Source organism: Rattus rattus, chromosome 9 (genome assembly GCF_011064425.1).
Source record: "Rattus rattus isolate New Zealand chromosome 9, Rrattus_CSIRO_v1, whole genome shotgun sequence".
NCBI classification, from domain to species: domain Eukaryota; kingdom Metazoa; phylum Chordata; class Mammalia; order Rodentia; family Muridae; genus Rattus; species Rattus rattus.
Genome location: NC_046162.1, coordinates 72385284 through 72497783, shown reverse-complemented (window position 1 = coordinate 72497783; position 112500 = coordinate 72385284). Strand labels below are relative to the sequence as shown.

The 112500-nt window shown below is 47.7% G+C and overlaps 1 protein-coding gene across 1 annotated transcript; it reads right to left on the bottom strand.

The window, feature by feature from the left end:
• Positions 1 to 21065: 21065 nt before the first annotated feature.
• Pecam1 (platelet and endothelial cell adhesion molecule 1) lies at positions 21066 to 80776 on the bottom strand. The gene is made up of 16 exons (XM_032913587.1): positions 80390 to 80776; positions 80271 to 80297; positions 63145 to 63438; positions 60547 to 60849; positions 58865 to 59140; positions 55190 to 55438; positions 53416 to 53691; positions 50515 to 50799; positions 49832 to 49939; positions 49322 to 49349; positions 48595 to 48668; positions 45887 to 45940; positions 44387 to 44449; positions 37768 to 37824; positions 28039 to 28061; positions 21066 to 22045 (listed from the first exon to the last, which is right to left on the bottom strand). Exons 1-16 carry the CDS (start codon positions 80421 to 80423, stop codon positions 22016 to 22018), a joined length of 2181 nt encoding a protein of 726 aa, XP_032769478.1. The 5' UTR covers positions 80424 to 80776; the 3' UTR covers positions 21066 to 22015.
• Between the last annotated feature and the right edge of the window lie 31724 nt (positions 80777 to 112500).

Sequence of the window (112500 nt, the reverse complement as noted above, 5' to 3'; positions counted from 1 at the left end):
TCTGAGCCATTTCTCCAGGCCCTGGAGTGATATCTTTTCCAAATTATGTAGATGTGGCTGAAGCCACAGCTCAATGGTAGAACACTTACCTAGGATCTATAAGGCGTGCTTTGAACTCCCCACCCCCTCCCCAGTTATGATTTACACGTACGTATCATTTCCAAGGCCCCTTGCTCAGGGATTTGAGGTCCTCACCGTTGAGTCTGCCTGCTTTCCTAGGCTCTAACTCAAGAAGCCCGAAGCACCCTTGCTTGAACATGCTGGCCTTCTTGAACACTAACTCAAAAAGCATGGCTTCCTCTCTTCCTTTTTCCAATCTCTCTCTTCCCAGTATCTGCTGATGTTTACTTTGCTGCCCCTATGTTTTATCAAGATGTCCTCAAGGTAAGGGGGAGGAAGGGAGGAAAAAACTATTCTGAGGAAGCGTATCTCTTTTGTCCCTTCAATTATGACTTCTTGATGGATGCCACAATATGGTGTCCTCTGCCCCGTCCCCCTTTTTGCTATGCTGAGGGTTAAACCCAGGGTCTTACAGGTTAGACAGATACTCTGCTGCTGCCCTGCACTGTCCCTAACACAAGGTGCCATGTTGCAAGAAGAAAGTGAGCCCTCATCAGACCCCAAGTCAAGAGCACTTGATTTCGAAAATGCTAGACTTCCCAGAACAGAGTGACATCATCTGTCAGCCCCCCCCCCGCCCACCCCCACCCTCCCTCGGTCTAAACCATTTATTGTGACAGACAAGCAGTCCAAAAAGCATCCTGAGGAAACACCAGCGGGTGTAACTGAAATGCAGGGTGCAAACCACCTCCTCACAGGGCTCCAGGGCATCCAGGCACAAGCCCTTTGCCATGGACAACCTGTGCCTTCTTCAGAGGCGATACTCCCTAGGGAAGCATGGGGACTCAGGAGCCAGCAGGAAGTGACGTAGCGATACTTCCTGCAGCAGGGAAGGTTAAAATAGTCAGGTGATTCCGCTAACCTGAGGACCAAACTGGTCACTAAACTAACATCTTGGGGGGTAAGGATTCTCCTCTCTCTCTCCCCCCCCCACCCCAGGAGTGCTGGGATTGCAGGGCCTCATTCATGCTGGGTAGGATCCTATCAACTGAACCATATCCCTAACCCCTGGATGTAGGGATAATCTCTTGTGCACTGTGTGGGAGATTCACTTGTCAATAAAAAAAAAAAAAATGATCGACCAATGAACTGAGGCAGAATTAGAAGGTGGGGCATCTAGGAGAAGAGAGAGGGAGAGGAGGAGGGGGGGACGGAGAGGGAGATGGGAAAGGGGAGGGAGACCGGGACAGGGAGAATGAGGGAGAGAAAGAGGCACGGGAGGAAGAGATTTACCACTCAGAGAGAGGAAGATGGTTGCATGTAACTGAAGACCAGGTAACCAACCAGCCATGTGGCAGAACTTAGATTAGACTAATGGGATAATTAGGTTATGAGCTAGTCAGGGGACCATCCAAAGCCTTTGGCCAAGGCATTTATTCATAAGTAAGAAGTCTCTGAGTCGTTATTTTAGGGTAAAGTGTCTGGGTGGAAAGCCCAAGATTACACCTTGATACTGTGTTTGTTTGTTTTGAGACAGGGTCTTACTAGCCTTGGCTGGCCTGCAGCTCACTACATACGTAGACCAGGCTAGCCTCAAACATACCTTCTTGCCTCTACTTCCTGAGTGGTAGGATTAAAAGCATGTACCACCATACCCAGAAGTTTTTTTGTTTCTTTTTTTTTAAAAAAAACATTTATTTATAAGTACACTGTGGCTGTCCTCAGACACACCAGAAGAGGACATCAGATCTCATTACAGATGGTTGTGAGCCACCATGTGGTTGCTGGGATTTGAACTTGGGACCTCTAGAAGAGCAGTCAGTGTTCTTAACTGCTGAGCCATCTCTCCAGCTGTTTCTTGATTAAAGCCAACTAAATAGTGAATTCACTAGACACTTGTGAGGGAGTGACCTTTGACTTTTCCCAAACTGTATGCCCTGACCCCTAGCTCTGTGCTAAGTAGGATAAAGAATGTCACATGTAAGGGGAGTATCCCTGCTTTTAAAATGTGCTTTTAGAGTTTTTAAACTGCTGGGTGTGGTAGCCCCTATAAAGCCAGAACCCCAGAGGCAGAGTGTTGTGGTTTACCCTGTAGTTATCTGTATTTTGATGCTAATTCCATCATAGTGGCAGCTGTGCAGGCAATTGGCGCAGACGGATCTCTAAGTTCAAGGCCAGCCTGCTCTACAAAATGAGTTCCAGAACAACCAGGGCTACGTAGGGAAACACTATCTCAAAAACGATAACGTGCTGGCAGTTCCCCACGCTCAAGTGCATGCAGCTGCCCCAGCTTCCTAGTCTCATACTCAGGAATCAGGTGACTTCATTGAATTTGTAAAGTACAGGTGAGGGGCTTGTACAGGATAGAAGGAGGCCTGTCATTGGAGGAGAAGGAAGGATGGGCAGGAGAGAAGTTTGAAGGAGGAGGAGAGGAGACTAGGAGAGAAAGGAGAGAGAGGGTGAGAAGCCGTGGCAGGTGATGTTAAGATTCTGCTCCGTGTATTTACAGGTTGTTATTAATGTTCTCAAGGGATGGATGTATACTGGGCTTTGTATGTTTAAGTGGGCAATTATATCTTATCAATTGGGTCAAAGATTATTGTGTTGTGTGTTCTTTAATAATTTTTTTTTTCCGGAGCTGGGAACCGAACCCAGGGCCTTGTGCTTCCTAGGCAAGCGCTCTACCACTGAGCTAAATCCCCAACCCCGTTGTGTGTTCTTTTATGTGAAGGTTTGAGTGTAGGAAAATGCGAGGCTGGGATGTGTTTCCGCCAAGATAGCTAGCAGATATCTTGGGGCACTGATGTGCCGGACCTAGCGGGGTAAAAGACAACCCTTGCCATTTTATTTCTATATTTTTACAACAACAGCAGAGGATTGCAAGTGGGAAGACAGCCTGAGACTCTTCGCACCTCCTCCCCTAGCATAACAGTCTCCAGCTCAGGACTTTCTCTCCCCCAGCTTCTCCTTATAACCCGGCTACCTCGGCCATGCTCTCTCTCCTTCGTCCCCCCTCCTCCCCACAGCCCCCTCCTCTCCTGGCCAGGCCCAGTCTGCTTCAGGGCACTGCTTTCTCTCTGTGCTCTGGACTCTCCCGGATGCCTCAGGCTGTACTCTCTCCCATTTCTACAATAGATGCTTTCCCCTTTGGCTCACAAACATCTGTAATGGGATCCGACGCCCTCTTCTGGGGTGTGAAGACAGCTACGGTGAACTCATATAAATAAAAAATTAAGGGGTTGGGGATTTAGCTCAGTGGTAGAGCGCTTGCCTAGGAAGCGCAAGGCCCTGGGTTCGGGTCCCCAGCTCCGAAAAAAAAGAACTTAAAAAAAAAAATTAAAAACAAACAAAAAAACACAGAGAGAGAGGGAGAGGGAGAGGGAGAGGGAGTAAGTGAGGGCATGGCAGACCACTCCAGTAATCCTGGTGTTTGTAAGACAGAAACGGAGGGGTTGGGGATTTAGCTCAGCGGTAGAGTGCTTGCCTAGCAAGCGCAAGGCCCTGGGTTCGGTCCCCAGCTCCGGAAAAAAAAAAAAAAAAGACAGAAACAGGAAGGAAGATGCCCAGAGATCGTGGGCCAGTCTATCTAGCTGAATCTGCAAGCTTCATAGTGGCAGCTGTGCAGGCAATTGGTGCGCACAGATCTCTAAGTTCAAGGCCAGCCTGCTCTACAAAATGAGTTCCAGAACAACCAGGGCTACGTAGAGAAACACTATCTCAAAAACGATAACATGCTGGTAGTTCCCCACGCTCAAGTGCACGCACTGCTTTCTCTCTGCGCTCTGGACTCTCCCAGATGCCTCTGGGTGTGTTCTCCCTCATTTCTACAATAGAAACAAAATGTAATAACTGTTAGAGTAGACTAATACATATGAGCTGAGGAGATCAGGAGATACATAATGGGGCCTAAAAGGCCTTGGTTTCTAGCTGACAGGCACAGGGGCTGCTTTAATTAGTGACCTTGCAAGGGATAGAGGTGTGATCTCAATCTGTTCGCTGGAGAGCCAAGTACGGAATCGATGGTGGGGGACACCGAAAAGGTGGAATTAAAGACATAAATTACACTTGTTTGTCTTTAGAGATGCTGTGCATGGCCTTCGCTGGGCATTCTAGAGCGCGGACAAGGCTTCTGTGAATTATCTTTGAAGAGAAAAGAAGGAGCGGGTTCAGAATGGGGGAGGGGCGGGGGTGGGGCTGGGGGGGAGGCAGCGCACAGGTTAGATTGGTAATGGCAGGACGAATGTTCTGTGGGTTTTGCTTGTTTTAGGAACAGGAACTCAAGTAGTTCAAGCTGGCCTTGAACTCCTGACCCTCCTGCTCGGCCTCCCTTGTTCTAGTGTGTGTTTCTGTCAGCCAGAGTAGAAGACCCTGGAGCTCACAGAGCACACTTTTCAGCGGTGGCAAGAATGGGTTCCAAACACCGCTGTGTCCAAACTAACCAGGATTAACAGCAAGTCTCAGAAGGATCGAACTAGGCTTCCTGAGATGGCCTCGCTCCTGGAGTCAAACCGTGATCAGGTTTTTGTTTGTCTTTTCGGTTAGTTGTGGTTTTGTTTTGTTTGAAACAGAGTATCTCTTCTCTCGATAGTCCCGGCTCTCCTGGAACTCACTTTATAGTCCAGGCTGGTTTCAAACTCAGAGATCGGCCTGCTCTGCCTGCCACGTGCTGGGATTAAAGGCGTGGCCACCATTACCCAGGGGTGAGTGTTCTCCTAAGAGAGAAGCTTTGAGAGAAATGCTCACAGAGAAGGCAGCATAGAGACAGCCACAAGGTGCTAGACTCTGTACTCAGGGACTGGAGAGACGGCTCAGCTGTGGACTGCTTAATGCTCTTCCAGAAGATCCAAGTTTAGTTCCCATCACCTACACGGGGCAGCTCACAGCCGCTTGGAACTCTCACTTCCACACCCCATGGGCACCTGCATTCACACAAGCACACAAGCTCATACCCACACGCAGGCACGCACATAAACAAATAGTGTTTAAATTTCCTTTTAATCTTACCAAAAAGTAAAATAAAATAAAAGCTACTGGCCTTGAGCAAAGCAAGTTGGTACACTCCTGTGATCCTCTCCCTCAGGAGGCAGGCAGATCGCCATGCGTCCGAGGCCAGCCTGGTCTACAGAGTGAGTTCCAGGACCGCCAGGGCTACACAGAGAAACCCTGTCTTGAAAAAAAAAAAACCTAAAATATGAAATAAGGAAATCTTAACTAGAAGAAGCCGGTCCTGTCTTTACTTGTCTTTCCTGGGTCGCTGGAGGATGGAAATGACCTCACACAAAGTGTCAGGAAATGTTCTCAATGATCATAAAGACGTGCTGACGCTGCTCGGTTGGAAAACACTGACGTGCCGTCACGTCCATTCAAAGATGACATGGTCACTCCCAGCCTGGATCCACAGACGAGGTTTGTCAGCCCTCCGCTCACTGGGACATACACCGGGAGCTTCCGGGAGTGAGGCAAGGGACCAATTCTCTCAATTACAATTTATTCTTCCTCCTTTTGTTCTCACAAGCTGTAGGAGAGACATAATAAAAACTCTTTGAGTCTGCCAGGGGGAAAAAAAACAACATAAAATCCTATCTGGAACTGGAAGTAATCATTCTGTCTACAGTTCTAAGAAAAATAAACAAATCAAGGAGTGGCATTAGAGCCGCCCCGACCGAGTCAGTGCCAGCCAGAGAACCAGAGTTTGAAAGAGGGGCCCCTAGGGGCTAGAAAGAAGGCTCAGAGGTCAAGAGCACTGACTGCTCTTCCAGAGGTCCTGAGTTCGATTCCCAGCAGCCACATGGTGGCTCCCAACCATCTGTAATGGGATCCGATGCCTTCCTCTGGTGTGGCTGAAGAGGGCCTAGATGCATTGTTTGGCTCCCTTGGGTGCTGCTCTGCCTAGACTTTGCTCTGGCTAATCCTCTCCCCACCGCACCCCTGGCACTTCAGCCAGTCCTACCGGTTTCAGCGCTTGCTCACAGCATGGGGCCTTCACCTCACCTCACCCTGTCTGACCTTATCAAGTGCTGTATACTCCTGACCTCCAACCCTGAACTTCACCGGTCCCTTCAAGCTGCAGCTTTTTTGTTTGTTCTGACACAGGGTCTCACTCACTATGTAGCTCTGGCTGTCCTGGAACTCACTCTGTAGACCAGGCTGGCCTCAAACTCACAGAGATCTGCTGCCTCTGCCCTCCAGGGGCTGGCATTAAAGGTGTGCACCATCACATCCTCAAGCAAAGAGAAGGTTATAATGGACTTAGAATGTTTGCGTGTCTACTTGATTGCTTGTATTTTGTAGAAGTCCAGGAGTCTACTGATGACACACACACACACACACACACACACAGAGAGAGAGAGAGAGAGAGAAAGAGAGAGAGAGAGAGAGAGAGAGAGAGAGACAGGCACAGACAGACAGAGACCTAATGGCTCATATATCTTTAAGGGACACAGTCTGGGTGATTACCAATACTTTTGTACAATAGCCAAGGTCTTCATGTGTAAATCTTCACTTTTGGCATGTTTTATAAAAGGCAATATGATGCGTTGGAAAGGGGGAAGGGTGCCTTAGCTGGGCCCACGCTGAGGCGTTCCCCGGAGGTATCACCCATAGGACAGGTCTAATATAAAAGGAAGTTTATTTGGGATCCCTGAAGGAGGTCGAAGCAGAGAAAAAAAACAACTAGGGGACAGAGAAGGACAGAGAAAGAAGAGAGGAGGCCAGCCATGGGCTGTTGCTAGGTAACCGTTGGGAGGAGCCAAGAGAAAATGGTAACAACATTGCCTTGAGAAAGAGTTTTTGTTGTTGTTTTATTTTTGGTATTTATTTACTTATTCATTTATTTTATATGAGCACACTGTAGCTATCTTCAGACACACCAGAAGAGGGCATCAGATCTCATGACAGATGGTTGTGACCCACCATGTGGTTACTGGGAATTGAACTCAGGACCTCTGGAAGAGCAGTCAGTGCCCTTAACCACCGAGCCATCTCTCCAGCCTTATTTCTGGTATTTTTGAGACAGGGTTTCTCCGTGTAACAGCTCTGCTTGATCAGACTACCTCTGCCTCCCAAATGCTGGCATTAAAGGCATTCACCACTGCCCAGGGAGACAGTGTTTTATTTAGCCCAGGCTGTTCTCTAACTTGTACCCAGGGATGACTTTGAACCTCTTGTTTTTACCTCCCTGTACTGGGATTGAACCCTGGGCTTTCTGTGCACCAGGCAAGCTCTCTACTGACCGAGCTACACCCCAGCCTTGGCTTTCACCTTGGGAGAATTACCAAGAGATGGGGTCACTGAGCGAGAGAAAGGTTTCCTAGTCCTTGGGACCAATTGCCCCTGAATCTTCCCAAGAACAACTGTGGCACATCCCTCTCTGCCAGCAGCTTCTAGGGGCGCTTGTCTCCTCGGGCCCCCCACAATTATGACCACTTTGGGCAGAAAAGAATACAAGAATAGTCGCTATTAAATGTGAGAGAAAAATTGCCTGGCTGAGAGCTTTTGAAAGAGCGGCATTTAGCGAGCTTTTGACGCCTAATTACCGTTTGATCAATCTGGGAACCGTAGACTGGTTATTTGCCTGTTGCAGAGGCTGGGAATTGCAGTGTGTGGCTGGTAATTTTGCCAGTGTTGGGAGCGCCCTTCACAGGCTTTTCCAGGCTTCCTCCCTACTCTGGCTGGAGCCTGTAAAGCGTCTCCTCCCCATACACTTATCTGCAATTTAGCTGAGAGGCTCACAAGGCAAGCAGGGACTGGTTGCCATAGTGTTGCCCAAGGCTGCAGGTTCTTCGCTGCCACATTTCTTACTCTCTCCTCTTCCTCCAGCTGTGGCAAGCAAGGCTTCGCTGGCAGAATTACCAAAAGCTTGGATCCACCGTGGGGCTGGTGGAAGAGTCTGTGCTTAGCATATCCAGGTCTGGGGTTTGGATGCGCCCGCCCTGGAGGGAGGAGTCTCCACTAGGCATCTCATTCTCATCTTTTTGTTTTGTTTTTGAGACAGGGTTTCTCTGTGTAGCCCTGGCTGTCCTGGAAGTCACGCTGTAGACCAGGCTGGCCTCGAACCCACAAAGATGTATCTGCCTCCACCTCCTGAGTGCTGGGATTCAAGGCGTGCACCACCACAACCTGGACGGCAGTTCACTTTCTTTCTTTCCAGAATGGAAAAGGCCACAACTCTTTGCTCTGCTCCAGGAGTAGAGGGTCTCCAGAGCACAGACAAAGAGAAGTTTCTAGAAGGAGAGAACAGCACCATAACTAAATCCAAAGAAGGATAATATCCACCCAGGTGTTCAGTGTGCTCATAATGACCCACCCTAGACTAAGGGCCTGAATAAAGTGAAGATGTGACCAGTCCACGACATGGGTCAGGGGAAGGTTCTTGTTGCAGGTATGAGGGAGAAAACAGCCAGAGGCGTCTGGGAGAGTCCAGAGCAGGGAGAGAAAGTAGCAGACTGAACAGGGCCAGCAGCCTCGACCTGGCCAGGAGAGAAGCAGGAGCACGGCAGAGAAAGAGAGGATCAGAGAGGGAGAGGAGAGGGGTGGGGAGGAGGGGGGCGGGGAGTGAGCACAGCCAAAATGGCAGGGTTATAAGGAGAACAGCTTAGCAGAAGCCAGAGAGCAGGAGGGAGTTTAGGGTAGGGGAAGAGGTGAGAAGGGCTAGCACTCTAGCAGAGACTTTAAAAAACGTGTGACTAGAGCCTGGAGGTCAGTGTTGCTTTGGTATTGCTAATAGCCACACAGCCTTTTGTCCCGGCTGCCTTTTGGAATTTGGGGAACTTTAGACCTGACTGGGAACTTTTTTTTTTTTTTTTTTTTTTTTTTTATTATTTATTTATGTATATGAGTACACTGCAACTGTCTTCAGACGCTCCAGAAGAGGGTATCGAATCCCATTACAGATGGTTGTGAGCCACCATGTGGTTGCTGGGAATTGAACTCAGGACCTCTGGAATAGCAGTCAGTGCTCTTAACCACTGAGCCATCTCTCCAGCGACTGGGAACTTCTTAATAAGGCCAAGGGTCATGCCTAGGCCATAGGAAAGCAAAGGGCCATTTTGGGTTTATATGAGTGTGTCTGTGTGGTGACCCCTTTCCAAGGTGTCTGGGCCACCAACGGTGTGTGATAAAACACCATGGCCAAAGCAGCAAAGGGCGTACTGGTTTCAGTTTAGGATGCTCAGGTCACACTTCATCTCTGAGGGACATCAAGCAGGAACTCAAGGCAGGAGCCGATGCAGAGGCCAGAGAGGAACGGTACTTCCTGGCTTGCCCTTGTGGCTTGTCCAGCCTGTTTCCTTATACCATCCAGGACCACCTGCCCAGGGATGGCACTGCCTACAGTAATCGCCAGTCAAGAAAATGCCCTACAGACCTGCCTAGAGGCCGATCCTACGGAGGCATTCGTCTCAGTAAAGATTCCCTCTTCCTACATGGCCCTAGCTTGTGTCAAGTTGATGTAAAAACAGCCTCACCCTTCTGAGACACTCAAAACCAAGTTCGAGCCAGATGTGGTGGCACAGGCTTTAGTCCTAGCACTTGGGACTAAATCCTGACAAATCTCTGAATTTGTGTGTGTGTGTGTGTCAAGGCTAGTCTGGTCTACCTAGAGAGTAGCCGGCCAGCTAGTGAGATCCTGTCTCAATTAACCAAAGTAGCACACCTACCCGACAGAATGTTCTCACTTTGGAGCAGTTCCTCCATCCCCAATACTCAGGGTCAGCATCTATTACTAAATGCCTTAAAAACAAAACAAAACAAAAAACAAAAAAAGTCATGTAGCCCAGGCTAGCCTCTAAGTGACTATGTGACTCAGGCTGGCATTAAATTCCCGTTCCTCCTGCCTCCAATTCCCAGGTGATTGCAGGTGAGAACCACCACACTCTATGTGACGCTGGAGATTCAACCCGGGGCTCTGTGCATGTTGGGTAACTGATCTACCCACTGAGCTACCTCACCAGCCAACCTGCCTTTCAAAGCCCCAGGGACGAAGCCAACTCTTGTACCACCTTAGGTAGCTCAGTCAGCTGATGTGATTCTTAAGAAGTCACCTGGCTACCCCACCCTCATCCTAAATGTCACATGCTCAGAGCAGTCTGGTTTGCACTACTCTTGGCCCCATTTCTGTGTCCAGGCATTTAGGTGTATCTCAGCCGCTTTGCCCTTGCTCGCCAGGGACACTTTCTGAGGGCAGAAATCGTTCTTTCTGTCCATCTGTCCTCCCTCCAGATATGACTTTCTATATGCCTCGTACACACACAGCAGGGACTCAGGAGCCGAATGATCTCCCCAGACACGGGAGCCAGGGCAGAAACTACGAGGGCAGCTTGGTCTGGGACACTGGTTGTCCAGAATAAACTGACTCACCTGGGTCCTGTTCCTGGAACTCTCTCGTGAGAAGCCAACCTGGGAGACCCCTGATGGAGACCCCTGGAATGAACTTCATGGCTCTCTTCTAGGAGGAGAGGTGTCTCAAAACAGGAAAGCCGCCATTTTCCTTTTTAAGCATGAGGGGCTGTGCTTAGAAGTGGGTGGGGGAAGAGAAGTGAGTGGGTTGTGGCTCCTCCCCTGTTCAGCTGTGTAACTGTGGATGTGTGGAGGGACCTCTCTGAAATTTATCTGCAAAATAGACCTTCTACACACGTCAGTGTAAGGTATATTGTCTATGAGCTGATTCTTGGAAAGAGACAATTATATACCATGAGAAGGTATAAGTCGTGCTTATCAGCACGAGGGTAAATACTTGGTTATCAGCAGAAATAGGTGGGCTTGGGGGCTGGGCAGAACAAGGCTGGGTTATTGGAGGAGAAAGAAAGGAAACTGGATGACTAGAATAAGAAATGTATAGAGAGCCAAAGGGCCTGTTCAATCCTGTGGGTGAAGCTTGGCTGAAGCCAAAGGAAACCACAAAATGACCCCTAAATCTCAGGTTGACCTTCATTTTATTGTTAAAACTATTGTTTCCTCTCCCAGACTCTGAAGGCCTGGGCAGCTCCTGAGGCCAACCCACCCACCTGGATGAGTGACAGCTGCTCAAGACAGCCCATCCACCTGGATGAGTGACAGCTGCTCAAGACAGCCCACCCACCTGGATGGGTGACAGCAGCTCAAGACAGCCCATCTACCTGGATGAGTGACAGCTGCTCAAGACAGCCCATCCACCTGGATGAGTGACAGCAGCTCAAGACAGCCCATCTACCTGGATGAGTGACAGCTGCTCAAGACAGCCCACCCACCTGGATGAGTGACAGCTGCTCAAGACAGCCCACCCACCTGGATGAGTGACAGCTGCTCAAGACAGCCCACCCACCTGGATGAGTGACAGCTGCTCAAGATAGCCCACCCACCTGGATGAATGACAGCTGCTCAAGACAGCCCATACACCTGGATGAATGACAGCACCTCAAGACAGCCCACCTACCTGGATGAGTGACAGCTGTTCAAAACAGCCTCGGGCACTCCTGGATAAGTTGCCAGATAGGATCCTGCCTCAGGGCTTCTTCCTCAGGGTCATGGTGAAGAACTGTATAGGGGCTTAGTCACGAAAGTGCTTCAAGCCTGTAGCTACCTGGATACACTGTGTGCACAAGGGGGCTGGGATTGTATCAAGTGCTCATAAGGAAGCCCTCCATCCCCATAAGGAGCCGAAGGGAGATGTGAGCCTACCAATCCTCTACCTTGACAAAGAGAAACCTCCCTGTGAGGGTTTCACTGCAGAAGGAAAGGTACCTTGGAGGACTGGAGCTAAGAACACCACAAAGTCACACCATGCAACAGGCCTCATAAGACAGTTTTATTGAGGAGGGCGGTTATACAGAGGCAGCTCTGAGTGACGGTGGAAGGGAAGAAGAGGGCAGGTGGTAAAGTTATTGGGGCTTTTTTAAATCTCTTTTTTAAAGATTTATTTATTTATTCTATATAAGTACACTATAGCTGAATTCAGACACACCAGAAGAGAGCATCAGATCCCATTACAAATGGTTGGGAGCCACCATGTGGTTGTTGGGAATTGAACTCAGGACCTCTGGAAGAGCAGTCAGTGTTCTTAACCACTGAGCCATCTCTTCAATCCAAGGCATTGGCTTTTTATAAAGGGCTATAGCACACAGACATAGGGAGAATAGGAGACTGTGGCAACAGTGGACATGTATTCTATTTTGGTGGCTGGTAACATGGCTGCCGTTGGGTTACTGAAGATGGGCTTGAGGAGTGTGGTTTCCCAATACTCACTCCCAACCCAATCCCAGGTCAAGATAGTCAACCCAACCATAGTGGTACAGCTGCCACAGAAGCAATGACTCACTCTGCTTCCAACGGAGCAGTCTCCTGACCCTTACACTCAACCTCCCTTCAGCCCACAAGATGCCTTCTCCTGTACTGTTTACCCAGTACGGCCCTGCCCAGCACTTGATACTTCTGCTTAGTTGGTGACCAGGTCTGAAAATTGTTGGGGTTCAGGAATTGACTCTCTAACCACACAAACACCGATCTCAGATAGGGGTAGTTTATTGAACACACACACAAAGACTGATCAATCAGGGTCACTGAGGACTTGGGAGCCAAACTGTGACACTGGTTTGTTCTCAGGGGAGGCTTTTTATAGGGAAACTCAAGTTCAGAAGTTCAGAAGCGGGATAGGGGGAACACAGCATTACATTTTGGCCAACTAGACAAAGTATTACCAACTGAACTGATTGGTCGGGCTGGAGAGATAGATGGTTCAGCTGTTAAGAGCACTGACTGCTCTTCCAGAGGTCCTGAGTTCAATTCCCAGCGGTACAGTGTACTTATATATAATAAATAAATCTTTTTTGGTTTGTAAAAAAGTGGGGTGGTGATCAGGGGTTTTCCAGAATATTGAGATAACAGACCATGAGTGATATACACCCATAACCTTCTGACCTTTCAGGAGAAATTTTCAGCATCATCTTCCTTGATTACTTTGGGGAAGTGGAGTTTGAGAACCTGAACTTTGCCAGGGGCTAGCCCCGCATTCAGTTCCCGGAGGAAGGCAGCAAAAGTGGGCATGGGGTCAGCGACTGTGTGGCCAAAAAGTGCTTACTTTTGGCAATTTAACTCTTTAACTCTGCTATTCTGTGGCCCAAAGCCACCTGCTTCTGCTACTTTAACTCTGTGCTATTTTGTTGCCAAAAGCTCCTGCTGATACAGCAAGGGATTATGGGATGGGGAGGGGAGGTTTAGTTACTAGGGCTCCTTTCTCTCAGGTTCTAGGGCGTCTTGCTGGCCAGGTGTTAACTCTTCAGGATCCAGAGAGAAAAGAAAAAGAAGAAAGAAGTCTCTGTCTCTGTCTCTCTTTTGTCTCTCTGTCTCTGTCTCTCTGTCTCTCTCTGTCTCTCTCTCTCTCTCTCTCTCTCTCACACACACACACACACACACACACACACACACACACACACACACACACACACACACACACACAGACAGAGGTTTTCAAGGTAGGGTTTCTCTGTGAAGCCCTCACTCTGTAGACTAGGCTGACCTGGAACTCCTGCTGGAATTAAAGGTGCACCAGTCTGACTTAGCCCTCTCTTCACTCTGAGGAAGGAACTCACTAAATGGTCCAGGTTGTCCTTGAACTCAAGGCCCTCAGGCCTAAGCCTCCTGAGTAACTGGGATACTGGGGTTAAAGGCCTGTGCCACCAAACCTGGCTTCCTTCCTTCCTCCCTTCCTCTTCTTCCTCCCCCTCCTCTTCTTCTTTTGACTTTGTCTCCCTTAATATCAAATATTGATCTTGGAGTCAGTTCCTCTGCCTCCCAAGTGCTGGGACTGCAGATGTGCACAGCCATGGCTGGCTCCCCCTCTCTTTCTTTAAGGGCGTCCAAAGATGCCAGGTCTCCTCTATTCCTGCGTCTGTCAGTGTCTGAGGACAGCTTTACCCCGGGGGTCCTATACTGAACTCAGGCTGGGTTCCTCAGGCTTGTCAGCTAGCACGTTTACCAGATTTGCCTCCTTACCCACGGTTTGGTTTTTAAGTCTGGGGCCCAACATAGTCTGGGTTTTGTGCTGCAGATATACATGTAGTCTCAACAGTCTTAGTTGTTTACCTATTTATTCATCTGTCTGTCTGTCTGTCTATTTATATAATGGTAACCCAGGCCAACCTTAAACTTATCATCCTCCTGTCTCAGATCCCTCAGTGCTGACACTCTTGGCTTTCTTTAGTCTCCTTTGACATAGAACACTTCCTCGGTCCCCCTGGTCTTTTCCGACAGGGGCATCAATCATGTCACATCGCTGTGATAAGATCCCTGACAAAATGCCCCTCACGGATGGGGTTGCTTTGGTTCACAGCTTGAGGGCATCGACTCTCACACCAGGGAAGGCACAGAGGCTGGAACGTCCTTGAAGCAACTGGTCCTGCCCTGCCTGAAGTCAAGAAGCAGAAGGAGCTAAATGCTGTGGGTGCTCAGCTCGACTTTTTCCCTTTCCTTTCTATTAATTACATTTTTATTTATCTCATGAATGGAGAGGGGGCAAACATGGGGAAGTCAGAGGGTAGTTGGGAGGGAGTGGCTTCTCCTTCCAGACTGTGAGTGCAGGGACCAAACTGAGGTCATCGGCCTTGGTAGTAAGTGCTTCTACCTGCTGAACCATCTAGAACCCCTAGGCTTCTTCTTTCACTCAGTCCAGAACCACAATCCATGGAGCACAGGCACGGTTTCCTCTGTTAAACCTTTAAGAGATCATCATAGACTCCCTTAGAGGCATTGCCGTGACAATTCTAAATCCAGCCAGTTGAGAAAGGAGAGTAGGGGCTGGAGAGATGGCTCAATGGTTAAGAGCACTGGCTGCTCTTCCAGAGGTCATGAGTTCAATTCCCAGCAACCACATGGTGGCTCACAACCATCTGTGATGGGATCTGCTGCCCTCCTCTGGTGCGTCTGAAGACAACTATGGTGTACTCATATAAATAAAACGGAGAGACAGAGAGAGAGACAGGGAGACAGAGAGACAGAGACAGAGAGGAGAGTAAGCACCACAGGGCTGGGGATGTCTGGCAGTTGGTAGGGTGCTTGCCTGGAGTGCAGGTTAGACCCCCCCCTCAGCACTTCATAAACTGTAATTCCCGGGCTTAAAAGGTGGAGGGAGGCACATCAGGACTTTGGGGTCATCCTCAGCTACACATAGAATTCAAGGTAAGGCTAGGCTGCATGAGATCCTTTTTTAAAGAATCATGTTTTTTTTTTTTAATATTCCTAGACAGTTGTGCTAAAACTGAATTACTTTAAATATCCTCCAATTCTTGACCTTGGAAGGTAATAAATGTTATTAACACACTCGGCCACCAGGTGGCGATCTCTGCCGCCCATGAGCCTCAAAGCCCCTTGGGAAAGCTGTTTAAAGTCTGTGAGTGATCGATCAGACAAAGCTTGCAAGGTGCTAGAAGCCTCTGTGGGTTTGTAAAGACACGCGGCGGCGTCTTTTCCAGCAGGGCTTCTAGCGAGTCACCTAGGTTTGGGTTCGGTAGACTCAGGGCGTGCCCCGAGATTTGCCATTTCTAACCCACCCTTTTGAGTGACAGGAGTATGGAGTAGGCCTTTGAAGAAATGGATCTGTGTACAATTAGACGACCTCGCTGTGTGGTTCACGAATGAAGCTGACCTCACCTGTTGCTCTCCTGCTCGCTCCGCTCCGTCGCTTTAGCTTCTTTGTTCCTGTAGCAGGGGACCTTTGTCATTAGCTGGGTCCCCTGCAAGAGCAGTAGTTTTGAGCCCTCAGCCGCTGACCAATCCCTCCAGTCCCAGACTTCCCTCCCGCCTTTTCGACTCACATTGTCGCCTGACTGCTCTGTATCTTGCAACAATCCTGCTTCAGCCTTCCCAGTGCTGGAACTCTAGGCATGTTCCACCTCTTCTAACTTCAAATCTCAGTTTAAGGAGGCTCCCTGAACTCCCTACCAAATGAAAGACGCTCCGTAGTTCCCCCCTCACACACGTCTTCTCCACTTCCCAGATCAAGCCTTTCCTCCACAGCTCTCACCGTCTTCTCTCATATCATACAATCTACATATTGTATCCCAAACAGAATGGCTGCCCACTCAGCAAATTCACCTTTCCTTTCTTGGCACCACAAACGTGTTCTTCATAGAAGAGCAGAGAGAAGATAAGAGTTGTCCTTCTGCCACTGTTTTTTTGTTTTTTAATTGCTTCAATATCTCTACCACTTTGAAAATTGTAACAGTTACTTTGAACGTTGCTAAAAGGACATCTTGTGTAGGGTCAAGTTATTTTTGTATGAGTTAATGTTGTAAATGGGAATCTATAGCGATGACATCTGTATAAATCTGTGTCTATCTAGAACCTGTGCTGTCAGGGCACACTCTTCCTCATGCTGTTGTTACTCATGCACCATTCAGACTTGTTAGAGTAGGTGTACGTATAGGACCGCCGAGTTTGCCCAGAGCAGTAGTTTTTATCACAAAAAAGTTGGACTTGGAGTTTTATAGTAGTTTTAGCATTAGATAGTTTTTCCTCCATACATCTGCACATTCATCTTTAGGTGGCTGAATGTTTCAGAAATCTGTGTGCATAGTTACTAAGTTTTTAATGAACTGCTGTGTTCTGTTAATGCATATTGCCCCGTAACTCCAGTATATCTCACCTGTGCTGACCAAAGCTAAATAAAAATTTTTATTACAAAAAAGTGTTTATTCTTTAGTTATTATTGTTACTACTACTTCTACTAGTACTACTATTACTATAGTTTAGAAGTCTCACTGTGTAGCCCTTGGCTGGCCTGAAATCCAATATAGAGATCCAACTGCTTCTGTCTTCTTAGTTCTTGGATTAAAGGCAAATATACCACAGTGTATAGCATCAATAAACGTCAAACCTATCTTACATATTCTTCCTGGTCTATTTTCCCCCCTATTTGAAAACTTTCTCCTGTATTTATTTATTTAGTTAGTTTTCTTTGCTCTTTTATATGCTTATTTTGAGAAGACTTATTTTTGTGTATAACTGTTTCACCCCTATGTATACATGTGTATCATGTATGATACCTGGTGCCCTTGGAGGCCGGAAGCAGGCATGAAATCCCCTCAAACTGGTGTTACCGATGGCTGTGAGCCATCCTGTGGGGGCTGGGAACCAAACCTGCGTCCTCTGCAAGAGCAACCAGTGCCCTTAGCCACTGACCCATCTCTCCAGCTCTATTCTATTCTATTCTATTCTATTCTATTCTATTCTATTCTATTCTATTCTATTCTATTCTATTCTATTCTATTCTATTCTGTTCTGTTCTGTTCTGTTCGTGTATGGGTGTGAGTCTGCGGGAGTGTACGCACACAAGTTTGTGCAGGTACCTGCAGGGGCCTGGAGAGGGCTCCAGATCCTTCGGAATTGGAATCAGACACTGTTAAGAGCGGTGTGATGTGGATGCTGGGATCCGAACCCAGATCTTCATGGTTGAGCAGCAAGCACTCTTAATAAATTAATATTTATTTATTTGAAACAGAGTCTTGCTAAGGATCCTTGGTTGGCCCTCGTACTCTTCATGTAACCCAGGCTGGCCTTGAGCTACCTTCCTTAGCCTCGTAGGTACTGGGATGGCTGGTATATGTCACCAAGGCCAGCTTCTGGTGGTTTTTTGATAAGTAGAAGTCACCATGGTTATGTCTTAGAGTGGCCTGCACCACTCTGTTTTCCCTTGTCTCAGCTGCAGCCTCCCCTCCCCAGCCCCTGCCTCCCATATGCTTTTTTTTCATCTGGCATTGACTCTAGCAGTTTGGCAATCTCGGGCTGTAAGAAGCCTAGGGCTTGCACTCACCCGATGTTCAGTGGTCTCAGCCTTTGCTGAGGTAGATATGGTTTGAGTGATTCATGTACTTGTGTGTTGGAAGTCTGGTGATGACAGGTAGGGCCTAGTGGGAGCTGTTTAGACAATGTTGGGTACTGAGTTAATAATTCTCGTGGGACCCTACGTTAGTTCTGAAGAGAATAAGTTGTGGGCTGGTGAGATGTCTCAGCTGTTATGAACACTTACTGCTCTTTCTGAGGAACTGAATTCAGTTCCCAGCACCCACGCCAAGCAATACACAATTGGCTTTAACGCCGTTTGATCTGATGCCTTCCGTTGGCCTCTACAGGCATTCGTACACACATGGCGTAAACTGAGACGCATGAAAGCACTTAAATAAAAATAGTAAAAGTCTTAGAAGAGACGGTTGAGGGCTAGCAAGACGGCTCAGTGGGTAAAGATGCTTGCCTGGCAACCTGAGTTAATCCCTGGGACCCATGCCAAAGCCGAAGGGGAAAACCAATGCCACAAGGTTGTTCTCTGGCCTCCAGGTGTGCACAGTGACATGTGTACACCCTCATTCTCAACATCACACACACACACATACACTCAGAGAGACAGACACAACACATACACCTCACATACATGCACAAACACGTCACACACATGCACACACACACACACACACTCAGAGACAGACACAGCACATACACCTCACATACATGCACAAACACATCACACACATGCATACACACACACACACAGAGACAGATGTAGCACATACACCTCACATACATGCACAAACACATCACACACACGCACACACACAGAGACAGATGTAGCACACACACCGCATACACATGAGACACACACACACACTCAGAGAGACAGACATAGCACATACACCTCACATACATGCACAAACACATCACACACATGCACACGCACACACTCAGAGAGACAGACATAGCACACATACACTTCACATACATGCACAAACACATCACACACATGCACACACACACACACACACACAATGTAATTTAAAAATAATAAAGTAAAAAGAACCTGCCCTTTTGTCAACTTCTAACGCTAACCTGGCCGAGAACCCACCTGTGAAATAAGCTTGTCTTGGTACAAGACACACTTTTTGCTGTTGTTTTGGTTTGGAATTGAGCCTCTCATTTAGCCTAGGCTGGCCATGTAGCCAAGGTGACCTTGAACTTCTGACCTCTGGCCTCTACTTCCCCTAGTACTACAATTACAGGTGTCTGTCACCACACTGGGTATCTTAGTTTCATTCCTCTTGCTCTGAGAAAGCACTCCGATAGGGGCTCAGCGGTGAAGATCAGCTGCTCTTGCAGAGGACCTGGGTTCAATTCCCAGCACATACATGGCAGCTCACAGCTCCAGTTTGAGGGAATCTGACGCTGTCTTCTGATCTGCTTGGGGACCAGGCACACAGGTAGCCTAAACACTTACTACATATTTTTTATTTTTTTTATATTTTCTTTTTTTCGGAGCTGGGGACCGAACCCAGGGCCTTGCGCTTGCTAGGTAAGCGCTCTACCACTGAGCTAAATCCCCAACCCCCATATTTTTTAAAAATTAAAACTACCTGACAAGAAAGCAGCACAGGGGATAAAGTGATTTATCCAAATTCACAGCTGCAGGCTACTGCCCTGATGTCACAGCAGGGAAGTCATTGCAGTCAAGAGCAGAGAAAATGAATGCAAGCTTGGCACTCACCTGGCTTTCTCTTGGCTTCTATACTCCAGGGACGCAAACCAGAGATGGTGCTGCCCGCTGTTAGGCTAAGCCTTTCCACATGACAAAGACAATCAAGATACCACCCCCCCCACACACACCCTTTTTTCTGGGGGGGGAGGGTATTTTTTATTTTGGTCATGAAACCCAGTGCATCCAGAAATCTGTAAAGTTGTTTTCTGAGAATGTTTGATCCTTAGTCGATTATTTTTCTGAGTATTTATTGGGTTCCTTGGAAAAAGACCCTCGCTGCCGCCTTCATTCCTCCCGAGCCTGTGCATGTGAGGCAAGCCCTCTACCAACTGAACCACATCCCCAGCCAGGGGCACATGCTTCCAGCCAGCACACGGTGGCATGGCATCCGATTCCAGATCTGCCCTCGCTCTGGAAGGCATTCCACAGGGTCCTGTTTCCTTTTCCTGGGGACCCTGTAGAAGTCCTGAGACTGGGAAGAGTCTTCTTCATGTCAAGTCTGGTCCCGACAACCCACGGCTAAAGGAGAGTATAGATATACCAAACAGTAATGGAGCGGTCGCTGGCACCACACCAGACCCGCCTGTGCCAAGACAGTTCAGGAAGAGAGGCACGCAGACCAGGAAGAAGTTAGGCTGCAATGAGGGATGTTTTCTTAAAAACAAATAAAGAATCGGGAAAAAAAAATAATTCACGAGGCAGAAAAGAACTTTACAGAGAAGATTCCATGTATTGGGCTTTTGAAAAAAAAAAAAAAATGGCCGGGACCATGAAGCTCATCAGTACCTGTGAGCTGTGTGTGTTCTTCACCCCCGTCCTGACCATTTAAGGAGGAGAAGAGACAGTGAGAACTGAATGCAAGAAGGAAGGGAAAGGAAGACCCAGAGGAGGAATGAAAGACGGTCCAGCCCTCGAGAGGGAAAGGCAGGAGGACCAAGAGTTTGGGGCTAGCTTGAGCTATATAGTATGAATCCAGCCCAGGCTGGACTAATTTTTTTTTTTTAAGATTTTATTTATTCATCTTATATATGATGAGTACACTGTCACTGTCTTACACACCAGAAGAGGGCATCGGATCTCGTTACAGATGGTTGTGAGCCACCATGTGGTTGCTGGGATTTGAACTCATGACCTCTGGAAGAGCAGTCAGTGCTCTTAACCACTGAGCCAACTCTCCAGCCCCAGGCTGGACTAATTAATGGAGTACACGCAATGAGACCCTGTCTCCAAATAAAATAAAAAAAAAAAAACAAACTAAAAATGGACGATGGGGTGGCGGCTGGGAGGGTAGGGAAGTTGGTGAAGCCCTTGCCTCACAAGCGCGAGGACCTGAGTTGGACCCCAGTGCAGCACAAAGGAACCAGCTACCCCGGATGTTGGTGTATGTGAGGCTCCACCTAGGGACAAGAGAGAACAGCCCGGTTCTCTGTGACACTGGATGCAGTGGGAGACCCTAGGGCTGCATTTATTTTATTGGTATGTGGCCTGTCCCGGTAGATGACACGTCACGGACAACTGAAGAGTAAAAATCCGTTTTATTTAATACAACTCCCCTCAGGGGCCCTCTAGCCGGGTGGCTGAGGCAAACAGGGAAGGCAATGGGGGTTAGGTATGAGATTCCATGGCAAAATGGAGGCAGCTCCCATCCGCCCACTCAAGCCACCCTCGGAAACAGCTCAGACCTCTGGAGACTGTTTCTTTAGCAGGGAATAAATAAAAGAAAAGTTAGTGAGAAAAGTACACGTTTCCTTTTACTATTTAAAAAAAAAAGACGACCGTTGTAGCCAACAATTTCTCTTCCTTGGGCCTTCAGCATGGAGCAGAAAAGAAAGCAGTTTAAGGATGTCTGCCCTCGCTCCAGTCTCGAGTTTTGCCATTGCCGGCTTGAGGCCTGTCTTCAAATGACCATTGCACGGGCACTGCTCCCAGTCAGCTGCTGCCCCTGTGTGGGGGGAGGCCATGCAGGGGACCAGGCAAACCTGAGAAGCACTGTATACCTCCAAAGATCAAGGTCAGACCAGAAAGAAAAAGAACAAAGAAACATAACAAAACAAAAAACTAACCCAGTATTCGACGGCAGCAGAGCAGAAAGTGACTTCTGCGCGGGAGGACCCACCGAGAAGCACTCTGTCGATCCGATCCGAGACACAACATCTGAGCCTCAAAACACTCCAGGGCGTTATTTTCCTGGAACCTCCTCTCACCTCCCAAAACGCAAGGATGTTCCAGCTTAGAAGACAGGTTGGGTGGGCTGGCCATTAAACAGCGCCTCCCATTCTCTGTTCACCCAACATTAACAAGGCAGGAGGGATTTACAATTGGATGGCTTGGCCTGAAGGAGTGCTACTTTGGGTGGGGACAGGGCTGGTTCATAAATAAGTGTACAGGACTCTTGCAATACAGGAGTCGGCTGCTCTTCTCGGGACACGGGCGACCTTCCGGGTATGTGCATCTGCCTTGGCTGTCTTAAGTCCCATCAAGGGAGCCTTCCGTTCTCTGTAGGACAGAAGACAAGAGTCAGGCCACCCCCTCAGGACTAGAGATCACCCTGGAGGAGAGAGGTATAAGTTGAACCAGTAGAGCGGCGTGAGAACTCCAAATGGGATGAGGGTCCTTGGGTGTGATGCTTGCCTAGCATACAAGAGGCCTAGGCTGCGTCACCAACGCCACACCCGGTCCATGTCTGGAATCCCGGGACGCAGGAGGATCACACGTTCAAAGTCAAGTTCTAGGTTAGCCTGAACACACGGGAGTCAGGCCACTGTATCAAGTACCCACGTGCACCCAGCGTGGTGACCCATAGGTTCTGCACAGGCATAGAATGGAACCATCAGGTTGGAGAGATCTTACACCTAACAGACACCCTCTCCAGTTTGCCTTTGTTGTGTGTTCTCTCTCTCTCTCTCTCTCTCTCTCTCTCTCTCTCTCTCTCTCTCTCTCTCTCTCTCTCTCTCTCTCTCTCTTACCAGAAACTCACTCTGTAGCCCAGGGCCAGCCTGGGACTCTCAGGTCTTAGCCTTCTCAGAGCTGGGATTGTAGATGTGAGTCACCAGGTCATCTTAGGTCCTTAGATCAGCTTAAAATCTTAGATAGCATAAAAACTCGGCTGGGTGCAGTGCTGCACACCTCTAGTCCCAGCATTCAGTTGACAGAGGCAGATCTTTGTGAGCGTGAGGCCGGCCTGGTTCCAGAGGGCTGGTGAAATGACTCAGTGGGAAGGCACTGCTACCAAGCCTGATAAACTGAGTCCAGTCCCAAGGTCCAGAGGGCTGAAGGTAAGAATCTGCTCCCAGAAGTTGTCCCCTGACTGCTGAATGCCTGTGCGCACACACAAACAAACACGGGACGAGAATTTAGGGGAAACAAATTCTGGAGTGCAACGTGGTGACAGTTGCAATAGGAATGTGCCTCGTGCAACTGAAGTTTCCTTTTCAAGTGCTAGGGACAGGCGTCACTCAGCAGGACACTGCTCCATTACTGAGCCACACCCCAGCTCTTGAACAATATACTTTACAATAACACAGTGGCTAATTTTAGGCTCCGTATGTTTTACTGTAATAAAAAAAAAAATTAAGCGGGGTGAGGGGGGAGAAGCCAGGCATGGAGATAAATGTTTACAACCTAGCACTCGGGACCATCAAGAGTTCAAGGTAATCCTCAGCTGTACAGACAGCCCCAGGCTAACCTGGGCTATCTTCATAGGTGACCTGTCTCAAAATAGCAACACAGTTTCAAAGGGTAGTTTGAGTCACCCACCACTTCCTGGTTTCTGGACCCTTATCTGACCCAGCTCTGATCTCTGTCCTCAACAGGACAGACGCTGCCCCAAGAATTTCATAGCCCGCCAATGAGTTTGCTTTTGTGTGTGAGTGTGTGCGCGCGCGCGTGTGTGTGTGTGTGTGTATGATGTGTGTATATTCAGTTGTGTGCATATGGACATGTGTATGCTAAGGCGTTCATGTAGAAGTTGGAGAACAGCCTTAAGTATTTTCACCTTCCACTTTGTTTGAGACAAGTTCTCTTTTTCACTGTTGCTAGCTGGCCCAAGAGCTTCTAGGGGTTCCCCATGCCTGGCTTTTATATGGATTGTGGGGTTGAATTCACGCATGTGATTTACCCAATGAGCCTCCTCCCGGCCCCTTATCAATTACGATCAACATCTGAGGAAGTAGTTTGGAGGCAGTGAGGATGCCATGTTCTGAGCAGGGTACTCAGAAGTGGCCTGAACAAACTTTGAGGATTTTTGTAAAGTAGAGAGAAATCTGCAAGTCGAAAGGGCTGGGCAGGCTGGGAGATGCCGGAGCAGAGAGCCTGGCGAACGGAGAGCCCCAAAGAACGGGAAACACCAGGGCCGGCTGTTCCAACCCCTCTGCGGACATAGGACACTTGCTGTAAGTAGAACTCGCAGAGGTGGGAGCAAAAGAAGTTGTAAAGGTTGCCTGGCATCGAAGGCCAGGCTGGCTGGCTTCCAGGAGGGGACCTGGGACAATCTCCATTTTGTTTTGCCGGGTCTGGGGCTTTTAGCACAGGACGCGGACCTGAGAGGCCCAACTAGAAGACCAAGGGTCTGGCTCCTCCCTTGCCAGGATGGAACAGCACAGACGGCCAAGAAAGCGGTGTGACCCCAGAGCGCTGGAGACTTGGCAGCACTGGCAGCTTGTTGCCTGTCATTTCCTCCATTGCCCCAGAGAAAGGAGACGTGATCCTCGGTCTCGCCTTCCTCGGGCCCCAGACCAAGTCTCTCCCCAGACGCCTGTTCCCCCTCTCTTAAGCCAAACAGCACTCTGGATAACGTTGCAGGGCCAACTTCACAGACAGGAAGGGCTGGTCCGTCAGCAGAGCCCGCGGACTTGAGACTGAAGGTTAGCACACTCTCGGCGAAGACCGGCTTTGCTACGCTTAAGCCAGAAGCCAGCTGTCAGCTCTGGAACTGCCCTGCCTCTGCTCAGCTTGTGGGGGCCCGAGTAACCCCAAAGGCCCTTCTGACCCCACCCCTTTGCCCGGGTCCCTGACTCCTACTTCTTGAGAGTACTCGGTGTGAGCACTTGCAGTCTAGCAGGGCCGAGCTGAGTGCTCTCTTGATCCCAGTTTGCAGATGTGGGAATGGGGCCAGGGAAGATGACTCAGCAGGCGAATGTGCTGGGTGCACGAGCCTAAATACATACGTGAGTTCTAACCCTGAAACCCACAGGAGGAGGAGATGGACTCTCAAACGTTATCCTGACTGCATCATCTGTGCGCGTGGGTGCGTGCGCGCGCGCGCACACACACACACACACCACACACATATACAACACACACACACACACACACAACACACACACACACACACACACACCTTTTTAAAAAACGATTTACTGATGAGAAGACAGAACCTTACCTACAGACCAAGCAACTAGTTAGGATAATTTTGAATATGGTTCTCCTAGGCCTGTGTCAAGCTTTGATTTTTGGTTGAATCCTAGGCTTTGATGGTTTGTGTTTGAAGAGTCTCATTTAACCCTTAAGAAAATCCCAGTAGGCAGATGTTACTTCATTTTCATCATCATCACTATCACCACCACCATCATCATCTTCTTCTTCTTCCTCATCATCGACATTTCCACCATCATCACCATCACCACCACCACCATTATCATCTTCTTCCTCACCATCACCACCATCACCTCCACCATCATTATCATCATCTTCTTCCTCATCACCACTACCATTATCATTAAAATCACCACCACCATCACCACCATCACCATCTCTACTTTACAGGTCTGCCTAAGTTTGAGGAAGTCACCTGCAATGAGACTATAGAACCGGGACCCCATTCTTCAGCAGCCTCAGCCCTGCCCCTGAGCAGGTTCTGTCACCACTCATCTCTCTCCTGGTCTCGGGGAGGAGGGAAGGGATCCCGTAACTGACTTCGTCTTGTTCCCAACCCCTAAGAGTCAGGAGTTCTTTCCCCACTCTGGAGGCCTTCACGGGTCCAGATTCGAGCTCTTTCTTTTAAGTACAAGGTGTTCTCTTCTACGTTATCTGTCTGCGTGGGCCACAAACACAATTTATAAACAAGGCAAAAATGGCAAGAGGAAAAATGAAGTCAGCGTGTGCCGTGGAAGCCAGTCAAACAATGCCGAGTTAGTAGCTGGCTAAGTGGCCGTCTCATTGTTCAGATATTTCCTCCGATATGTTTTCAGAAGCAACGGCTATTAAACAAGAGAGGAACGATTGCCAGTTTTGATTTCAGGAAGGAAGCCCCTCCCATTTCCCTGCTGGGCAATTCAGTCCATTTTCTTCTGACCCATATGGCTGGTTATTAGGGAAGCTCTGCCTGCTTCTTTCATAAACAAAAGATATTTGCTTCAAGATTCGAAATCCATTTCTCAACGGCTGGGAACCCCTGAGTTCCCGCCAAATGGCTTTATTATTTCGGATGGTGGCGGGATAGGATTAGCCCAGATATTCAGAGCACCCTGGGAGCAGAGTGGACTCTGGGGGCTCAGGGAAAGCTACTCTACCACGGGCCTGGAGTTCAGAGCCTTTGTCTGGTGAGCCCCTTTGGGTGGAAGACAGTAACTTGGTTGGTTCGGTAAAGTTCCGACTGCTGGCCTGCAGCCCTGCCTTGGGTGGCCACAGGTACACACAGTCATGGGGAACGGCCGGAGAACTGGTTTTTATCAGGGTCCCACTGTGGATTGAGGTTATCATTATTCTCCAGTCTTGCACAACAGTCCCTTTTTTTCCCCCCTTTTGAGACAAGGTTTCTCTGTGTAACAGAGCCCTGACTGTCCTGGAACCCGGCGTTAAAGGATTGTAGACCAGACTAGCCTTGAACTCATAGAGATCCCACTGCCTCTGCCTCCTTCTCTCTGTGCACCACCACACCTGGCTCTTGTCACTTCTGAACAGTGATGACAAGGCACAGGCCAGGGTTTTTGGAGACGTGGCCTCTGTTTTCTGCTTCTGGGGGGATTCGGGACGAGCTGTTCTGCATTTCTTCAGCTATGAAATACGCTCCCTTACCCCTTCCGATACAGTAGTGCTTTCAGAAGCTTGGGTGGGTACAGCCGTTCATTTCATTTCTCCTTAAACGGACAGCCTTCCTCCTTACAGAGAATGTCAGCGCCTTCCTGTCTGTCCACGGCATAATGAGCTCTGTTTAACAAGAATTCAGACCCAGCAAAACAAAGGAAGCCAGGGGCCCACTGAAGGCTACAGAAGTCTTGCTGGAAGTTTCTCCCAGACCCAAAAGACCAGTTCAGAGGCCAGTTCCTCATTTTTTGAGGAAAATAGCTGTCCTGTTAACCCCTGTGCTGCCCACAGACAGGCTGGGAACCAGAAGGCTGTGGGTTATGCATGAGTTGAACTTAAACCTCTTTCCTTCCCTCCTTTCCCCCTTTTATTATGTGTTTCTCTGTGTGTGTCCATGCGTGTGTGCATGTGTGTGTGTGTACACACACATGCCTGTGTATGAATGTTCCTTTGTGAGTATGTCCATGTGCATATAGAGGCCAGATGTCAATCTCAGATGTCTTTCCTTAAGAACTGTTCATTTTCCCCTTCCCTTCCTTCTCTTCCCTTCCCTCTCCTTTTTTTTTTTTTTTTTTTTTTTTTTTTTTTTTTTTTTCTGGAGCTGGGGACTGAACCCAGGGCCTTGTGCTTGCTAGGCAAGCCCTCTACCACTGAGCTAAATCCCCAACCCCTTCCCTCTCCTTTCTTTCGCTTCCCTTTTCTCCTTCCCTTCTTTCAACAGGGTCTCCCGTTGGCCACAAGCTCACCAAGTAGGCCAGCAAGTTCCAGGGGTCCACCTGTCCTCACCTCCCCAGGACTGGGATTACACGTGTACAACTGAATATTTCACTTTGAGTTCTAAGATTAACCTCAGATCCTTGTGTAAACACATTACCAACTGCCCTATCTCCCTAGCTGTCCTCTCTTCACCTCTCTTCTCTTCCTCCCTCTTTTTCTCCTCCTCGTCCTTCTCTCACCAGGGACTTAGTATGTAGCCCAAACAGGCCTTGAACTCAAGCTCCTCTTTCAAGCGTGTATCACTCACCATGCCCGAGTCTCTTTCTTACTAAAAGAGAAGAAAGGCTCCCAACTACTTGGGAGGATTTCCAGGGTTTCCCTCCCTCTATGGGCTGAGCTGTAATGGTATAAACAGGAAGAGAATCAGTACTGGCACTGGCTTAGACGGCCAGAGGAGGCCAGGGTTCCCGGTCTCGAACGGGCCGGGTTAGAGCGAGGCGCTGGGGGAGAATTCGAGGAAAGCGGACCGTGGACAAGTTGGGAAACAGCTCATTGTTCTAGAAGAACACATTTGTAAGGCAACAGCAACAAAACCCAGGCACCCACCACAGTCCTGAAAAATAGTTCTGTAGCCAAGGAAGGCCTCAAACTTTCACAGCCTTTCACCCTCAGTGTGGTGACTCGCGGATGAGCTACTACTCAACTCCGAGGGACATTTCTAACACAGTGTGTACGAAGTGTGTACTTACAGAGAATCTGTTTTCCACGAAATCTGCAAAACAAAGACGGCAAAGCAGTGAGCATGCGGGGTCTAGGGCAGCTTCAGGCTGGATCTGCTGTTGTAAGGGGGCCCTTGGGGGCGGGTGGGGGCGGGTAGGCAGGAGAACAGGACACTAGTGCATAAGGGGTCTAAGGCCATCTGCTGACGGCTAGCATTCTACCAACGACACCCCCACTTTCTTTTCGTTTTTTTTTAAAGACAGGAACTCACTATGTGGCCCTGGGTGTCTCTGAACTATCTGTTCAAGACTATCCAGGGTATCCTCAAACTCACAGAAATCCACCTGCTTCTGCCTCCGGAGTGCTGGGATTAAAGAAGCGTAGCACCACGCCCGGCTTCTCCTTCGGCGTTTTAAAGATTTTTAGTTAGTAGAGAAAAATAGAAAATAACAGGAAATTAGAAAGCTGCAAATCAAAGTGATCTCTGCTCCCACCCACTTTCGGCTCCTCCCACTCTTCCCCTAGCAGTGTTGTGGGTGGACTGTTGGGGAGGGTCAGGGAAGTTAGGGTGACAGGGACCGTGACAGGTTCTATTGTATCCTTTGATGCGTTGTGGTTTTATAAGACCATTCAAGACCTTTCTCAAACGCAACTGTCCAAGTAGCTACACAGTCAAGTGGAGTGGCTACACAGCTGATTGCTTAACCAGTTCCTAACTCTAAAACGTCAGGTTCTGGGGCTGGAGAGATGGCTCAGTGGTTAAGGACACTGGCTACCCTTCCAGAGGACCTGGGTTCAATTTCCAGTACCTACATGGTGGTTCATGACTGTCTATAATTTAAAATTTTTTTATTTGGTCTTTTTTGTTTGTTTGTTTTTGTTTTTGTTTTTGTTTTTCGGAGCTGGGGACCAAACCCAGGGCCTTGTGCTTCCTAGGCAAGCGCTCTACCACGGAGCTAAATCCCCAACCTTCTGTCTATAATTTTAGTCTTGGGGCCTCTGACACCTTCTCCTGGCCTCCTCGGGCACCAGGCACACACATGGTACACAGAAATGCATACAGCCAGAACACCCATACACATAAACTAAACCTACAAACAAAAGAGGTCCTTTCCAGGTGTTTGTTGTCTTTGGCATCAAACCTATTCCCAGAGTTGATTTTACACTGTCCGTCCAGTGTCCTGGGAGTGAGGCTGGAGGAGGAGGAAGAAGAGGAGGAAGAGGATGAAGAGGAAGGAGAAAGATGAGGAGGAAGATGAGGAGGCATGAGGATAGCTCAGGCTCTTGGCATCCATGGCCAAACTGCCTAAGGGCAGGGCCAGCAATTTCCCTTTCCCGGGTGAGGTTCATCTTGACTCATCTTTTGTCAGAATGCACACTGTGCCTGGTTGCCCTGCCGAGCCACCGTTGTGCCCACGGCCTCAGCCAGAAGCCCGGAAGTGGAGAAAGTGAGAGAGCAGAGGGCAGGAAGCTCTGCATGGAAGGATCTCATCACCGCCTGCATCAGTGGAAGACATGCTTCACCACCAGATGGAAGGCCAGGGTATGATTTGCCTCTCTGTACAGGACCAGGCTCCCGTCCACCCCAGACTCTCTGTGTCAGAGCTGAGTCTCCAGACAGCACACAGAGTATGTGGTCTTGTGGAACAGCAGTAATGGGTACCTCATCTGCTCTCTGGAAAAAGGTTCCCATGTGGTGCTGGGGACGGGGCAGGGGTGGGGGTAGGAGGTGGGTTAGGGCTTGATGGCTGCTCTTACAGATGGTAAAGGTCATGGTGAGAAAGCCGGGGACAAGGGTGCAGTCCAGCCAGTAAAGTGCTTGCCAGGAATGCATGGAGCCCTGGGTTTGACTCCCAGGATCATATAAATTGGTGTGGTGTGTCACAGCCTTGTAAAGTCTGGTGTTAGGGAGGTGGAGGCAGGAAGATTAGAAGTTCAAGGGTTGGAGAGATGGCTCAGTGGTGGAGAGCACTGACTGCTCTTCCAGAGGTCCTGAGTTCAAATCCCAGCAACCACATGGTGGCTCACAACCATCTGTAATGAGATCTGATGCCCTCTTCCGGTATGACGGTGTACCCACTTACATGAAATAAATAAATAACTTTAAAAAAAAGGAAGTTTGAGGTCATCCTCAGAGACAGAGAGAGACAGAGACAGAGTCAGAGAGACACAGAGACAGAGACAAAGAAGAGGTGGGAAAGGAGAAGGAGAAAGATAGAAGGCGTGATGGTTTGTATGTGCTTGGCCCAGGGAGTGGCACTATTAGGAGGTGTGGCCTTGTTAGGGTGGGTGTGGCCTTGTTGGAATAGGTGTGGCCTTGTTGGAGTAGGTGTGGCCTTGTTGGAATAGGTAAGTCACTATGGGCATAGGAAGACCCTCACCCTAGCTGCCTAGGAAATCAGTCTTCCACTAGGAGCCTTCAGATGGAGATGTGGAACGCTCAGCTCCTCCTGCACCATGCCTGCTTGGATGCTGCCATGCTCCCACCTTGACAATGGACTGAACCTCTGAACCTGTGAGCCAGCCCCAATTAAATGTTGTCCTTATAAGAGTTGCCTTGGTCATGGTGTCTGTTCACAGCAGTAAAACCCTAACTAAGACAGAAGGCAAAACCAAAAAAAAAAAAAAAAAAAAAAAAAAAGGTTGGGGATTTAGCTCAGTGGTAGAGCGCTTGCCTAGGAAGCGCAAGGCCCTGGGTTCGGTCCCCAGCTTCGGAAAAAAAAAAAAAATTCTAAGAAACAAAAAATGTTGGGCCTTGTATGGTGGCTCACTCTGTAAATCCCGCGCTCAAGCTGCGAGGCAGGAGGATTACCAAGAGTTCCAGGCTCTGGCCACAAAACAACAAACAAATAAAAACCTGCTTTCCCCAAGTCTACCTCCCTTTCAAGCCCTGTCACATAATAAATATTCCATTGTTCCTAGTTAGAGGGAACAGGAATCACTCACGGTCCCTAAGGGGCTCCCTCTTCTCTTCTAGCTGGGACAAAGGCATTTGGCCTCCCGAAAATCTGTACATCAACCCAGGCGTAGAGCAGGCACTCTGTCAGCTTCCACACACTGAGGGAGGCCATGACAGCACCTCCAGAGGGAGAAGAGCCCCATGCTCAGGCTGCTCTCATTCCATGCTCTCTGGAACCAAAAACGAAACATGAAATGTTAAAACTCTGTATGCTGAGGCAGTACTGATGGGAAGCAAGTCTGTGCCCACCGGAGATTGTTTCTTGGGTAGGTAACGTTACGCGGTGGGGCTCGGCACAAGGCACTTCTTTTTCCCTCCCTGTCTTGCATGTTCAGGCAGGAAATGCCACCCTGGCAGTACCTGCTAGCCCAGCTGGCTTGGGGCCATACAGGATGGGTGGGGACCGACTTTCAAGAGTCCCTCTCTCCCTTCAGAGGGGGACTTAGCCAGGCACACCCCTCCTCCTATTTTTTTTCCCTTTTAAATGTAGAAACAACAGAAATTTATTGCTCAGAGTTCTTGGAGCAGAGAAAGGCCAAGAGGAAGCCCAGAGCTCAGTGACCAGAGAGCGTTGTTCCAACTTTAGACATGGTGGCTTCCTGCGGAGAGGCCTCCTCTCCTTAATTTAAATTGATACAGGGTCTAACCCTGGCCCAGTCGGGCCTCAAACTTGCAGCCATCTTCCTGCTCGGCCTCTCAAGTGCCATGATGCCCATATTCGGTTCTTTTCTTGATGATGCTTCCCGTCATGGCTAGCCTCGGTCCAGTCACTCTTGGTGTGGAGCGGTCAGGAATGTGAGGAAGGCTAGGGAGTTTTGCTCCCCTGATGCAAACGGGGTCTGGCAGCACACAACTGTAATCCCACCGTTGGGGAGGTTGCCACAGGAGGATTGTGAGTTGGAGGTTAATTCGAACTGTCTTAGAGAAAAGGAAAGAAAAGGAGATGGGGTGGAGGTGGGGAGGGACAGGAAAAGAAGATGGAAGGGGGAAGATCCTGGAAGCCTGAATTCCACACAAAGAGAAGGCAGGGGTGAAGGGAGGCAGAGTGGCTGACACTTGTGTGGGGAGTGGGGGTGCCCATCTGACTCAGAGCTAGGGTTGAGAGCAAGACTTGGTTTCTTTTCCAGGACAAAGGTGTAGGTGGGACCAGACGCCCTGGTCAGCTCCTGAGGTAGACAGAGGAAGCTCTGAGGGAGCTCTCCTGGTGCACAGGCACAGAAGATGGTGTCCTCTAAAGCCAGGGCTTCTCTGTGTTAGCCCTGCTGACATTCTGGGCTTGGAACTCTCGGGAGAGACTGACTGTACTGTGAGGTGTTTGGTAGCATCCCTGACTTCTACCTGACAGACTCATCAGGACGGCCCTCCGTATGTGTGCTGAGCTGGGGGTGTGACTCAGTGGGCGGGCATCTGACTGGCATGCCTGAAGTCCTGGAGGCCACCCCTCCAGCACTGCAGGCCACCACCATACAACGAACCCCCTTACAGTTCAGGTGTATCCTGCATGAAGTCTGAGGTCAGTGGAGTAAACTTGTCCTAGTTAAGTGACAGACAGAAATGTATCCAGCCTCGGCCTGGTCTACTTTCTCTTACAGTTCACCACTGTGCACTAAGAAACACACTAACACTTAACTTTTCCCCTTTTCTGGTAAGATAATTTATTCATAAGCCAGAACTAGAGCCACTGACTGAGGCTTTGAATCCTAACCTCGGGCAAGTAATAGAAAAGGAAACAATGCTCAGCAGTTAAGAGCACTGACAGCTCTTGCAGAGGACCCAGGTTCCGGTCTCGGCATCCTCCTGGCTACTCACAACCACCTGTATCCTGTCCCAGGGGATCTGACTCAATCTTCCAGTCTTCCTGGTACCAGGCACCGGCATGGCTCATACGTGAAGGTATTTTTTTGTTTTTGTTTTTCAAGACAGAGTTTCTTTGTGTAGCCCTGGCTGTCCTGGAACCCACTGTCTTCAAACTCACAGAGATCCGACTGCCTCTACCTCCGGAGTGGAGTGCTGGGATTAAAGGCATGCGCACCACAGCCCAGCTAATATTTTTTTAATTAAAAGGGAAAATAACTTTTAGAACCCTGAAAGGTTAAGTTTGCATCTCAGCTATGAGGAAAGACGGGGAAATGTGGCTCAGGGGCAGAGTGGGAGCTCTGCAGACAAGAGGACTGGCTTCCATCAGCCCCAACACCAATCAATCAATTAATCAATAAATCACAGGGGTGTGTGTGTGTGTGTGTGTGTGTGTGTGTGTGTGTGTGTGTGTGTGTGTGTGTGTGTGTGAGAGAGAGAGAGAGAGAGAGAGAGAGAGAGAGAGAGAGAGAGAGAGAGATCAAAAGCATCAGCCTCACTCGTCCATGAGAACTGGAGTAAACCATAAACATCAAAAAACCCCTCAGATTGCAAAAGGATTTTCTTAGCTTGTTCTGGTTGTAACCAATGAATATTCTCTCCTTTCCTTTGGTCTCTAGATTTGGTCTCTCTCTCTCTCTCTCTCTCTCTCTCTCTCTCTCTCTCTCTCTCTCTCCCCCCCCCTCCTCCCTCCCTCTCTCCTCTCTCATTTGAACAGGGTCTCAAGAGGCCTGGGCTGGACTTGACCTTTCTATCTGAGGATGACCTTGAACTCCTCTTGGGACAGTTCCCTTATCTCTACTTTGTTAGTTCTGGGAAAGCCTGCTCTCCCCTCACAAACAGCCAGGGGACAAGCTGGCTTCAGTAACTCATGTAGCAACTGGAAAGGACAAAGTTCAAAAAGATCTAGAGGAGTTCTTTTTGTTTTGTTATTTGTTGCTGTTTGTATTTTATCCAGACGGGCTGCCCTGGAACTCCCTCTGTAAACCAGCCTGGCCTTGAACTCAGAGATCCACCTGCCTCTGCATAAGAGGTTCTTACCTAAGAGTTCATTGCTGGGGCAAGAAGATGTCAGTGGGCTGCACAGAGACTTAGCAGACCCCGAGGGGGTTTCTGAATGTTTGAGTTAGAAGATATTTTCACAGACACCACCAACCTATCACAGCTCTTACCTTCCCAAGATTCACTCTCTGCCTACTTTATAAATAGTAGTTCCTATGCCAGGGTCACTCTGTCCGTCTATCTGCCGAGACCAGAGCCAGGGAGCTCTGCAATGGTGCTTTCCATTACAACGGAACAAAAAACGGTCCAGGCTGGAGTCTGGCCCGTGTGAACTCCAGCGAAACCAAGAGAGGCAGACCCTAAGATCCAGGAAGTCCCGAAAATATCTGTAGAGTCTGAGTGTTAGCAGAGAGATGAAGGAGAATTAAGGATTAGACTCAGGTTAACCCTTAAAGTGACTATAGCCCACACGAGCAGGTGGCCGGAGCTGGGGCGGGGCAAGACTGAGGAGATGGTCTCCATTTTCAAATGCCAGGAACCTGAAATGATTTATTTTATTAATTAATTAACTGGCTTGGCTTAGTAGCTCTGACTGGTCTGAATGTTTTTATAGACCCATTTGGACTTGAACCCACAGAGATCTCCCTCCTGAGTACTGGAATTAAAGGTGAACTCCATCATGCCTGGCTTATTTAATTACTCTTTTTAAAATTTTTATCTCTTTGTTTTGCTTTTCAAGATTGGATTTCTCTGTGTGGCTATGGCTGTCTGTATTCCAGGCTGGCCTCTGCCTCTGGAACACTGGCATTAAAGGCGTGGGCCACCACCGCCATTTTTTTTTTTTTTTTTTTTTTATTACTTAATTTGGGTGTTGAGGTGCACTGTACCACCATGCTTATCTGGAGGTCGGAGGACTACTTTCGGGGTTCAGTTTCTCCTTCTACCACGTGAATCGCGGGGTTCAAACTCAGGCTGTCGGGCTTGGTAATGGCAGGTGCCTTGACCCACTGACCACCTTGCCAGTGCAACCCTGGGACTCTTGAAGTGTCGTGCTTATAAGAGAGCTTAAACCGGCTGGTTCAGTCTCTTTGACAGATGAAAAGGCTCAGCGTGGCCAAACTCACAGACAGGGTATGGTGTGGTGGGGCCAAACTCACAGAATTGGCGGTGACCAAGGGCTGGGGCAGGCAGCACATGGGGATGGAGTTATTGGTTAAGGAACTGGGAAGACTGAGAGTTGGGAGATGGATGGTGGGAATTCTGCCTGCCCAACAGTCTAAAAGGACAGAAAGGACACTACATTAGCCACCTGACTACTCGGAAACGGTTACCACATTAAGTTTTAGGTCCACTTTATAACCGTACGAGAAAAGAAGGTAAGCATAGAGTCTAACAAGACTGCAAACAGCTGCACCTCCCATGGCCTACAAGCTCCCTCCAGCTCCTTTAGGACCCTCCCCAAATCTCTCCGCTGGGGCCCCTTCCCAAGGCTGCTCCTGGAAGCTGGCCGGCCCAAGCCCTTCTGCTTATCTAGGGGAGTGGCCTTCCTTTGAACCTCTCAGGGGAAAGGGGGTTTCAGAGCCAAATCTCCTCCCCATGAGCCATTTCCCCAAACAGGCTGCTCTGGGGAGCCACTGAAGATAGCAAGGACCGTGAGAGGGGAGCGTCCCTTCCCTACACCCAGTCAGATACCAGCCGCTCACATCCACCTTCCTTCTGCCGCCCTCTGCGCACACAGTGCATTTCTGGATTTTCTCTCTCAGCTGTCCCTGTTAGTCCAGGATGCCTGGGGGTGGGGGTGAGAGACCCTAGGTGCAGAATCCATGCCAGCCAATCATAGGACCCACAGATTGACTCTCAAACCGGAGTCCCCAGGAGTCCCCAAGCAGCCTCCACCAACATTGTATGGGTGGTTAGACATGTAAATCCTTCCACTGAAGGACTCAGGCATTCAGGGAATCTGAGTTTTAACAGATCTTGAGAACCTGGAATCTAGGCCACCCCCTCATTTCACAGAGACGACTATGGAAGCAATGTGGTACAAGCTAGAGTCCTTTGGGAAGAGGGACGCTCGGCTGAAACAATGATCCCATCGGATGGCCAATAGGTAAGCATTTTCTTGATTAATGATTGAGCAAGTGCTCAGCCCACTGTGGGTGGTGTCAACCCTAGGCATGCAGTATGGGTCCTATACGAAAAGAGGCAGAACAAGACATGAGGAGTATGCCAGGAAGCAGTACTCTTCCATGGCTTCTGCATCAGCTCCTGCCTCTGGGTTCCTGCCCTGTCCTGACTTCCCTCGGTGATGGAACTGTGGTGTGGAAATATAAGCCAAACAAACCCTCCCCAACCCAGTTGCTTTTAGTCATAATGTTTCATCCCAGTATTAGAAACCCCAACTAGGACAGTTATGGAAGTCTTGGAATGTTTCATGGCTTGACCAAGACCACCAGGGCCACCACGGTCAAACAAATGCTGATTTTTTTTTTTTTTTGGCTCTACCCCAAGAATGCTGATTTTAACGTCTGTAGTAGGTCAAATTGGATTCTCCAATGGGTCTGGTGATGACGTGACCCCATATCAAGACAGATGAGCAGTGAGAACGTGAGAATTACGAGAACAATCTGCCCTATCAGATAGCCATCCTCCCTGCTTTCTTAGTCAGTCAAAGATCTGTTTCATTTTTCTTGTCTGTGTGCGTCTTTTTCTTTCCTCCACTTTGCAAATTTAAATTTAGTTTTTTTTTTTCCATTCTATGTGCATGGCTGCTTTGTCTGTGTGTGTGTACATGCATGTGTGTGCGTGCGTGCGCGTGCGTGCATGTGCGTGTGCGTGCATGTGTGTGTGTGTGTGTGTGTGTGTGTGTGTGTGTGTGTGTGTGTGTGTGTACTACATGCATTTCTAGTGCCTCTGGAGACCAGAAGAGTGTCAGATTCCGTGGAACTGAAGTAAAAAATGGCTGCGAGCCACCATGTAGGAGCTGGCAATTGAACCCCATCCTCTGCAAGAGGATCCCGTGTTCTTAGCCCCTGAGCATTCTCTCCAGCCTCTCTTTTCTTTCTCTCTCTCCCTCCCTCCATCTTTTAAAGACGACCTCTCTCTCTCACGTAGCCAACCTATCCTTGATAAATAGGCAATGGCCGCCAAAGCTTGCTTTTCCAGCTCTACCCCCTGTGCTGGGATTCCAGGCCTGTACCACCAAGCTCAGTATCCTGTCCTTTCTGTACACATGTATTGTTAAGCAGTTACATAACCCTCCCTCCCCCATCTTCTGTCTGAGTCACTCCTCGATGAGATTTCTTCCTTCCGCCTGTAAATCAACCCAGTCTGCTTCTCCCTTGCTGGTCTGTCTCATTTGCAAGGCCTCAAGCAGGAACCCAGAAGTACAAGAGGAAAACCTGTCCTGTCAGCTTCTTCCCTCTAACCAAAGACAGTGCAGTTGGGAATGTGGAGTCCAGCTCTGTGATCCTGGGCAAGTAGCTTACGCTGTCTGTGCCTCTGTATTCTTTTTTTCTTTTTCTTTTTCTTTTTTTTTGGAACTGGGGACCTAACCCAGGGCCTTGTGCTTGCTAGGCAAGCGCTCTACCACTGAGATAAATCCCCAACCCCTGCCTCTGTACTCTTAAGGGTGGTAGGATGGACAGAGTCAGACCCTAATATAAGAGTTGATGCTCTGCCAGGAAGTGGTGTCTCACACCTTTAATCCCAGCACTTAGAAGGCAGAACCAGGTGGATCTCTAAGTTTGAGGCCAGCCTGGTCTACAGAGTGAGTTCCAGGACAGCCAGGGCTGGCTACACAGGGAAACCCTGTCTCAAAAAACAAAAAGGAAACAGAGTGAATACCCTTCTTGGCTTTTCCCCCACCCTCTGCCCACTCTCAGGGCCCCACTAGTGGTTCTAGCACGGGCCCTCCCACTCTGAGAATCAGAGGCCCCTCACTCACTAGGGTCGACCTTCCGGATTTCACTGTACACCGTCTCTGTGGCTCTCGTTCCCAGAGCTGGAAAGGGAACCAGGCACAGGTCAGTAGCTGCCTTGGAGCCCCAGGCTAGCCTACTGCTTTATCTACCCGCCACCCAGCACTGCCCTGTCCAGAAGCATCACAGAGCATATCATCCCCCTGCTTCAGAAGTTCAGACCTAACCAAAGGCTGCTTGAGATAGCCTGCAGATAGAGTTTTCTTAGCTGGCTGCCTTCGGTGTCATTGGTGTCAACATTTAGGCTCACTACAGATCCTCAGCAAAGCATGCTGGGATCTGTCCTAGCATTAGTTTGTTTGATTGCACTGTTTTTTGTTTGTTTGTTTTGTTACTGTTGCTTGGGACAGTTTTATGTAGGCAAGGCTGGCCTTAAAATTTGCCGTATAGCCCAGGCTGGCCTTGAACTCCTGATCCTTCAGCTTTTACCTCCCAAGTCCTGGGATTACAGACCTGCCTGTACCATTACAACTCAGTACACTGGTGTTTTTAGAGCTCTGCACAGTCTTGAACCTGTAGCCAGTGTCATAATTCTCTGGGCTAGACTTTCAGAAGAGAAGACAAGGCTCTCTGTTTACTTCATATTGAAATTATGTTCAAGGATGTGCCTATTCCTGTGTTGTGTGCACTCACACAGAGTATCCACACACACTATACATCATGTATCTCACATATGCACACTTGTGCACAGTATCCAGACTCACTCACACAGGGAATGCATTCATGTATACGCACACATACACCCAGAGACCCCGAGGAAGCAGGACGAAGCCAGAACACATCCTAAATCTCTTTGCACAGCTAGATGGGTTTGGGCTAGCTTCCTCCTCTGCCTGTCTCCCCCAGATAGCCTGAGATGTCCTGCCACATGTTGTCCTCATTGCAGATTCGTGGGGCCCCACATGGGTGTCAACTATACTAAAGATACTTTCTCACTCTGCCGGGACGCCACTCCCACAGTGACCCTGTGCCCTTCCATTGCTGACACCTTCTTTCCTCTTATACCCCACTTCCCCAAGACTCTAAGCAAGCATCACTCCCACAGTCACATGCATTTACATCCCCAATATTTGCATTCTCTGTGCCCTAAGCACTTACATGGACTCTTGTGACCCCACAGCAGTTTGGTTACATTTACCCAAAGCATCTGTACTTTCTTTGTTCCCACGGTTGTCTGCTATGGTGGAGTCCCAAGGTCTCGTAGAGCAAAGGCCCAGCTTATGCCCCACCCCACCTCACCCCACCCCACTGCTCAGACTTCAAAGTTTTCCAGGGATCCTAGCAGGGATGATGAAAGAAAGCACCAGTCTATGCCCTGAAGCACCATGAGACCCATTCAACGACTGTACACATCTCCTATGAGTCCTCAACCAAGGAAGAAAATGTGGATCTGGTTCTAGCTTCCAGCCGCTCTAGGGAAGACAGATGTGCAAAGGGGTTTAATGAGCTGAAGATGTGGTTCAGTGGCACCGCTCTAGCTCAGCATGTGTAAGGCTCTGGGTTCAAGCCCCAGTACAAGCAAACAAACAAACAACAAATACCACAGGACCGGGACATGGCTCTGTGGCAGAGAGCATTTGATGCACAAACACAAAAACCTGACCTGGAATCCTGAACTCAAACCCCAGACAATCTGGGGCATAGCTGTAGGCACCTTGAACCCCGGCAATGTGAGGAGCAGAGATAGGAGGACTGACTGCTGGGGCTTGCCAGCCTAGATCCAAGATCAGCGGGAGACTGCCTCAAAAGAGTAAGGTAGTGAGTGACAGAGCAGGCCACCTGACATAGATCAGAGTCTGTGACTTCTGCATGTGCTCAGAGACATGGGTACCCTAAACCCCCCCCCCACACACACACACAGCTAAAAATAATTGTGTGATGACTGCTACAGGATGCGGTCCATAGGAAGCATGGCTAGCTTTTCTTCCCCCCACCCTAACATGGAGAGCTAGGACAGAAAGGGGATGAATTGGGATGTCGGTGAGGCTGCCATACTTGGACGGAGGTGATCTGGACATCTTGTGAGCTCCACTGTCCCAGGTATCTCTCTGGTCTCCTCTGCAACACTGTAATATTCTCTGGACCTCAGTAGCTCCACTCTGTGCCTACCTCAAGTCAGGCAGGGCTGGCTTCCACTTCTAGATTGAGCTGTGCCCATGGTCTACGGTTGCCCCGGTTTTGCTCAGCTCAGTCAAGGGGGTGGGGAGCAGGGTGCAGCTGCTCACTGCCCTTCCCCCTCTTGTGTCCCCTTGGCAGCAGCTGCCCCTTAATGACTAGCCCAGGCCAGGAGGCTGTTTGTCTCTGCTGTCAGAGGTGTTTCCTGATGGGTCTCTATTTTGGTTTCTGTTTTTCTCCGGGTAACAGAGAAAGAGATGGCTTCAACGTCATGGGGTTTTCCCAGCAATTAGCCTCAGAGCAAACAGACATCGAATTGGGATTTAATGAGTTCCTTCCCGCCCTGCTCCATCCCCAGTGACCACTTGGTTAGCTGCCAGCCAGAGTTAGATCTGGACACGGTCCCCGTAACCTCCTCCAACTGCGATGGATGAGAGACCTTGAGAACAGGGGACCCGGCTGGCAGGCACCACTTCATGTTTAGTCATCACTGGCCTTGAACCCATGAAGCCCTTCTCTCTTCACCTAGCAATGCCCTTGTCCCCTGCTTAGGGGAGGACAGGGGCCAGCACCAGGGGTCCAGACCTGGTTCCTCAGTGTCCTTCTGCAACGAGGAGGACGCAGGGATAAGTAAACACGGCTTGTATCCCCTGAAGTTCCTCTTGCCACCCAAATAACCTTTATTCTAGAATTTTTCCCAGAACCCTGGCTGAGCACCCCACAACTTGTGCAAGCTGGGAAATGTGACCGATAGTGCGGCTGCAAGGGACAGCTGCAGAGTCTAGGGAGGGAAGCCAGAGGCAATTGCCACGGCCCCACCCTATTCCAGGAACTGCCACACTTCCTCTATTCAATCCCTCCAAACCCTCAAGAAAGCAAGAGAACAGCAGATACAAGGACACGCTCCCAACGAAAGGGAAATGCAGCCTTTCCCAGGGGCAGCGATGCTTCCTTCCCTCTTTGGTGTTCTTAAGTCCCAGGGCAAACACGTGCGCTCCCATGCACACCCCTCAGACGTTCGCCTGCCCAGACCCAGGACAGCACCACTGTGGGAGGATCAATCCAGCCCGGTGTCAGAGCCCAGGGTGACAGGGGATTTGAGGACTTGGTCCCCTGGGCCTTCCTGTTTGTTTTCACCAGTCACAGTAAGGTGCAGCGGTCCAGAACAGAAAGGAAGATGTGGGCCGCTCTGATCTCGTCATCCTACCCTCATGCTAACACCTTCCCTTCCCTCTAACCTCACTAACATTTAGGAAGAGGGAAACTGTTGCCTGGGTTGCCAAGCCCAGGATGAAGTGATCCGAGGATATCCCAAGCCCAGGCTGGACCAGTGATAGCTGGTACTCAGCACTCTGCAGTATCCTGTCACAGCCTACACAGGCTTGCCTCTGAGCTCCAAACCCCCGTGCTTTCTCCTCTTGGGTGTCTCACCCGCATCTCAGACTTAACCCAGCCAGACCAGATCACATCCTCAAACACCACAGCCATCCATGAAGTTACTCCAGCAAGACATGTGGGGACTCTGGCTCCCCAATCCCGGCCACAGGCTGTGATGAGTCTCAGAAGTACACCTAGACACCATCCATCGCCTGCACATACACTGTCTCTTGTACGGTGAGAGCACACCTGTCTGTAGGGCCAGCCTTATTCTTCCTCACTGCTGGTCCTGAGTTTGTTTTTATATACTTATACATGTTGGTGCATGTGTGTGTATGTATGTATGTGAGTGTATGTATGTATGTATGTTATCTGTGCATATGGTTGCATGTGTTGGGAGGATTGTGTATGCACATATATGGAGGTCTAAGAAGACTGGAAGTGTGTGTGTGTGTGTGTGTGTGTGTGTGTGTGTGCGCGCGCGCGCACGTTCCTAGGCTTTTCTTTTTTTGTTTGTTTTGCTCTGTTCTGTTTGTTCGTTTTATTGTATTGTATTTCACCTATTTTTTTTTTTTTTTTTTTTTTTTTTTTTTACAGATGCCTGTTTGTTTTCTAATGAGAGAAAGAAGGGGTGTGGATTTGGCTGGTCTAGCCACCCGGCTTGCTCTGGGAGGCCCTATCTACTTTCTGAGGAATACTAGAATTACAGGAAGGCCATCACACACACTCAGTATTTACGTGGGTTCTTGAGACCCAAACTCTAGTCCTTACACTGGCAAGATAAGGGCTTTCTATCCACTGGGCTCCCTGCCTAGTCCCTAAGGATTTTTTTTTTTTAAAAAAGGAACTCAGAACCAGCCCTTTCCCAGTCTGAGGCCTCCGGGAAAGTTTCCTTATTCATTTCAAATAGGACTGAGATCCTTGGGGCCCCATGTGCTCCAGCGTCACCCTGTCTGCCTAACTTCATGCCTTTTCTGTCTCTGCAGACACATAAGCCTCCTTTCAGATACTTGTGACATAGGGTCTCATGTAGCTCAGGATGGCCTTGAACTCTTGGTCCTTCTGTCACACAGCCAAGCTTAGGGATCGAGTGTGGGTATGCACCACACACCCTGCTCTTCTTTTTAAAGATTTATTTATTAATTCTGTATAAGTACACTGTAGCTGTCTTCAGACACGCCAAGAGAGGGCCTCAGATCCCATTACAGATGGTTGTGAGCCACCATGTGGTTGCTGGGATTTGAACTTAGGACCTCTGGGAGAGCAGTCAGTGCTCTTAACTGATCTCCAGCCCCACCTAGCTCCTTTTTTCCCCCAGACCATTCTACTTTCAATCCTGATGCCCATCCCCTCTTTAGTTTTCCCAGCTCCCGCTTAGACTAAACATCCATGCCCTTGTGTCTCGAACAGTGGCTGGCACCATAATGCCTTTGTCATTGTTAGTCTTCAAACACTTCACTATAAAATAAAAAGACAAGAGCCTCAGGCCTTCCATCCCATCAGGTCCAGTCAGCGCACCACCGAGATGGTTGTTCTGACAGAGAGCATGGGGACGGGCCAGTGGGGAACAGCACAGGACATGTCCCCTGACTGGAACGTTTCACATATGTAACTGCTGACGTGGTACTTGGAACCATGCTCAGTAAGGAGACAGAGGAGAAAACCCAGAACTCTGGGTGTGGTTCCAGCTAATGATTGGCAGGCTCAGCCTGCTGCCAGGGTTAACAGCACACAGCCTCAAGGAAGAGGGAGACAGAGGGCCCTAAGGAGCTCCCCCAAGGGCCAGAAGGCTTGGGATGGCTCCTTTTTGGAGAAGGGTTGGGAGATGTGCATGGTTTCTGGTGCCCCTCAGTTTGGGTACCATTCTCCGCACTGAATCAGATGGGGACTTAATCCTTGCCCGTCGTGCCCACACCCAAAAAAGCTTTACAGATTTAGTCTTTCCCCTAACTCCCTCTAATGAGGAAAGTCCTCTGTGATGGGTAATCTCCAATTGACTGATTTAGAACTGCCGAGGAAATTTACCTCATGGCATGTCCATGAGGGGCAAAACTGGGTTAACTGAGGTGAAAAGTGCCACCCTAGAGGTGGTTGGCCACCGTGTCATGGCTGCAGTCCCGGGCTGCAAACCAAATTATGAGTCCCAGAATCCATTGTTTTCACACGGTTCTAAAAAGCCTTCTTAGTTATCATACTTCCCAAAATGCATTGTCCAATGGTAAAGCAAATGAACATCTCCTCCTTAAATAAAATCTGGTCAAAAAAAAGACAAGACCATCCCTCACCACCACCACCACCATCATCATCACCACCCTAACCACTACTACTATCACTACCACCATCACCACCACCTCCACCACCACCACCACCCTCACCCCCACCACCACCACCACCACCACCACCACCACCACCACCACCACCACCACCACCACCACCACCACCACCACCATCATCATCACCACCACCACCACCATCATCATCACATCACCACCACCGCCACCATCATCATCACCACCACCACCACCACCACCATAATCATCACCACCACCACTATCATCATTGTTTGTGTGTGGTAGTGGTAGGGGCTCTGTGCAAATGTGAGTGCAATCCCTGCAGATACCAGAAGAGTATGCTGGACTAGAGTTACAGGTGGTTGTGAACAGAACTCAGGTTCTCTGGTAAAACTGGGCTCTTAGCCACTGAGCCAGCTCTCCAGCCCCATGTTCCCTACTTTAAACATGCATTGGATTGACACACGTTTGGGCCCACACTGGCAACTGTTCTAGGAACACAGTGCATCTGGGCAGGGGCTGGCCTTTGAAAGAAGGCCTGGACACTGGGCGGGGGATAGGGAGAGGCCGCTCCCAAAGACTCTTCCAGAAAAGACACCTCCGCTCTTGGTCCCTGCCTGGCCCTCAGAGAGCGCTCAGGATACAGTCACAATTTTATAGCTCCAGACTTAGGCGTATCTAGTAGGTCTGCAGACCACCTCTCCTCCGTGAGACCATTCTTACTGTACACGCGTCTCCTGCAGTGTCTACACCCAAGCCCAGAGCCTAACGTGGGCTCTGCTCACTGGCGAGGGCTCCTTACCTTGGTGAGGCTCAAGGGAGGACACTTCCACTTCCGTGTACTCCACATCCATGTTCTGGGGGTCTGTTAAAGGAATCACAGCGCCCGCCGTGAGTTTAGATAGCACCTCCTCTGAAGGCATCGAACTGCATTGAAGACCTTTATTCCAGTCAGCGGACACCGAGCATAGCCTCTCTGACTTGTACAGTGTGGGAGGACTTTTTTTTTTTTTTTTTTTTTTTTTTTCTTTTTTTTTTTTTTTTGAGCTGGGGACCCAACCCAAGGCCTTGCACTTCCTAGGCAAGCGCTCTAACCACTGAGCTAAATCCCCAACCCCGTGGGAGGACTTTCTTTCTTTAAAGATTTATTTATTTTATGTATGGGTACAGTGTTGCTGTCTTCAGACACACCAGAAGAAGGCATTGGATCCCATTACAGATGGTTGTGAGCCACCATGTGGTTGCTGGGATTTGAACTCAGGACCTCTGGAAGGGCGGTCAGTGCTCTTAACCACTGAGCTATCTTTCCAGCCCCAGCCTTAGGATCGATCATATTCTTTGTATGTTCCTAGAATAATATAAAATCAGACTGAAAAAAAACCCTGCTTCAGCCTCAGCACTGAGGCCATGTTATAATGTTGTCTAATTGTCTTTTTCTTTTCAATCCTCATTCCCTCTCTTGAGATCCTGTTGACTGACTGAACTGGCTTGGTTACAGGGTCACACGTATGCCAGGGCAGCCTGGAACTTGCTACGCAGCCAAGGGTAGCCTTGAATATGGTCTTCCTGCCTCAGCCTCCTGAGTGCTGAGATTACAGATGTGTCTGTGTCTGCACTGTTTTAAGACCTCACAGAATCAGGGGTTCTTGCTTGCAGCTAAAACAGATGGTGTAGCCCAAAGAGACTTCATAGGAGCAGGCTGGGAGTTTCAGTTCTCAAGAGGGCAGCACAGAATAGAAAAGACCTTTAAGAAAGGACTTAAGCCAATTCCTCTGAGCTTTAGGCAGAAGTAAACTGTCTATTGTTAGTTGTCTTAAAAAAAAACATTCTTAAAAATCTCCATGTCAGCTACCCAAGAGAAACCTCTCCTACAGCATTCTGAATGCCAAGAAGGCTTTTGTTGTTTGCTTGTTTTTTTAGGTATGACAGCTCATTCCTACTTAGTTAGGAGGCGTGGCCATTCGGATCATGGCTAACATCTTTGGAGAAAAAAACCCAGCCACCTACACTTTACCATTAGGCACATGTAGACAGGGCCTCTAAGAGGGGCTGGAAATTATCCAGCCACCTCAGAGTTTACGTTTTCTTTTTTTTCTGTGGCTATTTATGTATGTATGTATTTATTTATTTTGAAAGACAGGATCTTACTACTTATGATGGAGTTCTAGCTAGCCTAGACTCTATGTAAGCCACCTGCCTCTGGCTTCTGAGTGTTGGGATTAAAGGTGTGTGTCACCACGCACAGCTGCCTGCGATTTTTCTTTTAATGTCAAAGTTTCTGGTACAATATTTAAATAGTTACCTTTATTTTGATTTATGGGTTTTACTGCATCAATTCCAGAAACATCATCATAACCTGGTTGAAAAATAACAGGATGAGTGACAATAAGAATTAGTTTCTTGTAACTGTGTGTGTGTGTGTGTGTTCTCACCCATGCATGTGAGTGTGAGTGCATGTGTGTAAATGTGTTCTCACCCATGCATGTGTATATGTGTTCTCACCCATGCATGTGTGTGTTCTCACCTATGTGTGAGTGTGTGAATGCATGAGAGCATGTGTGTGTGCTCTAACCCATGCATGTGTGTATGCACATGCATGTGTTCTCACCCATGCATGTGTGTGCTCTCACTTATGTGTGAGTGCATGAGAGCATGTGTGTGTGTGTTCTCACCTATGTGTGAGTGTGTGAGTGCATGAGAGCATGTGTGTGTACTCTCACCCATGCATGTATGTGTGTTCTTATCTATGTGTGAGTGCATGAGAGCATGACAGCATTGTGTGTGTTCTCACCCATGCTTGTGAGTGCATGAGAGCTTGTGTGTGCATTCTCACCCATGCACGTGTGTGCTCTTACCCATGCATGTGTGTGTGAGTGCATGAGTGAGTGCTTGTGTATGTGCTCTCACTCATGCATATGTGCATGTGCAGGAGTGTTCGTGTGCTCGAGTGCCAGAGGCTGATGTCATAGCTGATGTCACATGTCTTCTTCTCTCACTCTCCACTTTAGTTTTTGAGGCAGAGTCTCTGTGAACCTGGAACTTGCTGGTTCAGCTGGACTAGCTCATGATGGAGCCCACAGGGTGTGATCATTCCTTCCACCTCCCCCAGCACTGGGGTTATACGTGCTTGCTGCCACACATGACTTTTACATAGGTGCCGGGGAATCAGACCCAAGTCCTCATGCTCACTCACAGCAAACACGTTACCATCTCCCAGCCCTCCTATAACTTCTAAAACCTCTAGCACTGCTAAGAAAGCAAAGTCTGATTTCTTCAGTCCAGGTGACAAACACCTTTGCCTCTGGCCCTGGGTCTCCTCCTTCGTCTCACTGTGCTGTGAGCTTTTCCTGCCTAGAAAGCACGGCTACAGAGGGGCACTTTCATTTCAGAGTTATTCGGAATTCAGAATGGTTTGATGTAAGTGAACTGATTAAAAATTAAGCTTCTTTCTAGAAGGGACCAGTCACTAAAAACAAATACGAAAGCTGGTGGTTAGCTGACACTCTCTGGTTAGGGAAGTGGGTTGATGAGATACGGTTTAAAGAATAACAGTGTCGGGGTTGGGGATTTGGCTCAGTGGTAGAGCGCTTACCTAGGAAGCGCAAGGTCCTGGGTTCGGTCCCCAGCCCCAGAAAAAAAAAAAAAGAAAAAGAATAACAGTGTCTCTGAACTATGGCGTGAGTGTCCATATGTAGAATGAAGTGTGGGGCTCGCTCGCCCTTGCCCTGAATGTGTGAGGCCTTGGATCAACCCCAAGACTATAAAACAAACAAACATTTTAGCATATTCTTTGCCTTAAGAAACTGTTATATATATATGTAAGATATTATAACTATTCTTCAGGAACACATGATTCTCTAATGTGTGTCTGAGCTAATTAGCATTATTATTCAAATTGTTTGTTTTTAATTGCTTGCTTTGAGACAAGGTACTTGAGATGTAGCCTTAACTGGCCTTGGAACTCACTATATAGACCAAGATGGACTCCAATTTGTGGTGATCCTTCTGTATCCGCCCTGAGTGCTGAGATGTTAGGCATGAACCACCATACCTGCCTCTGAGTGACTTTCTTACAGACCCAAGGGTCCTGAGACTCACTGGGCAGCCTCACTCCACTGAGGCCTGCACTAGAGTGACATCTCATGCCTTTAATCCCAGCATTCGGGAGGCAGAGGCAGGTAGATCTCTGTGAGTTCTAGACCAGCCTGGTTTACAGAGTGAGTTCCAGGACAGCCAGGGGTAAACAGAGAAATCCCATCTCTGGGATTAAAAAAAAAAAGAATGCCAAGCAACCAGAGCTTCCAGGGACTAAGCCACTACCTAAAGACTATACATGGACTGACCCTGGACTCTGACCTCATAGGTAGCAATGAATATCCTAGTAAGAACACCAGTGGAAGGGGAAGCCCTGGGTCCTGCTAAGACTGAACCCCCAGTGAACTAGACTGTTGGGGGAGGGCGGCAAGGGGGAGGGTGGGAGGAACACCCATAAGGAAGAGGGGAGGAAGGGATGTTTGCCCGAAACCGGAAAGGAATAACACTAAATGTATATAAGAAATACTCAAGTTAATAAAAAAAAAAAAAAAAGAGAGAGAAAGAAAGGATATCTTAGCACTTCTCAAAATTCTCTCTGCCAAGAGCAGAATGTTCCCCCCCCTCTCTCTGGCAAGGTTAAGTGAAGTGGTGGAAATCCCATCCGAGATGTGTTACTGAAGATTTAATTTGATTGAATTTAATACCTGGTTTCCATCTCCCAAGCCACCTAGTTATTTTGGCAACAAGCAGTAGGGTCAGTCTCTATTTATCATCCCAAAGAGATGAAGCAGGGAAGGGAGAAGCGGAAAAGGTCCCACCTTTCCTTTCTGTTTGGTTGTGTATCAACTTACCTCCCCATGATTGGTTAGCTACGTACCACTGCCGAAGCCAGGGCTTCCCTTCTACCTCAACCCTACCTTATACTTTGAGCTGGTAAAACCTTTTGTAATTAAAGAAAGCCTTGGCTTTACTTACCGTAATGGCTGTTGGCTTCCACACTGGGCTCAGAAACCTTCTCACTGTTGGAGTTCAGAAGCGGGACTGCTGGCCTTCACGTGTAAATTAAAAAGGAAAGAGAAAAATTATGTAATAATATTCTTCCCCCAAGCCAACAAAACCGTCAAAGGAAGATCCCCGAGAAAACAAGAAATGCGCCCATTACACACTTGGAATCACAGCCCTGGGGAGGCTGGGGCAGGAGAATGGCTGTGAATCTGAGGCCAGCCAGGGCTACACAATAAGACCCAAAAAGCTAGTCATGGTACCACGTGCCTGTCATCCCAGCTGGGAGGTAGAGGCAAGAGGATCAGGAATTTAAGGCTACCCTGAGCAAAAACGAGGTTTTTAAATTTCAGGGGTGTGTGGGTGTGCATAGTGTATGGTACCTAAGGAGGTTGGGCCATCTCTCTAGCTTGGTAAAAGCATTTCTTTAAAAAAAAAAAAAAAAAACTCTATTATTCTAAGTATGTAATGTAGTTGACAATCTTCCACTGAGACAGACAGACAGAAACAACACACACACACACACACACACACACACACACACACACACACACACACACACACAACCATTATACCCAAGGCCCTTATTCTTTAGGAGTTTGCTAAGAATCTCCAACAACTTCCTAACAGCCGCTCTGGGCTTACAGACAAACCCATCCCTGCCCACAGAGAATCTACCCTCTCTTACGGGGACACTGACCTGGACATCTCCACGGGCTTCTGCTTGGCTTTAAAAAAGAAAGGAAAATCCAGGTCAGTATAAGTATACAGGACAGTGACGATCTTTCCCTTGACTCTCCTAAAACCTAAATACCCAATAAAGGAGAGAAGAGGAACTGGGGTGTAGCTCAGGCTAGACCCTCTTCCCACAAATGTATATGGCATATGGTACAAGATCATGGCACAACTGCACACAGTATGTGCATGTGTGTGTGTGTGTGTGTGTGTGAGTGTGTGTGTGTGTGTGTGCACACGTCCCATATGGGATGCACACCAAGAAATAGCTTCTTCTGACTAGACCGGGTATAAGGTCACCCAGATCCCCCTGGTTGGCTTGCCCAGCTAGTCAAGTACCCGTGTTCATGAGCAGCAAAAGCTTCGCCAACTGACATCCCATAAGGAGAACTCATGGTGCTCCCTCAGTCTCCTCAGGGATGCCTCACAGACACAGCCAGTTTCTGGGAAGAGCAATCTGCAGATAGGCACTCACCCTTGGCTCTCCTCAGGAAGTAGCATCTGGCTGCAACTATCAAGGCGGCAATGACCACTCCAATGACAACGACTGCAATGAGCCCTTTCTTCCACGGAGCAAGAAAGACTGGAAGTCGGGGAGAAAACAAAAGGAAGCACACATTTTCCCCCTCCTAGCAAGAAGTAACAGCAGACTGAAGCAGCAATTCCGACCTCCTTGTAAATGGTATCTTGCTTTGGTGTCTGCCTGTGAGAGCTTCTGTAGCCAGCCTGTGAGGTGCTGCTGGCTTCTGCTATGGTCTTCAAGGAGGTACCAAACCAATTTTGTTGAGGCCTTGTTCCATTTAGGGTGGCCTCTCCATCCTCCTCCATCTCTACAGGACTCTCCCATTCAAGGGCACAGTTAAGACTCCCATCAACGTGTCTGTGTTTGGGTATAGGTCCCTCATGGATAGATATTTAAACCACGGTATGAGTCAGTTGATAGCTCTCTATCCGATATTTAGAATTGGAACTGGATAAAATATTTTCAGTCCTTTTCCACTCAAGATAGTAGGTTTCTGCCAATTGTAACTAATCAGACACCAGTCCCTTAGCTCTCTCAAATGAGCTAGTCTCCACTCCTCTCCCTTTTACCAGGAATGCATGCTTTTTGCCCCTTGGAAGCCCCCATACCCGGCTTCTGGTGGGGCCTGGACTCACCTCTGACTGTTAGAGGGCCGCTTCGGAGACTGGTCACAATGCTGGCTCTGTTGAACGCTGTACAATAGTACTGGCCTTCCTGCTCCTTGCTAGCTTGTTCATGGTGCCAAAACACTTGGGTGTCATTCACGGTTTCTTCGTGGAAGGGTCTGCCCTCCTTTTCTTTGTAAAACTGAAACGTGACAGGGCCAGTCCCCTCTTTCACAGAGCACCGAAGCACCATTTCATCTCCAGACTGTACATCGTTACCCGACAGGATGGAGATCGTAACTTCATCCACCGGGGCTGGAAAGCAAGCCATGGATTAGCCCGGAGAAGAGAAGGACGAAGCAAGTAAGAGGTGCACACCCGTAATCCCGGCACTCGGGAGATACATGCAGAAGGATCTCGTGTTCCAAGCCAGAATGCAACATAGAGACTCGGTCACAAAGAACCCAAGAGGAAGAGGGAGGGAGAGAAGGAACATAGAGTGGCCACTTTTTCTCGTCAGCTTCTCTTCCAGCCTAAGATTTCAACCCTCTTCTCCCCACTTCCACTGATTAGACCAGAAGGACAGTAACAGACACCGCCTGTCCCCATTCACTGATGAAAGGCAAGATGTTAGGGGCATGCACCTCCCACCTTGAGCATGACTGGCCTCTCCCCAGAACGGCAAGACTGACTTGTATTCTCTCTTGGGAGTTTTGAGTACATGGGCATATATGTATGTATGTATGCGTGCGTGTGTGTGTGTGTGTGTGTGTGTGTGTGTGTGTGTGTGTGTATTTGAATGATTTCTCTCTGCCTTTCTGCTTACAACGCTGTGTGGCTCATGGGCTGGAGAGAAGGCTCAGTGGTTAGGAGCGCTGGCTGCTCTTCCAGAGAACCCCGCCGAGGTTCAATTCCCAGCAACCACATGGCGGCTCACAACCATCTGTAACTCCAGTTCCAGAGGACAGGACACCCTCAGGCAGATATATATGCAGGGAAAACACCAATGCACATGAAATAAAGAAGAATTTTTAAAAAGGTGTGTGGCACTTACCCCTGGTTTTCCTTTTCCTGTGTGCTTTTAAAGCCTCATCTCCCACTTCTTTGCTCTCCCTCAAGTCTGCCTTCCGACCCCCTGGGTTTGTTACCGTTTACGGTTACCATTGTTCATCATGTCTTTTGAGACAAGATCTCACTATGTATCTCTGGCTGGCCTCGAACTCACAGAGATCTGCCTGCCTCGCCCTCTTAAGGGCTGGGAATTAAAGGTGTGCACAACCATGTTTGGTTTTTGAGACAGGGTCTCATCGAGCTGGCCATGAACGCCAGATGTTAGCCTCCAAAATCCTGGGATGACAGGATGTGCCACCATCCACAGATACCCATCTGCTTCTGAAACTCCATTGCTACTTCTAGTTTCAAAGAAGCTGGAAAAGTCCCTTGATCCTCAGACCATGATCCTAAAGGGGAAATTCAGTGGAAAAGGTCATTCCTTCTTAACACGGTTTTCCAGTCTCGGCCCCGTCTAGCCTGAGCATTGCCCGGCTTCACCACTGCTGACACGGCTTCACTACCTGTGCTGTCTCTGAGGCTGATTCTCCTCCCTTGCTAGCTGCTGCCTTCTCTTTCTCTACTTATTTTGGCAGTGAAATATGGGTCTGGGCTTTCTGGAAAGTTGGTCCTCAGTCTTCCAACTCCACTCTTTTTTTTTTTTTTTTGGTTCTTTTTTTCGGAGCTGGGGACCGAACCCAGGGCCTTGCACTTCCTAGGCAAGCGCTCTACCACTGAGCTAAATCCCCAACCCCTTTTTTTTATTTTTTAAATAACATTTTGACTTATTTATTCTGTGTGTACCTGGAACTCTGAGAACAATTTATGGAAGTCTGTCTTTCCACCAAGTAGGATCCAGGGGATTGAACTCAGGTCATTAGTCTGAGCCAGCACCTCTCTACCTGCTAAGCCATCTCACTAGCCCCTCCATTGACTTAAAGACTTTACCTCTATGCTCAGTTTTTATTTCTGAGCATTGAACCCTAAACAGAAGTTTCCTGTCCAGACAGCTTCCAGGAAGCTCATAGCTCCCTTCCCACCTGGAAGTTCAGAGAGACAAATTCTGACTCCCACTGTGCCACCATTCATTCAGCAACATTCTTCTTTTAAGATGTATTTATTTATTAATTATGTATGAGTACACTATCGCTGTCTTCAGGCACATGAGAAGAGGGCATCAGATCCCATTACAGATGGTTGTGAGACACCATGTGGTTGCTGGAATCGAACTCAGGACCTCTGGAAGAGCAGTCAGTGCTCTTAACCCCAGAGCCATCTCTCCAGCCCCTATAAACTACGTGTTGACGACACAGAGTTGTTAAGCAAAAGTTGCCAAAGGACAGAGGAGAAGGCGGATTGAGATTTATAGTGGGATTCAGAGCAACAGAAGCCACCCAAAGGCACAAGTCAGATGCTTGAGAAAAGATTTCCAACCCCAAGACTGTGGTGAGAAACCCAGGCTAACGTCAGCGGTTTCCACGAGCCCGTGGTCTGCAGCAAGGCCTGTGGCAGGTTTCATGTTGACTCGGATGTTCCACCAAGGCCAACAGGAAGAAAGACTTGTGGCCTGCATGTCTTGGAAGTGCTTTTCTCTTCATCTGAAAAGGCCCCCAAACCAAAGAAGCCCAACTACACAATACCAGTAGTTCCTTAAGTCCAGCCACCTTCCCTTTTCAGGGGGTTCGACTGTCACTTGAAAGGTAAAAGGGGTTACAATGGCCACAGCAAGAACCCCCAGATATTCCTCAGACCCACTGTCTGGGGCTCGGTCTTGCTTTGATACGTATCTGCTCTGGGACGCACAGGTAGCACGTGTCCCTGTTATCCCCACAGTCCTTAACCTTGAGCTCCGCCTTTACCTCTCACAATATAGCCACTTACCTATTACCTTGACCCTCAGGATCTCGCTGCGCACCTCGGGGTGAGAGTGGCAATTATCCACTATACATTGGTATTCCACGTCTCTGGTGGGCTTGTCTGTGAATGTCACTGGGTCATTGGAGTCCTTCTGGACGGTCTGGAAGTTGCTCTTTGCTCTTATGAGGCGGTAAGTGATGGGCGCTGTCCCATTTGCTGACTGGCAGCTGATACCTATGAATTGTCCTTTTACGATCTCAAATTTGGCATTATGAAAAATCCGGGGTTTGGAGAGCATTTCTAGAACAACAGAGAAAAATCCAAATGAAATGGAAGCAACCACCCAACCCAGGACCTTCCTTCTGAAAACTCTGAGCTTGGCTTTCCCCATTGAGATTAGGATTTCAAATGCCTGCCTGTCTGCCCGTCTTATCCGTCTTACGGGGCTCCTATAGGGCAGCCCAGGTCAAATGTGTATGTGCATGTGATAACAAGGGAGAAAAAGAACTGCTGTAGATAGATGGGGATGTAGCCCAGTGGTAGAGCACTTGCCCTAGCATGTGTAAAGTCTTGAGTTCAATTCCCAGCAGGAGAAAAGTGGAGGCAGGCAGAATTTTGTATATTTGTACATATATTTTTTTAAAATGTAACTTTTTGGTTTTTTTTTTTTTTTTAAAAAGACAGGGTTTCTTTGTAGAACCCTCAACGTCCTGGACCTAGCTCTGTATACCAGGCTAGCCACGAACTCACGGAGATCTGCCTGCCTCTGTAGCCCGAGTGCTGGGATTAAAGGAGTTTGCCACTACGGCCCGGCTTAAAACATCTAATTTTTATAAGAAAAATAACGATATAATATCTGGGTGTCGTGGAGCACGCCTTCAGTTCCATACCTGGGAGGGCAGGCGGTGGGAGGGCAGGCGGAAAAACGGCAAGTTTGGGGCTAGCCTGAGCTACATGGTGTAACCCTGTCCTGTCTCAAAAGGAGGAGAGAAACAGGAGGAGAGTGTGGGAGAGGGTGGGAAAGGAAGAGGAGGAAGTGATGAAAGAAGAAAGGAGGTGGAAGACCCAGGAATGGTGGTTCGTGCCGGCCTGTGGGTCCACCATCCAGGTGTGGTGGCTTGTGCATGACGTGGGTGCTGGGAACTGAACCCAGGTCCTTTGCAAGAGCAGCCAGTACCTGTAACCACGGAGCCATCTCTTTAGATGCCTTGTGCATTTGTTTTTTGAGATAGGGCCCTGCCCTGTAACCCAGGTTGGTCTTGAGCTTGCAGCAATCCTCCAGCCTCACTCACTGCTGGGATTAATGGCATGTACCACCAACACCTAACTAGAGTCTTCTTTTTTTAATAATTTTTTTTTTTAATGTCGGGAGTCAGGGAGGACTGAGAGAGGCCATTGCTATGTATCCCAGGCTAGTCTTGATCTCGGGACAATCCCTGTCTCAGCTTCCTGGGTGTCAGGATTATGGGTATGCCCCATGCCTTCTAAACAGGTCTTGGATAAACACAGACATCTTTGTGCACACACACACACACAGACAGATTAAATATGGACATCAGAGGACAACCTGTACGAGGTGTTTCTCTGCTTCCACCCTGTGGATCACAGGGATTGAACTCAGGTTGTCTGTCTTGGCAGCAAGCACTGTTAATCAGCACGCCATTTTCCTGGTTCTCCCTGGAGTTCTCAACCTGTCTGAATCCCATCAGCCTTTGAGACTGCAGAGGGGACAGCTGACCGGCATACCCCTCCTTCCTGCTCGACCTCTGTGAGCTGAGCAGCTGAGAGCGTTACTCACCGCACACCTGGACGGGTACCAAGTTGCTTCTCTTGACCACTTTGCCGATGCCTGCCGTACAGCTGTACAGCCCGCTGTCCCTCTCCTCGGCAATCTTGCTGAAATTCTGATACTGTGACAACACCGTCTCTTCCTTCTGGATGGTGAAGTTAGCTACAGGCGCACCCGAGACGGAGCAGGACAGGTCCAGCATTTCCCCTTGGTCCAGACGGCTGGAGGAGAGTTCTAGCTTCGGCTTGGGAAACAGCTCTGAAGAACAGCAGGTGGGAAGGGAGGGAGATGTGTCCGGGTACCACCTCAGTCCTCTACTGGAGAGGACTGTGGCCCAGTTACTTTCAGCAAAATCAACCCTGAGGAGCCTGCAAAAAATCTTCCTCTGCTTCTCATATACCTGAGGGTGTGGCCTTAAAGAGCCAGGACTCCCTCTGAACTTGAGATCCCACTGTAGGCTCTCCCTTCATTTCATCCTGTGATGATTCACTCGTCCATCCATTCATTTATTGAGAGGGGATCTCAAGTAACCTAGGTTGGCCTTGAATTAGTAGCCAGGGGAATGGCCTTGAACTTCTGATCCTCCTATTATCAGGTAAGCACCACTAAGCCTGGCTTCCGCAAGTGCTTACTGTGAGGAAGACCCTTTGCTGGGCTTCGAGGAGATAACTGCATATGAGAGATAGTCCGACCTCAAGGAACTCATATCTAGTGCCCAATGCAGGAATACTGTTTGCAGAAGAGCCCACAGAGAGGAAACTAAACGTCACCCTGGGGGCATTAAGGGAACAGACCCTGGAAAGAAGTTGTCCTAGGTGGTTCTCTGGAGAAAGTATATTTAACAATATTTGCAAGTTCATTAAGGCTAGAAGAAACCGCCATTGACAGGCCTGCTTGTATCTGAAGTCCTCAATTCTTAAGCAGTCCAGTATACAGAAGAATATGTCATCTCTCTCTCATATATATATATATTTATATATATATATATATATATGTTTTCTCTAATAAGAGAGTGTATACCTTGTCAAGAACACTCCAAATGTTTGTCATTATCAATAATCCGCGCTGAGTATGATGGGGCATGCATGCCTTTGATCCCAGCGCTCAGGAGGCAGTCTCTCTGAGTTCTATATAGGGACCAGCCTGGTCTACATAGGAGAGTTCTAAGGCTACATTATGAGAATGTCTCAAAAATTATAATAAATAAATAAATAAATAAATAAATAAATAAATAAATAGCTCACTAAATTGCACATGAAGTCACACCCTACACCAGGAGGATCTGATATAATGTGCTAATCCCTTAATTGGTGAATTGGCCCCCTACCTACACCCTGTATATAAACCTGGGGGTGGTGGCTGTGATCGCATGTTCAGAGCTTGACTCTTGGGGGTTTGGGGAAACTGCCAAATGAACAGATGAATGCTTGTATGAATGAAGACTTTCAAGGGAAGAGAGGAGCTGACTCTGCTCTTGGAAACATTGTAACACAGGCTCAGCCCAATCCTCCCTCTAAGCATAGTACAAGCTAAGGACACAGTATCTGCGCAGAGGAGTTTAAGGTCTCCGCAGTTTACATTCTAACAGCTGAATATACACAGTGAAACAAGAAAATGCACAGTATCCTTTTAAGCAATAAGTATCTTAGGGAAATAAAGCCAGGCACAGGGGTTAGGAAAACTAGTACTGGGTAACGCCTGCTATGGTGGAGCATGCCTGGGGTCCTAGTACTGGCATGGAGGCAGCAGGATCAAGAGTTCAAGGCCAGGGGGTTGGGAATTTAGCTCAGTGGTAGAGCGCTTGCCTAGCAAGCGCAAGGCCCTAGGTTCAGTCCCCAGCTCGGAAAAAAAAAAAAAAAAAAAGAGTTCAAGGCCAAATTCTACTACACAGTAAATGAAAGGCCAGCCTCAGCTACATGAAATCTTGTCTTTTAAAAAAAAGTGGAAGAAGGTAGTGAGATAGTTCAATAGTTCAGAGCACTTACTGCTCGTGCAAAGGACCTGGATGAGGTTCCCAGTGCCTGCATCAGACAGCGCACAGCCACCTGCAACTCGAGTTCCAAGAGCTCTGATATCCTCTGATCTTAACCACACACACACACACACACACACACACACACACACACACACACACACACACACACACACACACACACATATAAATGCACACAGACATACCTAAATTCCTTTTTCAAAATCTTTTTTGGTTTTGTTTTTTGAGACAGGGTCTGTCTCACTATGCAGCCCTAGCTGTCCTGGAACTCACTATGTAGACCAGGCTGGCCCTGGTCATAGAGATCTACCTGCCTCTGCTTCCCAGCTGCTGGGATTAAAGGTGTGTGCCACCATACCTGTTAAAGTCTTTTACAGGCTGGGTTACAGGTTCATGCCTTTAATCCTAGCCTTTGGGAGATAGAAGCAGGTAGATTTCTGTGAGTTTGAGGCCAGCCTGGTCTACAATGGGAGTTCCAGAGCAGCCAGGGCTGTTAGTTACATAGAGAAACCCTGTTTTGAAAAACTGAAAGGAAGAAAGAAAAAAAGAAAGGAAAAGACAAAAAAGAACACCTTTTGTCAAAATCTACCCCCCTAGCCTAGCTGTACCCAGCTTGCTCCATGTCTACTGGCTATTTTATACTGTTGCTGTAATCTGTCTGCCAGTCATTGATGCAGAAAAATTATTCAGAGCAGGATCATGCTGACCACAAATCCTGTTATATTCTGTATGTTATGAGGTTTGTGGACCTTAAAAAAAATTCCACAACCATAAGCCTCACATAGGACCCATCAAATTAAAGGACAATATGAACTGCTATGTCTAAAAAGGCTTGAGTCAGGGCTAACCACTGGGCAGCACGTCCAGCACCTGCCTATGTACTGATGGTGAGTTTTGTGGGTTTAGCCTTTTATATGCTGACGTAGAACCCAGGTTCAATTCCCAATAGCAATATGGTGACTCCCAACTGTAACTCCAGTTTCAGGACAGCCTATACCCTATTCTGGCCTTCATAGACACCAAGCCTACAAGTGGTGCAGGCAAAACACATTCACACATAAAATAAAATTAAAAACACTGAAAGAGGTCATAAAGAAGAGTTGGGGGGGTTGGGGATTTAGCTCAGCGGTAGAGCACTTGCCTAGCAAACGCAAGGCCCTGGGTTCGGTCCCCAGCACTGAAAAAAAAGAAAAGAAAAAAAAAAAAAAAAAGAGTTGGGGACAGAGGAAAGACAGAGACACCTGCAGAGATATTAGCCAACACTCACTTGAATGCAGACCACAGCGATGTCATTTAAACATTGCGACAGTTCCCACAGCCTCTCATTTAAATAGACATTGTGACTGACAGTCCTATAAGGTGAGTATCATTACATCCTCGGGTTCAAGAGCACAGGAAGTAGCAAGCAGTAGGATTGAGTCAGTACCACCACCTAAACATTCAGCTGGCACAGCCGGCGGCTGTACACGGACCCTTTCCCACAAGCCCCAGCACCCAAGACAAACTGGAAAAGAAAAGGCATCATCGGCATTGGCCAGGGTCTCACTAGATAGCCCAGACTGGCCTTGAACTTATGATCCTCCTACCTCAGCGCCCCAAATGCTGGCATGAGAGACATGTGGAGCTATGCCTAGCCACAGTTGCCTCTTGAGCACCCGTCACCTGCCAGCCTTGCCCCTCAGTACACCTACCTGTTATGTTGACCAGGATGCTACTGGCCTTGGAGATGCGGTTCGATTCCACTTTGCACGTGTAGTGTCCACTGTGCTCTACCAAGGCCATGACTGAGTAGACAGCTTCTTTGTTTTGCTTGGAGGTGGCCACGATCGCCTTGTCTTTCTGGATTATAATTTCTGGAGATTCCCGGGCCAAGTGTGCCACCTGCACGCTGCACTTGATGTGCAGCTGGTTTCCTTCTATGATCATCCCAGGAGGCTGGATTTGAAACTTGGGTGTAGAGAAGAACTCTGCAAGAAAGACAACAAGCTAGCTGGACTCAAGTTCCAAAACTGGGCACTTTTACTCTATTACCTGAGTGGGAGGAACCCTGTGCGTGTACAGGGGCGTGGTGTTCCAGTGTGTGTGTGTGTGTGTGTGTGTGTACAGGGGTGTGGTGTTCCAGTGCATGTGTGTGTGTGTATATATATGTATGTATGTGTGTGTATGTGTGTATGCATGTGTATGTATGTGTGTATGTGCATGTCTGTGTGCATCATGTGTGTGTATGTGTGTGTACAGGGGTGTGGTGTTCCAGTGTGTGTGTGTCTGTGTGTGTGTGTGTACAGGGGCGTGGTGTTCTAGTGCATGTGTGTATGTGTATATGTGTATGTATGTGTGTGTATGTGTATATGTGTGTATGTGCATGTGTGTGTGCATATGTGTGTGTGTATGTGTGTGTGTACAGGGGTGTGGTGTTCTAGTGCATGTGTGTATGTGTATATGTGTATGTATGTGGGTGTATGTGTGTATGTGCATGTATGTGTGCGTGCGTTGTGTGTGCATGCATGTATGTATGTGCATGTGTGTGTGCACGTGTGTGTATGTATTATGTGCATGTGTGTGTATAAAGGCTGGAAGAAGAGCAAGTGTGCTAACCACTGAGCAATCTTGCTAGCCCTGTTTGTCCTGGGTTTTGTTTCATTTTGCTTTTTGAGACAGAATCTCTTATTGGCTTGGGGCTCAATAACTAGGCTGAGGCTGACTAGCCAATGAGCCTCAGGAATCTGTCAGTCTCCAGCTCTCTAGGGCTGGGATTACAAACATGGAACCACCATACCCGGTTTTACATGGGTTTGGGGCATCAAACTCGCTTTACTTTCTGAGCTCTCTCCCTAGTTTGTTTGTTTGTTTTGTTCTTTTGGCTCTTCTTCCTCATGCCTCCCCTTCCCCGCCCCCACAACATGGATTTAGATTGTCCCAAATGCTGGTCAACGTTCCACCCATATTTGTGTCTCTTTCATTTTTACACTGAGAGACGGTCTCACCAAATTGCCCAGACTGCCCTTGAATTTGTTCTATAGCCGAGGCTAGCCTTGGACTTTCAATCCCCCTGCCTCAGCATCCTGAGTAAGTGGGATCGCAGACCTGCACCATCACACCCAGCTGCCATTCCCGTCCCCTACTTATTCTTTCCAATTAATGACATTTATTTATTTGGCACATGGGGAGAAAAGAATCTCATAGCTGAAGGTTAGTCTTGAACCCCCGGTCCCCCTGCCGGAACCTCACCAAGGCTGGGATTAGTCTGTGCTACCAAACTTATAATTATGAGAGCAGGCACCCCAAAAGGAGGCCAGCTTCTCCAATTCTGGGCTCCTTTTTGCTACATGCAACCTGTCACCACAAAGGACAATAGAGAGGGCAGGATTCTGACCCTGCACGGTGACGTATTCACTCCGGATGAATTCCGAGGTCTGCATTTTGATTCCGGACAGGACGCCCGCTTGGCAGCGAAACACTAACAGGTGGTCTTGCTCCTCGATGGGGAATTCTATGAGCACAAAGTTCATGTTGGAGGTCTTCTCTCTACTTAGCTTGATGTTCTTTGTTCCCAGTTCCACTTTTTCAATTTTAAAATATATTGGTGGCTTTTCTTCTTGCATGGAGCAATTGACTGTCACGATCCCACCTTCTGTCACCTCCTTTTTGTCCACGGTCACCTCAGGCATGGGTACACCTTTGGAAAATGAGAAAGTGCAGTTAGGATCAGTTCCTCTTTTTTTTTTTTAAGATTTATTTATTTTAGTGATATAAGTACACTGTTGCTATCTTGAAGAGGGCATCAGATCCCATTACAGATGGTTGTGAGCCACCATGTGGTTGCTGGAAATTGAACTCAGGACTTCTGGAAGAGCAGTCAGTGCTCTTAACCACTGAGCCATCCCTCCAGCCCAGGATCAGTTCCTCTTAATGGCCCATCTCCCTCATCTGTCACTGTGGCTGAACAAATGACAGCCCTACCTACCTCAGGTGATCACTGGGCATCTGTGTGCCTGGCACTGTACGGTATGGTTTAAAAATATAACACAATGATGTTCTCAAGGATTTGCAATCCCCTTCGGAAAATCCCAGGTGTGGTGATGCACACCTTTCATCCTTGTTCTTAGAAACAGGCAGATCTGAGTTCAAGGCCAGCCTGCTCTACCTGGTGAGCTCCAGGACAACCAGGGCTACGGAGTGAGACTCTGTCTCAAAAGTAAAAAAAAAGTGTCATGAATCTTTCATTGTTTCTCTCTCTCTCTCTCTCTCTCTCTCTCTCTCTCTCTCTCTCTCTCTCCAACCCCGTGTGTGTGTGTGTGTGTGTGTGTGTGTGTGTGTGTGTGTGTGTGTGTGTGTGGAGGTCACAGGCCAATATTGGGCATCTTCCTCAGATAGATCTCTCACTGAACCGAACTTGTATTTCACTAATTCAATCAAGCTGAATGGCCAGCAAACCCCAAGCATCCTCCTGTCTGTCTGCATCCCCAGTTGTAGGATTGCAGGCATCCCAGGACATGGGTACTGGGGATGTGCACACTCATGTCTTCTGTTAGAATGGAAAGCCTTTTACAGATTGAGCTATCCCTGGCCTCTGTTGTAATTTATTTAATGCCTACTACAAGCCTCAATCTTCACCCAAAATATAAAAAATAGGCCAGTTGTTGTTTTTGTTTTGAGACAGGGTTTCTCTGTGTAGCCCTGGCTGCCCTGGGGCCTTGCTTTGTAGACCAGGCTGGCCTCAGACTCACAAAGACCCACCTGCTTCTGCCTCCTGAGTGCTGGGTTTAAAGGTGCGTGTTTTTCAACAACCTCTGCCCGTCTGGAAATAGGCCGAACTCTGAGATTTTATAGACCAAAAGAGCAGACGGGTGTTTGGGGAAACATGTTTCATAACAACTAAGACACAGCCTGGGAAATGCTCTGTGGGGTGACGTCATCCCGGGAAGAGAGTAAGTTTACCCAGACTAAGATAGCATAACTCCCTAGGTTACCTAGGCCCACTATGGTCTGTATTGTTCACCATTGACTGAAGACGTACCTCATGCAGTTGTACACCAATGGGCCAGAAACTGTTTAAGCACTCCGAATCCCCGACTGACTACTCCACGCCACTCATGAGGATTCTAGAACTTAATGTTCTTGTTACATTTTACTTAATATTTGTTTGGTGTTGTGTGTGGTCCCAAGAGTACTATGGTGTAGGTGTGTAGGTCACAGGACACTATGCGAGTCAGTCCTCTCCTTCTACCACGGGGGTCCAGAGGATTGAACGCCGCTCCTCGGGTTTCACGGCAATAACTTTAACCTCCCAGGTACCTCTGTGGGTCCTGAAGTTTAGAGCGGCTACCGGACTTGTCCAGATGGTCACTCAGGCAGAGAGACTGCAGTCTAGTGGGGTTTGTTCTGTTTTTCCAGACAGGGTTTTTCTGTGTAGCCTGGTTATCCTAGAAACTCATTCGGTAGACCAGGTTATCTTGAACTCACAGAGTTCTACCTGCCTCTGCCTCTGGAGTGCTGGGATTAAAGTTGTGCGCCACCGAGGCCTGCCTCATGTGGCACAGCCTGCGGTCTGTCATTGTCACAGAGGGATATAAACACTGTAAGGGCTGGTGCCTTGGAAGAAATCAACTCTGTCGAGAAAATGCTAGAAGAAACTCAGTAGCGAGTCGTGGAGCCGCTCGCCCGTAACGCTAGCGCATGCGCAGGAGACTGAAGCCAGCCCGGGCGGTGGGGAGACTGTTTCAGAGACCGTGTTGGGAGAATAAAGTGTAGTCTGTTAAGGAGGATGGGGAAAGGTGTTCCCAAGGCCCGGACACCATCCCTAAGGAGGATGTTTGCCCTCACACAGAGGGAGTTTCTAAAGCCTGCAGTTCTAGGTCCTGATGGCAGGTAGTGAGCAGGAAAGGTGGAGAGTAAGGGAGAGGGAAACCAGCGTGACTGGTGTCACTGTGACGGCATGACCGGCTTGCACCGTCCAAGCCTCCGGACTCACCGTTCACCGTCACCTGGTACTCAGTTGTGGTTTTTTCCTTGCTGTTCAGTATCACGGTGCATTTGTACTTCCCGGCGTGGAAGACCCGAGCCTGAGGAATGACGAAGCTCTCTGTGTGCTCACTGGAGGAGACGTTGTACACCAGCGCGTCGTCCTTATAGAATAGCACCTGGTGCTGAGGCCTGGATTTCGAGGTGGTGCTGATATCGACAAGGCACTGCAGGGTCAGTTTCTGCCCATTCGATACCTCCCAGGAGGGCCGACTTTCCATATGGATGCTGTTAATGGTGAAAGCTGAGGCAAAGCAGAAGGATGGCAGACACCGTTACCTCAGAAACAGCATGGTCCAGAGGGATACAGACCCACGCACATAACACACACACCACACCACACACACATCCACACACCCTACACATATACATACTACACACATGTCCACACACAGCACACACATACACCACACACCACGTCCACACACATATATACACACACATACATACACACACACCACATACACACACACCACACACACACATACATACACACACACCACATACACATACCATACCATACCATACACAACACGTACACATATATACCACATATATATACCATACCATACACAACACATACATATATACACCATACACCACACACACACACACACACACACACACACACACAGACCATACCACACACATATACACATACACCCATACACCCTACACATATACACATACAACACATGGCACACACATTCACCACACACATTACATATACATACACACACCACACCACCCCACCCCACATACATACATACCACATACACATACCATACCACACGCAACATATACATATATACACCAAACATCACATACATATACACAACACATAAACATACCACACATACATACACACACCACACACATACTACATACACACAAATAAGTCTTTTTAAAGAAGGAGTTATTTCTTAAGTTGTTGTGATGCATATATAGGAAGGTAGCCAGAAAGTGTACAATACTTGTGGTACATAGTAGTTGCTTAATAAACAGTGACTCTGTCCTAAAGTCAGACATGCCCAAGAATGTTCACCCATGGTTCTATTGTCCCTGTCTCTCCCCACTTCTTTACCTCTTTCTCTTTCCCTCCCTCCTCTTTTCCTTCTCTCTTCCTTCTTTGTCCCCCCTCCTTCCCACCACCCTAGTTCTGTCCTAGTTCTCATTCTGGAGACCAGGCTGGCCATGAACTCAGAGACGCCGTGCCTCTGCTTCCCGAGTGCTGGGATTAAAGGTGTGCGCACCACACTAGACTGCTTCCTCTGATGGCATTGAGATTAGATTCAAGGATGACTTAACGCCAGAAGGGAGAAAACAGAGATAGAACCAATTGTCAAAAAAACAAACAACAACAACAACAAAAACGGGGTTGGGGATTTAGCTCAGTGGTAGAGTGCTTGCCCAGCAAGCGCAAGGCCCCGGGTTCGGTCCCCAGCTCCGAAAAAAAGAAAAAAAAGTAAAAAAAAAAAAAAAAAAAGAAAAGAAACGTGTCTTATGGTCACGTGAGCCCAGACTAGAGTTCTCCATGCTAATGAGGTACCTAGAGGCCTGGCGGGCTTAGCCAATAAGCTTTCCTTCTCAGACACTCCTCCCTGTAAAAGGTGGTTAATCTCAGGTCCACCTGAGAAGTAGGTAGGGTGCTTTAAGCATCCATTTTCCTACTGTTTAGACCCATAGACTGTCTCTTCCATCAAGATCTGCCACGGGGAGCCATGGAGAAGACATTAATTATAGAAACACTGCTTAATGGGCAGCCTCTCTGTGCTCCCGGTCACAGCCTCTTGCCAAGCTAAGGACAATCACTGCTGGTACAAGCCAGAACTCCCCCTGTCCCTCACCTGCTAGATGCTGCCCCCAGTCCTTGGTCCCCCAACTCCATTCTTGGCTTTTCCACAACTCCCAGCGGCACCTAGATGTCCAAGAGTCAGAAAACCCTCCCAGCCTGGGGCCTCATTGCAGGCCCGGGGAACCCCGACTCAGCTCTGGCTTTCCCATATCTCAGACTGCACTTTCTCACCGCCCCCCTACATACATGCATACCACATACACATACCATACCACATGTAACATATACATAGCTCGGCACCCACCCCAGTGGTCGTGGTGGCATGGAATAAGTGCAGTCAAACTCCCCACGTTCCACCTCCCCAGAAAACTGCACTCAAAGGCAGGGAGGACACAGACCCACGTCAGAGGTGTCACCAGATGGGGAAGACGTGAAACCAGTTTTATTGTATTTTTCAGGCAGAGTTTGATGTAGCCTAGCACGTCCTCTAGCTCATTAGACAGCTGAGGATAACAACTTCTGGCCTTCCGGCCTCCACCTCCTAAGCCAGTGGTTCTCATCCTTCCTAATACTGTTCTTCATGCTGTGGTGATCCCTCCCCCACCATGAAATTACTTTTGTTATTACTTCATAACAGTAATCTTGCTACTGTTATGAATCTTAATGTAAACGTCTGATACGCAGGACATCTGAAAAGCGACCTCCATGGGGGTCTCTCGACCCCGGGATTGAGAACCGGTATCCTATATAATGGGATGTGTCACTAGGCCAGGTTTACAGTGACACAGACGAAGGCTTACACACCCTTACACATAAAACAAGCAAACCTAAAAAGGAAAATCTACAGGCGATCTTATTTTTCGATAATCTAAAACTGAACACAGTGACTGACTCACGCCTGAAATCCCACAGCAGGAAACTGAGGCAGGAGGCGCCCTGAGCAACAGAGCACACACACACACACACACACACACACACACACACACACACACACACACACACACACAAGGAAACAAATGGCAGTGCCTCTGGCCTGTATGTGCAAGAGATAGCCTGCTACATACCACATAGATGACACCTTCAAGCCTAGCAGTTGGCCAGGGTAAACCCAAAATGCGTGTGGCTATGAGAAATTCAAAGACCCCGCGGGGATGGTGGAAGATATCAGTTATCGAGTACCAGGTACCGGGCACGTAGTGGTTTGAAGGAAAATGGCCCCCATAGGCCATTAGGAAGTGGCACCATCGGGGTTGGGGATTTAGCTCAGTGGTGGAGAGCTTGCCTAGCAAACAAAAAGCCCTGGGTTTGGTCCCCAGCAAAGGAAAAAAAAAAAAAAAAAAAAAAAAAAAAAGGAAGTGGCACCATCAAGAAGTGAAGATTTGGGCTGGAGAGATGACTCAGTGGTTAAGAGCACTGATTGTTCTTCCAGAGGTCCTGAGTTCAAATCCCAGCAACCACATGGTGGCTCACAACCATCCGTAATGAGATCTGATGCCCTCTTCTGGTGTGTCTGAAGACAGCTACAGTGTACTTATAATAAATAAATAAATAAATAAATAAATAAATAAATCTTTAAAAAAAAATAAGTGAAGACTTGGGGTTGGGGATTTAACTCAGTGGTAGAGCGTTTGCCTAGCAACCGAAAGGCCCTGGGTTCGGTCCCCAGCTCCGAAAAAAAAGAGAAAAAAAGTGAAGACTTGCTAGAGTAGGTTGTGGGGGTCACAAGGCTACGCCGCCTGGACATGCAGGCCCAGAGCAGGGAAGAAGCAATTCTACTCCTGATGGTCTCTTTACTTTACCAGTCTGTGGTGTCTGCTACGTCAGCCTAAACAGACTAACAAGGATGGAGATACCCATGGCGGCTAGTGCACATGAACGTGGCACTCAGGAGACTGAGGCAAGATTATTACTGTGAACTCAAGGACTCGAGCTACAAAGTAAAACCCTGCCTGGCCAGGGCCAGAGTTAACAGAATGTTAATAGAATACCTCCCCGGCATGCACGATGAAGCCCTGGGTACAATCCCCAGCACTATGTTTTTAAAAAGACAAAGGCCAGTGAGAAGGTCATTGGGTAAAGGTATCTGCCACCAAGCCTGATGACCTGAGTTCAGTCCCTGGAACCCACGTGGTGGAAGGAGAGGTCATACCCAGCAAACTATCCTCTGACCTTCATATGTGTGGAATGGCTGTCCCTCCTCCTAGTGAATTTTTAAAAAATGTAAAGGAGAAATACCCTGTCCACACACACACAGACACATAGACACACATACAGACACATAGACACACATACAGACACATAGACACACATACAGACACATAGACACACATACAGACACACACACATAGACACACACAGACACATAGACACACATATAGACACATAGACACACATACAGACACAGACATAGACACACATACAGACATATAGACACACAGACACATAGACACACACACAGACACAAAGACACAGAGAGACACACAGACACACATACACATAGACACACAGAGAGACACACAGACACACAGACAGACACATAGACACACACATAGACACATAGACACACAGACACATAGACACACAGAGAGACACATAGACACACAGACACATAGACATACACACAGACACAGAGACACACAGACACATAGACATACACAATATGGCAGTACATATCCTTAACGCCTGTACTCAGTTGACCAGTCTGGTCTACATAGCAAGTTCTGGGCCCTTCAGAGGCTATATAGTAAGACCCTGTCTAAAACAGTGCCCCCCTCCCCAAACAAACAAAACCCAATACTCACAAAATTGTCTTACGGAGGGGCAGAGAGTATGATTCTATTCGCTTGGCACGTGGGAGCCGTGGGTTCGGCGCCAGCGCCCGGAAAAGAGATAGAAAAAAATAAAACCTGACAGCTGAACCCCAGCGCTAGGCAAGCCAGGCCAGGGAGCACAGCTGATTCAGTTCTAGACTCTGGACCTTCAGACGCCACCGACGGGTTTTGTTTCCCTTTGGGATCCAAAAGTTCTTCCATTTCAATGGACTACTAGTGAGGTAGAGGGAGGAAGATCCGAAGTTCAAGTTCAAGGTCAACGGCGGGCTATGTAGCAAGTCTGAGGCTACCCTGGCCTATATATTGAGACCCTGTCTCAAAAAACAAAAAAAAAAAAAACAAAAAACAAAAAAACCCCAAAAAAACAAAAAACAAAAACAGAAAAGCAAAAAACCAATCAACCAACAAATAAATCACACAAAAAAATACCACAAACAAACAAACAAACAAAAAAAAAAACAAAAAAAAAACAACAAAACCCCACATAAAGCAGGGCCGTGGGAGAACTGATAGGCCAGTCAGGGCTATATAGTGAGACCCTGCTTTTTACAAAACTCGAGTGTAACAGACTGGAGGTTCCCACATGTACCAACGTCTCAAAGCAGAGGTGGTTGTCCACAGCCTGCTTGCTTCTCCATGAAGGCTTTGGGGGTTTATGTCCTCCAAAAGGTGACATGAATATAAACAGGGAAAAGATGAAATTATACTACTATTCATAGTGAATTTCCACACACACATAAAATAGAGAAATTCAGAAATGACCCAGCAAAAAAATGTAAAGTGAGACATTCTCAGAATTTGACCTCTCACCAGGAAATGAGCAGGCACAGGCCACCTCTGAGGTGGGCAGGGCAGTTAGTGACTTCAACCCAAGGTTGTTAGCAGTGGGTCCCAGTCAGCCCAGGTTTGCCTCCCCCTCTGGAGTGGAGGAGGACTCAGAGATTTTTATCTTCCTGCCGGCCACCCAGGCAGGGGCCACCACGCTTGGCATATGATCTGCTGAGGAATCAGTCTGTCCATCACAGAATAAATGGGAGGGTTTTTTTTTTTAATGTTTATTTATTGTATATGAGTACACTATAGCTGTCTTCAGACACACCAGAAGAGGGCATTACAGACGGTTGCAAGCCACCATGTGGTTGCTGGGATTTGAACTCAGGACCTCTGGAAGAGCAGTCAGTGCTCTTATCCGTGGAGCCATCTCTCCAGCCAATGGGAGTTTTAAAGCTTCATCTCTTCTCTGTTTCTAGAAATGTATTTCATGCAGAACTTTGTAACATTGTAGTGCCCAAACTGGGGTTGTAGATTAGCAGTAGACCACATGCCTAGCATGTATAAAGTCCTCGACTGGATTCCCCGGACTGCCAGAAATAAACCAAAGAGTTCTTTAGACTCCCAGATCTATTCACACTGCCTGGTCTCCACCCTAGTTACTGTACAGACAGCATTCAGAACAGGCAGCCTTTAGCTAGATAGGGTTGAGAGTTATTATCGTTATTATTATTATTATTATTATTATTATTATTATTATTACTATTTGGGGTTTTTGTTTGTTTGTTTTGTTTTGTTTCTCTGTGTATATCTGGCTGTGCTGGAACTCACTCTGTAGACCAGACCGGCGTCTAATTCAGAGATCCACCCTCCTTTGCCTCCCGAGTGCTGGGATTAACGCTGTGCACCACTAAAACTATTTGGAAGCTGTTTTGTTTGTAACAAACTTGTGGCCTTTCTGCTTCTCTATGTTGAAACTGGAATGCTAACACATCTGCATGCCTTGGGAATTTTTTCTTGGTGCTAGGAAATTGAAGCTCGTTGTGCCCTTTGAATGCCACTGAGCCACACCTCGCCCAGCCCCACTCCCCTACCTCCATATTTTTATCTTGGTTGGTGACTGAGGCAAGGGGCCTGTGGTAATAAAGAGGCCTAGACCTGATGGGTAATCCCTTCTTTCCTCCTTCACACTACAGGACAACTGTAGGAAACACTACGGGGGCCTCGGCACTTTGCCCAGTACGGAGTGGGTCAGTGGACCCCACCCCACCCCGCCCCCTCCGCTTCATTCCACTAAAAAACTAAGTTCACACAAAGCATTGCATTCTGTTCACACTACTGTTCACTTCATCGATCATTTTCACCACATGTACGTGTGTGTTCTCCATATGGGTTTATATACATTCAGACAGTGTCCAAGGAGGTTAAGAAAGGGGTGTCCGGTTCCCGAGAGCTGCCCAACACGGATGCTAGGAATCCTGTCCTCTGCAAAAGGGTAAGAACTCTTAACCCCTTTGCCATCCCTATTCTCCCTTCCCTTTTCCCTTACTGCCTTTTAAGAGTCAATCCGGGCCAGTTGTGGTGACGCACGCAGGTAGGGTTTGCTGAAGGAGGCAGAGGCAGGAGGATGACAAGTTCGAGGGCAGCCTGGGCTACACAGTTTTGGGGCTGGAGAGATGGCTCAGCGGTTAAGAGCACTGACTGCTCTTCCAGAGGTCCTGAGTTCAAATCCCAGCAACCACATGGTAGGTCACAACCATCTGCAATGGGATCTGATGCCCTCTTCTGGTGTGTCTGAAGACAGGGAACAGTGTACTCGTATGCATAAAATAAATAAATAACCCTTTAAAAAAAAAAAGTCCATCCAACCAGGCCAGTTAGTCAGCAGGAATCCTAGGAATGCCTCCCGAAAGGGGAGTTCTGTTCCACCTAAATAAAGACACCTAGAAGGAACTTTTCTTTCTTTGAAAGTAAGTCTCCTGCCTCCAGGGAGCTTCCAACAGCTATTTGAGGCATCCCACCCCGTGGCCCTCATAATTTCCCTTCTCTTCCACTTCCTCTTCCCGACCATTGTGATCAAAATCTGAGTGGGGATACCCTGAGCATTCGGTCTCCGAGGCCCACCTCACACACTCTGCCGCGCTGTCCTCCACTGCGAAAGGCGTGGCTTTTTCATGTCCCTGAAGTTTTATAACTTAGCTGCTCTGTTGTTTTTCTCAAACTCTGTCTACAGGTTTTATTTTTTTAAATTTATTTATTTATTATATATAAGTACACTGTAGCTGTCTTCAGACACACCAGAAGAGGGCATCAGATCTCATTACAGATGGTTGTGAGCCACCATGTGGTTGCTGGGATTTGAACTCAGGACCTCTGGAAGAGCAGTCAGGAAGAGCAGTCAGCGCTCTGAAGCGCTGAGCCATCTCTCCAGCCCTGTCTACAAGGTTAAAGAAAAAAAAATTCAATGCTGAGCATAGTGGTTCAGGACATTGAGAACTACACAGAGAATGTCTGCCTCAAAAACTCAATTAAAGCATGAGGTATGGCTTTTGTAAGGAGGGTGGGGTCGACACGGGTGAGTTCTCGAACACACGTCCACTTGTGTGATGCGCACCTGGATCACTGGAAGGGACCTCCCGCCACCATTCAGCCAGCAGGAGGATCACAGGACAGAAGAACTGGAAATAGTGCAGAAAACTTAAGGTGCCAGGTGCCTGGCACACGCTTCTAATCCTAGTGCCCAGGAAGCAAAGGGAACAGCCAAGAGTTCGAGGCCAATCTGGTCTAGAGTGCAAACTCTAGGCCAGGCAGTGAAACCCTGCCTCAAGGGGAAATGGGGCAGGGGCAAGAGAGGTGTCTTAGTGATTAAGAGCACTTGTCCTCGCAGAACTAGGGTTCTGGGCACCGACCTGGCAGTCCACAACCATCTAATACACTTACACATGAAAAAGATAAATAAAAACGGGGCTGTCGAGATGGCTGAGCAGGCAAAGTTCTTTGAATTTGGGGATCCCAGGACCCACGTGGTCGGAGAGAATTACCTCCTGCGGAGTCGTCCTCTGACCTCTAAAAGCACATCAGGGAGTGCACACCAAGCTCGGGCACACACACTAAATAAAAGTGCATTAAAGATTTAAAATAGGGTTGGGGATTTAGCTCAGTGGTAGAGCGCTTGCCTAGCAGGCGCAAGGCCCTGGGTTCGGTCCCCAGCTCCGGGGGGGGAGAGACAAAGGCAAAAGATTTAAAATAAGGAAAATCCCCAAAGCGAGCCAGGCCAGCTTCTCACCCTAACAGAGATCATAACCAACTTCGATATCATGGCGGCCGCTCTGCTCTAGACAACCTCCAAAGCAACCCTAGGCCCTGCTTGTCACACTCCCCACATTCCACCGGGGATCACAGCACTCTCTACCCCAGTGGAGCCAGGACTCTCCTTCTGATGTTAGTTCCAGAGGTGCACAGCTTCTATCTAAACAAGCTCTCTCCTCCAGGACCTCGGGCCAGCAGTCACGTCCCATGAGGGGGTGTCTCACAGGATGAAGAAAGAACTGAGGCCTTCGGTGCGGCCCCAAGAGTCAGCTCCGAAGCAGATGCCTAGGCTTAGTCAGCCTTCATGGAGTAACTCTGACCTTGATCAAAAGGGTCTTTCATCACAGGAGCTCCTGAGCCAGAGTTACCCACAAGACTGGTGAGCTACTCCATGCACACTATTTTCAGCCAGAACCTTGGAATAATTCAAGGTTGGTTTTTTTTTTTTAATATATATATATATTTTTTTAAAGACAGTCTTTTTTTGTTGTTGTTCTTTTTTTAGGAGCTGGGGACCGAACTCAGGGCCTTGCGCTTCCTAGGCAAGCGCTCTACCACTGAGCTAAATCCCCAACCCCCTTAAAGACAGTCTTATGGGCTGGAGAGATGGCTCAGCGGTTCAGAGCACTGACTGCTCTTCCAGAGGTCCTGAGTTCAATTCCCAGCAACCACATGGTGGCTCACAACCATCTGTAATGGGATCAGATGCCCTCTTCTGGTGTGTCTGAAGACAGCGACAGTGTACTCAATATACATAAAATAAACAAGTCAAAAAATTTTTCAAAAAAAGACAATCATGCTATGTAGCTCAGGCTAGCCTTAAACTCTTCCCAATCCTGCCTTAGTTTCCCAAGTACTGGGACTGCAGCGTAAGCCGGCACACCCCTCTTCCAGCTCCTTTCCTGTTCTGTTAACACAAAGTTTGGCTGGGCACTCCCTCTGTAACCTAGGCAGCCTTAGAAAATCCAACCGCCTGGATTCAGCTCTCTGAGTAAGTAGCAATGGGGCAATGGGGGTGTGGTTTGTTTGTTTGAGTTTCTCTGTGTAGCCCTGGCTGTCCTGGAATAGTTGCAGACTGGCCATGAGCTAGCCAAGGATTAGCTTGAGTTTTGAACTTTATGACTTTCCTGTCTCTACCTCCCAAGACCTAGGGTTATAGGCAGGACCCACCATGTATGGTTTAGGCAGTGTTAGGGATCAAAACCCGGGCTCCACCCATGCCAGACTCTGAGGAATATCCCCAGTCTTGTTCATTGGTCTTTGATTTTGCAAAATCAAACACACACACACACATCTGGCAGATCTTGAGAATGCTCCATGTCTATAAGACATAAGTAAATTCCCCCCACCCCCTCCCCCCAGCAGAAGCACACTGCAGTGCTGCACAGAGGTCTCACCTCTATAAAGGACTCTAACTATTCACGGCCTGGGGGACCTAGGAGGTGTATGTGGTGTTGGAAATATCCCTCAGTCCTCCTGTTACGCACAACTGTATTTTCCAGAGGGCCCTGGACTTTTTTCCACGATCCTCATTAAGCCTCAAAGTGTTCAGAACAGATCATGGAGAACGGGGTACAGAACAGCCTAAAGAGAGAGCCTAGACAGAGACAGGACTACAAAGGGAGTTCTGGGACATCCAGGGCTAACAGAGGACATCCAGGACTACACAGAGCATCCCTGTCTGGGGGGAGGAGGGGTAGGCACAACACTAAACACTGATGGCTCAGTGGTGGGGCTTTCTTCCCAAATCAGGTCCCCTTAGCAAGATGAGCCCACATCCCCAGCCCCTCCAGCCACCTGGCTCACAACCTGGAAATGACTCAGAGTTGTGGGGAGGGGAGGAGGAACTGCCCACAATTGTCAGGAAAATTACAATGCTTCTCATTCTGTTCCTCGGAAGCAGGAGTCCCTGAGGCACTTCCTTGTTATCACAGGACGTGCTGGCCCATCTGCCCCAGGGACTCTCAAGCATCTCTGTGTTCACTTCAAGTTCCTTAGCCATATGACATTTATCCAACAACTATGCCCGGTACTGGGTGTCAAGGAGAATAAGAAATTACCTCTGCTCTCTGAGAGTGCAGATCGGGGGAGAATTGGATATAGCTCAGTCATGTCGGTGATGCAGAGAGGAAAGGATTGCTCAGGAGAGGACAAGGACATGTGCTGGATGTGCCCAGATTGAGTCTGCTGGGCCAGAGGCTGGCCAGCTGTTGGGTTCTCCAGAACAGTATATATCAGAACAGCAGCATTAAGACACCTATGCATTCTGGGTATGGCCAGTTCTGGGAGCAGAGTATAGGAAAGAGGGGTCAGATGGCTCAGGATGGTAATGGCAGAATGAACGGGAGTTCTAGAATGTTCTAGCTCGCCATGGCCTCAGACTCCGTGTCAGTGAGTAACCAGGGGTGGTTCAACGGAAGTGGAAGAGGCTGGGAAAACAGACGAGCATACGGGACTCTCAACAGAACCCAAAGGACTTCATTTCACCCTAGAACTATATACAAGGCTGGAGGAGCTCTAAATGTCACTCACAATACATTTTTTTTTTTTTTGGCTCTTTTTTTTGGAGCTGGGGACCAAACCCTGGGCCTTGCGCTTCCTAGGCAAGCGCTCTACCACTGAGCTAAATCCCCAACCCCACTCACAATACATTTTAAAGGCAGGCAAAGTGGCACAAACCTTTAATCCCAGCACTGAGGAGACAAAGGCAGGCAGATCTGAGTTCAAGGGCAGCCTGGTCTGCAGAGTGAGTTCCACGATAGCCAGGGCTACATAGCAAGACCCTGCCTCAAAAATAAATAAATGAAAATTAAAAAAAAAAAAATTTAGACTACATTTTACCACAAGTGTTTAATGCCTAGTTTGATTGACTATAGTACCTGGAAAATGGAAGTTCCCTAGATACAGATAATGCCAGGTAAAAGAGAGAAAAACAAAGGCTTGCTTCTGAGGGGAAATCTGAAGGCCTGGCAGATACTATACTGTAGGCCCGGGACTAAAGCCTGAGGATCCGGGGAGAGACCACTATGGAACAGAGAACCAGGCAGCATGCTGAGGAGGGAGACTGGCTATGGAGAGACTGTAACCAGGAGGCTCCAGAGACAGGAATGGGCTGCACAGAACCAGGCTCCCTTGAGGGCAAGGAAAGCGGGTTTACGAGGGAGATTAAAAACCAGAAGGAAATCCTAGGTCAAGAGAAGCTGGATCCCAGTATGATCAAGGGCAGCAAAAGTTACCGGATGGAAAAGGCTTGGTATCAGATAGTCTTTGGTGGAACTGAGATTCCAGGCAGGGAGGCCATAACCAGAGGAAGCAGAAGCTTGGCCATTCTAAACTAGCCTCAAAGTTCCACTGAGAACGGAAGCAAGTGGGGTGTGGGGGTCCTTGTGGTGAAGGAGGGATAGGCTCTGGCCCAGGTGGCCCAGTAGGGACCTGGTCAGCCTGAGGGAATGTGCCCGTGCTCTAAACCCAGGAGGGAGCCAGCAGGATGGGTGGGAAGGCAGATTAGCCAGCAGCCAGCACTAGGCCGGAAGTCCAGGGAGTTCCCTGCAGGGAGACGCAGGCTGAGGTGAACCAGAGGCCTGAGAGAAGGGTCAAGTTTGGCCAGAACATGACTTGAAGAGTTGGGGAAGAAAACTAGAAAAACAATAAAACCCACGTTTCACACACTCCACTTGTGTGGCCTGGGGAGCAGGGCAATAGCCTGCTTATCCCTAGGGTTGACCCTGCAGAGTTGAGCCTCAGTTTCCTGGATGGTAGCAGGGATCCGAGGGGTCAGCAGGCACGTCATTAGGCCTACCTTATGCTGCTCATGCGAGAAGGAAATGGTTCTCGAGAGTAATCAAGAGGCCATTCCCATCTCAAAGACAACTCACAGGCTGCAATTCTTTCGTTCTGGTCTGGATAGGGAGGTCAGCACCTTCCACTAAAGGTAGAAAGTGGTCACCAAAGCACCACAGACTAGATTTTTGTCCTTTTGGTTTCCTTCCTTCCTTCCTTCCTTCCTTCCTTCCTTCCTTCCTTCCTTCCTTCCTTCCTTCCTTCTCCTTCTCTCCCACTCTCTTCTTTTTGAGATAGGGTTTCTCTGTGTGACCCTGGCTGTCCTAGAACTTACTCTGTAGACCAGGCTGGCCCTGCCTCTGCCTTCCAAGAGCTGGAATTACAGGAGGGCACGGGCACCACCACCACCACCACCAACCACCACCACCACCACCACCACCACCACCACCACCGCCACCACCACCACCGCCACCATCCTGTGGTTGTTTTGTTTCTTGAGACAAGATCTCATGTACCAAAATTTGACCTCCTGTCTCCACTTCCTGAGTTCAGGGATAATAAGACCCGTGCCACCATGTCTGGCATGAGCAGTGCCAGGGAAGAAACCAGTTTTGTGAACATTTTCCTTCTACTGCCTTTCCTGGAGAGATAGTGAGTCTTCTCTGGGAACCCAAGAAAGGGACTGGCTAGTGTGAACTTTTGCCTGCTAATGTTCCCTACAGGGCTGTATAGTATTCCCTCCTGATTTTGTTCTGGATCTTTGCCATCTGTTGAGTTTTACTGCGGTCCCCCTTGGGCAGACCCTCCTCTAAAGCACACTAGTTGATGTCTCTTATACTATCCTTTTGTCAGCTCAAAGAGAAATCTGCACCCTATACCCTTAAAAGCAGGTCGGGTAGTCTCTGAAGAGAAATCCAAAAGCCTTAGAGAAATTTCGGGATCAGCAGAACATCCTTCAGGACCAACTCGATTCTTTGCAGAGCTGCATGACTAAATCTGACTCCCGATAAGGATGGGATCTGTATGCTCAGAAAGAGGCCACTTCCGCACCAACAAATCCTAACTGGTTTGAGATGGGGCCCAAAGATACAGAGCCCAGACCAAAACCTGACCACAGGCCTCACCCTAAGTATGGGCTTTTGGTTCCCTCCTGCTCCAGCTCCTCCCTGAGGACCCCTCCTTGTTATCTTCATACTCACACGTTTGCTCTGTCTTTAAAGCATTTTATTGGGCTGGAGAGATGGCTCAGTGGAGCACTGACTGCTCTTCCAGAGGTCCTGAGTTCAACTCCTAACACCACATGGTGGCTCACAACCATCTGCAATGAGATCTGATGCTGCCCTCTTCTGGTGTGTCTGAAGACAGCTACGGCATACTCACATATGTAAAATAAAGTATTTTAAACTCAGAACCAAACCAAGGTTCCCCCTATACCAAAACAAGGGGTTCTAGGTAAGCCCTCCCAATTGCTCACACCCTATGTTGGGCGATAGGGCTCTGACAGGCACAACACTAACAAACAACCAATCAGATTAAGGAAGACCTAATCTCGGCACAGCAGACCATAGTCACCCTACAAAATCAGATAGATTTGGGGTTGGGGATTTAGCTCAGTGGTAGAGCGCTTGCCTAGGAAGCGCAAGGCCCTGGGTTCGATCCCCAGCTCCGAAAAAAAGAACCAAAAAAAAAAAAAAAATCAGATAGATTCCCTGGCTGCAGTGTCCTCCAAAACAGAAGACTAGGCCTGATGATGCCCCCCAAAGAGAGGCATCTCTGCCTGCCTAGGGATGAGGGCTGTTTCTAAGCAAACCAACATGGCCTACTACGGGAGAATGGTCAACAGTTCTGAGAGAGACTCAGAGAGAAAGGGTTGGCATGGATACGTGACTTCCTGGGGCCATGGATCACCCCCTTGGCAGACCCATTCACTGTTCTACTAACTTTGCTCTTTGGTCTCTGCCTTTTCAACGGTGTCACCAAGTTCTTTCAAAAAGGGTCACTCAGTTAGTTCTTCACGGCTAAAAGCTACTAGCCACGCTCCCGCCTGGAAGGGACCTCAGCATGCTCCTTCTACCATTGGACTGTCACCTCACTCTAGCTGGAAGATGCACTTCCTCCCAAAACTGCAACCCCCCACCCCTTTGCTTTCATTTCTTTTCTCTTTCCCCTGAGACAGGGTTCCTCTGTGTAACCGTCCTGGATGACCTGGAACTTGCTCTGTAGACCAGGCTGGCCTCCAACTCACAGAGATCTACCTGCTTCTGCTCCCAGGTGCTGGGATCAAAGGCCTTCGCCACCAGGCCCAGCTCCATCCCCTTCTTTTTCCCCATTCGTATCTGGGAATATATTATCTAACAGCCTCGGGCCGTGAGGAACGGTACTGGGCAACAGCCCTAGCCATAAAGAATGGCTCAGCCCCAGCCGGACTGGTCAGCTCCATCTGCAGAAACAAAGTGCCTGGGTATCAAAAAGAATCCATCCTGTTTCCAGTCCACTGAGTTTCCAGTAACGTCCTGGTAGTTACACACACACACACACACACACACACACACACACACACACACACACACACACACACACACACACTCCCAGCCCCTCATCCTTCATCCCTGTGAAAGGGGGGGGCCCCTCCCAGGTTCAACAAAGCCGCTCCGCTCTGGTGCCTGCTTTTCTGCCTCCTGGTGTCTTGTGAAGCAGAAAAAGAGAGAGGGAGGGGGGAGAGGGAAGGAGGAAGGGAGAGAGAGAGAGAGAGAGAGAGAGAGAGAGAGAGAGAGAGAATAAGCTACAAGCTACAAGCTGTGGGGGCTCTTGAGAAGCAAGAACCTCTAGGGCTGGCAGGGCAGAATCCAGACAGGAGGTAGGCAATGCTGGGATGTAGTTCAGTCAGTAGAGTCCTTGCCTAGCACGCTTAAAGCCCTGGGTTTGACTCCCAGCACTTTGTAAACCTGGTGTGGTATGTGCCAATATAACCTCAGCCCTTGGGAGGGGAAAGGAGGAGGGCTAGAAAGTCAATGTCACCCTGAGCTACACAGTGAGGTTCAGGTATATGACACCCTGTGTTCGAAAGAGCTCGAGGCTGGGGGAGGGATGGGGGCAGGGGAGACAGACAGACAGCTCAAGTGAGTTGCTGCCCTACTCCAATCTCAACTTTACCCTACTCCAGGCCACCGGGCACCAGGCTGGTGGCACACAGCTGTGAACCCAGCACTGGAGAGGCTGAGGCAAAAGGACTTAGAGTTCATAGGCAGCCTGGGCTACACCGTGGGTTCAAGACTACCTTAGGGTACAGAGTGAGACTCCTGACTCAAACCAGACCAAGCCAAGCATAGCCAAGCACAAGCCCCAGACAGATGGTCTGGGTTCCGGGTTGTGGATTTCTAGGCTGAGTCACGTCTTTGTGAGGCTCGCGGATTCCACCCTTAAGTGAGGATGACTTGAAGATAACAAGTCTGTCTCCAGGTGTGGCCAAGGGAGCTGGAAGCTTAAGGAAGCACAGACACAGACTCACAGACCCCAGTCCTCTCCACCCTGGGGCCACCCCTCCTCCCTGACTCAACTCAGCCCTCCGTTTAAAAAAGCTGTAGTGGTCAGCCTGCATCCCAGCATCCCTAGTCTTCACACACCGAAATAGCTTTTGACTAACCAGAGAGTGTAACCTGTGGCCTTCTTGCTGACCCACAGCCCCTGGGCTGGGCTGAGCCTCTTCCCTCGGAGTCTCTGACCAGCAAGACAAATCCCCTCAATCCGAAAAATTCGGAGGTTCCGAACCTGCTCTCAAGTGGACAATAGGCCTGGCTGAAAAGACAGACAGACTCCTTCCCCATGTGTAAGTTCAGAAGAGCTCAGATAGGAATAGTGCTTCCTAGGTGGGTAGGAGACGGGTTCTGGAGGGTCCTTATATTTAATCTCTCAGGAGAGAGGGAGTCCTGATAGCCATTTACTGTCTGTTCCTTCAACCTCCACAGTCTATATGTCAGTCATGTCTCACTTGTACCTTAAAACAATTGAAAGAAAACCATTTTTTTTAGTTTTTTTTTGGGGGGGGGATTTGGTTTTGTACTGTTTCAGACAGGGTCCCTCATGTAGCCCTCACACTTCTATGTAGGCGAAGCTGGACTTCACTACTGATCTTTCTGGGTCTGCCTTCCAAGTACACCAAACACGAGCGAATAGAGAGAGGGGTTTGAAAAGTAGACAATCAGATAGGTAAATAGGATGCAAAAAAGACACAGCTTATGACAGAAAGGCCGCAAACAAATAAGGAATTGCAGGGGTTTTAAAGAGAAAGGCATCTCTCCAATTCCGACAAAGAGAAAGCCACCCAGATCTAAGACAGCAGGAGTCTTCCAGGATTCAGCTGAGGTGGGCCACCAGGATCTAAGACAGCCTACGACTCTGTCTCTAAAACACACTCTGAACCCAAGAACAAGGTTTCGTTCTAAATGCATGCGTGTGCGTGTGTGTACATAAAGGCAGAATCCACCTTAGATTTTTCATTTGTAAACAGCAACCCTAAGCAGTCTGATCCCCCCGAGTTAAGAATTTCAGAAAAGACACAAAGGAATCCATGTAAAAAATACCGGGACTTACAGTTTTCCTGAGCCTGGAGGCTTGCATCTAGAAGAGAAAGAAAAAGAAAACCAATCTGTTGATTTCACTAATTCAAGTCTCATGAAAACAAAAGAGAGAAGTGGGCTAAAAAAACTCACAGAGCAGCATGGTGAGCAGCAGAGCCAGGAGCATCTTGTCAGCAGACTGAGGCCCACCTCAGCTGAATCCTGAAAGACTCCAGCAGACTGAGGCAAGCAGCTAGTGCTGCCTTCCGGCCATGCCTCAGGGGCAGAATTCTTTTCCCTGCCACAGACCAGAAGCTTGCTGTGTGAAAAGCAGAAACAACTCTGACAATCTCTCCAGGCGCGCAGAGACCAGCTCTGGTACTTGTCAGGTAATGGCGGCCATAGCTGGAAACCAAGAACAATGAGGTCTGGGAGGACCTGATATCTCCTCAGGAAATGACTGGCCTTTCCGGAGGGACCACTGAAACCAGTGGCTTTGTCTGGAAGAGGAGAAAACAACAACAATCAAAAAAAAAAAAAAAATCCAGAAGTGACATTTGCCTCAAAGTTCTTGAGCCTCTTGCCTCATCTGGGTTTGGGGACTTCTTCCTCCTGACAGGGTGAGGGTTTTTTATTTCCCTCCTTTCAGCTTCCACCCAAAAGTGCTTCTGTGGGGTACCTAGAAAGGCCTGTCTGTCTTTCCTGTGGCCTCCCTGAGGGGGCTGTGTCCATTCAGAGTAAATCTGGGCCTCCTCTCCTTCACTGGCTAGCTTCTCTGACAACATGAGGAGTACTACTCCCCAGTATCACTGCTGGTGACTCAGTAGAAAGAGGGATTTTCTTAAGCCTCTGCAGTGGGCCCTGGCCACTGACTTAGTCACCAAAGGTGCTCCTTTGGCCACAGATACGTGTGTGTGTGTGTGTGTGTGTGTGTGTGTGGTGTGTATGTATATACAGTACACAATAGACCACAGGGAGTTTTTCTCTCCCCCATGGAACTCCCATAATTTTTTATAAACATTTATTTATTTGTGTATGTAGGGTGGAATGCATGGAGGAATTTTCTCCTTCCACTCCATGAGTCCCAGGATCAAACTTAGATCACCAGCCATGGAGGCTGGAACCTTTACCCAGTGAGCCACTGGGTCCCCCTCTCAAATGCTTAGGTATCTTCACGAGAATATGAATACATCGTGAGACTATGTCCCCAAACAATACAAAAGCAAACAAATAGACCCAAGGACTGGTACTTTGATGTCCGTCCAGTCTAGTGATGGCAATTACTGTATTGTCAGAATTTGACTGTCTCTGCCTTAGGTATCTGTCTGCCTGCCTGTTTGCCTGCCTGCCTGCCTTTCTCCCTACCTTCTTCCTTCCTTCCCTCCCTCCTTCCTTCCTTCCTTCCCTTCCTCTCTCCCTCCCTCCTTCCTTCTCTCTTTTTGTTTCCTCCTCTTCTCTCTTTCATTCTGGTTTTTTTGTTGTTTTTTGTTTTTTCAAGACAAGGTCTCTCTGAGTACCCCTGGCTGTCCTGGAACTCGCTCTGTAGACCAGGCTGGCCTCAAACTCACAGAGATCCACCTGCCTCTGCCTCCCGAGTGCTGGGATTGAAGGTGTGTGTCCCACGCTGCCCAGTTTGTTGTTGTTGTTCTTCTTACTGAGACAAGTCTTCACTATTTCTCCCAATTATATAGCCTTGGCTGTCCTAGAACTCCCTATGTAGACCAGGATGGCCTCAAATTCAGAGATCCGCCTGCCTCTGCCTCCTGAGTGCTGGGATTAAATTCTGTTCCATTAGGACCATCCATGACCAGCTGTGGCCACATGTTAAAAAATAATAAATTTAGGGCTGGAGAGATGGCTCAGTGGTTAAGAGCACTGACTGCTCTTCCAGAGGTCCTGAGTTCAATTCCCAGCAACTACATGGTGGCTCATAACCATCTGTAATGAGATCTGATGCCCTCTTCTGGTGCATCTGAAAACAATTAAAGTGTACTTATATATAATAAATAAATAAATCTTTAAAAAAATAATAATAAATTTAAGAGGGGTCAGCGGGTAAGAACCTTTGTTCCTCTTGCAAACAGAACCCTGGTTTGATCCCTAACCCCTACACAACCAGGAGCTGACACCCTCTCTGACCTCTGTGATCACCAGACATTCAGGGGACACACATACACACATGGGGGCAACATACTCATACATGTTACAAACAAAAAACATTTAAAAATAATCAATTAAGGGCCAGAGAGATGTCAGTAGAGGTGCTTGCCACCCAAGCCGGATAACCGGAGTCTGAGTACACAACAGGAGAAAGTTGACTGTGGCAAGCTGTCCCCTGGTCACCACACAAGCACGGTGACGTGCACGCCCCTTCTAAAACAAACAACTAAAAAAATTTAAATTAATAATTAATTGAGTTGCTTTTTGGTTGTGTGTAATCTTTTTCCATCTTCTTCCCTCCCCTGTTCTTAGTGAAGCCTTTGATGGGAAGACAGGCAGGGAAGGCTGCTTACAACTGTGTTGACTCCTTGGTAACGGATCAAGGGTCTGATTCCTACACGGCCAAGAGTGAGTGCCCTGATGATGAGGAGGACTTCTTCTTCTTCTTCTTCTTCTTCTTCTTCTTCTTCTTCTTCTTCTTCTTCTTCTTCTTCTTCTTCTTCTTCTTCTTCCTCTTCTTCTTCCTCTTCTTCTTCCTCTTCTTTTTTCTTCTTCTTCTCCTCCTCGTCCTCCTCCTTCTTTTTTATTTAAAGATCTATTTATTTATTTTGTATATGAGCACACTGTTGCTGTCTTCAGACACACCAGAAGAGGGCATCGGATGGTTGTGAGCCACCAGATGGTTGCTGGGATTTGAACTCATGACCTCTGGAAGAAAGAGCAGTCAGTGCTCTTAACTGCTGAGCCATCTCTCCAGCCCCTCCTTCTTCTTCCTTCCCCTCCTCCTCCTCCTTCTCCTCCATCTCCTTCTCCTTCTTCTCCTCCTCCTTCTTTTTCTTCTTCTTCCTCCTTCTCTTCTTCCTCCTTTTCCTCTTCCTCTTCTTCCTCCTCCTCTCTCTCCTCTTCTCTTCTCTTCTTTCTTCTCTTCCTCTCCTTTTTCTCCTCCTCCTCCCCCTCCTCTTCTTCCTCTTCCTCCTCCCGCTCCTCCCTCATCCACCTAAAGAAGTACACATGGTCATCTCTGTGTGTTGGGCTCCTGTCTACAAGTGACACAGGCCCATGTCATACCTAGAAAGCTGCCTACAGGCCTAAACTTCTGGAGGCAGCCTTTCTGAGGAGCTGCAGTGGGTGGACTGGGGGAAAGAGGAGGATGGGGCAGGTGGCAGACCCCTTGTACAGGCACCAGGCCAAGCAGACTTTCATCCACTTCTAGGCTGTGGTGACAGTAAATATGACTCAGAGCTACGTGCCCCCAGCCTTGTTCAAGGCTCTACTGAACCTTGAAATGAGGCTGTGGAGGACTAAATCCCTATCCACAGGCATCAGACATAGCCCAGCCAGGGTTTACGCCCACAAGAGTGTGCAGTACAGAGAGTTCTAGTCTCTGGTCTGAGGTTTAAGGATGAGCTCACTCCTCACCTAGAATGGAGCTAACATGACCATCTACCCATTTCGGGGATGCGTCAGCAAGCTCCGATGAGAACTAGCATTCGTAAGCCACTTAACCCTCAGAGGACACTGTCAGTCAGCTGGACATTGGAAACCATGGAAGGATTTCAAGAGTAGATAGGACTCTGTACGGCTCTCATGCAACGTCCCAAAGAAGGCAGGGGAAGTGGGCAGAGGTACTAGGTGATACACATTGCTACAAGTTTTAAAAACCGTGAGACTTCCTCTGTAGGAATTGCGGACTGAGAAAGAACAGGTGTCCTGTGACCTAGAGGAAGAGGAGAGGTTATCTGACCTGGTTAGAAATGCCCAGGGGCAGGCATCTGCTTGCCTGTGTTTGCACTAGAGGGCTCAGACACTCTGTATCTATTGCAGATCCCTGCAGCCCAGGCAAGCAAAGGTCATGCCCAAAGGGTGGGTTGTCCTTCTTCCTAATGGCTTCCGGCCTCCTCTGCAAATATTTATTCTCCAGTGTATGTGTGTGTGTGTGTGTGTGTGTGTGTGTGTGTGTGTGTGTGTGTGTGTGTAATTTTTCCTCTTATTTTCACAATAATAAATCTAGGAGGAAGGGATATTGCTGCCTGGGGACTCTTCTCACTCTTAAGAGTTTACCTCACTTTCTCTTAATAAATCTGGCATCACCTTACTTAAAAAGATGGAGGCTGGAGAGTTGGTTCTGCGGTTAAAGAGTACTTGTTCTTGCAGAGGATCCAGGTTCAGTTCCCAGCACCCACATGGAGGCTCACAACTGTGACTTCAGCTCCAGGGGACCCTATGCTATCTTTTGACTTCCATGAGCACATGCTGTGTATACATATATGCAGGCATACACTCATACACTTTTTTTTAAGTAAGTCTAAAAAAAAAAGCCAGGTGGTGGTGGTACACACCTTTAAACCCAACACTGGGAGGCAGGAGGAGGACCGTCATGAGTTCAAGGCCACCCTTGGCTACACTGTGAGCTCTAAGTTAGCCCGAGCTTAGAGGGAGAGACTGCCTCAACAGTAAAGTGAGAAACTACTGCAAGTTAGACTTTAAATACGTGAAGGAAGCCAGGCAATGATGAGGGGAAGGGGAGGGGCAAGGGAGAGAGATGGCTCAATGGTTAAGAGCACTGGCTGCTCTTCTGAGGACCTGGGTTCAATTCCCAGCAACCAATGGTGGCTCACAACTGTCTAGCTCTAATTCTAAGGGATCCAATACCCCACACAGACATACATCCTTAACACCAATAAATATTAAATAAAAACAAGTCAATTTTTAAGATAGGAAGAGAGGTAGAAGTGGTTTTTTGTTTTATATTATTTTTTTTTAAATGTTTTTGAGACCGGGTCATACCACACAGCCCAGGCTAGTGTTATCTGTCCCCCAGTGTTGGCTTTTATTTTTCTTTAAGACAGGGGTTCATCTATCTCAAGTTGGCCTTGAACTTGTCATTAACCAAAAATAACTTTGAACTCCTGACTTTTCTTTGTTTTAGAAAAAAAGATTTGTTTATGTATGTATATGAGTACACTGTCACTCTCTTCAGACACACCAGAATGGGGCACCAGATCTCATTACAGATGGATGTGAGCCACGAGGTGGGTGCTGGGAATTGAACTTAGGACCTCTGAGAGAACAAGTCAGTGCTCTTAACTGCTGAGCCATCTCTCCAGCCCAAACTTCTGATTTTTCTACCCCTACCTCTAAAGTGCTTGAAGACACCAGAAGAAGGTCTTAAAATCCCTAGATTAGAATTACAGATAGTTGTCAGCTGCCCTGTGGGAGCTGGATCCTCAGAAAAAAGTATTTTTTAAGATTTATTTATTTTATGTATATGAGTACACTGTGGCTGTCTTCGGACACACCAGAAGAGGGCATTGGTTGGTTCTGAGCCACCACGTGGTTGCTGGGAATTGAACTCAGGACCTCTAGAAGAGCAGTCGGTGCTCTTTAACTGCTGAGCCATCTCTCTAGACCCACAGCAAATATTTTTAAACGCTCTCTAGGCCTTCACACCAGCATTTTTGTTTCGAATAGCTCTGTGGTATTCCATATGGTAGCCCAAGGGGCTGACTCCCCATCCCCCGCCCCACCCTCACCCCACCCCACCCCCACCCCACCCCACCCGCCACCATAGAGTAACATCCCACAGGGTATGAATCAGGACTTCATACTTCATGGGCGACTCTCAGCCTCCCACAGAGTCCTGATCCATATTATAGATGGGGCTATCAAGGGAAAGGATGATTGATTACAAATGGCTCCTTAGTCCTGTCTTAAAAGCCAACTAATTTGAACTCAACCGTAACTGAACATCCTGGATGATGTCAGCCCTCCTTAGGACCTCTCAGGGGTGAAGCCTGTCCCCAGGACACCTTTACACAGAAACACCAGTCTTTCCCAGGCAGGGCTGATGTAGTAATCTGTTTCCCAATTATCATTTCTCTCTCAAGTCAAACAGCACTGGGTGAGGCTGGAGACTTGGAAGGGCCAGGATGCCTCTCCATGACAGGCAGGAGCCAGGGATGTAGGGAGGAAGCGATGGGACAGGGAGTGGCTCTAGGCTGGACCCTGGGAAAGAGATAAGTGGCTGCCTTGCCCACCAGAGCTTTGTGGGAGGTTGGTTCATCTTTCCCTGCTGAGTCATAGGTTACGGATTGAGTTCCTGCTGGGAAGTCAGACATAGGGAGGCCCATGCAAGAGGTTCATTCTCTAGCTCTCTCTCTGTCTCTCGGTCTGTCTCTGTCTCTCTCTGTTGCCCTTCACTTCTGCACTAGACAAGGACATCGGCTACAGGACATTGCCTCTGCCACTCATTGCCTGTTTGGTCAGTTGCTGTTGTATTTATTTCGGCAGGGATTCCTAGAGTCCTAGTTAACCACTACAGAGCATCTTCTGCTCCTCCTGCCTGCGCTTCCAGTGTCATGACTTTTTTTTTTTTTTTTTTTGGTTTGTTTTTTTTTTGAGCTGGGGACCGAACCCAGGGCTTCTGCTTCCTAGGTAAGCGCTCTACCACTAGCTAAATCCCCAACCCCGTTTTTGTTGTTGTTGTTGTTTGTTTTTTTGACAATTGGTTCTATCTCTGTTTTCTCCCTTCTGGCGTTAAGTCATCCTTGAATCTAATCTCAATGCCATCAGAACCCTCATCAGAGCTACTCAACGGAAGCATAAAGAAACCTCAGTGACACTCTACCAGAGACTTGTGCCAGGTAAACTTAAAAATTCTTTAGTCCCACAGTATCTAAAGACAGTGTGCCTCGTGTACACGAGGCTGGTCTCAAACTCACTATGTAGGGGAAGATGATCTCAAAGGTCTGACTCCACAAGAGCTGAGACTACACGGGTGAAACACCAAGCCAGTTTACAGGATGTTTTGGATGGATCGTGGGACGCTCGCTGAGCATGCTAGGGGTTTTTTTTGCGCATGCGTGGAGCTTCATACACGATAGGAACAACAGAGCTACATCTTTCAAGATGCTACTGAAACAGAGTTAGGCTGTGGCATGGCTTCAATTTCCACACACTTCTCCAGAATAGGATTCCTCAGGAGGGTGTGCTACATAGCGGTGTGTGTGTGTGTGTGTGTGTGTGTGTGTGTGTGTGTGTGCGCGCGCGCGCGCATTGCATGTAGTGTAGGCACACAGGTAGACTCATATACACAGGCACACGTGGAGTCCAGAGCCTGACTTCGAGATGCCTTTCTCCACCCTCATGTTTTGAGACAGGCTCTCTCACGGAACCTAAAGTTTGCCATTTTGGCTACATTGTCTGGAGAGTGGACCCTCTGGGATTTGCCCGTCTCTGCTTCACAAGACCCGGGAATACAAACGGGTGACGCCGCAGAACAACCAATTTATGTTTATCCCTGACTAGCTTACAAACGAGACTCAGACTCTGGTTATTTTGTCCTTGACAACTACTGAAGGGTCACCCCTAATCTACTTTCCTAACTTTGTTGGCCTGGCTACATCTCCAGGGGTCTTCCCCGAATACTTGCTGTTTTTCCTGGCCACGTGCTCACCGTACCTCTCCTCTCGTGTGCCTTGTCCTCTCCTCTGCGGTCTCTCCTCCTCTTCCGCTTCTCCAACCACCAACCAGGTAACTCAAAAACCCGCCTACCTCTAATCCCTCCAGTAATTGGCTGCAGTCAATTTTATTTAGCCAATGGTTTTAAATCAGGGAACAAGGTTTGCACAACAAAAGCTGGTAACCTTGAGAATTCACTAGCAGGCCTAGACCTTTGGGTACAGAAATTAGCATTACGGTACATAGCAACAGATAAGATCTCCACTGGACGCGGTACTAGCTTTTACCTTAGTTCTGAGGATCTGAACTCAGATCCTGAAGCAAGCGGTTTGCCTGATGAGACCAGAGTAGCTCCAAGTGTTGCTCTGCCGGCCGCCCCCATTTTACTGTGAACCCTCGAGCCCTATACTCTTTTCATTTACAATAAAACCACCGGGTTTTAACCCCATACAAGTTGAGATTAGCCCGCTACCTTAGAGTAGCCTTGGGCCTATATTGTAAAAAGTCCCATCCCAGGACTAATACTCAGTTTATAAATTTTTTTCTTGATTGTCCCCTGAACATCTGCTTGTGATTTTATGCTTCAAAGGGAGACTTGCTCTGGCTTTTTCAGGGTCGTTGCTATGAGCTCGGAGCCTGACCTCGACCCTAACTGATTAGCATTTTCCCTGTGGTGAATAAAGTTGCTTTTGATTTGACTTGGGGGGAGGGGCCGCGGCTGGAAAGATGGCTCAGTGGTTAAGAGCACTGACTGCTCTTCCAGAGGTCCTGAGTTCAATTCCCAGCAACCACATGGTGGCTCACAACCATCTGTAAAGAGATCCAATGCCCTCTTCTGGTGTGTCTGCAGACAGCAACACTGTACTCACATCATAAAACAGATAGATAGATAGATAGATAGATAGATAGATAGATAGATAGATAGATAGATAGATAGATAGATTTTTGATTTATTTCTGACTTTGGTGGTCTTTTCTTATTATTTGCCCCCATGACTGCAACATTGCCCACTGAACTGTCTCCCGGCCTGAGTCCTGATGCCTAAATATGGAGGCCGCTCTTGCTACTATAGCAACCACGAAGCTATTACCTGTCGAACCAACTCCGGTTTGTGTCCTCTGTCTCCCTTCTCGCTCTTTTCTATCTTATACACAGGGAAATTTGGTAAAATAAGAGGATGTTTAGAGAGTAGTTTACCCTGCCAGGAACAGCGTGGGAGAAAATAGCTGTGGTTATCTAGAGGTCAGCCGGGGATTCTTGGGTACAAACAGTAACTCTGGTGGGAGGGACGGGCAGTCACTAGCTTATCACCTGGTTTTGATCCAGATGTTTAAGTTGGCTGCTGAGCAAATGCTAAACCTATCAAGAAAGACAAGCTGGCAAACACGGATTACTGTCTCCAGCCACGCCTCTCCTCAACCTCGGGGTGCGGGTGGGTGGGGGGGTGGGTGTAGCTCAGGGACCCTTTAATGGAAGATACAAGGACCCTCCTGGGAGAGGAAAGAAAGGAGGGAGGGGGAAAGTAAAAGAAAGGAAGAGATGAGGAAGGAAGAAAGGGAGGGAGGGAGGGGGAGCGGAGGGACGGAGGGGCAGAGGGAGGAAGGAAGGAAAAGAAGGAACAAAAAGAAAAGAAACCAAACCATTAGGGGTTGGGGATTTAGCTCAGTGGTAGAGCGCTTGCCTAGCAAGCACGAGGCCCTGGGTTCGGTCCTCAGCTCCCTAAACCATTAGCCTAAGCCCAGAGTCTCTTCAAGCTTCTAGCTTTGAACCCACTGTCCTCAGGGGAGTAGGGCTCGAGAAGAAGGCTGAAGAGTTTTCCTTCCCAGTGAGAAAGCCCCAGCAGCTGCTTGTGCATAGGGACTAAGTCCCAAATCTGCAACTTTTACTTAAGGTAGGGGCAGGAGGATCAGAAGGATCTACTACATGGCACTTTTGAGGCTGGCCTGACCTACAGGAGACCCTATCTCCGTACACCCCGCACCTCTAGCAGTGGCTAGTGTCTTGCTAAAGGCCCAGGAAGAGCTGAAAGCCATTTCTCAAACCCGGGCTGCCGAACTGTGATAATGACCGTGGAAAGAAGGAAGCGGAATTCAAGAGGCCAGGGTGCAGAGTAATGGCTGGCTTTATGCTGCCCTTCTCCAACATAGTCCCGTTTCTGCAAACAGCTCTGAGAAGTTAAGAGGGGGAAAAGTGGTCCATTAAAGTATCAAGAAACATGTTAGGCTGGCCTGGGACATATAAGCACACCCTGTCACCAAAAGTAAAATCAAGGCTAGTGGCTCAGCGGGCAGAAATCGGGCCTTGCAAACACAAAGCCATCCCTGACCCTGTGTAAACTGGGCATGGTGGTTCCAACCTGTGACATCAACATTCAGCTTGAGTTTGATTCCCAGCACTCACATAAAAAAAAATGGAGCAGAACTAGGGAGGCAGACACACATTGTGTGACTTCTCCTGGGAGAACTGGGAGACTCGAAACACTCATCTACTCACTCCGAATAGGGAACCCACAACAGATCAAAGTGAACCATGGAGTTTTACTGGATTTGTTTACAGGAATATGGGTGAAGAAGTTACTTAAAAAAGAGCAGAAATGATTCCAAGACAGCTACATGGTCAAAGCCCACTCCAGGATGGGTGACAGCTCACAAAAGTTTGGAACCTGGAGCACAGTGCACAGCTTGCAGGTGGTTCAACAGCCTAGAGATTGTCCTTTCCCAGTGACTTAGTTGGTCTAAACCTTTTCCAGGCAGCTTGGCTGGTTTCTGCTAGCTCTGGGCAGCTGCTCTGGCCTCAGTGTCTTTTTTGAAGCTTGGCTTGTCTAAGGTAACTCTCAGCAGCCTTCATTGTTTATTCTGACACGCAAGGTCCGGGTAAGTCTGATCAGTTTCAGGAACTTCCTGAAGCTATTTTGTGTCTGTTTATCTTCCTGTCTAAAGAGCTTCCCCTACAGGACAGAGGAACAGCTCTGAATAGGGAGCCCACTATAGGGAAGGAAACTATTACACATCGGACAGGAAGAGTCTTGGGGCTTGCTCCTAGCCTACCTAGCTGTTGTCTCTGTCTCATTCAACATATTTTTTGATGGCTCACATGAAGAATTTTTGCTGTTGTTTTTGTTTATTTGTTTGTTTGTAGTCCAGGCTAGACTCAATCTCACAGCAACCCTCCTGCCTTATCCTTCTAAGTGCCGGGATTGCAAGCCTGTACCTCCATGCCAACTTACAGAAGACTTCATTGCTACAGTTCAGGCATAATGTCTGCCCAGTGTACACACAGCCCTGGGTTTGATTTCCAGCGTCAGAAAGGAGGAAAAGAATTGCAGATCTGGGGACTGGAGAGATGGCTCAGTGGTTAAGAGCACTGACTGCTCTTCCAGAAGTCCTGAGTTCAATTCCCAGCAACCACATGGTGGCTCACAACCATCTGTAATGGGATCCGATACCCTCTTCTGGTGTGTCTAAAGACAGCTACAGTGTACTCAAATAAAATTAAAAAAAAAAAAAAAAAAAAAAAGCCTCTTTGAGAGTCTCATTTCCAAAAAAGAAAAAATTGCAGATCTGATGGCTCTTTGCAAGACTTCCCCAGAGAACAGAGCGCCCTTTTTCTCACATCCCCCAACCCATGACCTTAGCAAAGGCTTCGTTCTCTCCTGATTGACTACAGCATGAGGCTTCCATCAACTCTAACAGCGGCCATCCCTGCCCCCATGCTGCCTAGATCACCCAGCACGGGCTACATATTTACAACTGACTCTCACGGGTTTAGGACGTGCAGTGGACAGTTTGGAACCCTTGTGCACAGTGGACCCTTCCCCTGGCCCCAGGTCCTTCATCCTCTGTGCGTGGCCTCTTTGCTGGGTCATTTTAGTTCTGAGTCTGTAGCAATTCTTACAGTGTCAGAGCACCACCGGGGCAGAGTGGAGATCGCAGACCCTGTGTGCACAGGGCAGAAGGAATTTCCTGGTCTTCTGTGTCAAGTGTGATGTGGGGCTACAAACAGGCAGGGGAGAAAGCTTCACTTTTTAAGTGGATCTATAAATAACCTACATTACACATCTACTTGCCACTTAGAGTCTTAAGATTTATCTTTCTCCATCTGAGGACCATGGCAAGGAGCCAAGCTCCCCGACCCACGTCTTCCTCATGCCCCAGCTCACTGGGGCAAAGACTGCTCTTCACAAGGCCAGCATGGGTAAGAAAAGTCATCAAGGGAAGCCGGGAATGAAACTCGGCTGATCAACTGTGGGTCTGGTATTCTTGAAGCCCAGGGTTCGATCCCCAAACAAATGGAGCAGTGACTGGTAATTCTAGCACTCAGAGGTGTCAGAGGTAAGAGGATCAGAAGTTCAAGGTCATCCTCTATTCCTATTAACTCTAGGCTAGCCCAGACTACAGGAGCCTGTCAGAGACACAGAGAGGGTTGGGGGAGAGGTCTTCAGAGAGCTAGGCAATTTCAAGTGTTATCCTTTTTGACTTAACTTTATGTCAGATCGACAAGTATCAGAAAAGGTTGTGGAAAAAAAATTGTATTAGATCACTAACACTCTTGGACGTCTCCAATAAAAGCTGGGCATTGTCAAGTACTGAGTAGTGGGGGAGGTGGGGCGCGTGCCCTTGCCATGTACAATGTATATGGAGAGGTCAGAGGTCGACCTGAAAGATTTGGTTCTTTCCTATCGTGTGGGGCCTGGGGACTGAACTCAGATTGTTGGTCTTGGTGGTAAAGCACCTTCCCACGGAGCCGTCTCACCAGCCCTCCGGTGCTCTCTCGTACAGTGAGTCTACAGGTTATCCGTGCCTCCCTGCTGTCTTTGAATACTTTACGTCTCCCTAGATTGTAGACTCTGGCATCCACGCGGATGACTGACATCAGAAAAACATGATTTGTCTGAGATGAGGATGGTGCGGCCGCCCTACTCATGTGCAGGGACTTGACATCCATTAAGAGAAGTCGTCTCCATGTCGTTCATGGAGAATATGTAACTTCAGGTGATTAGTCTGCTATGCATATGGATTAGTTTATTCTTTGTTTTGTTTGGGGGACAGGGTCTCACTTTGTAGCCCAGGTGAACCCAAAAGTCTCTGTGTAGCTCAGGATAGCTTTGCAGTTAGGGTAATCCTCCTGCCTCATTTAGCCAGTACTAGGATCATATATATGTATGATATATATCACATATATAACATATATATATATGTGTGTGTGTGTGTGTATTATATAAATGGATTATATACATGGAATATATGTGTGTATAATTTTATATATATTATGTATATATACATATATATATGTTCTTCTGAGTCTCCTTTTGGGCAGATGTAGAACATCACTGATTGCATCAGTTAGTAAGAAAATAAAATATATGATAATTATTTATTTCACATATGTTTGAGGTTGTGACTTTTGAGACTTATCCTTCAACACAAGGCGACTATGGACCTTTCGTCTCACACATAATAACTAACATTTATTTATTGAGACAGGGTCTAGAGGTATAGCCCAGGCTGGCCACAGACATTCCGGATCATTCTGCCTCTTCTTCCGGAGCATTGCCATTATGGGCGTGCCCACCTCGAGCATTATGGTTACCATTATTTCCCGTCTTCCTTCCCTCTCCTTCTCCCTGCCCAGTGCACCGACACCTCTTCTCACAGATACCACCAGGCACCCTGAGACCCCGTGTGTCCCTGGTACCAGGGAACACCTCTTAGCCAGGAAGTGAGTTACTGTCAAAGGCCAGATCGGGGCCACTCCCTGCTCCCACTCCCCTGCCCTGTCTCCTGGCTGCAGGCTTACGCCCTGAAAGGAGGGTGAGATGCCACTTCTGCACTGGAGGCTCCGAGAGACCCCTAAAATGATGTTGCCTCTCTGTCTGTGAACTTAATCACCAGCAATCCGTCTCAGGGTCTTGAACCACCTGACCCTCCCTCCCCTCTCAACACCTAACTGTTTGGAGCTCTCAATCCCCTGGCCTCAGACACCTGTCCCTGGGAATAACAGGTGTGCTCCCCCCGCCCCATCACCTCACGCTTTCACAAGAGAACGGAACCTCTCAGAGAGACCAGTGCAGGGGCACCCACAGTTGACCCGCAGTTGATGGTCTTGGATGGTGGAGTTCGTTGGAACTCCTGCTGGCTGACTCCAGTCCTGAGCCCTCTGTGGGCCTGGAGAAGAAAATCATTTCGGACATCTTGAAATGCCACACAATAGGAAAAACATTGGCCTAGAACATAGCTGAAGGGGTCAAAGTCTGAAAATGTCCAAACACACTAAATATGAAATACTTAGTTCGCGGGGTTACTCTCGGATGTAATTCTTCACTCCGTTCTATACAGCTGTCTCTCGGCTTCCTGTTTCTTCACAGTTTCATTGCCCGATTAAACACAATCAAAATAAATAGATACATTAAAAAAAATTTTTTTTAAAGGGCAGCCAAGTTGGGATTTGAGAATATGCACAGGAAATGGTGCTTGTGGACGGCGGAGCAAGTCATGTGACTCGGGACGAAGCCAGGAGCCACACGAACATGGCTAAAACTGGGGTGGAAAAGACTAGCAGGTCTCAGGCAGGACCCTCCCAGATGTTCAGTGCCTACTCAGTTAGAGCTCTTTAAAAATAGAAGAGCCGATGGGGCTGGCAGGATGGCTCAGTGGGTAAAGGCACCTGCTGCTGACATTAAGAACCTGAGGTCGGTCGACCCCTGGGACCCCCCATGATAGACAAAACAAACTCAAACAAGGTGTCCCATATGTGTGTGCGTGTCTATTTGTATGTACATGTGTGTGTGCGCGTGCTCACACACACACACACACACACACACACACACACACACAAAAAGATAAGACTTTTTAATTAAAAAAAAATGGACCAGTTGAGATAGCTGAGAGGGATAGCCTTGGTGATATAAACCTTTAATTCCAGCACTCTAGAGGTAGAAGTAGGTGGATCTCAGTGAGTTCAAGGCCAGCCTGGTCTATTGAGACCCTGACTCAAAAACAAAGCAGAGAGAGAGCAAGAGATGGCTGGGAGGGTTGAGGCTCTTGCCAACCAAAGATGATGTCACCTTGGTGTCCTCAACTGAATTCCTGGAATCCCACCTAAGGGCGGAAAGGGGAAAACAGACTGTGACCTCCACTCTTGCTGTGGCACATGCTTACACACACACACACACACACACACACACACACACACTACAGGAATGGTCACAGCAAGGAGATTTTCAATTCCAGATTTCTTAAGAGAGTAAATGCTCCTCAGTGGGTGAACGACTAGTAAATGTCAGTACACCCAGACCACAAGTTATTATTCTATGATGAAAAGGGACCGAATTTAGATACACCCAACTTGGGTGAATTTCCAGGAATTATTCAGAGAAAAATCAAAAACCAAACAAACAAAAAAGCTAATCTCTCGCCCCTGATATGATCCAATTTTTAAACATCAAAAATAAGTCTGTAGACAAAAGACAGGTTACAGGTTGAACACCCCAATCCAAAAGGTAGAAACCCAAAATGCTCCAAAATCAGACATTCTTTCTCCGTGGTGTGGAATCCACAATGTGAATCTTTGTTCCCTGCACAAAAGTACTCAAGATATGGTATAAAATTATCTTTGGGTTAAATATATAACTAGAGAGTGGATGAATGACCTTTGTCTGGTCTTGGCAATATCTCATCTCTATATATCATCCGTGAAATAATAACCCAAGATCTGAACAAATGAATTGGAAAATCTAAAGTACTTTGGGTCCTAAGCATTTTGGATATGGAATATACAGCTCATGATAGCAGCAGATGTTAGGACTGGGAGCCAGGGGGGCTGGAGAGATGGCTCAGTGGTTAAGAGCACTGACTGCTCTTCCAGAGGTCCTGAGTTCAAGTCTCAACAACCACATGGTGGCTCACAACCATCTGTAATGGGATCTGAAGCCCTCTTCTGGTGTGTCTGAAGACAGCTACAGTGCACTCATATATAATAAATAAAAATTTAAGAAAGGTATTATCAGCCAGGTATGATGGTAAATACCTCTGATCCCAGCACTGAGGAGACTGAGCTACGTGGATCTCTGTGAGTTTGAGGCCAGTGTGCTCTCCGTAGCAAGTTCTAGGCCAGCCAAGTCTATACGGTAAGACCCTGTCTCAGAAATATATAAAATAATATTTTTACCCTTGTATGTGCATATGATGTTTGGGCATATGAATGCCACATCATATATGGGGAGGTCAAGGACAACTTTGTGGAGATAAGTCTCTCCTTCCACCTTTATGGGCATTATGGGGGTCAAATTCCAGTTGCCAAGTTTCCACAGAAAGCATTTCCACCCCCCAAGCCATCTCGCTGCACCCTATGCAGGGTGTTGACTGGTTTTCTGGCACACGAATCTGCACAGGTAACAAAGCTACACAGAGTATCACCCACAAGCAGACACAAAGAACACACGTAATACCAAGTCTCTGGGTGGACTCCACGGGAATTCCCACCCTCGAGGTGTTTAAGACAGGGTCCTGTGTGGGGCTGGCTGGTCTTGAGTTCACATCCATCTTCCTCCTCCTGCTCAGTTCATGTGTTACCATGACTACCGACACCGAATATTACCATTGAGGGAGCAGGATGAAGGGTTAGCCCATACCGTTCCCTGCAGGTGAACATGAACGTTTTATTGCCTAGATTTAAAATACCTTCTTTTGAAAGGGGAGGGAGGCAGTCTCCTGTCCTTGGAGGATATAAGGGCTGAGGCCACTGTTGTTGGGGTATCACAGCATCTGGGGACTCCCAGAGTCTTAGGCTCTGTCGGACAACCCTTCAGGCTGTAGAGCGTAGTGTGGAAGTCCCCTACTTCTGCTGGTTCCTAAGCACTCAGAGGAGCATCCTCTGGGCCAGAAGAGGTGAAGTGAGCTGTGCTAAAGGCCTTACCAACAAGGACTAGCATTGTCCCTGTACTCCTTAGCACCTGGTGATGTGATTGGCCAGTGACTGCCAGGCCTGGCAGTGAGTTGAAACATCCTAAGGGGCTTCCTTCATTGTCTCTGGGACCCTCTTAGTTCTTGCCCAGTGACCTTTTGGTCCCCAAATCTGGCATAGGTATATGAAGCCCTCATCTGCAGCTTTAATCGGAGAACAGATTCCTACCGAGCTCTCCCAAGCTGGTAGCACCCATGGTGAGCCTTTGACCACACAAAGGACCTTGACATTTCAGTTCTCGGCTACCTGAGAACTATAGATCCATTTTTAACCCCCTGACTCCAGAGGCTCCTGAAGGAAGGAGAAGGCCGGGCCACTGAGGCTGTATTGTTCTGTGCCAGCATTGTTCAGGTCCTCGCTGACCCAGAAGGCCCCTGGAGCCCAGGGGAATCCAGCCTGATTGTTTTTCCCAAGCCCCAGTCCTTCAGGTGTGAGTGGCAGTGCTGAGGCCACGTAGGTTACTGTGGCATTTCTGCGGCAGGAAAGAGGAAGGAACTGTGACCTGTGCTGCTGTGGCATCAACAATGCGTCCCCAACAGCAGTGGCAGGGACAGCGGAAGAGAGCTCCGTTTCCATAGCGATAAATCACTGGGAAGGGAGCTAGCTCCAGGATTTTTCCCTTCTCTGGGTTCCCTGCAAACCCACACCAGGCGCCAGGGTGGTTGGAAGCCCCGGCCTCTAAGTAGTGTGTCTGGGTCTTCAGAAACACAAGTCCAACATGGCCTGGTAGGGAAGCACGTACAACCCCAGAATTCCTGACACTGAGGCAGGAGAATTAGCTGGTTTTGACTGGGCCACATAAGGAGTTCCAATCCAGCCAAGATTACAGAGATCAAGAAAGACCTTATCTCAAGACAACAAAAAGCAGGTAGGGTGGCTCAGTGGATAAAGAGTAGCTGCAGCCAAGTCTGATGACCTGAGTTCAATTCCTGGTACCCACATGGTGGAAGGTGGGAAGGAGAGACCCAATGCCAGCAAGCTGTCCTATGTCCTATGTGCACTATGTCAGAAATAGTCAGACAGACAGACAGACAGACACACATGCGCGCGCGCGCACACATGAACACACATTTTGGGTTTTTTGTTTGTTTGGTTGGTTTGGTTTTTTTTTTTTTTTAAAGATTTATTCATTTATTATATATAAGTACACTGTAGCTGTCTTCAGATACACCAGAAGAGGGCATCGGATCTCTTTACAGATGGTTGTGAGCCACCATGTGGTTGCTGGGAATTGAACTCAGGACCTCTGGAAGAGTAATCGGGTGCTCTTAACCACTGAGCCATCTCTCCAGCCCTGGTTTGGTTTTTTCCAGGCAGGGTTTCATTACATAGCTGCGGCTCTCCCGGAACTCACTCTGTAGACCACGCTCGCTAACCTCAAACTCACAGAGATCAGCCTGGCTTTCCCTCCCAAGTTCTGGGATTAAAGGCATGCGCCACCGCTGCCCAACTTCAAACATACAATTTTTAATGCCAAAAAGGAAAGAAAAAGGTCCTATCCCAGCCCTCTCTCCTTTTTTGTTTGGTTTTATGTTTGAGCCAGGCTCTCCCTGGCTGTCCCGGAACTCACCAGGCTGGCCTCAAACTCACAGAGCTCTGCCTGCCTCTTCCTCTTCACCAGCCACAGTGCCGAGAAGAAAGGAGTACACAGCCGTGGGCAGCTTGTTGATCTCTGCTGTGGTTTTAAAGCAGAAGTCAAGGGTCTGAGAGATGCTTCAGCTGGTAGAGGTGTGACCCTTGGAACCTGCATTCCGCCCCAGAATCCAACCAAAGGTGGAAACCGAGAACCAATTCCACAAAGCTGCCCTCTGACCTCCATGTGCACCGTGGCACCAGTGCCTGTGTACACATTCCATGCACTCACACACAGGACAATAATTTTAAAAGACAAAAAGGCAAGAGTCAGGCGTGTGGGGTGGTGCATGTTCACAGTCCTACCACTTGAGAGACTGAGGCAGGAGGGCTGGACGGCTCAGCAGTGAACACTTCTGCTCTCCCAGAGGGCCGGGGTTTGTGACTCCATAGGACACCTGGGATGCATAGGACCCATGGACATACATACAGGCAAAATGACACACAGATTAAATAAGTGGATAAGTACTAAAGGGGCCATCTTTATGAGTGCTCCCTGGTCGAAATGCTTTGACATTCTTTTTCTTCTTTTGACATAGGCGTTCTCTGTGTAGTCTTGGCTGACCTGGAGCTTACTCTATAGACCAGGCTGTCATGCTGTGACTATAACGGGTGTTTAGCAAAGGTGTCTCATGACTGGTTATGCTTTAGCCCCTGAGCTCAGTGCTAGGCACATTATCCCTAATATTTCCTTTGGTTATACGTCCCTTTCAGACTGGCCCAGACAACAAAGGACCAACATTTTGTCAGAATAGCATGTGGTAGGCTCAAATGGCCTTTCTGAATGTCTGCTATCCCCTCCCTTCCTGCCTGTCCTGGCTGGAACTGGGAGAGATCCCACCTTCAGTTCTAGGCCACCAGGCTCAGCCTGGCCACAGCTGTAAATTGCTAAGAGATCGAATTAACACGCCCGCCCACGTGCAACCCAGAGGCCACAGGCAAACTCCACCGAGGGCTGCTCACTTGAAAATGAAATCAAATCCTACATGCAAATGATTTAGCACTAACTAAAATGTGCAACAGGCAGTTCTCGACACGTAGGAATAGTTAACTCCACTGGGCATGGTGGCACTCAAGAGGAAGAGGTAGGAGGATCTCTGTGAATTCCAGGACAGCCAGAGCTACACAGAGAAACCCGGTCTCCAAAACAAACAAACAAACAAACAAACAAATATAACAAAACAAAACAAACCTGGGCTTGGCGCATGGTGGAAACTGGGCAAAGGGGAACTTCTGGGGTGATGGAAAGTTTCTGAGACTGAATCGGGTTGCAAGCCGCATATATTTACAACATATAGAGTCCTTAGACTTAGTAAAAAAAAAAAAAAAATGAAGGTTGCTCAGCTAAACTTCAGATAACAAGATGTAGTTTATTTGTTTTTTGTTTTTTTCAGAGCTGAGGACCAAACCCAGGGCCTTGTGCTTGCTAGGCAAGCGCTCTACCACTGAGCTAAATCCCCAACCCCAACAAGATGTAGTTTTAAGGCACGGCTGTAGACACACACAGGCCTGTGATCCAAGCTACTGGAGTGGCTGACACTGGAAAAGTCCAAGTAGGGGGCTGATGGGCTTCAGAGTCCGAATCAATTGTAGATAACTACCGATTGAAATGGGGAACGGGCTGTAGTGACACTGGACTTGCAAGGCATCCCCCCCCACCCCAGCCGAACCCAGGGCCTTGCGCTTTCTAGGCAAGCGCTCTACCACTGAGCTAAATCCCCAACCCCTTGCAAGGCATTCTTGAGGCTCTGGGTTCAATCTTCAGTTGTGGAGGTGGGGGACAGGAAATATTTTTGTAAGTGTACCCCAGAACAGGAAAGTCAGCTCTGGAGAGCTGCCTGGGTGCTTAAGAGCACTTGCTGCTCTGTATCCGGTCCCAGCACCTACAAGTGGTGCCTGCAGTTCTGATTCCAGGGCAACCAACGCCCTCTTCTGACCCCCAAGGCACTTGTATGAATGTGGCTCGCTTGCAGGCACTCCCCGTTAAACAAAGACGAAAGCTTTTTTTAAAAAAATAGAAAAATGGGGTTGGGGATTTGGCTCAGTGGTAGAGAGCTTGCCTAGCAAGTGCAAGGTCTTGGATTCGGTCCCCAGCTCCGAGAAAAAAAAAAAAAAAAAAAAAAAAAAATAGAAAACTACAAGCCAGGTGGTGGTGGCTCACGCCTTTAATCCCCAATACATGGGAGGCAGAGGCAAGTAGATCTCTATGAATTTGAGGACAGCTTTGTTAGCATTAGAAACGGCTTTACAGCCAGCCTCCAATCCAGCCATGACCTCCTCCCTAGGTGGCAAGGGCTCTCGTCTGTGGCCACGTCAACCGCCACACATTCCCAGCTTATGCCTCACCCGTGCGTGTCAGTACCTGGCATCTACATTAAGGCACGAATAAAAGACTGAGGCCCTGACCCCTCGACTTCTTTTCCTTTTTTTCCTCTTTTTTCTTCCTTGCTTCCCCCTCCCCCCCCATGCAATAAGAAAAAAATCTCTTCTTCTGGGACTGGGCTGGCCTGGCGTGATCTGTCCAGAAACAAGCTGCCTTTCTAACAAGCTTGGTCTTCAGGGCGAGTTCCAGGACAGCCAAAGCTACACAGAGAAACCCTATCTTGGAAGGAAGGAAGGAAGGAAGACAAAAGAAGGGAGAGAGGGAGGGAGGGAGGAAGGAAGGAAGGAAAGGAAAGAAGGAAGGAAGAAGTCTTTTATATGTAACCTAGGCTGGTCTTGAATTCTGGATCCTCCCATAGCTGTCCTCCAAATGCTGGGGTCTCAGTCATCTACCACTATGACAATGGCATTTTGGATAAAATCTTTTAATAATGAGGTTTATGAAGTAAAGGTCCAACAGGAGCTGCCGATGAAGAGGTAACAAAAGACCTCAGTTTGCTCCAAATTCAAGATGGCTGAAGAATAGCTGACAATGTCCCCACCGGAGACAAGCAGGAACTTGCTCTATGTGGCAGTCTTCCCGGTACTTTTCAGCCCAGGACTAGATGACTTTAGTTTATCCTCCCTCCGCCCCCCACCCCCCATTCCTTCCCAGTGACTCCAGAGAAAAACAAGACAAACTCCAAACAAGACAATAAGAGGCAAAGGTGTGGTTCCATCCCGGAACTTTTAAAATTACAGAAATTTGACAATGGCGCCATCTAATGGACGATTAAAAAAATTGGACACGCAGCCCTCCCTAAATCTTTTTCTCACAGCTATAAACTGTGGTTTAGCAGGGTGTGACAGCATTTGCCTGTGTTTCGAGCTTTTGAGGAGGCTCAGGCAAAGGACAAAAAAAATTCAAGTCCTGCCTTGGATATACTGTGAGTTCAAGGCCAGCCTCAGCAATTTAGCAAGATAATGTCTCAAAACAAAAATAGGTAAAGGTTGAGGTGTTTGTCTGGTACATTACAAGGTCCTAGGTTCAATCCTGGTTTCTCTTTGTCTCTCTGTCTCTGTCTGTCTCTGTCTCTGTCTCTGTCTTTGTCTCTGTCTCTGTCTCTCTCTCTCTCTCTCTCTCTCTCTCTCTCTCTCTCTCTCTCTCTCTCTCTCTCACACACACACACACACACCATAGCTTATCTTAAATACTTCTCCTTTTTTGACACTTAGTTCTCGTTTCAGGGTTTTGGTTTTCTTGGGGCGGTTGTTGTGATTATTCTTCTTTATCTCAGACAGGGTCTCACATAACCCAGTGTCTCAAACCTGTTATACAGTTGAAGCAGGTCTTTTTTTTTTTTTAACACCATCAAAAATATTTATTAAAATCAAAGCAGGAGGGAACAGAACTGTTAGAAAACAAACCAAAGTGAAGACTGGTGGGTGGGGAGGACAGTGGAGGGGCGCTCCAACCACAGGAGGGACCCATACCCACCCCTCCTGCCCATCCTGTCAGCCAAGGCTCTCACTCCCCATCTCATATCCACATGCATTCAGCCAGGGTGCTGGTACTACCTTCTAAAAAGGGACTGTTGCTCCAGCCCATCCATGGCTGTCAGTCTGTCTCCCTCTCCCAGTAAATAAGCTGCTTGGGTCTCAGCTCCTTTTGGGTAGGGGACCCTGCCCTTGCTTCAGAGAACAAGGAGTTGGGGTGTCAGCCCCACATCCCCCCACTCTTTTGGAGCAGGTCTTGAATTCCTGATCCTTCTGCCTCTATTCCTGGCGGCTATGACACAGGGAGGCACCACTCTGGTATTATGTTGTTATTATTATTATTATTATTATTATTATTATTATTATTATTATTATTATTATTAATTTAGTTTTTTGAGATACTGTCTGGTCTCAAACTCACTATGTAACTGAAGAAGACTTGAATTTCTGACCCTCTTACCCCCTACATCCCTAGTGTGCACACATAACTTTCTACAGTGGTAGAGGTTGAACCTGGGGCTTCATGCTTGCTAGGCAAGCACTCGGCCAACTGAGATGCAGCTCTCGGGTCTCTCACCCTCTGAGAGCCTGGGGATTTTCTCTATGTAATGTAGTATATCTCATACTCCCTTTGCAGCCCTGGCTGGTCTCAAATTCACGGCTGAACTGTTAATTATAGGTGTGTGTTCCACATCTGGCTCTTTTTTTTTTTTTTAAGTGATTTCAAAATATCTCATTGAGCGTGGGTTTCATTATCATTAGGAAGTTATGCAAATATTCTAAAATTAGATTGTGGTGATATTTGTGTAGCTTTAATTAGATAGATCTAATTAAAGATAGACCTTAGGGGTTTTTGTTTGTTTTAGTTTTTCAAGACAGATTTCCCTGTGTAGCCTTGGCTGACCTTGAACTCACAGAGACCTGCCTGCCTCTGCCTCTGCCAGAATTAAAAGTGTTCTCTGTCTGTCTGTCTGTCTTTCTACCTGTCTGTCTCTCTGTCTTTCTCTGTCCCTTTGTCTCTCTCTGTCTCTCTGTCTGTCTCTCTTTCACATACACAGACACAACACACACACACACACACACACACACACACACACACACACACACACTCTAGTGCCTCACATAGCCCAGGCTGGCTCAAACTAACTGTGTAGCCAAGGATGATTTTGAACCTCTGAAGCCCCTGCCTCCACTTCCCGAGTGCGGAGATTATAAGCATGTACCCCCGTGACTGTTTAATGCAGTGTCAGAGATTAAGCTTGGGGCTTTGCACACGCTAGGCAAGCACTTTACCAACTTGGCTACATCTCCAGTGTCTAGACCCCCAGTTTGTTGTTGGTCCTGAGGCTGTCAGGGGCTGCTTGGTCCAGGTTGGGTTGAGGACAGGTGACCTTGTCTTAAGGAGCCTGGGAAGTCCACACACATCCCCATCAAGGCCTGAGACCAATGTCTGAATAGTGGGACAGGAATAAAGCCAGCTCTCATGCTGCAGAATGACACAAACCCAGGGCCCCTGACATCAAGAAGTGTAGAACTCAGCTGAAATCCCTGTCTTTGCTTAAGGCCTGCCTCAGCCTGTCTTCCTAGTCTCTGCCTTGGGCACTCCTTCAATCGATCACATTCAGAAGAATACATTGCAAGTTATGCTGCCCGGGACCTGACCTCAAACAGCTGGCTGCGAACTCCGCAGATGTGATGTCTCCATCCGATGTAATTAAAGTCGTGAATTACACATCTCTGAAAGTGTTTTCCCGATAACCTTTTATTTTTCTCAAAAATATTTACTAACTTTTATTTTATACGTAATGGTATTGGTTTTTTGCCTGTGCGTGTGTTTATGTATCACAATCATGCAGAACCTATGGAGGCCAGAAGAAGGGGTAAAAGTCCCTGGATTTGGAGTTACGATGGTTTCAAGCTGTTTTGTGAGTGCTAGGAATTGAATCTAGGTCCTTTGGAAGAACAGTCAATGCTTTTATCCATTAAGGCACCTCTCTACTTAACCATTAAGACCACCTCTTTTTCTTCGCAACAAAACTAAATCTTTTTTTTTTCTTTTTTCTTTTTTTCGGAGCTGGGGACCGAACCCAGGGCCTTGCGCTTCCTAGGCAAGCGCTCTACCACTGAGCTAAAGCCCCAACCCAAAACTAAATCTTTAAACAAATTTATCTGATGGTCTGTGGAGGCCTCTGGGGGCCCCAAGAGCTGCTACCAGCTTGAAACCCTGTCCCACCAATCTCTTCTCAGAGGAGTCAGCCTAGGGCATAGCCGGAAGTGGTGAGTTGCGAGCATGGTACCTTGATTTCTATTGTCTGGCTCTGGGTTCTCCCTTTGGTCCTGAGGAGCCCTGTGGAACCACAAGAGCATCCTGCTTCCCTGTGAAGGACTGCGGAGATCCGCAAGAACTACCAGCTAGGAGCATTGTCCAACCAATTCCTTGCTGGTAGGGTCCCCCGGAAGCACGGGCTCCAAAGCCAGGTCTCCTGACCTTCATTGTCTGTCCCATGGCTTCCTCCACCTTCCCGAGAAGTCCTGCTGTCATCAGGATCATCCAGCCAACACCAGGGAAAACAAGATGCTTAAAGGACAACGTAATAACATAATCAACAAGACCCAGCTATCCTGCTATAGCCAGCCTTGGATATCAGAATAAAAAGGAAGCACGAGAAGATGATCTTAGATCTAATCTTATAAAGATGATAGAGGCCTTTAAAGAGGAAGTGAATAAACTCCTTAAAGAAATACAGAAAAATACATTCAAACGGGTAGAGGCATTAAAAGAGGAAGCAAATAAATATAAAGAAATATACAGGAAAATACAATCAAGCAGTTAAGGGATGTGAAGAAGACTGTCCAAGAGCTGGAAAGGGAAAAGGAAGCAATAAAGAAAACACAAACTTAGACAATTCTGGAGAAGGAAAACCTAGGAAAGAGAACAGGAACTACGGACACAGGCGTCACCAACAGAATACAAGATGGAAGAGAGAATCTCAGATGCAGAAGATACCATAGAAGGAATTGACACCTCAGTCAAAGAAAACGCAAAATTTTGGGCTGGAGAGATGGCTCAGTGGTTAAGAGCACCGGCTGCCCTTCCAGAGGTCCTGAGTTCAATTCCCAGCAACCACATGGTGGTTCACAACCATCTGTAATGGGATCTGATGCCCTCTTCTGGTGTGTCTGAAGGCAGCCACAGTGTACTCATACACATAAAATAAATATTAAAAAAAGGAAATGCAAAATTTTAAAATTGCATGACATGAAACACCCAGGAAATCTGGGACACTATGAAATGACCAAACCTAAGAATAATAGGAATAGGGGTTGGGGATTTAGCTCAGTGGTAGAGCGCTTACCAAGGCCCTGGGTTCAGTCCTCAGCTCTGGGGAAAAAAAAAAAAAAAAAAAGAATAATAGGAATAGAAGAAGGAAAAGATTTCCAGCTCAAAGGCCCAGAAAATATCTTCAACAAGAAAATTTCCTAATCTAAAGAAAGAGATGCCTATAAATGTACATGAAGCTTACAGAACACCAAACAGATTGGACCAGAAAAGAAAATCCTCCTGCCACATAATATTCAAAACTCTAAATGTGCAGAACAAAGAAAGAATATTAAAAGCTGAAAGGGGGGGTTGGGGATTTAGCTCAGTGGTAGAGCGCTTGCCTAGGAAGCGCAAGGCCCTGGGTTCGGTCCCCAGCTCCGAAAAAAAGAACCAAAAAAAAGCTGAAAGGGGAAAAGGCCAACTAACAAATAAAGGCAGACCTATCAGACTTACAACCAACTTCTCACCAGAGACTCTAAGAGCTAGAAGGGCCTGGACAGATGTCTGACAGACACTAAGAGACACAGATGTCAACCCCAACTATTATACCCAGCAAAACTTTCAATCACTGTAGATGGAGAAACCAAGATATTCCATAGCAAAACCAGATCTAAACAATATCTTTCTACTCATCCAGCCCCATGGAGAATAGGAAAACTAGAAGGAAAACTCAAACACAAGGAAGGTAACTACACCCAAGAAAACCCAAGAAATTAATCATCTCACAGCAAAACCCAAAGAAGAGAAACACTACTACTACCACCACCACCACCAATCTCAAAATAACAGGAGCTAATGGTCATTGGCATTAATATCTCTCAACATCAATGGACTCAATTCCCTAATAAAAAGACACAGCCTAAGAGAATGGATGCATAAATAGAATCCATCATTCTGTTGTATACAAGAAACACATCTCAGTAGCAAAGATAGAAAAGGTCTGGAAAAAGGTTTTCCAAGTAAATGGACGCACGGAACAAGCTGGAGTAGCTAGTCTAATATCTAATAAAATAAACTTTCAACCAAAAGTAATCAAAAGAGACAGGTAAAGACACTCATAGTCAAAGGAAAAATCCTCCAAGAGAATATCTTAATTCTGAACATCTGTGCCCCATTACTAAAGTTTAAATCACAAAATGAACCCCCCATGTTAATAGTGTGATACTTCAATGCCCCATTCTCACCAATCAACAGGTTATTGAGACAGGAACTAAACAGAGACATAATGAAACTAACAGAAGTTATGATTCTAATTGACCTAACATATCTATTGAACATTTCATCCAAACACAAAAGAATATACCATCTTCTCAGCACCTCACAGAACCTTCTCCAAAATTGGCCATATAATTGGTCACAAAGCAAGACTCAACAGATATAAGAAGATTGAAATAACCCCTTTGCATCTTATTAAGTCATCCTGGACTAAAGATGGACTTCAACGACAATGGAAACAACAGAAAGCCTACATACTCATGGAAACTGAGCAACTCTCTACTCAATGATCACTGGGTCAGGGAAGAAATAAATAAATTAGAGACTTTCAAGGGTTCATTGAAAATGAGGGCAAAACATACTCAGAATTATGGGACACAATGATAGCAGTTCTAAGAGGAAAGTCCATAGCACTAAATGCCTTCATAAAGAAGTTGGAGAATTCTCATACTAACTACGAATTAAAAATACACCTGAAATCTCTAGGAAAAAAAATAAGCAAACACACCCAAAAGGAGTAGATGGCAGAAAAAAAATCCCTCAGGGCTGAAATCAATCAGTTAGAAACAAAGAGAACAATACAAAGAATCAACAAAACCATGAGCTGGTTCTTTCAGAAAATCAACAAGATAGACAAACGCTTAGCCACACTAACTTAAAGACAGAGAGACAGTACCCAAATTAAGACAATCGGAAATAAAAAGGGAGACATAAAAACAGACACTGAGAAAACGGAAAGAATCACCAGGTCTTACCTCAAAAGCCTATACTCCACAAAAACTGGGAAATCTAAATGAAATGGATGATTTTCTAGACAGATACTAATTACCAAAGTTAAATGAAGATCAGGTAAACTATGTAAACAGTCCTATAACCCCTAAGGAGATATATGCAGTCATTAAAAGTCTCTCTCCTGGGGTTGGGGATTTGGCTCAGTGGTAGAGCGCTTGCCTAGGAAGTGCAAGGTCCTGGGTTTGGTCCCCAGCTCTGGAAAAAAAAAAAAAAAGAAAGAAAGAAAAAAGTCTCTCTCCCAAACAAAAACAGACCAGAACCAGATGGTTTTAGAAAACATTCTTCCAAAGAAGAGCTAATGCCAATACTCCTCAAACTATTCTTTTTTTTTTTTTCTTTTTTTTGGAGCTGGGCACCAAACCCAGGGCCTTGTGCTTGCTAAGCAAGCGCTCTACCACTAAGCTAAATCCCAAACCCCAAAACTATTCTAAGAAAAAAAAAAAAAAAAAGGAAGAACATTGTCAAACTCATTCTATGAGGCCACAGTCACCCTGATGAACTGCACAGACTAGACAAAGGCAGAGAAATTAAGACCAATTGCTCTGATGAACATTGATGCAAAAATACTCAATAAAATACTTCCAAACCAAACCCAAGAACACATCAAAGACATCATCTACCACGATCAAGTAGGTTCCATAACAGGGATACAAGGTTTGTTCAATATATGAAAAACCATCAATGGAACCCACCGTATAGATAAACTGAAGAAAGCCCCACATGATCAACTCATTAGGTGCTGAAAAAGCCTTTGGCAAAATCTAACTCCCTCTTCATAAAAGTCTTGGAGAGATCAGGGATACATGACACATACCGAAACACAATAAAGGCATCATACAGCAAGCCAGTAGCCAACATCGACTTTAATGGAGAGAAAGCAATACCACTTAAATCAAGGGCAAGATGAGGCTGTCCACTCTTTCGCTATCTCTTCAACATAGTACTTGGAGTTCTAGCTACAGCAATATGGAAACTAAAGGAGATCAGGGGGATACTAATTGGAAAGGAAGAAGTCAAAGTATGGCTACTCACAGATGATATGATCATATACATAAGTGACCCCCCAAGAATTCTACCAGAGAACTCCTACAGTTGATACCTTCAGCAAAGTGTCTGGATGCAAAACTAACTGAAAGAGATCAGTAGCCTTCCTTTATACACATGATAAACAGGCTAAGAAAAACGTTGGGGAGACAACACCTTCCACAACAGTCACGAATAATATAAAAATATCTTGCTGGGACTGGAGAGATGGCTCAGTGGTTAAGAGCACTGACTGCTCTTCCAGAGGTCCTGAGTTCAAATCCCAGCAACCACATGGTGGCTCACAACCATCTGTAATGGGATCTGATGCACTCTTCTGGTGTGTCTGAAGACAGCTGCAATGTACTTACATATATAATAAAATCTTTTTTTTTAAAAAAAATCTCTAACCAAACAAGTGAAAGACATGTATGGCAAAGAACTTCAAGTCTCTGAAGAAAGAAACTGAGGAAGAGATCTCCCACGCTCGTGGATTGGTGGGACTAACAGTGAAAACGGCCATCTCACCAAAAGCGATCTACAGAGTGAACATAAACCCCGTCAGCATTCCAACAGCATCCTTGACAGACATTGAAAGGACAATTCTCAACTTCATAGGAAAAAACAAAAAGTCGGGATACCCGAAACAACCCTGAACAAGAAAAGAACTTCTGGAGGAATCTCTATCCCTGACTTTCAAGCTGTACTACAGAGCAGTAGTAATTAAAAACTGCATGGTATTGGTATAGAAACAGACAGGTTGATCAACGGAATCGAATTGAAGGGCTGGAGAGATGGCTCAGTGGTTAAGCGCACTGACTGCCCTTCCAGAGGTCCTGAGTTCAAATCCCAGCAACCACATGGTGGCTCACAACCATCTGTAGTGGGATCCGATGCCCTCTTCTGGTGTGTTGGAATTGAATTGATCCAAGAAATAAACCCACACACCTACAGACACCTGACTTTTGACGAAGAATCCAAAACCGTACAATGGAAAAGGGAGAAAAGGGGAGAGGAGATAATGGGGGGATGTGATACCTAGAGGGGGGGCTCCCCCCGTCTCAAAGGAGAAGGGGAGGGAGGAATGGGGCAAGGATCTGTGTGAGGGGGCCCTGGAAGGAAGAGGGGGGCTGATATTGGGATTAAATAAATTTAATAAAAATTTTTAGTTATTTGATGGGGCTGGAAAGATGGCCCAGCGTCAAGCATATGCTCTATTCTTTCACAGGATTAGAGTTCGACTCCCAGAACACACATTGAGAGGCTCCAACTGTCTATAACACAGGCTCCAGGGCACCTGCCCTACATGTGTATCCACACCCACATCCACACACAAGTGAATAAATAAATAAATACCTTTTTTTTTTCTATTCTTTTTTTCGGAGCTGGGGACCGAACCCAGGGCCTTGCGCTTGCTAGGCAAGCGCTCTACCACTGAGCCAAATCCCCAACCCCAATAAATACCTTTTTAAAAAAGTTCTTTCTGTATATGGAGACCAGAAGAGGAAGTCAGATCCCTTGAAGCTGGGGTTACAAGCAGTTGTGAGCCACCCAGCTGGGTGCTGGGAACAGAGCAAGTGCTATTAACTCCTGAGCCATCTCTCAGGCCCCGATTTAGATTTTTGATATATGTTGAGCCATATATTTATATGTATTTACTGTCTGTTAAGTATTTCCCATAGGGTCTGGAGAGATGGCTCAGCGGTTAAGAGCACTGAACTGCTCTTCCAGAGGTCCTGAGTTCAATTCCCAGCAACCACATGGTGGCTCAAAACCATCTGTAAAGGTATCCGATTCCCTCTCCTGGTGTGTCTGAAGACAGCGACAGTGTACCCACATACTTGAAATAAATAAATCTTTAAAAAAAAAAAAGTATTTCCCATAATGCTTCTCAGAGTAACTAGAGACTTCCTAAAGACTGAACGAGGTCATCCATACAGGTCCTGTCACTCAGCAGAGAGGACCCCTCACCCTGTTGGGTTTATTGCTCCCGTCATATCTGTGTGGTACAGCATCGTGAGCCATGAAACATTGAACTTGGCACGAGTTCTGGCCATGTGTCAGATCCAAGGGTGAACTTCTCCTTTTCAACGCAATTCTTTGCGTATCTTGCCATATCTGACAAGCATTTTCCTTCTTGTGCCGCCTGACCGAGGCACCCTAGCAACGTTTGTCAACTGCGGTCTCTGTGTGCCAAACTTCCTGCTGGTTTCTAAACTTACGAATGCCCGGAAATGGCATCTTTTTGTACAAAGTCCCAGACCCAGCACTTCCCTCTGCCCAAGCAAGACAGAAGTCAACCTGTGGGAAAGAGTCAAATGAAATTCTAGAAGGTGGGGTGGCTCAATGCCCTTAGCACTCAGGAGGCAGAGGCAAGTGGATCTCTGTGAGTTCAAGACCAGCCTCGTCTACAGAGCAGGTTCCAAGTCAGTTGGAGCTACACAGTGAGTCTCAGTCTCAAAACAAACAAACAAGCAACAACCAATCAGGGCTGGAAAGACAGCTCAGGGTTAAGAGTATCAGATGCTTTCAGAAGTTTGATTCCCCAGCACCCAAATGACAGTTTAGAACTGCTTATAACTGCAGCCCCAAGGGATTCGAAGCCTTAAGGTACTAGGCATGTGTACATACAGTACACAGACCTACATCCAGGCAGGGCATTTATATATATATATATATATATATATATATATATATATTTATATGTATATATAAATTATATATATACATATATAATTTGAGTAAATAAATTTACATAGTAATGTCTTCAAACCTCCAACTCTGTTTAGAGTTTTATGAAAAAACTCAAACTAACTGGGCTCTTCAGTCAGACTTTTTCTTTTTTGTAATTTAAAGAACAGTCGATCCTCTCTGTGTCTGTCTGGATTTGTAGCCAGGATCTGTTATGTAGCCCAGGCTGGCCAGGAGCTAGACTAGTCTTGAACTTCCGACTTCCTGCCCCACCTTTCTAGCCCTGGGATTATAGGACTTTGCCACCTGGCCTGTACCCTCCTCCCTTCCCTCTCCCTCTCCCTCCCTTTTCTTTTTGTCAGACAGTTTTATGTACCCCGGGCTGGCCTCAGACTCAATCTATCGCTGGGGCCGGTCTTGAACTCTCGACTCTCTGGCCTCTCTCTGCCTCCTGACCTCAGGGATTGCAGGCATGTGACTCTGCGGCCAGCTCATGTTCCCTTGCTGCAGTGAGGGAAGCAGCCATCACAGCCCGAGCCGAGCATCTCTAATCTGAAAAATTCAGCATCCAAAGCGCTCACAAATCCACAACTTCCTCAGCACATACACCACAAGGGAGAAGTCCCACCCCATCTCATTCTGGCTTTATTATCAAAATGCAGGCGCCAGGCCGGCAAGTACCGGGGCCCCAGAACCCGCATGGTAGAAAGGGAAACTGAATCTTACAACCTCTGACTTCCACATGTATAAAGTGGCATACGCACCTCTGTTCCCCACTACACACTCACACACAAAATAAATTACAATGTAGGAAAAAAAATGTTTGTTTTAAGAACAGGTCTCACTGTGTAGTCCTGGCTGTCCTGGAAATCCGTAAGTGACCAGAGAGGCCTTGAACTCAAAGCGAACCCTCTGCCTCTCCTCTACTGGAATTAAAGGTCTGAGTCACCATTCTTGGCCTCTCTTCTTTTTTAAGACAGGGTCTTACTGTGCAACCTAGACTGGCCTGGAATTTATTATATAACCTACACTTGCCTGGAACACACGGTCATCCTCCTGCGTCACCTCTTACATTCTGGTATTATAAACATGCTTTGTACCCATGCCTATGATCTATATTTCCCATCTTGTTTTCTGTCGCTGTGATAAA

Excerpts from the sequence above, each read along its gene's own strand:
- Pecam1 (XM_032913587.1), bottom strand. The coding sequence starts at position 80,423 with ATGCTCCTGGCTCTGCTGCTCACCATGCTGCTCT. Across the intron at positions 49,350-49,831 it reads CTTCCTGAGGAGAGCCAAGG|CCAAGCAGAAGCCCGTGGAG; the intron begins GTGAGTGCCTAT and ends TCTTTTTTAAAG. Across the intron at positions 28,062-37,767 it reads AATCCGGAAGGTCGACCCTA|ATTTCGTGGAAAACAGATTC; the intron begins GTGAGTGAGGGG and ends TTTGTTTTGCAG.